Here is a 144,179-nt window from a genome sequence, read left to right as displayed (position 1 = left end):
AAAGGTTATAACGTAGCTGGGAAGAAAAGAGAATTACATATTTTGACTTAGAAGAGTGGTAGGTCTAGGAGTGGGGAGTGGGACGGATACAAAATTTCGTTAGCAAGTTCATCTTTCCAACGGACACATTTAAAAATTTCTAACTGCTCCAAAGCTTGGAGCCTTTGACCTTTATTTTCAAAATGAATAATTTTTGTCGCAAAGTTACTTTTTTGGTCACTTTCGATGAGCTGCTTTGCAAGAGGGATGTTATGTTCTTATTTTTTTCACAAGTTTGGTGTTCTGTAATTCTTTCTTTAAATTTTTTTAATTTTTCAATACAACAGTTTAAATAAATTTTTTTTCTGAAATTCAGTCAGATATTTTCTATCACATTCTCAGTCGGATAAGTTAAATTCCTCTTCCAAGTAAAATCTGAATATTCATTGATATAATTTACTATATATCCCAATTCTCAGCATGATGATATGCATGTTATGTATAAATTAAATTATTATTTATTACATAAAAATGTATTAAATTCAATTATAAAAGAAGCGTAAATAAATTGAAACTGCACGACTCTAAGCCACAAAACGAGATGCCTCCTGGAAGTAGAGCTTCCATTATAAAAGCTTATATTTTACCTCGTTTGTCTTCATTTAAGTTATTGTAAAATTGCTTCCTGCACAATTAAAAACATGAAAAGGAGTCTCATTCAAACATTTGTGGCATGCATAAATTACTTCGGTGTTTTAATTTCATGATTTTCCGCTTTATTTAGACTGAAACTATTACAATAAATAGTACGGGACTTGTTACATTAAACATGAAATAATGGGGAAATTAGGGGAAATTATTTTTGTTGAGAGGCAAAATGTATTATAAATAGAGAACTGTGATGATTTACCAAGAATATTCCTATTTAAAATAATCGAAAAATTAAATAAATCAAATTATAAATACTTTTGCTTCTCGGTATTGATTCATCGTTCAAAGGTTCAATGGAATTGGCATTGTTACTACCTCTTATCCGTGATTTATTAGAAGAGATTTTCGCTTTTCTTCGTTTGGTGAAACGATATATGTTTGGAAAAAGGGGTTTAGCTAGGAAAACCATTTTTTGTGCAGTCGTGTCTTGGGTATCTTACTACCGAAACGGGCAGGACAGGGACTAAACTGAACGCTTCCAGTTAACCTCAGAATTGAATCTTAGCGGATTTTTCAATTGAGCGAAATAATTCAAATATTCAGCGTCATGAAAATACATTTATACTCTGGATATGCATATTCTTTCGATAAAAGAACCCTATATAAGATGAAAGATCTGCACTTGGTTAACTATCACTTGATCGCAATTGCAATGACCAAGCCTTATTATAGAAGCAGCATCCCAATCGTATTCTCTACTATCATTTCCTTTTTGGCGAAGCATGCAAACATCGAACAAAGGCTGTGCATTTACCAAATAACTTCAATCCAAAGGGAGAAATAGGAGAATCTGAATCACAATTTGGAACACAGCCGTAGATATTAGGAAAGACAGGTGGCCAAAACATTTAGAACAAAATAGAAGAAAGAAAACAAGATTTGTTGCAAGAGGAACAAAAGAAAAAAGCTTCATTGCAAAAAACGTAACTGGTGCAAAAAGAATACATCCGAGCCCATTGAAATATATTGAGAAAACCCTTTATGTGTGTAAGGCACTGGTTCCAAATCATACGTGGTTAGGACCAAGGTGAGACAAATGTAGGCTCTGCGAGTAAGGTAGTGTCAAGAGAAATTAGGCTTATAAACAGGTTATTGACAATTTGACGCATATCAGATGAAATAAACACCCTTGAGATCTTTCCCAGAGTAGTAATAACATAATTTGAAGCCATAGAGAAAACGTGTCAAGATTTTGCCAAGGGCTGTTTCCATTTTGATTGGCGGTGAGTGCATGACAGGGTGTTCCATCGGGATTTAATGGTCGCAATGGGGGGGGGGTGACGTGAAAATCGTGGATAATGGCACATTTTGTTACTGTCACTGGGTATTGTTGCGCAGAATTCTCCATTACTCTGCTTTTAGGGTAATGCATATCTCGATTTGATTTTTACGAAATTAATCTTAGATTCCCTTATATGATTCCCTCAGTGAATATTCTTCAGTGAAGAGCCAAGCTAGTAAATATCGTGTTTATGTCCGGATATTATCAATATGTAGCATGCATAAATTCATTTTTTGGTTAACTGACGATGGATGATGGTAAAATATTAATGCCTGTTAATATATCGAGGAGAGACTTCGAGAAACTCCATCTGAAACCTTTCAGTAAGGGACTAAATATATTACCTATTTGATTTTGGAAAGCCAAAATAGTTCACGTATTCTTAAATATACAAACATAAGCATTTCTTTCATTTTCACTTAAGCATACATTTTTTGGATATGTTCTTCAGAATCAAGGATTAATGAATCTCCTCCGAGCAATAATTGTCATTGGCCAAAATATATTTTAATACATGAACAGCATAAACACAAATTACTTTATCTATTAACCTTAATTGCATATTGTCATAACTTTTAGGGAATTTTGATGGAAAAGAACCTAATTTTATCATTGAAAAAATTCACCCCCGACAGAAAAAATGATGTTGCCTTAATGTGTATAAATTACATTCACCAATTTTCCACACCTAAAACAGCCAAAGTCACAAATATTAGTCTTTTAGGATTAAAGATAGTTCCCAGTACTTGCGTTAACAGTTCTATGACAGGAATTATTTCATAAATCCTGGAAAAATATCCTTTATGCCCCAAAACGCAGGGAAAACACTTAAAGTCTACTGTGGCTAATTTAAACACTAAGTCAATTACGAAATATTCCATCATAAAATCTATTGCCCCATTCTGACTTTAATTTTACATTGTATAAATTAAATTAGCCTTAGTTTTTAAAAAGCTTAGTTAACGATGCTGAAGGAAACAAAACGAAATTTAAAAGATGACCCAGGAAACGAGCAGCTTACCATAAAGTAGAGCTTTCTTTAAAGAAAGCATATTTTTTGCCGTCCTTCGTTTTCATTCAAGTTGTTAAAAAATACTTTCCTCCAATATTGAAAATATAAAAAGGACTCTCATTTATACACTTGTGAGAAGTACAAAAGAATTTGGTGTTTGAATTCAATGAATCTCGGTTTTACTTTGACAGTAAATACTGCGGAATCAAATACAATAATCATCAACTAATGCAGCAAATGATAGAGTAATTCGTCCTTATTAAAAGGTAAAATTAATTTTATATGGAGATCATTGATGGGGCAATGAGAATATTCCTATTTAACTCTCAAAAAAAGTCAAATAATTTTAATTATAAATACTTTACCTCCGTGCTAATGATTCTTCGTTAAAAGGTTCTTCTCATTGGCTACGTTAGTGCCACTTATCCGCGCAATGTTAGCAAACGTTTTTGTTTTTTCACCGTTTGAAAAAATTATATTATATGTATGGAAAGAAGGAGGGTAGGCAGGATGGACAAGAGGGACAGGATGGACAGGATGGGATGAGGATAGACAAGATGGCGCCGGTAACGTACTGTTTACGAAGTACCTCCCGTAAAAATAATAGTGTAACTAATATTAAGTGTGGAAAATGTCGTACGAATGTTACAATCGGTATAATTGCCGTCTTTGTGGTGATTGGTATCACCACAAATGTACAGAATATGATCCAAATGCTACATTTCCTAAAGTTTGGTATTGCAGTGATAGGTGTAAACAAAGCCACGTTGTTGAACAAAATCCTGAGTGCACGTCTCTCGTCTCGGAAGTTGATCTCGAGACATTGAGAAATGAATTGCTTGTGATAAAGTCAATTAACAATGAATTAGTGAAAGAAAATGTGAATTTAACTCAAAGGCTAAATGAGCTCGAGTGTATTATTAGTGAATCTATATCTGGTGCATACAGTGCGCGCTCAAAAGATTCAACTACAAAGCCTGCATGGACTACCGTGAAAACTAAAGCGGCGAAGAAAAATAATTCCAAACAGTCGTCAGATGAGAACAGCATTTCTCTTCAAAATAAATTCCAGCCTCTTAGTGACGAATTTGCGTGTGGGTTTCAAACCAGCTTTTCCCCTACTTTTTCTGCACCTCTTTCACTGCACTTTTTTTCTTTGCACTAAGATGCGCACATGAGTACCGGGTTGGCAATCGTTGCTAGATTACTCAGAGCAGGGAAAAGCAAAATGGACGACTTGAAAAAAGAGCGGCAGAAAATGTAAGTATTTCAGTTACCTTCCATACCTTACGTTGAACGTAACGAGCAACCATGGTTCACGTTTCCTTCAACCCTCTATCTGCTCTAATAATAAATTACACTCATCACATTTCAAGGTGCTCCGAACACTGGCGTCAGAATTATGAACAAATGAGGTTTGACAATTTGAGAATAAGTTTTAGAGGCTTAATTCCAGTGAATTTTTTGTGCTAATGGGAAGAGTGCGAGTTGATGCCTTGGGAACGTTTGACAGGATGAATGTTTCGAAGATGTTTTTATTTAGAAGGGACTCAGGGTAACTGCGGTGGAAGAGGACGTAAATTGTGGAGGAATGTGTACAGGGAGTTTGGGTTACTAATGATACGTTGACCACGGTAGATGTCAGGATTTAGTTCCATAGCTTGTTCAGCAGATTCTATAATAAATAAATACATTCCTAAATGTACGAATCTTCAAAATTATTCGTCTACATCTCCTAATTAAAGCTCAAATAATCGCCCGATTCGCAAAGAAAATTTAAAGCAAGCATGGAAACCCTCACGGTTGAGGTCACAAGAAATGGTTTTTGCAAGTATTAAAGGAAGAGCCTATCAATTGACAAACTATTTCTACCAAGATTAAAAAATGCGAGAACTCTCCTAGCTGTATAAGTAATGTTGCGCTTTCAGTGTTGAAATTTTGTTATGATATATTGTGTTGATATTCCCAATGATATTCCGTCGAACATAATTACCTCAAATAAATGAAATGTTCTCAATGGTGTTCAATGGTGGTTCAGCATTAACTCAAACTGGATTTAGTCTTTTACATTCCATCAAAAATACAAGACCCTATCAAGTCAAATATCTTCAAAGTTTTCTGTTTACTTTCACCATATGAAGTCTCTGAGCTTATTTTTTTAAGATTTTTACATTCGCCTTTTGCTTTTAAGGGTTCTCTTAAATCAAGCTCCTTTCCATAAACGCTTATATTTTTCAAGATATAGAAAAAATAATAACAATCTAATGTTGTTCATTTGAAATATTTGCATCAATATTTTTACAAAAATATCCCGTCGACTTTTAGAAATGTATTTAAAGACGATGAAACTCTCGACGACTCGTTGACGAATGTACAAGATGCCGAAAAAAGTAAGTAATCATTAATATTGTTGAACACAATAATTTAAATCCCGACTGCTGGTAACATTACTCTATAATCCCTTTCTTTACTCATTAAGTAAATAACCTCCTCCCATTAAAAGGCCAGCAAATTAATCTTTCATTATACAATCCAATTCCCGAATTCTGAGCACAAATATATGGAATGAAATGAAACATTAACAATATATATATACATATATATATATATATATATATATATATATATATATAATTTATATATATAATTTATATATATATAGATATCTATCTATATATATATATATATGTATATATAAATATATTATATATATTTATATATATAGATATATATATATATATATATATATATATATATATATATATATATATATATATATATATATATATATATATAATATTTATATATATATTAATAGATATCTATCTATATATATATATGTATATATAAATATATTATATATATTTATATATATAGATATATATATAGATATATATATATATAGATATATATATATATATATATATATATATATATATATCTTTAGTAATGACAAAATAAAGTAGTCTTAGTGAATTAAAAAAGTTAATGTTGAATTATATAGGCAACAAAAATGAATTCAAACCAGACGACACTGACCCAAAAAACAAGACGCCTACATTAAAGTAGAGCGTTCCTTAAGAAAAGCATATCCTTTTCCGTTGTTTGTCCTTATTCAAGTGGTTATTTAAGTTGTTTCCTCCACTATTAAAAACTCTATATGACAAGATTCCCATTTTAAATCCGGGAAAATCTAATTATATTGCCTAGAACGACGAAAAAACAAAAATAGTCTACTGTGTCTAATTTTTCAAATTAAGGGCTTAACTTTTCTACGAAAATATGCCTTCAACAATAATAAATATGTTGGCAAACAGTAAAAATATCCTCGAATCGTTGACAAAAATACAAGGTACCGCAAGTCATAAGGTATTTTTAAATTTTTGAAAAGATAGCTCAATTAAAATATTTCCAAACTGCTGTTAAAATTTGCGTATCCCATTCTCAATTCAATAAGTTAAATACTAACTCCCATTAAAAGGCCAATAACTAAATAATCCAAAATGTGATTAATTTCCAAATTTTGAACATAAATATACAATGAATAAATTAAATTAGCCTTTATTGTTTAAAAAAACAAAACATACAATTATAAAGGCCTTGATCATGCGAACAATCCTCGTAATAGTAGCAGTATCCCGATCGCATATACCAACTGCGTTTCTTTTTTAGCCAATTATGTAAACATCAAACATAACCTGATTTCAGTCCGATCCAAGAGGATAAATGTGTGATTCAGAATCCCCATTGAAAATACAAGTAATTAGCAAACTTCACCCTTAGGTTCCCATGGCATAGGCATGGTATGGGACCTAAAGAAAGGAAAAGGCATGACATGAGTAGGAGATAATAAGAGGCTAAGGGACTAAGGTCCCAGAGCCAGGGCTTTTACAAGTTTTCCAAAGCAACGACCGCCCGGGATCAACACATTCGTACTTCTTGCAATGTGTGGAATTGGATTCATTGGTCGTAGCAGTACATGCTTTATTCTTTTGGTATTAGCGTTTGGAGATTATTTACAAACAATATCCACTTGAGAAAGCCCAATATAACAGACATGCACCAAATGAGAGCAACATGAAAGAAAAATTTTATCTAGCTTTCTGTGCTTCCGGCATCTGACTTCATTAACGCTCAAATTAAGTAGGGTAATAAAAAGCAGCAACGTTTGCAGTAACAAGGTCACGCGGTTCTCTCGTGTCCAGAAGGCAGTTTTATTAAGGATATTTTGGGGAGGAGATGAAGGGATGGTTGAAGAACGAGAGTTTAGAGAAATGAAGTGAGATTGCTTTAGAGCTATGGAGGAGAAGTAGGTTACGACTGGAGCCAAGGAAATGAGAGGAAGAAAGAAAAAAATGGTGAAAAGGGAAAAGTGAAAAGTAAATGGGACACGGAAAAGAAGTATAGGGGGAAAGGGGTCGAAAGTGAGGCGTAGGGGTATGTGGGGAGATATGGACTAATATTGGGAGAGAAAAGAAGGATACGACGAAGGGAGAGAGAGTGCAATGAAGAGGAAGACAGAGATTTCAAGAGTAAAACAGGGGGAGAGTTTTAGGATGGAAGGTAATTAGGGTAAGAAACTAATGTAATAAATTCACACAGAAATGAAATGAAATAATTTACTTTGTAATTACACACACTTTATTTAAAAAACACGACCCAGTTTTCGACGTTGAACGTCATCATCAGGTGGTCCTCATAGAAGCAAACTTCTATATATATACATTCTGGTCAAAGGAGGGGGGTTGGTCAGAGAGGGAGGTTGGAGGGGTTAAAAGGTTATAACGTAGCTGGGAAGAAAAGAGAATTACATATTTTGACTTAGAAGAGTGGTAGGTCTAGGAGTGGGGAGTGGGACGGATACAAAATTTCGTTAGCAAGTTCATCTTTCCAACGGACACATTTAAAAATTTCTAACTGCTCCAAAGCTTGGAGCCTTTGACCTTTATTTTCAAAATGAATAATTTTTGTCGCAAAGTTACTTTTTTGGTCACTTTCGATGAGCTGCTTTGCAAGAGGGATGTTATGTTCTTATTTTTTTCACAAGTTTGGTGTTCTGTAATTCTTTCTTTAAATTTTTTTAATTTTTCAATACAACAGTTTAAATAAATTTTTTTTCTGAAATTCAGTCAGATATTTTCTATCACATTCTCAGTCGGATAAGTTAAATTCCTCTTCCAAGTAAAATCTGAATATTCATTGATATAATTTACTATATATCCCAATTCTCAGCATGATGATATGCATGTTATGTATAAATTAAATTATTATTTATTACATAAAAATGTATTAAATTCAATTATAAAAGAAGCGTAAATAAATTGAAACTGCACGACTCTAAGCCACAAAACGAGATGCCTCCTGGAAGTAGAGCTTCCATTATAAAAGCTTATATTTTACCTCGTTTGTCTTCATTTAAGTTATTGTAAAATTGCTTCCTGCACAATTAAAAACATGAAAAGGAGTCTCATTCAAACATTTGTGGCATGCATAAATTACTTCGGTGTTTTAATTTCATGATTTTCCGCTTTATTTAGACTGAAACTATTACAATAAATAGTACGGGACTTGTTACATTAAACATGAAATAATGGGGAAATTAGGGGAAATTATTTTTGTTGAGAGGCAAAATGTATTATAAATAGAGAACTGTGATGATTTACCAAGAATATTTCTATTTAAAATAATCGAAAAATTAAATAAATCAAATTATAAATACTTTTGCTTCTCGGTATTGATTCATCGTTCAAAGGTTCAATGGAATTGGCATTGTTACTACCTCTTATCCGTGATTTATTAGAAGAGATTTTCGCTTTTCTTCGTTTGGTGAAACGATATATGTTTGGAAAAAGGGGTTTAGCTAGGAAAACCATTTTTTGTGCAGTCGTGTCTTGGGTATCTTACTACCGAAACGGGCAGGACAGGGACTAAACTGAACGCTTCCAGTTAACCTCAGAATTGAATCTTAGCGGATTTTTCAATTGAGCGAAATAATTCAAATATTCAGCGTCATGAAAATACATTTATACTCTGGATATGCATATTCTTTCGATAAAAGAACCCTATATAAGATGAAAGATCTGCACTTGGTTAACTATCACTTGATCGCAATTGCAATGACCAAGCCTTATTATAGAAGCAGCATCCCAATCGTATTCTCTACTATCATTTCCTTTTTGGCGAAGCATGCAAACATCGAACAAAGGCTGTGCATTTACCAAATAACTTCAATCCAAAGGGAGAAATAGGAGAATCTGAATCACAATTTGGAACACAGCCGTAGATATTAGGAAAGACAGGTGGCCAAAACATTTAGAACAAAATAGAAGAAAGAAAACAAGATTTGTTGCAAGAGGAACAAAAGAAAAAAGCTTCATTGCAAAAAACGTAACTGGTGCAAAAAGAATACATCCGAGCCCATTGAAATATATTGAGAAAACCCTTTATGTGTGTAAGGAACTGGTTCCAAATCATACGTGGTTAGGACCAAGGTGAGACAAATGTAGGCTCTGCGAGTAAGGTAGTGTCAAGAGAAATTAGGCTTATAAACAGGTTATTGACAATTTGACGCATATCAGATGAAATAAACACCCTTGAGATCTTTCCCAGAGTAGTAATAACATAATTTGAAGCCATAGAGAAAACGTGTCAAGATTTTGCCAAGGGCTGTTTCCATTTTGATTGGCGGTGAGTGCATGACAGGGTGTTCCATCGGGATTTAATGGTCGCAATGGGGGGGGGTGACGTGAAAATCGTGGATAATGGCACATTTTGTTACTGTCACTGGGTATTGTTGCGCAGAATTCTCCATTACTCTGCTTTTAGGGTAATGCATATCTCGATTTGATTTTTACGAAATTAATCTTAGATTCCCTTATATGATTCCCTCAGTGAATATTCTTCAGTGAAGAGCCAAGCTAGTAAATATCGTGTTTATGTCCGGATATTATCAATATGTAGCATGCATAAATTCATTTTTTGGTTAACTGACGATGGATGATGGTAAAATATTAATGCCTGTTAATATATCGAGGAGAGACTTCGAGAAACTCCATCTGAAACCTTTCAGTAAGGGACTAAATATATTACCTATTTGATTTTGGAAAGCCAAAATAGTTCACGTATTCTTAAAAATACAAACATAAGCATTTCTTTCATTTTCACTTAAGCATACATTTTTTGGATATGTTCTTCAGAATCAAGGATTAATCAATCTCCTCCGAGCAATAATTGTCATTGGCCAAAATATATTTTAATACATGAACAGCATAAACACAAATTACTTTATCTATTAACCTTAATTGCATATTGTCATAACTTTTAGGGAATTTTGATGGAAAAGAACCTAATTTTATCATTGAAAAAATTCACCCCCGACAGAAAAAATGATGTTGCCTTAATGTGTATAAATTACATTCACCAATTTTCCACACCTAAAACAGCCAAAGTCACAAATATTAGTCTTTTAGGATTAAAGATAGTTCCCAGTACTTGCGTTAACAGTTCTATGACAGGAATTATTTCATAAATCCTGGAAAAATATCCTTTATGCCCCAAAACGCAGGGAAAACACTTAAAGTCTACTGTGGCTAATTTAAACACTAAGTCAATTACGAAATATTCCATCATAAAATCTATTGCCCCATTCTGACTTTAATTTTACATTGTATAAATTAAATTAGCCTTAGTTTTTAAAAAGCTTAGTTAACGATGCTGAAGGAAACAAAACGAAATTTAAAAGATGACCCAGGAAACGAGCAGCTTACCATAAAGTAGAGCTTTCTTTAAAGAAAGCATATTTTTTGCCGTCCTTCGTTTTCATTCAAGTTGTTAAAAAATACTTTCCTCCAATATTGAAAATATAAAAAGGACTCTCATTTATACACTTGTGAGAAGTACAAAAGAATTTGGTGTTTGAATTCAATGAATCTCGGTTTTACTTTGACAGTAAATACTGCGGAATCAAATACAATAATCATCAACTAATGCAGCAAATGATAGAGTAATTCGTCCTTATTAAAAGGTAAAATTAATTTTATATGGAGATCATTGATGGGGCAATGAGAATATTCCTATTTAACTCTCAAAAAAAGTCAAATAATTTTAATTATAAATACTTTACCTCCGTGCTAATGATTCTTCGTTAAAAGGTTCTTCTCATTGGCTACGTTAGTGCCACTTATCCGCGCAATGTTAGCAAACGTTTTTGTTTTTTCACCGTTTGAAAAAATTATATTATATGTATGGAAAGAAGGAGGGTAGACAGGATGGACAAGAGGGACAGGATGGACAGGATGGGATGAGGATAGACAAGATGGCGCCGGTAACGTACTGTTTACGAAGTACCTCCCGTAAAAATAATAGTGTAACTAATATTAAGTGTGGAAAATGTCGTACGAATGTTACAATCGGTATAATTGCCGTCTTTGTGGCGATTGGTATCACCACAAATGTACAGAATATGATCCAAATGCTACATTTCCTAAAGTTTGGTATTGCAGTGATAGGTGTAAACAAAGCCACGTTGTTGAACAAAATCCTGAGTGCACGCCTCTCGTCTCGGAAATTGATCTCGAGACATTGAGAAATGAATTGCTTGTGATAAAGTCAATTAACAATGAATTAGTGAAAGAAAATGTGAATTTAACTCAAAGGCTAAATGAGCTCGAGTGTATTATTAGTGAATCTATATCTGGTGCATACAGTGCGCGCTCAAAAGATTCAACTACAAAGCCTGCATGGACTACCGTGAAAACTAAAGCGGCGAAGAAAAATAATTCCAAACAGTCGTCAGATGAGAACAGCATTTCTCTTCAAAATAAATTCCAGCCTCTTAGTGACGAATTTGCGTGTGGGTTTCAAACCAGCTTTTCCCCTACTTTTTCTGCACCTCTTTCACTGCACTTTTTTTCTTTGCACTAAGATGCGCACATGAGTACCAGGTTGGCAATCGTTGCTAGATTACTCAGAGCAGGGAAAAGCAAAATGGACGACTTGAAAAAAGAGCGGCAGAAAATGTAAGTATTTCAGTTACCTTCCATACCTTACGTTGAACGTAACGAGCAACCATGGTTCACGTTTCCTTCAACCCTCTATCTGCTCTAATAATAAATTACACTCATCACATTTCAAGGTGCTCCGAACACTGGCGTCAGAATTATGAACAAATGAGGTTTGACAATTTGAGAATAAGTTTTAGAGGCTTAATTCCAGTGAATTTTTTGTGCTAATGGGAAGAGTGCGAGTTGATGCCTTGGGAACGTTTGACAGGATGAATGTTTCGAAGATGTTTTTATTTAGAAGGGACTCAGGGTAACTGCGGTGGAAGAGGACGTAAATTGTGGAGGAATGTGTACAGGGAGTTTGGGTTACTAATGATACGTTGACCACGGTAGATGTCAGGATTTAGTTCCATAGCTTGTTCAGCAGATTCTATAATAAATAAATACATTCCTAAATGTACGAATCTTCAAAATTATTCGTCTACATCTCCTAATTAAAGCTCAAATAATCGCCCGATTCGCAAAGAAAATTTAAAGCAAGCATGGAAACCCTCACGGTTGAGGTCACAAGAAATGGGTTTTGCAAGTATTAAAGGAAGAGCCTATCAATTGACAAACTATTTCTACCAAGATTAAAAAATGCGAGAACTCTCCTAGCTGTATAAGTAATGTTGCGCTTTCAGTGTTGAAATTTTGTTATGATATATTGTGTTGATATTCCCAATGATATTCCGTCGAACATAATTACCTCAAATAAATGAAATGTTCTCAATGGTGTTCAATGGTGGTTCAGCATTAACTCAAACTGGATTTAGTCTTTTACATTCCATCAAAAATACAAGACCCTATCAAGTCAAATATCTTCAAAGTTTTCTGTTTACTTTCACCATATGAAGTCTCTGAGCTTATTTTTTTAAGATTTTTACATTCGCCTTTTGCTTTTAAGGGTTCTCTTAAATCAAGCTCCTTTCCATAAACGCTTATATTTTTCAAGATATAGAAAAAATAATAACAATCTAATGTTGTTCATTTGAAATATTTGCATCAATATTTTTACAAAAATATCCCGTCGACTTTTAGAAATGTATTTAAAGACGATGAAACTCTCGACGACTCGTTGACGAATGTACAAGATGCCGAAAAAAGTAAGTAATCATTAATATTGTTGAACACAATAATTTAAATCCCGACTGCTGGTAACATTACTCTATAATCCCTTTCTTTACTCATTAAGTAAATAACCTCCTCCCATTAAAAGGCCAGCAAATTAATCTTTCATTATACAATCCAATTCCCGAATTCTGAGCACAAATATATGGAATGAAATGAAACATTAACAATATATATATACATATATATATATATATATATATATATATATATATATATATATAATTTATATATATAATTTATATATATATAGATATCTATCTATATATATATATATATGTATATATAAATATATTATATATATTTATATATATAGATATATATATATATATATATATATATATATATATATATATATATATATATATATATATATAATATTTATATATATATTAATAGATATCTATCTATATATATATATGTATATATAAATATATTATATATATTTATATATATAGATATATATATAGATATATATATATATAGATATATATATATATATATATATATATATATATATATATATATATCTTTAGTAATGACAAAATAAAGTAGTCTTAGTGAATTAAAAAAGTTAATGTTGAATTATATAGGCAACAAAAATTAATTCAAACCAGACGACACTGACCCAAAAAACAAGACGCCTACATTAAAGTAGAGCGTTCCTTAAGAAAAGCATATCCTTTTCCGTTGTTTGTCCTTATTCAAGTGGTTATTTAAGTTGTTTCCTCCACTATTAAAAACTCTATATGACAAGATTCCCATTTTAAATCCGGGAAAATCTAATTATATTGCCTAGAACGACGAAAAAACAAAAATAGTCTACTGTGTCTAATTTTTCAAATTAAGGGCTTAACTTTTCTACGAAAATATGCCTTCAACAATAATAAATATGTTGGCAAACAGTAAAAATATCCTCGAATCGTTGACAAAAATACAAGGTACCGCAAGTCATAAGGTATTTTTAAATTTTTGAAAAGATAGCTCAATTAAAATATTTCCAAACTGCTGTTAAAATTTGTGTAAATATAGAAATAGAAAAGGTAAATGCACGGATCTCTAAAATTTGCCAAAGTTTTAAAAATGTATGGATCCTTAACATTGGTAAACTTGATCGCAGGTTCCATACAACTCATGGTTTACACTTAAACAAGCAGGGAAAACGTTTTGTTTCCAATGAAATAATTAAGGTTTTGACAAAAGTAATACCTATTGCAAGCTCCTACTCTGCATGTGTTAGCGCTAGACCTGAATCAAACTCTGCGTCTATTTGACTAAACAAGAAGCTCAATGTACTCCATCAAAATATTCAATGTGTTAGAAATAAGGTGTTTGAATTGGAAGCAATCTTATCCACATTAGAAACCAATATTGATGTGCTATGCTTATCTGAACACTGATTATCTAAGACAGAAAGTGAGCATTTTTGTCTAGCCAATTACAATCTAGTTAGTCTTTATTGCAGAACACATTGCAAAAATGGAGGTAGAGCTATTCTTGTCAGAAATAATATTAAAGCCAAAACACAATCCTTTACTTCATTTCTAAATGAGGAAAAAACTTTGAGCATTCTGTCGTTGAAATCTATCTTCCCAATGGTAGTATTTTTATAGTTTGTTTCTATAGATCTCCAAGCGGCCTTCAAGAGGTATTCTTAAATAAATTAGATACTCTTATTGGGTTACTTAAAAACAAAAAGAAACCAGTTTTAATATGTGGTGATTTTAATATAGATTTCTTGAAAAATTCCCACATTAAACGTGATTTACTTGCTATTCTGTGCTCTCATGATATGACAGAAACGATTAAAGATCCAACAAGGATCAACTCATGTCTTGATCAATTCATAATTGGGAATGACTTTTATGAAAAGTCCTCTGAAGTTATTTGTACAGGACTTTCTGATCACAAAGCAATTCTCTCATCCCTATCGTATGACGATGGACACCATAAAAAGTTAAATGCAGAAATTGTCTATAAAAGAACATATGATCCTTATAGTCTTCAATATTTTCATACATTATTGTCAAAAGAAACATGGGAGGATATTAATTACCCTACTGATCTTGATACTAAAGTTGACAGCTTTATCAATATCATTACTTATTACCATGATTTAGCATTTCCCCTTAAAAATATTGTCAAGCATAATAAAAGTAAACCTGAAAATAGTCCTTGGTTAGCAAGAGGAATAATTATTTCTTGTGATAGAAAAAGAGCATTGTATAAGCAATGTATTGATTCTAATGATCCAGAGTTAATAAAATACTACAAACGTTATTGTAAAATATTGAGAACTACCATTACTCTAGCAAAAAAGCTGTATACCAGCTCATTAATAACAACATCATCTAATAAATCTAAGACTATCTGGAAAGTAGTGAAACAGGAAACAGTGAAAAATAAAATTAATAGCAATACAATATCTAAAATATGTTATAATGGCACAACAATAACAAGTGTCCAAAAATTTTTAGACATTTTCAATGATTACTTTGCCCAAGTAAGTGCCAATCAAACTCCCAAACAGTCACCCACTAACACAGGTACTTCTAAAATGGTCATCAATTCCTCCTCTATATATCTAGAACCTGTTACTAAAAATGAAATATTTAGGATAATCAATCAGTTAAATAATAAATATTCATGTGGCCCTGATGGTATACCTGATGCTGTTATAAAAAGTTGTGCCACCTTTATTGCTGAACCACTGACTGAAATTTGTAATCTTTCCCTAAGTGCTGGTCAGAAGGAATAAGTCCATTGATGATACCCTTTTCTCATTTACAAGGAATATATGGAATGCCTTAGATAGTAATATTCATGTTGCAGGGCTTTTTATTGATTTAAAAAAAGCTTTTGATACAGTTAACCATGGAATTCTTTAAAAAAAATTAGAAACATATGGTATAAGAGGCAATGCAAAGGACTGGTTTAAATTATATTTAACTGATAGGTCACAATATATTGAAATGAATTCATCTTTATCAAGTACAACTTCTGTTATTTGTGGAGTTCCGCAGGGCTCCATTCTTGGACCACTACTATTTTTAGTCTTCATAAATGATTTACCTGCAAATTTACCACTCTCCAATGCAATACTATTTGCTGATGATACTAACTTAATTTTTAATAACCATAATCCCATTCAGTTAATGAACGAGGTAACAGAAACTACACACAATTTGATGAACTGGCTCACTGACAATAAGCTATCTTTAAATGTTAGTAAAACACATTATTTAAATTTCAATCTCAAGAAGAAGTTAATAAATTTTAATCCAATAATTAACGGTTGCCCCATAAAAGAACTAAAGGTAACAAAGTTTTTAGGTATTTGGATTGACTCTAATCTTTCATGGGAGGAACATATTAATAAATTAACTCAAAAACTGGCACAAATCTGTTATGCATTCCGTGTACTCAAGGAAATCATTTGCATTAAGGTATTGAGAACTATATATTTTGGCTATGTGCAATCACTTCTCAATTATGGTATTCCCTTTTGGGGTTCCTCTATCTTCCTTCCAAAATTATTTAAAATGCAAAAAAAGATTATTCGCATAATAACTAATTCTAATAATAGAGCTCCCAGTAAACCTATTTTTGAAAAACTAGAAATCTTACCTCTTCCTTGTATGTACATTCTTGAAACAGTGTCTCTTATTAACAAAAATCAAGACATGTTTATTAAAAATTGTGACCTTCATAGTCATAATACGAGAAGCCAAAATGCATACCATGTAAGTAAGCACAGAGTAAATAAAACGATTAAAGGGATAGATCATCAGGGAATACTTATGTACAATAAATTGCCTGCTTATATTAAAAATATCAAAAGTTCCTTTAAATTCAAGTGTGCCGTGAAAAAACTACTTACATGTAAATTATTCTATAGTGTAGATGATTTTCTAATGCATACCATTTTAAATGTATAATTGGAATGTTTTAATCCCAAGAAAATTGTAAATTGTATGTATTTGTATTTTTCATATTGTTTTGATATTTTGCATAACGTCTTTTATTGATAGGAAGTGTAAAACATGTATTGACAAAGCCATGCATAATTCTATGCTTATGGTGAAGGAATAAATTGAATTGAATTGAATTGAATTGGATTTGCACAACGCAGTGTTCTTCTTGATCTGGACTTTCTTGTTGACGGAGAAGTGCGGGAAAGTTTGGGCGTCGGACAAAAAGGTTTCGATTGGAGCCAATGTAAGAAGGGGCAGATTGGAAGAAATAGGGTGAACAAGGAACAGTGAAAAGAAAATGGGGACACCAAAAAGAAGTATGAAGGTAAAGGGATCGATAGAGAGGAAAGAAGGTAACGACGAATGGAGAGAGAGCACAATGCAGTGGAGGGAGACATATTATGATTTCAAGAGAGAGAGAATTTTAGGGTGGAAGGCTACTAAACAGAAGAGAGAGCGGGAAAAAGTAATAGTAATGGGTAGTTGAAGGGATTTTTAGAAATGGAATATTCGTACGGTAGAAAAAGATACTAGTAAAGGTAGAGCGGTGCAGACTGATGTGTTTAGAGATTGACAAATGTAAATGTAAAATATTTTTTTTTAGCTTTAATAAACAATAAATTCATTGCATATTTCTGTCTACGCATAAATTTACATAAAATTATATCTCCCCCAATGTCTTGTTAACACTTCAGCGTACACTTACAAAATATCAATTTCCTTTCTATTATGCTATATTTTGATATGCACGTCATTGTATAGCATTGTAATGCCGCGAAGAACCAACTTATCGCTGCATTAACAATCGTCATTTCATCATAAAATATCAAAATTCATGGCTTATCTCTTGCTCTTATACAAACAGTAGGAAAAATTTGATTTAAAAAAAATACTGCCAGAACTAATACATTATCTGAAAAGCCTTCGAAGTACAAGTACTTCGTAGCACCCTTCTGCATTCACACACCTCCATTAGTGGGTTTTCTACGTCTCTTACGCCTTCGGCAAGACAGCGCCCGGAATGATGCTACGTTCCCTCGTTACGGCCTGTTTTGGTGACATCCTGTCAGCACGAATTTGAGGCGGGAGAAGAGGAAAAATTCTGATGGGGCATTGTGTAGAAAATTTGGATCATCACTAAAATGGTCGAGAAGCTCATGGCAGATCCACTGCGAGTTTCCTTTTGTCGTCCGAGAGTACCCGCGGCACCAACTTCGCACATTCCTTTCTCATGCCCATTTTATCGGTCAAAAGTCGATGCACATCACTATAATAATAAGACGCCCAATTAATCAGAAACCATGAGAATACATCATCTGCAATCGCTGTGCAACAAGGCCCTAGTTTCTGAAGATCACTTTTCAAGGTCAAAGGGCGTCCTGAACGTACGGTTTCTTCAGCGTCTTCTCTTCCCTTCCGAAACGAATTGTGTCACTCAAAAACATCCGTTATACTCATGGTATTTGTAAAATGTCATTCTAAAAAGTAATTATTATGTCACTCAATATTTTTGTCTGCTTTTTAGTGTTTCCAATAACAATGGAAATGCACATATTGTGTTTGGGGTTGAAGAATTTAATTCGAATTTTTGCTCATAGCAGCCAAGTACAATCCGAATTGAAGCAAATAAAAACAAATTAACTCAAATCGTGTACATTAGGACCCTTATTGCCTTATCGTTACTAAAGTGACCATCTCAAATTCAGTAGATATGCCAACTTAATTTCACGAACAATTGCTTCATAAAAATCCTGCCATGAATATTACTAATCTTAGGTTAAGAGAAAGTACCACATTCACAATATTTTCCGATCTTTTACGACTGAAAAAAATATTGTTGTTAGCTTTTTTACAATTCCGTGGTCTGTAGGTTACAATAAAATCCTTTCAATTTACTATCCAATGTTTCACCTAATATATTGATGAACAATCAGCTGCCTTATTTTTATTTAAAAGGTATCTACCAATCAACACAATCTTCAGTAGACCCTTTTAATATTCTGCGATATTAAAATAAATTCGCCGCACAATAATAAAATTCAATTACTCTAAGGGAATAAATACTCTCAGATATAAGCCACTTGAAGTTAGATACGGTTTGACAGATATCAATCCTTGGATTGATAACATTTTTTTTCTTTGACAGTAACCAAGTTACATAATTTGATAATAGAAATGTAGATATTTATGCTGACATTACACCCACAGTGAAATATGATGTGGTCTCAGCTACTGCATTACAATTATCGAAAACCACGATTAGAAGCATGTTGATTTTGCGTAAAAAAATAGTTTAACTTTTAATTCTTAAAAATAGTTTCACTGAATAGCTTAGGTACGCACAGGTAGCGCGAGAGAAAAAAGTAACAACTATAATTAATATGTCTTCTACAGGTAATTATATGCTAAGATAGCTAGCACAAACTATCTCCATCAACCCTGTAAATGAATTACTATTCCAGTATTCATTCACCTGCTCCATTATAAAAGCCCATTTGATTTTCCATAATTAAATGACACGTAGTAGAATGAATATCTACCTTAAGGGTAGAATAGATTAGTTCCTCAGTAATCTGGTTTCAAATTTAAAGTAAGCTTCAAAAGCTATTAACCACCTGTTGTTTTCGATGAAAATTTTGAAGAGCTTTATCACAATGAGATATTCGTTACGAATTCGTGCGTAACAAATTAAAAAATATATATTCCCACATCAAGAGCTCTTCTTTCCTTCGAATGCAGGGGCGTGGTGCATCATGAGTTCTTGCCACAGGGTAAAACGGCAAATAAGGAATATTACCTGCAAGTAATGTGCAATTTCCGCGAATAAATCTGCGGAAGAACATTATGGAAGAACAAATATTGACTTTTGCACCATGACGATGCCCCTGCTCACACATCGTCACTTGTGCGCGAATATTTGGTAAATAAGGAATATTATCTGCAAGTCATGCGCAATTTGAGCGAATAAACCCGCCACAAACGCCCGGATTTGTGGAAGAACAAAAATTGGCTTTTGCACCATGACAACGCCCCTGCGCGAATTTTTGGTCACAAACGACACAATAATGATGCCGCAGCCGCCGTATTCCCCAGATCTTGCCCCCGGTGACTTTTTCTTGTTCCCTAAACTGAAGAGGCCCATGAAAGGACGTCGCTGCTCTACCATTGACTAGATAAAGACTGCATCGAAGGAGGAGCTGCACAAGATCACAAAAAATGATTTGTTGAAGTTCTTCGAGAATTGGAAAAAACATTGGCAAAAGTGTATAATATCTAATGGGCATTACTTTGAAAGGAACAAAATAGATATTTATGAATAAATAAATAATCTTTGAAAAAACCCAAAAGTCGTGATACTTTTTGAACAGGCATCGTATAATCCGTTCCTTAGTATATTAATTATTTTGGAAGGCAACTTCAAAGAAATCTTCACGATAAGCCTAATCGTGAAACCATGCAGAAAGTCATAGGTACTGACGATGGCGAAGGAATCGGAGAGAGGGATTTCTGAAGAAAGGTTTGAACAGATACAAGTGGTTGCTGGGTGGCGTGAGGATTTGGGAAGCGAGGGAGGACAGGAGGAGTGGGATGCAAAGAAGTGTGAGGAACGAAGTGGGTGAGTTGCGGGTGAAACAGAGACAGATACCACTACGGCACAGTTCCAGGGTAGTAGACGTGACAATGGCAGTGGAAAAAATATTACGACTGCAAATGGTTAATTTAAAATTATTTTGGAGAACGAATTTGGCGGAATTTGTAGTCTGGGAAAGAGACATGAGAGCCTTATAAACTCAAGACCGATTGATATATCTGACTCATTTTCCGAAAAACAAGAAGTTATTAGCCAAATTAAAATTATAACATTAAACTGCCGTAGCATTAGAAACAAAGTATCGGATATTGAACATATTTTTGTCAGTACAAACGCAGACATAGTAGTTGGAACGGAAAGTTGGCTCACGGGAGATATAGCAAACAATGAGGTTTTCCCCAACGGTTTCACAATTTAAAGAAGGGACAGACCAAATAGGTTGGGTGGGGGAGTATTCATTGCAGTAAACTCACATCTTAGTAGCCAACGATATGAATGCGGCATAAATGACATAGAAAGCGTTTGGTGCACATTAAGGGCTACAACGGCAGAAGCCAATTCGTGTGCTCATTTTATAGACCCCCAGATTCTAACACAGATGTCCTACACAAGCTCGACGAACAAATATCCACTCTCAGCAGCAGACATAGCAACAGTATTATTATAATCGCTGGTGACACAAATCTACCGTCAATTGACTGGGACACGTACAGCGTAGGAAAATCTGCCAAAAAAACAGAGATTCATGCCAAGAACTCCTTCGTATATTCACAAATCACTCCCTAGAACAAATTGTTAAATCACGAACACGGAGCCACAGCATACTAGATATCTTTGCGACTTCTATGCCCGAAATCAATACTAACATTGAAATAATGGACGGAATCAATGACCATTAGGCTATTTTTGTAGAGTTAAAAACTAAGTTCGTCAAATAAACAAAGAAAAGCGTAAAATATACCTACATAACAAGGCAACTTTTAACGGACTTCGAGAATATTTAAAAATAGAATTACCAGAATACAAGAAAAAAGACTACCAATACAAAGCACACTTGGAAATATTTCTTAAATACTTAAATACTTAAATAGGAATGAAGACGTACATCCCGTCCAAACTCAAATGCGACAGTAAGGAACCTAGATGGTACAACGGGGAAGTCAGATCGGCATTAAGAAGGCAAAGAAAGCTAGAGTCAAATTTTAAAAATAGTTTAAAAAGTGACGATATAGTTTATATGAATATATCCAAACAGCGACTAAAAGAATGTCGTAGTAAGACGAAAAGTATTATGCGCACAGCACTACACTCTTTTAAATCTAAAATGCATAGCGAATATCTTGAGGAAAATCCAAAGTTATTCTGGTCCTATGTCAGGGAGATACAGGGTAAACGTCCCACTGTTCACTCTTTGAAGACGGAAAATGGAGAAATCATTACAGATAGCGTGAAAAAGGCAAATATTTTAAACCATTTTTTCCAGAGCGTCTACAACAAAAACACAAACGCACCAAATGATCCTCCACACCCACCCAGGGAACATATGAGCGATATAAACTACAAAATAGAGGGTTCAGTATTGACGACGGCAAATCAAGTTAAATATTTGGGGGTTGTTCTAACACCACGCCTTTCATGGGGAGCACATATCAGGACAATATGCGGATCAGCTTTAAAGAAACTTGGCTTCATAAAACGGGTGGTAGGGAATTGTAATGAAAAAGTTAAAGAGAGGTGTTATTTTGCTCTAGTTAGACCTCATTTGGAATATGCCGCAAGTATTTGGGATCCGTGGGAGAAAATTTGGCAAAAAGAATTAGATAAAGTCCAGAGAAAATCCGCTAGATTCGTTAAAAATTGTTATGATTAGAACACAAGTGTGACAGGTCTCTTAGGGGATTTAGGCTGGGAACCACTTGAAGTAGGGAGGGAACAAGCGAGGCTTAGACTTTTAGAAAGGTTCAGAACAAACGAGTTGAACTATGACACTGAAGGAATTATAATGGCCCCACACTACTTAGGTAGATCAGACCACAAAGATAAACTAAGGGAGATAGATTCCAGGACAGATAGGTACAAATACTCATTCTTTCCCCGAACAATCAGAAATCATAATAGTAAGAAAACGAAGTAACTTTAGAAATATTGAAAACACTGAATTTACTAGTCGGAGGAAAGTTAAACACTGCAAAGCTGTAGGTATACTTTCAGGTGCATGTGTATGTAAGATGTAGATTGAGTGTTTGCATGTGTGTGGGGTATAAGTGTTCATGCATGAATGTATGCCATGTTTTTTTTGTGGATATATGATTTTGTGGTTATTGCATGCGGTTTTTTTTCTATTCCTTTTCTAAATTACGGGTGGTGTCCTAACACCCCCCGCCACCCGCCCTTGCGACGGGGTATTAAGTAGATGTAGATGTTATTCAGTCATTTGTTCGTTTTCTGTTCTCAGATACAAATTTATTTTGGATAACTGATATTTGTTCACATAAAAACATTGTGTTTTAAATTATTTTTTCAATGTTCGTGAACACAAAAGGTAACATTAAATTAACGCCGTTCTATAATTAGGTAAGCATCGTAAAATTACCATTAATTTGCGTGATATATAGGCGTCTTTGCTTTTAAAATGAATCGTTCAATTCACATTGAAGAGCAAATTCTTCATCACTCGATTCACAACCTCATTATTTATCCAATAAATTTTGCAATAAACCTCGTTCCTTCCACAATTCCAATGAAAACAATCACCCTCGCTGAAGTTCAACCACCGATATTACGATCAATTCAGAGAGTAATGGCAAGGCCATCAGGCCATAGGTAAGTAATACTAATTGGTGTACAGTTATTCAGTGGATCAAATAATTGCTAATAATAAGACAGTAATTTAGACTTAAGGAGAATCCATATGACGTGTTTTCACATGATTTATGCAATTTTGAGAACCCTCCGCTCTCTGGTTGCTTTTCCTTTTCCATCCCAATTTACTTCCTGGCAAAATATATTAAATGTTATCCATCTCTGGACCTAGGAAACCCATAGAATCCCGGAGTCTGACTAATTTGGGAGGGCGGAGAGGGAAGGGGATGGAAAGTACAGGAGAGGAGGTAAAAAGGAGACTGCGCTGTCTCAGAGGATAGTGGATTGGGGAAGCATTTGGCGGACGGGTGAGAGAGCCGGGTGTGGCGAGGAGAGGGGGGAGATAGGATAAAGGAATAAGGAAGGGGTGTTTGGAATGCGCATACGTGTAGCAGGAGGAACTGGAATAGATTCCTCACCAAGGTGTAGCCCCGGGAAGGTTGTGGAGGAAGTGCGAGGGGATCGATTGAAATATTACGGCTACAGACATTGTAAATATATTTCGCGGAATAAAACTCCACTCGATTTCATTTTTCAAAATACATGCACTTGATATGAATGCCCTTAATTAAAACTCAGGGCACCTGCCCGATTCAAACGCTAAAAAACATCCTCGACCTGATTATCAAACAATGTAGACGCACGTCTGTTATTTACCTCCTCAACCATTTTTTATCAGCCGTAATTTCCCTCAATTCAAAAATGGCTAATAATCAGTGGTGTGACAAGAAAATTCACATGCGCTATTGCCAATAAAAGCTTTCATACTCTTTCAGGTACTATTATTTTACAAATATTCTCTTTGGCTAGTTATGCATCAAAAGATAACTGTTCTCAATGAAGAAAACCACAGGAGGTTATATTTTATTTAAAGTGCGCACATAAACCGTTGATATATACCACAGTCTATCCCAAACAATTGTTTTTCTGATAAGTGGGAAAGAAGAACACTTTGCAATTTCACACAAATATAAATTTATTGCGACCACTTTCGATGCAATGCACCATAATTCATCTAGGCTGGCCCCGTATCGAAAGCGGTTGCAATAATTTTTTCTCTGTGAAATAGGAGCGTTTTTATTTCATAAGTTTCATGAAGGAGTTCCATAAAGTAACTTAATCCGCCAATCGCACGCATGCTTTTCTTACACTCCAATACGCTAAGTATTCAATTAAAAGCATGTTAAGGACGACTTCTCAGAACTCCACATCAGGCGGCATCAACAAGCCTCTCCCTTCCACCTCGGAAGCTCAGTGATTGGTTTTTCACTGAGATACTTTCGAGAGGAAGAGAAAGTGGGGGGATATATTCATTATTATACGGGTTATTTTATCATCCGCAGCAGTTTGTAAATGATAGGATAATATTATTTGTTTCATATTGGAGTGGGAAGAGGAGATGCATGAAGATGAGATTGCTTGAGATAAGGTTTTCTACCGGCGTGGTTAAAAAAAATTTGGGAGGGCGAAACAACTAAGACCTTCTTTGCGAGTGTCATATCATTCAGCAATTCACATCCATTCCACCGCAATCGAAATGAAAAAGACCGCACTCATTGACGGTCACATTAAAAAAAATACGAATATGTAATAAACGCTACGAGAAGTTATGAATATGTGCATATAAATGCCCTCTTTTTCAAGGCGTAAATTTCTAGGCATGATGCGGTGGCTAACGTACTGGCTTCCCAACCAGGGGACCCGGGTTCGAACCCTGGCGGCGGCGGCGGATTTTTTCAGTGGTATCCCGATTCCTGCTTTTGGTCCTTTGTGGAGGACACTTGGAGTGAGTACGCCATCCGTCGGATAGGACGTACAACTGCGGACCTTTTCGCGCCTTTCGTTAAGAATAGGCCGACTCTGTGTTTCCATTCATCTTTTCCAGTTCATTCCTGATGATGCAAATGACCTCAGCTGTCTGGCGACTCCCCTTAATACTACTACTAATTTCGAATATATGTCAAACAGCATTCCCCGTGACCTGCATGCATGCGAATAGGTTTTTAATTATTCATAGAATTGAACAATTACCGACCGGCATTACCACAGTGAATGTCATGATGCAAGGGTTACAGAGATATTGAAAAAACATTAATGCAATATGAATGAATGGTACACGATGGCATTAAAAATTTAAAGTATTATTTTTTCTTCAAATTTGCTTCAACGTTAAATAGAAAAAAATGAACAATCTCTGGATCTAGCCGGCCCATCATTGCCCTAGATGAATATTTATAGGTTCGTCACAAGAAATGCCCTATGCTCGAAATGCGCCTTTAATTAATTCACCCTGTATAATAGGCGTATTTGTAGAGAGCCGGACCGCATGGATCCTCTCACCGCGTATTCGGGAAATAGGAAATATTCTTCTTGTGTAAGAGTGATTAAGCCGGAAAATTGAATAATAAGCATCAAAATTCAAACTCCATCGCGACAACGCGCTAACTCCGCGAGTTCTTGGCCAAACACGCTACCCCCCCATTACTGTCCTGACGTCGCCCAAGCAGACTTCTCTTGTTCGGTCGGATTTAGGCAGCCCTGAAAGGTCCCTGTTTTTCGTCCGTAGAAGAGATCGTGATTTCCCACCCTGACGAACACCTTGCGAGATGTCCCCAAAGACGCCTTCCAAGGCACGTACCTCTCATGACAGATTCACAGGAAACAGTGTGTAGCGGCCCAAGGACAGTACTTTGAAGATTGTAAATGTTTGTGCAAATCTGTTCAGTAAATTATTTTTAAATTTGCATTACTTACACAACGCACCCTGTTAATTTAGGCATGGTGATTAGAAATATGTAAGTCATTGGCCTTTGTTCTTCACATAGGGATTAGCAAACCTAATGTTGGCATATTACAACACGAGGTTTGAGAACATAATGCGAACAAAGATATAATTCTATGCGTATCATTAGATGTATTGAAGAGTGAAATAAATTTAAAATACATTATAATAATAATCGCAGTGTGCTAATGAATAACGTTATCTCAACTTTTCTGTAAAAATTAAATAATTGATTTTATGCAATCGCACAATTTTAATACGATTTTTAAATATTTATTTTTAATGTATATATTTTATCAGCACTTGGTATATGTTTGGTAATATTATCATTATGTGCGGCTTTCATTATTTTTAAGATATTGATATCAGTAATTTTATTAGATGAAGAATCTTGTTTTGGTTGTTTATAAGGCAATATTTATTAGTAAATCAATGTATTTTTACTAAAATACATAACTTATTGATAGTAATCACTACTGTTGGCTTATAAATATTATTGTTCATCACAAATCTTCAGCTCCTATATTGAAATAACACAGAGGAAACCTCAAGTGTAAGTTTTATTTTTACTTAGATTAACAAATGAATTACTAATTACAATATGGTAAACACAAATTAGTATATGTATTATATTTGTTGAGATTATTATATCAAATTTTGAGTAATGTTATATTTGATATTATATTGCGTAAGGCACATAAAAGGTAACCTAATTATAATTAGTTTTAGACCCTAGCCTTGCCGTTATTTCATAGACCGAAAGGTTTTATGCCCCTTTTGCATCAAAGACATCTCATTTTTTTCCTATTAGTTCTGACCTGCTCAGGGAAATTACCTTACCAGATGCCCTGCTTCACCGTTGTGAAGAGGCGTAACCACAAGTCTTTTTATAGGATGGTCAAACGGAAGTCACAAAATTGAATAGAGATGTATAATTTTGCATCTTTATTCGAAGAAAGACTTTGCCAATGGTGGAATACAAATTTGCATTTTTGGAAAATAATTTCGAAAACTTAGAGAAAATGATGAAATATGGTCATATATATGGTTAGAACAATTATTTTGCAATATATTTACCTATCAGGAAAGTCTTTTTGCATATTATTAATCTTTTATCATTTTATGGCAAATAAAATTACGGCCTATGGAATGTGCAGTGAATATTCATTTAAAAAATTATCGAAAAAGTAAATAAAGTAATGTAACTTTTTAGAGTGATTCATTACATATTATTAATATCATATATGGGTGCTTTAAAAACTTATTTTGAAAGGCGAAAGAAGTAAAAGGAATACGTAGGACACTAATTTTGTTGTGCAATGTTTGATTTCCTTCCCAGTAAAATAGCGAAGCTAACCTCTCGCATAGGTTGTTATTGCAATCGTTGGAAAGAATACGCATCACCTATTCGCTGCAACTGTGAAGTTAGGAAAATCCCAATGGAAAATAATTTCCATAATAATCATCTCAAGTCAACAATACATTCTATAAGCACACACTGGGCAAAGCGATGGGCAGCCTCATATATTGCTTCGTCGCCAGAGTATTCATATATTATTTAGGGAAATAATGTAACTACACCTTCAGCTATTTCCCCAGCTCATGGTTAAGACTTGTCGATGGCATATTCCCCATTTTTGGCATTAGCAACGATATCGGCGATTTGAACAGTCAGCAGGAGACAAAGTTCACGCAAGAAACAGAACAGAAGAATTCACTCCCATTTTTAGGCACACTAGTGTTCAGAAATAAATAGGTGCTACATTTTGAAATTTATCAGAAACAGGCACTCACTGCCAACTTCATAAAAGCCGACTCACCACTCGTAGAGTCAAAAATTGTGACCTTCAATTTTCTTCTGCAGAGATTCCTTATAGTGCCTCTAATCAAACAACGGTACATCAATGAGCTGAAGCGCATTAAAAATCGCCACAATTTAACGGATACTAACTTCAAATGTCATAAGAAACGTGTACTTTAACAAAGGAGAGATAGTAAAGGCAGCAAAAAAAGAACTCAATGATTAATATACTTCAAAATAAAACTCCCAAAAAGGAATTTATGGTCATATCCTACTACCCCACCCTAACCAAGGTACCTCAAGGAGTGTTGAAACAAGTTGACACAAACAAAATACATTAAACCCGAACACAATTAAGAATCTCAAAGGCAACCCCAAAGACCAAACTCCCCTTTTAGAAAAATCTGGGATATGCGAGATTAAATACCTCACTTGCCAACGCATGTATTTAGGATAAACTAGGCGAAGCCCGATCATCAACCTCAAAAGCGCCTAGCCCAATAAAAAACGCTCGTTTTAACAGATCCGCGGTTGCCAAACACAAATATGAAACAGACACTCTATCTTAATCAAAGATTTAACGTTATTCAAACAGACAGATAACTTCAAACTTGAGACATCCAAAACCGTTAAAATACATATGCACGTGATTTAAAATGCTGTTACTAGCAGGAATGACCTTGAACCTCATTTACTCTGTTTCAATGTAATGAAGAACATTGAAAATATGAGCAATCGGTATAAGTTACGTGTACTCAACTTGCTTGCGCTAGACTTAAAAAATTATTTTCACTTCCATTTAATTTATGAAGAAAGTTTTGTTTTGCGTAGAGCGATGAGTTCGACCACGCGCCCTAAACGTTTCTCGAATACAATAGGCGTAATCTTTCGGTATTGCAGAAGCCACCTGGAGTCCTTGACCTTGCGTACTGAGATCCTTCAACTCCCTATCTTTCCCTTTCCATATTCTCGCTCTCCCTACTCCCCCTCTCCATGCTCTCTCTCCCCCTACTCTCAATCTCCCTATCAATACTCTCGATATTTTCATTCAATGCTAATTATTGCCCACGTACTGAATTGTTGACTGACGTTTTTGAGACGTCCGCTCCCAAGCACATGAAGTCTTATGACGGAAATTTCGAACAGTAGTGATATCATGACAAAGCCGTCAAATAGCCACGCACAATCAAACCTTTGAACAATGCAGGAGCTTAAAGAAGTCACAAACGTGGTAAGTATGATCTCCTCATGAAATGGAAAAGTTATAAATAATCCGCACCGAAGAATTTGCCATTTAATCTCAACTTTATGGTTTATTTCATACTCTTGGGGGACTGCATGAAAAACTTGGCAATTCTTACGTACGCACTAATTAAAGTAATAACAGCATATTATTATATGTTGAATATTTTTCAGAGGTATCTTGATCCCTACTTGAGGTGCATTGTGGAGGGCACTTTGGATGAGTACGCCGTCCGTCGGATGGGACGTTAAGCTGCGGACCCCTTGGCGCCTTTCGTAAAGAGTAGGCTAATGCCGACGCCGGGTTTCTCTCCACCCTTCATCCTTTCCTGCCCATCCCCTATGGCGCAAATGACCTCAGCTGTCGGTCGCCTCCCCTAAAAACTACTACAACTACTAATAAAAGCTGCGTACAATATTATGTTTTAGGGACTCTTAACCAAATAATTGTTTCATTACAAGCCCCAGTGGCGACGGGGTAACGTCCTTATCTACCAACCCAGAGGTCACGGGTTCGATTCCCGCCTAGGTGCTTTTACCTCCTCCTTGGGCTTGAGACTATGTAATTGTCAAACTTATAACAATGTTCAAAGTCAGATGCAAAGGTCGAAGTGCTGTTTTTGGATTAATGTAGAATAAATAATGCAAAATAAATTGAGAAAATAAGTCACGGAAACTGCCATCACTCAAACACTTAATATCCCACCTGCACTGATTTTAAGATAATGAAGTGGTTTATTTGCTATTTAGTAGTGTTCTTTGTTATGCGCAAAATGTAAATTTTTTAATATGTATCCTCCGCGCACATATCGGCATATTCACAATAACTATTTTCCTCATGGCCCGAAAAATAATATTATCAAAAAGAGGGAAAAATATTCTTTCATCGATAATTACTCGAAAAAGTATCGCAGGTTAAAATACCAATAAACTTTATTTTCGAGAGTAATTAATAATTTTTATTAGAATAAATGTATTATTCAATCCTATGAATAAAAGAGAATATAGACAGAGGAGAAGTAAAAGATGATTACACATATTATGAATCATCTCCAACTGGTTTCTAATGAAGCCGTTGCCTTGATTGTTGTGTCTGAGAGAACATATTAATCTGTCCTGACTAGATATTTAGACAACATATAATTTACCTATGAATACTATGCATTATTTTAAATATGCTTCTTTTCCTGGCGGAACTTTTCTGCTGATCTTCATATGATGGACTAAGTGGAGGTTTATACAGTGGAAAGTACAACCAAGGCAAGATAGAGACGGGTATTACGAGCAAAAGGAAAAGCGTGGAGTGGAGAGGGGCAGAGTAGTCGCCGGAAAAGAATAATCGGATGGGCAGGAAAGAAAAGATCCTAAAAGGATGTTTATGAGATGCATACGAGGTATATGAGGCGACAGAATTAGTTCAACATGAAGATATATGGCTAAAGATATCATTCATTTGTATATGCTTTAAGGGGAATTTAAAAATATGCCGAAAAAATCCCATTTCGGAAAAAGGAAATATAAATCCATTTTACCCCAACATTCAAGTAGTTGTAGTTTTTAGGGGAGGCGACCGATAGCTGAGGTCATTTGGACCATTACGGCTGGACAGGAAAGGATGAAGGCTTGGGAGAAACCTGGCGTCGGTGTTAGCCTACTCTCAACGAAAGACGCCAAGGGGTCCGCGGCGTTATGACCCATTCGACGGACTCTCTCAAAGACTTCTCCACAAAGCATCTCAAGCAAGGATCGGGATACCACTGAAAAATATCTGCCACCTCCGGGAATCAAATCCGGTACTTTCATATTCCGGAGAACAAACTTTAACAAATTCCCCAATCGCTGGAGTAATAACAATGGCGTTGGGAAAGATGGATTACAAATATTCAAATAACTCTTCCTCGCATAAATATGCATCGTAGATTAAATTTTATTCGACATCTCTTCCATGGTCAAACAAACAAATAAACAGCTATACAATAAGAAACTATAAAAAGAGAGACACTCGATAGAGGTTCTTCAGACAGACATTGGTAATGAATTTGTTACTCTACCAAAATCCTTAATTTGACCTTTACGCAGTGTTACAAGAGTGATCTTTGATATAATTAGTCAGGTATTTGTGAATACGTCCATGCATTTTATAATGATACACTGTAATTACCGCTCTTGGATCTACGATGGTATTCACTAATGCATGCAAAAATCAAAGCAGGAAAAAGTAAGCTATTCGGAAGAAGATTATGGTGATATTTTGAAACAACTCTTTATTATGTCAAAACATCTGCCCGAAAGTAGGACAGCATTGACAAAATACAATTCAATCATTCGCCTATTTTATTCTTGTTTGCTTGTACATTTTATAGTCCAAGGCGTTCAAAGAAAAACCTTTATTGGCATAGCTTTTTCATTTAATCTCCGGATAATACATGTATTGACAATTCCTGTTTCAATGCCATAATTTCCAATTGCTTTATCAAGTAGTGACCCTGAAAGGAAGAGTCACAATCCTCCTGGCCAAATAAGCCTTCATTCATGTTTGGATGATAGAGTAATGTCACGCGCTCCGACCACTGAAAGGTCGAAATTTAAAGAGATGTCACTGCAGAAAATCATTACAGATCTAGTTTATTAATATCAGTATTCATAAAAAATAACATACATACGAATCAATGCGTAGAAATATTTTACTAAAATTATGAAACACGAAACTGTAAACGAAGCCAGGACGCCAAAAACGGTATCATTGAATTCCGATTTTTTTAAGTTAAGATAGCGTCTCAGTGACCAGCACAGTAGATGAGGCAGGAAGAGGAGAAACACAGCTGGGGTACAAGTCAAGGTCGTCGTGAAAATAGGGAGTTGATAAGAAATGACTGATTCAGGACCTCCGCTTCAAACATACATAACATAAGGAGTAGTCATCAGAGTGATTTTCTTTCTTGTAATGCTCGCCAGGCAGATGAGTCCTCTTTAAGATATAGGTACATAGAAACTACAACTGAATATCAAAAATATTCTGGTTTGAATTCATCCCTGTTCAGGGATCCGTGCGTGGATGAGAACATCAGATCGAGAGCACTACGACGGACGTTCCACCAAATTATGAGGTGCTGGACGAAGTGTCCTACTTTTAGACTTCCCGAAACCCCTCTGAGAATGGTAGCGAGTCATTGAATGTTTGAGTAAAACTACATTATGGCACATTTTTCAAACCGTGTGTAGGAGAATGCAGCCCGTGTTGTAGGAGAAATATCCCTTGTTATCAAAACAAATTGATCTCTAAATTCAGTTGAAGAGTATTGTCCGACAACTGAATAGGTGAAGTATGGCTAAGGTAAATTTTATTAGCGAAAAAATTCGTTACAATAATGCGTACGGAAGAAATAACAGGAATTTCTGAACACTGAAACTATTTCTAGTACGATTGATGAAATTACTGGAGGTTTAAGAGTATAGCGCATATACGTTCGTATATTAAAATGAAATGTATTAAAGTCAGAATTATTTTGCAACATGTTTGAAAAGGAACGTGAAGGCACTATGATGACGAATGTCGATATTCATCCAAAATAAACTTTTTTTAGCAAGCCATTGATGTTCAATAGCACAACTTAAAAAAAAGCGCTGCAGACCTAGCACCACATTTTCATTTGGAGTATTAAAACACAAAATGGTGTATCTGTAGGAGTCTGAACTGATGCATTTCACTTTTAAGCGTCCAATCTCACTAAATCTCCAAATTTTAGGTAGGATCTTGAATGGTGTCCAAACTCGTTAGGCAGTGAGAAGGCACGAATTTAGGCACCTGTTTCTGCCCCTAAATATAGGATACAAGAAGTATTTTCTCTAAAGATGCCATACTAAGACCCCATAATATAACGTGCTGAAAGCGTGGCAACTAGCAGGAAAATAATCGACATGGCGAGAACGGATTTTACACCTAGGTAACACTGTTTCTATTCTATAGGGTTTTCTTTTCTTTTTTTTTCTTTAGCACACTTAATATTACTCAGGAAGTGTTGGCAAAACAGAGGGCTTAATTAACGCGAAGTGAGAAAAGGTGGAGAGAAAAGGCCTCTTCAAGAGAAACTTGGCATCTTCCGAATGAATGTACTTTAAATCCCTGTAGTAACTTTATCTTACCGAGTTATGCAATAACAATATTGGAAGTCTGGGAGTTACCACATATATATCTTGGATTGGTGCTTCATTTCGTGGCAAAGAACATTTTAAAATGTTTCTCTTTACTCCCTTTCTTAAATTTTTTCCTAGAATTCAAGTGTGATTCTATCCATGCCTCGACTGTGTGCTTTTTAAGAGTACTATTTTGGTATCTAAACAGTACGGCAAAGAACCTCTAAGTATGATTTAGTGTTTGGAGAGTGTTAGCATTTAGTAATTCCCTTAGGAAAAACTTCTTCTTTCCTAGTGGTCTACTCGGGACGATGAAATTAACCTATCATCCCCCATGTTTCACCGTCAAAAACAGGCATAAGCATTGATATTTAAAGAAAGGACGAAATGAAATTCTTAGAAAAAATTATCATGATGAAAGATTGCTGAAAGTTGCTACGAATAATATATAAGCATAATGCTTTTACCCTGGCCAGGACGGTGTAAAGCATGCAAAATGAAATTAAGGAAACGTAAATCTCGTTTCTACAGTTTATAAAGGTAAATAAACAAAGAGCATCAAATTGAAAGCAAGATTATTGAAATAAAGTCTTTGGCTACTTTTCGAAAAGGGCATTCTAAAAACTGCTTCATAGAATCCCGCATTAGGTGGTTTGAATAAGCCTCCCACTGCATCATCTGAAACTTCGGGGAAAGGTGATTCGCTGAATATGACCGGCGGGGAGGAGAAGGTGGGTGAGAGAGGGGAGAATCGATTGAGCAGGTATGAAGAGTATTCACATTCGCCGTGAAGGAAGAGCGGCGTAAAGACGTCCCTGATTCATCTCCGTTGCTTATATCAGTCGAAACGTAACGAGTAGCTATGAGGGCGCATGTCTTACTTTCGATTTTAGCGGTCAATATAATTCTCAATTTAGGGGATGGTGACACAGTACCTCAAACAAAATACCGAAAAAAAGTACGATTTGGGTCATTAGAACCCCGGTGGCCGACGGAAGACGAGGACACCACGTCGAAAGTTTCTCCAGATGCGGATGTGTTCGACGATTTGTCCAGCATTAAGATGAATCGAAAACATATCAACTATAAAAATCGAATCCTCGATTATGTAAGTTAATATTAAATAGTTTATTTATTCCTCAACCTTTGCGGGTATTTCCATATTTTTTCGCAATATTCCAAACTTTAAATTTAATGTGTATCCCGAATCATATTCCTTCGATCATATGCATCTTCAAAAAAGGGAAATTAATTAGTGTTTTTCTTGCTTTCAGTTCATCGGCTTTATCTTGGGAATGTTCCTTTGCATCATTCTACATTTTCGGGAAATAGTTCGGTTGCTCGAATTGATGAGAGCATACCAGTTACAGTGATCTCAGTGATGGGAGGTGCCGACAAATTTGTGTATCGGAGAATGTTAAATGGTCAGGTATATTAAATACCAAATGGCTTAGAAGTGAATATAAGTGTATGTATGTGGGCATTCATCAGAGTGAAAACAAGTGACAGAATGGATACACAATATGCTTTACGGAAGATGTCAGGCGAAGAATTTGAAATTGTTCATTAGAGGACTCGGTTGACTGCGAAAAGCATGAACTGAATTCCATAAACTTTTACGAATTAAAAATGACCGTTTTAATGCAATTTTCTCTCTCTCTCTTTCGTTTTCTTGGTATCAATTGCAGTTTGATCACTCTGGACATTCCATGCAACTTTAACTAACTGTATGCATTGGGATGTAGTATTATCTTAGGAGTTTCATGCCATGATTATTCCTTTAATTTAAAATTGCAATACTTTACATTGTTATCTTGTCGTTGCACTTTCTAATTTTTTATGCTATTCTTAAATGTAGATATGTTTAAAACTATCCCATGGAAATAAAACTATTTAATTGACTGACTGCCTGGCTTAAGAGGTAATAGTGGTATTATGTACATGGTTAATTTATCGACATAGACTGCTGCCTACATTTTGAGATCACATCGAATGCTTTTCTAGTGATTATTCAAATGCTAGCGATTTCGAAAGAAAAAATTAAAAGATTAAAAAATTGGGCGTTTATTCCGATTAGGCCTGTAAAGTAATAAACGTGACAGTACAACTTGGCTAATTAGGTTATTCCCTAACATTTTCATTTCTCGGATTATTCTTGCAAATGTGTCGGCACTGCATATAATCCCAGCGATATTTCATTGAAAGTCATTGCCAATATCAAATTCGGCGACCACTCTACGATAACATTCGTCAAAATGTACGTGCCAGAATCCTCAACTCAGAATATATGATCGCGATTTGACGTTATCCCAACAGCCGTCCATTAAAGTCGGCAGCATTTTATTAATGGGATTATATGACATTTTTTTATAATCGGTACGGAAAATTAGGAATATCCACATGATATAGCTTGCGATGAGGTTTTTAGGGAGGTGGTTGAAATTTCCTGATATTTGAATGCTCAGGTGAGCCAACAGGATGGAACGCTGAGGGGTGATTTTCATGAGAAAAACTTGATGCTGTCGCGTTTTCACGAAGGCCAGGGGGTCGGGGTGTTTCGACCGCGCTCCCAGATTTCCAGGAAAATTTAATCTTTCTTACTCTCCCCTCCCGACTGAGAGAAATCGAACCACATGATGAGTTATATTGCAAATAAATATCCAATTAGCTATAATTTCTAAATAATCAATGAATACCAAATGTAGGTTAAGATCTGAACCTTGATTTTTAAATTCCTGATTATAAAACGTAATCATTGACCAGAACGATGAAGAGAGTATTTTCGTAGGGTTTTGTGATTAGAGACATACTAATCAGTCCTTTCAAGATAACCTCGGTAACTTGGTACCGATTAGAATTCTTTGGTGTTGAATGATTTACTAATTAACGTCCAAACTACCGCAATAATTATGCCCAACGCCACACTCGCTAGCACTCTAAATAAAAATAACGTCTACAATATGTTAAGAACCCCTCCAATGAGTGACGAATATGTTAAAGAACTTAGAATAATTTGTACATAGTACATGAACTTAATATTTTACCATGGGACGCGCTAATTACTATGTGCTTAAAAAATAATTTGCCTTCATCATTGTTTTTGAAAAAATGGATTAACTAATATTGATTACCTACTCCTGAGCGTTCTAATAACCTCTGATCCTGTCGTTTTCAAGGGTACCCAGTAATTACTTGCGTAATTAAGCACTGGAAGGTATTAAATGCAACGACGGAACATATCAGATAATTTTAACTTAGTTGGATAATTAATTCAACGAAAAATATCATATTTAATAAAAAGCCCATTCAAATCACTTTTGCAGGCGTATTATTATATATAATAACAATAAGATGTATCCATGATTTCTAACTCGAGAATAATTGAAGATATCAATGAGAAATAAATTATTTAAAAAGGCTAAGCTAAACATTAAAATAGGAGGGCAAAAACTAGAGCAGGTGGAACAGTTTACGTATCTGGGTAGTGTTTTGGACCAACACGGTTAAAGTAGTAGGGACGTAAGGAGAAGAATTGCGCTAGGCAAAGAGGCTTTCACAAGGAGGAGGGAGTTGATGGCAGGGACGTTGAGTAAGGATATTAAGAAAAGACTCGTAAAAACTTTGATATGGAGCGTAGCTATGTACGGCGCGGAAACGTGGTCATTGAAGCAGGAAGATAGACGTAGACTGGAGGCTTTTGAAATGTGGGTGTGGAGAAGAATGGAGAAGGTGAAATGGACAGAGAAGAAAACAAATGAGGAAGTAGTTGGCATGGTGGGCGAAGAGAGGGGTTTGTTGGGAGAAATCCTATGGAGGCAGGAAAAGTGGATAAAGGGGGTATTGACCGGCAGTGGGATGTTGAAGACTATAATAGAGGGGAGAATGTTAGGCAAACCAGGAAAGGGAGGGAACAGGATAAATATATTGGACGGGATGAAGGGAGGAAGAAAGTACCCAGAGATGAAGAGGGACCTGTTGTAGAGTAGGATGCTGGATTTTGTGTTTTGTTAGGAGTGCTAAAATGTATGTGTGCGCGCGTACTATATGTGTGTGTGTGCGTGTGATTGGCGGGGGACGGTCGCAGTAGTCCTGGAGTAGAGTGTTGGACTACTGACCGGAGGGCCGGAGTTCGATACCCGGCCAAGCCACCCTGGGTACCTGCAGCTGCACCCAAGCTATGTGATTTTTAGGATACCAGATCTTCCTGGGAAACCATAATCGGCACAGCGAAAGGAACTGGCCCTCCTAGCCTGATGTGTGAATTTCACAAGTCGTCGGGCTTAGTAATGGGTGAATGCTTCTATCACTACTAAACCGACCTTCGGGTTAATATCTGTGTTTATGGTTTTTTTATATACACTTGTAGAGGGTTACACAAAAGAACCGGAGGCAAGGAGCGCACATTTCCCACAGCGGGATATTACACTTGAGCAAGGGGAAGAAGGGGGTAGAAAAACTGTGACGTGGATAAAATGATACCAAAATAACATGGAGGACGGAGGAAGAGCCTTGTCCGCCCGTCAAGCGACTTTGCTGCGAGGAAAATTAAAATTGAAGGACAGGAAAGACTCATAGGCGAGTAATAACTTTAAGCAGTGTATACGTGTGTTTTTCTCCGGGATCGTAGTTCCGGATAGTTTGTAACTGCGGATTTACAGAGGGTCTGAGGTGACCTCATTAGCAATGTTAATGCGTTGCAGTTTTTGGTCGAAATTGAGGAATTTGGGTACCAATTTCGCGGCGACCCGTGTCATGCCCGAATCATTGATAAAATTCTAATGGCACAAGCCAATCGATATGTTTAGAAACTTCTCTAACGGTGATTCGAAGATTGGCCAATACTATTTACTTCACTTCACCTATGTTTTCGTCTGTTGTTGACGTGCTCGGGCGTCCGGCACGCTCTTCGTCGTTCACATATCCTCGGCCCTCTAAGAACATTTTGTACCAGCGGTGTACGATGTTTCGGTACAAGGTAGCATCTTCATATGCCACAGTCAACATTCGGAATGCGTCCGCGCACTTAATTTCGTTTTTCACACCACATTTGATAAAGATTCTTTGATCCATTTTTTAGAACAGGCAAAAATCGAAGACAAGCCAGAACACGTCCTAGCAAAATAGCTGTCAATAATTAACTGAACATTCGAATTGGCCGAACATGAGTGAGAGATATAAGTACCAACGTAACGCCAGAGAAAAATCGAAAATCAAATTCACGTAACCCACGAAAATTCAAAATTCGCGATACTTTTTGAATTGGCCTCTTATTTGTAGGCGTATATAAGAAAAAGGTTTTTGAATGAATATTTATGTAGACCATTGTGAGTATAAGCTTATAAGCTCAGGAATTATTTGGTTTTGTTTGTTGCATTATCTTCACTAACAGGTGGTGACCTAGTGCCCCCCAAAACCCTGAGCCGACTTTCTGGGTATCATGTAGATGTAAATGTAGATATACCATAAACTCAATGCTCACCAGGATTGCATGCACATTAAGAGTCAAAAGGAGTTCTACGTTCATTCATATTTCCTGCTGCTTTTCTACTGTTATAATATAATGGAATGAAAAAACCCTCAGTGGTTTTATCGAGCTAACGCGCCTGCGCGAGTGGGAAGAAGTGCGCTGATTGTGTGGGTAAGGGGAAGTAATATTGACAGATCGTCGTCTGCACCACCCTTTCGAATCTACTCCGTGTCCTTTGGGGCGATAAACTTCAACGGCGAATGGGTAGTTCTCTTACTAATCCTCAGCCCCACCCGAAACTCCACTTCCCCTTCACTTACCCACTGTCTTCCCTCGATCCTTCCCCATTTCCGCTGTAACCCCCCTCCACCATTCTTGCTTCCGCCAATCGTTCCCAAATCCACTCACTGCTCAGCAATCGCCGCCTCCATCCGACTTCATATCCCTAACCCCACGCCCCTTCCTGTCATGGCCGTCCAATCCCAGGATACACTGTATTAAGTCACCAATGGACAGGCGATTTGTTAGTGGAGCTGAATCTATTAAACTATTGCACACATCAACCTCTCAAATTAGCTAAAATAGCTCTTTGTTTGTGCCATAATTATTTTATTTTATAAATTTAGGGTGGCAGGCATGTGTGCTTGCAAATGCACTGACTATTCGATTTGTTACCCACCGTCGAGAGGGGATAGAGACGAAAACTGAATTCTCAGGAAAAACCCAATGCGCCCATTAGTTTCCGTATCCATTCGGCCATTTAAAAAGGCATTCGTAGCATGATTCCCGCTCTCAAAATTCCTCCACTTTTTTCTCCAAACATTGGGTTGAATGCAAATTTGTAGTTCTCTTTTTTCTAGCCTGCGAGATCCTTGAGAGCTTGCTTATCTATTCGATAACCATTTAATCTATCATTTGGACGCAAACAGTAAAAAATATATGTTTGGGAGAGAGAATTTAAAACACAATTTCACCTCGGAATGAGGTAAATAACACGACCCGGAAACGATATACATGTAGTAATAACTTTTTTCAGTAAAGATTCATAGTAGGCGAATAAATTTCGCCTTCTATGAATCTTTACCGCCATTGAGTTACATAGCAATTTTGGAAAAAACGTAGGAAAAATGTTGATTGAATATTTACTTCTATTTATTGTGTGCACAATGTGTCTTTATTCAATTGTCATACAGAGGAAATTTTATTGGCCTTTTTATTTATCATTTATTCCTCAGCAGTTAACCCTTTTACCTAATCATTGTACCCCGACCACGGCAGAGGATGACATGACGGTACCCAGGCGGTCTCCCGCATTCCAAACGTCGCATAAGGCAATGGGTGAAATCAAAATTAAATATGTTCATTATTACTTTCGATGAACGTATTTTAATTATTGCGAATTTCATGGACCAAAATGATGATTAGTACACTAATTTAAGTTAAATGCAATGCGTAAGATACCTCTCACCAGGCGTTATAGGAATGCGAATAACGCGGATGCAACTACTAACGCCATATTTGCACGGTGAAAATTTGGTGAAAAAAAGATGTCTCCGTCAAATATATAACAGCCAAGCTATGAAAAATAAAAATACCTTACATTGAATAGGCGAACACCCACCAACATACGCACGCACTCGCACAAACACGTCCACATAAATACACTTACGCAAACGCACGATCGCACGCGCACACGTACGCTCGCACGATCAGGAACATTATATATGTTGTTGTATACATGTGTACATCATAATCATAGTACCCTTCCCCGGCCACTGCAGAAGAAAAGATGGTCTCGGAATCATATCGACATAACCGGCACAGGGAAAAAACTGGCGCCCCTTTCCTGATGTGTGATTAAATTTTCCAGAACTTCTGTTCTTTCAATTGCCTCGGTAAAATAACCTCATCGGAAGCTCTCTTATCTTGATAAACAGTCGTCCACCCTACAAAAAGAAGAATCAGTTGTTATTGCCATTGAAACAATAACCACCTATCTTGATAGATGGCCATTTAACAAATGTATCACTTCCTGCATCCCCTTTCCTTCAACTTTATTGTTACCTTCAACGTCAGTCACCGAAAGCTATGCTAAAATCAAAGAACGTTTAGATTATTTAGATAATTAATCCCTGAAAACTATTGATATAAGTTAAAATTTGATAGTTAAATGCTAATAGTAATAACATAAATAATAGTTGACTTTTGGTTCCTTTCAGTTAAATTCTTTTCAACCCTTTGTCCCAAGTGTTAAAGTAATGTGCGAGTTGAATTGTTCCTAAATATGAATTATATTTTTTGCCTGAGGAATAGAAAACTCTATAAACTGATAAGAGGAAATGCATACACCCCTTGTTGCCCATTGGGGTAAGTTCTTTGTTATGATGATATATAATAATATGCCTGCAAAAGTGATTTAAATAAACTTTTTATTAATTATGATATTTATCGTTGCATTAATTATCCAACTTAGTTCAAATTATTTGATATGTACAGTCGTTGCATTTAAATGCCTTCCAGAGCTTAATTACGCAACCAATTCCTTGTTACCCTTGAAAACGACTGAATCAGAGGTTATTAAAACGCTCAGGAGTAGGTAATCAATACTGTTAAATCCATTTCTTTCAGATACCGTACTTTAAGGCAAATTATTTTTGAAGCACTATGCCGTACTTACAGCCGAAATTACTCATGAACGAAAAACTCCTCTGGAAGAATGAAAATTACTACACCTTACACACCTGCTTATCGTCAAACAAAAATAGACATACCCTTCTAATCAGTGATTTGGATCTAACTGATAGGAATGATCCGCATCTCAGTGAAAACGACTGGGACAGAGGTTATTAGAACGCGATGGAGAAGGTAATCAGTGTTAATAAGTAAATCATTTTTTTCAAAAACGGTAAAACAAAGCAAATAATTTTCGAAGCATATAGCAATCAACGCGTCCCATGGTAAAATATTAAGTTCATGTACTATGTACAGATAATTCTAAGTTCATAAACATATTCGTAACTCATCGTAGGGTTCCTAACATATTGCAGACGTTATTTTATTGATAGTGTTAGGGATTGTGGCCTTGGGCATATTTATTTCGGTAGTTTGGACGTTAATTAGTACATCATGCAACACCAAAGAATGCTAATCAGTACCAAGTTACCGAGGTTACCGTGAAAGGACTGATTAGTATGTTTCTAATCACAAAACCCTACGAAAATTCCCTCTTCATCGTTCTGATTAATGATTGCGTTTTATAATCAGGAATTTAAAAATCAAGGTTCAGATCTTAACCTACATTTGGTATTCATTGATTATTTAGAAATTATAGCTAATTGGATATTTATTTGCAATATAACTCATCATGTGGTTCGATTTCTCTCAGTCGGGAGGGGAGAGTAAGAAAGATTAAATTTTCCTGGAAATCTGGGAGCGCGGTCGAAACACCCCGACCCCCTGGCCTTTGTGAAAACGCGACAGCATCAAGTTTTTCTCATGAAAATCACCCCTCAGCGTTCCATCCTGTTGGCTCACCTGAGCATTCAAATATCAGGAAATTTCAACCACCTCCCTAAAAACCTCATCGCAAGCTATATCATGTGGATATTCCTAATTTTCCGTACCGATTATAAAAAAATGTCATATAATCCCATTAATAAAATGCTGCCGACTTTAATGGACGGCTGTTGGGATAACGTCAAATCGCGATCATATATTCTGAGTTGAGGATTCTGGCACGTACATTTTGACGAATGTTATCGTAGAGTGGTCGCCGAATTTGATATTGGCAATGACTTTCAATGAAATATCGCTGGGATTATATGCAGTGCCGACACATTTGCAAGAATAATCCGAGAAATGAAAATGTTAGGGAATAACCTAATTAGCCAAGTTGTACTGTCACGTTTATTACTTTACAGGCCTAATCGGAATAAACGCCCAATTTTTTAATCTTTTAATTTTTTCTTTCGAAATCGCTAGCATTTGAATAATCACTAGAAAAGCATTCGATGTGATCTCAAAATGTAGGCAGCAGTCTATGTCGATAAATTAACCATGTACATAATACCACTATTACCTCTTAAGCCAGGCAGTCAGTCAATTAAATAGTTTTATTTCCATGGGATAGTTTTAAACATATCTACATTTAAGAATAGCATAAAAAATTAGAAAGTGCAACGACAAGATAACAATGTAAAGTATTGCAATTTTAAATTAAAGGAATAATCATGGCATGAAACTCCTAAGATAATACTACATCCCAATGCATACAGTTAGTTAAAGTTGCATGGAATGTCCAGAGTGATCAAACTGCAATTGATACCAAGAAAACGAAAGAGAGAGAGAGAAAATTGCATTAAAACGGTCATTTTTAATTCGTAAAAGTTTATGGAATTCAGTTCATGCTTTTCGCAGTCAACCGAGTCCTCTAATGAACAATTTCAAATTCTTCGCCTGACATCTTCCGTAAAGCATATTGTGTATCCATTCTGTCACTTGTTTTCACTCTGATGAATGCCCACATACATACACTTATATTCACTTCTAAGCCATTTGGTATTTAATATACCTGACCATTTAACATTCTCCGATACACAAATTTGTCGGCACCTCCCATCACTGAGATCACTGTAACTGGTATGCTCTCATCAATTCGAGCAACCGAACTATTTCCCGAAAATGTAGAATGATGCAAAGGAACATTCCCAAGATAAAGCCGATGAACTGAAAGCAAGAAAAACACTAATTAATTTCCCTTTTTTGAAGATGCATATGATCGAAGGAATATGATTCGGGATACACATTAAATTTAAAGTTTGGAATATTGCGAAAAAATATGGAAATACCCGCAAAGGTTGAGGAATAAATAAACTATTTAATATTAACTTACATAATCGAGGATTCGATTTTTATAGTTGATATGTTTTCGATTCATCTTAATGCTGGACAAATCGTCGAACACATCCGCATCTGGAGAAACTTTCGACGTGGTGTCCTCGTCTTCCGTCGGCCACCGGGGTTCTAATGACCCAAATCGTACTTTTTTTCGGTATTTTGTTTGAGGTACTGTGTCACCATCCCCTAAATTGAGAATTATATTGACCGCTAAAATCGAAAGTAAGACATGCGCCCTCATAGCTACTCGTTACGTTTCGACTGATATAAGCAACGGAGATGAATCAGGGACGTCTTTACGCCGCTCTTCCTTCACGGCGAATGTGAATACTCTTCATACCTGCTCAATCGATTCTCCCCTCTCTCACCCACCTTCTCCTCCCCGCCGGTCATATTCAGCGAATCACCTTTCCCCGAAGTTTCAGATGATGCAGTGGGAGGCTTATTCAAACCACCTAATGCGGGATTCTATGAAGCAGTTTTTAGAATGCCCTTTTCGAAAAGTAGCCAAAGACTTTATTTCAATAATCTTGCTTTCAATTTGATGCTCTTTGTTTATTTACCTTTATAAACTGTAGAAACGAGATTTACGTTTCCTTAATTTCATTTTGCATGCTTTACACCGTCCTGGCCAGAGTAAAAGCATTATGCTTATATATTATTCGTAGCAACTTTCAGCAATCTTTCATCATGATAATTTTTTCTAAGAATTTCATTTCGTCCTTTCTTTAAATATCAATGCTTATGCCTGTTTTTGACGGTGAAACATGGGGGATGATAGGTTAATTTCATCGTCCCGAGTAGACCACTAGGAAAGAAGAAGTTTTTCCTAAGGGAATTACTAAATGCTAACACTCTCCAAACACTAAATCATACTTAGAGGTTCTTTGCCGTACTGTTTAGATACCAAAATAGTACTCTTAAAAAGCACACAGTCGAGGCATGGATAGAATCACACTTGAATTCTAGGAAAAAATTTAAGAAAGGGAGTAAAGAGAAACATTTTAAAATGTTCTTTGCCACGAAATGAAGCACCAATCCAAGATATATATGTGGTAACTCCCAGACTTCCAATATTTTTATTGCATAACTCGGTAAGATAAAGTTACTACAGGGATTTAAAGTACATTCATTCGGAAGATGCCAAGTTTCTCTTGAAGAGGCCTTTTCTCTCCACCTTTTCTCACTTCGCGTTAATTAAGCCCTCTGTTTTGCCAACACTTCCTGAGTAATATTAAGTGTGCTAAAGAAAAAAAAAGAAAAGAAAACCCTATAGAATAGAAACAGTGTTACCTAGGTGTAAAATCCGTTCTCGCCATGTCGATTATTTTCCTGCTAGTTGCCACGCTTTCAGCACGTTATATTATGGGGTCTTAGTATGGCATCTTTAGAGAAAATACTTCTTGTATCCTATATTTAGGGGCAGAAACAGGTGCCTAAATTCGTGCCTTCTCACTGCCTAACGAGTTTGGACACCATTCAAGATCCTACCTAAAATTTGGAGATTTAGTGAGATTGGACGCTTAAAAGTGAAATGCATCAGTTCAGACTCCGACAGATACAGGGTTGCCCATTATCACCGTTGCTTTTCAATCTGTATGCAGAGAAAATGATTAAAGAGGCATGGGAGGAACTGGATGTAGGAATAAAAATCGGCGGGGAATTCGTAAAATCAGTTAGGTTTGCTGTTGGCCAAGCTTTATTTTGTCTGTCAGCCAAGGGGTTGCAAGCATTGCTGAGTGAATTGGAAATTCAGTGCATCAGGTATGGGATGAGAATCAATATTAATAAAACAAAGGTTATGCGTTTTTCTAGAAAGACACAGGCTAAGACAAACATTAAAATAGGAGGGCAAAAACTTGAGCAGGTAGAACAGTTTACGTACCTCGGAAGTGTTTTGGACCAACACGGTCAAAGTAGTAGGGACGTAAGGAGAAGAATTGCGCTAGGCAAAGAGGCTTTCACAAGGAGGAGGGTGTTGATGGCAGGGACGTTGATTAAGGATATTAAGAAAAGACTCGTAAAAACTTTGATATGGAGCGTAGCTATGTACGGCGCGGAAACGTGGTCATTTAAGCAGGAGGATAGACTAAGATTGGAGGCTTTTGAAATTTGGGTGTGGAGAAGAATGGAGAGGGTGAAATGGACAGAGAAGAAAACAAATGAGGAAGTACTTAAAATGGTGGGTTAGGACAGGGGTTTGTTGGGAGAAATCCTGTGGAGGCAGGAAAAGTGGATGAGGGGGGTATTGACCGGCAGTTGGATGTTGAAGACTGTGATAGAGGGGAGAATGTTGGGCAAACGAGGAAAGGGAAGGAACAGGATAGGGATGTTGGACGGGATGAAGGGGGGAAGAAGTTACTCAGAGATGAAGAGGGATCTGTTGTAGAGTACGGTGCTGGATGTTGTGTTTTTCTAGGAGTCACAAAATATTTATTTAGTAGCTGTATCCATCCCAAAACCTACCTTAACCGGTTTATTACCTAATAATAATTATATATATATATATATATGTATATATATATATATATATATATATATATATATATATATATATATATATATTTCAACACATATGTAGATTTTTAAAACATAGAAACACAAAGAGAGGACACTCGCATGCGTAGTTTTGACGTTTCGACGGCTCGACCGTCGTCATCAGAATAGCGTTCTCGGGGAAGAGCGGAGAGGTCATGTGCGGGAGAGGAGTGAGGGAAGGAGATGTAAGGGACCAATAGGAAATGAACCAGGGGATGGGAGGGGACATGTAGGCAGCTATTGAATGCATTCAGTGGGCGTGGGTCAGCCCGGGGTGTTTAACTGACTGGGACACCCAGATATGCGCCATTTCGCGGTTTCTCACCTCGGGTTTTTGCCACTTAAACAATCGCCACCCCCAACCAAACCTCGGCCCCTATTCCTCTCAAAACCGAGTCTAGCCAGTCTTTACAACCTCCCATATCCTGCATGCAAAGCACCCGTTTTCCCCATGCGTCACCCAAAAGAGTCCCCGCCCTAGCACCCCACACCGAAAACAAAGTAGTAAACCTTTCGTCCGTGGCTCTTGACAATAGCGAGCTTTCGCTACTAAGTAAAGGCCTCTCCTTCTCCCCACCTCTAGAACCAACCACGTTAACATCGTCACCGACACGTTAAATTTCTGCCGGAATTTACGCTGGCATGCCCATTGAAAATCGTCGCCTATACCTACGAACTCTTCCACAATTAGCCCAGCAATTACCCGATTCCGTCCAGCCTCAGAAAACGAAGCAAAACCACACCTATCAAACCATCCAATAGAAATCTTTATCAATCTCTTTCTGAAAAAGATTTCCGAAAAAAAATTCATGGATTCCCTAAAGACACCAGGTAACCTTTCCCTCTCTGAGAGACAAGCTCTCAGACGTTTAGCGTCAAACAAAAATATAATAATCACGACGGCTAGCAAAGGGTCATCCGTTGTCGTGCTAAACAAAAAGGACTACGATGCTGAGGAATTTCGGCAAATAAACGACCTTTCTTACTATGCTGCCCTGCACCAAGATCCAAACCCTTCATATCAAAAGGATATTCTCTCTTTTCTATCCAATTTTGGTTCCAAAGAAGTGCTCTCTCCCAAAGATATATCCATTCTTTCGCCACATATAGTACTCCTAAGACCCCCATTTCTATTTGCTACCCAAAATTCACAAAACCAATAACGCCGGACGCCCCATTTTCTCTATCATCAACTCACCCACGGAACGAATCTCCGCATTAATAGACCACCACCTTCAACCCATAGCCACTTCACTCCCTTCTTACATCAAAGACTCGCACCACTTTCTGGAACGTCAACACTCAATCCCAATTCCGCAAAACACGACTATTCTCATGGCCACAACAGACGTTACATCTCTGTACAACTCCATTCCTCACAAAGAAGGCTTACTAGCCCTGAAATATTACCTCTCCCTACGACCCACACCACACCGCCCATCCAAAGATTGCCTCATCGAACTGAGCCACATCGTCTTCACCAAAAATGCTTTCCAATTCAACAAAAAAATATATTTACAAATAAAAGGCACTTCAATGGGAACGCCTATGGCTCCTGCACACGCCAATCTTTTTAAGAGTAAACTTGAACATGATTTTCTGCAACAGCAAACCCTCAAACCACTCCTCTGGGCCCGGTATATTGATGACATTTTCCTCATTTTCCACGGACGCGAAACTTTATCCTCTTTTATTTCCTCTCTAAACTCCTCCCCCTCGGTATTTTTCACTTCTATATTTGACTCGAATGTGATATTCGAGTGAAATATTTCCTAGATATCGACCTTCACCTCCAAGACAATACGTTTTACAGCTCAGTCTACATTAAACAAACCAATAAGCAACAGTATCTTCATTTCGACAGCTGCCATCCACCCCATACAAAACGCTCCAACCCATTCTCACTCTCAGTCCGTGGCTTCCGTCTCTGCAATAACACCCCCTCCCAACAGAAATACTTGGACCAGCTACATGACTCTCTCAGGAAATGTAAGTACCCTGAAAAACTACTGAACAGTAAAATTCTCAAACCGTCAACCCAATCCACTCCTCTCCCCAAACCAAACCGCCCAAAATGCCCTAATTTCATCACCACTTTCTTCCCCGGAACACACAAAATTACACATTTAATCCATGACCTCTTCCCAAATAAAAATAACAGTCAGTCCACATCACTCTTATTCCCACGTTGGCCCTCCGTTTTGATTAAACGCCCGTCGAATTTACGAGACATCTTCAAGTCGACAAAACCAACTGCGAGCACCCCCGTCTCTTCCCCGCCCCTGTCCGCAACATACAACCACCCACTCTGCAAATGCTGCCATCTTCTAAGACCCTCCCCCTCCCTCATTACCAACTCCCAACCCGACGCCACCTGCACCTGAAAAACATTATATATCGCCTCTCCTGTAACTGCTGCCCTGCCTTCTACGTGGGCGAATGCACGACCACCCTTTCCCTCCGCATGAATAACCACTGCTATTCCACCAAATCTCCCACCTTCCTGAATTATCCCATCCCTACTCACACTACTTCCCATAGCCAATCTTTTGATGACTGCTTCACCGTTTCGGTGATTGAAACCTTTTCCAAATCTGCAAGTATCACAGAGTTGAGAACCCGCGAGAGGGCGTATATCTGGGTGTCCCAGTCATCTAAACCCCCGGGACTGAACAAAGTCCACTGCATGCATCCAATAGCCACCTACATATTCCCTTTCACCCCCTTTTCCGTTTCCTATTGATCTCTTACTTCTCCTTCCCTCACCCCTCCCCCGCACATGTCCTCCCCGCTCTACCCCGAGAACGCCATCCTGAGCCTTCAATTTCAAAGAAAATCATATGTATATATATATATATATAATATATATATAATATATATAATATATATATATATATATTATATATATATATAACAAACTTGGACAGCAACAAACAATATATCCCTCCGTCTTCATCAGAAGAGATGGAGATAATGACTGCTGGAATAGAGAGGTGAGGGGTGCGAGAGAAAGGGAAGGCGGCCAGGGGAAGGGGAGAACAGGAGGCGGAGGAGGGGTGAGAGGAATGGTTGGGGGAGAGGAGAAACTAGAGGGGAGCGGAGATAGGGAAGGAGTGAGAGGGAGGAGGTGGAATTGACACAAAATCGGAAAAGAAAACAATCTGCTCACCACAACTGTTGCAATATCCGAGACCCCGGTTTCAACTTACAAAGTCGTGATCAAGACCCTGCAAGTCGAAACAAAGGCCACGCACACCCAAACTCATGCGGAAGAACAAAGTATTCACCTCTCCGATATGCATTGCTTCCACAAAGTGACAACTCAGGCCATTCCCATCAGTGAACGACATTGACGCCCGGATGCTGATAGGCCATACACAGCCATATGAATGCCATTTCATGATTTTTTAATTCTATAGGCTTATCGGATGTGGGTTTCTTTATCGGATGGGATGTGATTAAAAGGTGGGATGGAGTGGGGTGGAGTGGTGAAAATAGGGCAGGTTTTACATCTTCCTCGATGATATGGAGTGGGTATGGCTCTGGGGGTGTGAGGGGATTTTGAGAGCGGCTTGGTGGGTTTGAGGATATCTGCTAGGTTGGCGGGCCGTTTGAAGGTGACAGAGGGGCATTTGGGAAGAAGGTTGGAGGAAGTGTTGTGATTTTTGACGATGGGGAACAGGTCTTTGAGGATGAATTTGAGGGATTGAATGCCTGGGAAGTAGGTAGTACAGATTGAGAGAGGGTGGGAGTCTGTGGTTGAGGCAAGCTTGGGGGTGTAGGAATGTTAGAGTATTTTTTATGGAGGAGAGAATCTGGGTATCCTCGTTAGAGGAGGGAGTGGTGAAGGTTGTTGAGGTATTTGTTAAGGGATTCGGGATGGTTGCAAATACGGTAACCGCGAATAGAGAGTGAGTATGGGAGGGAGCGCTTGGTATGGGAGGGGTGGCAACTGCTGTAATGATGATATTGCTGCTTATTAGTAGGTTTAGTGTGGACAGAGGTCAGGAATTTTTTATTGCTGAGGGGAAAAAATATATATATATATATATGTATATAAAAAACCATAAACACAGTAATCAACCCGAAGGTCGGTTTAGTAGGTGATGGTAGAGTTCACCCAGTACTAAGCCCTACACGTCGTGTGAAATTCACACATCAGGGTAGGGGGGCCAGTTCCTTTCCCTGTGCCGGTTATGGTTTCCCAGGAAGATCTGGTACCCGAAAAATCACGTAGCTTGGGTGGAGCTGCAGATGCCCAGAGTGTCTTGCCCGGGAATCGAACCCGGGACCATCCGGCCAGTAGTCCAACGCTCAACCCCCTGGACTACCACGACCCATATATATGTATACATATATATATATATATATATATATATATATATATATATATATATATATGCAGTAGTATTTAGGGGAGGCGACCGACAGCTGAGGTCATTTGCGCCATTAGGGATGGACAGGAAAGGATTAAGAGATGGAGAGGATGGAGAGAAACCTGGCGTCGGTATTTGCCTACTCTTAACGAAAGGCGCCAAGGTGTCCACAGTTTAACGTCCCATCCGACGGACGGCGTACTCACACAAAGTGCCCTCCACAAAGCACCTCAAATAGGGATCGAGATACCACTAAAAAATATTCAAAACCGCTGGGATTTGAACCCGGAACCTTAGGGTGGGAAGCCACTACGATGGCCACCGCAACATCTCGATCCCCATATATATATATATATATATATATATATATATATATATATATATATATATATATATATATATATATATATGTAAAAAAATATATACATATATACAGATAAAAACACATACATATATATATATATATATATATATAATTAATTGATTTACATATATAAAGTAGTGGTAAGAAAAATTCAACTGATATCTTTACAAGAGAAATCACAATAGTAAACAATTTATAACATAGGCTTATATTTTACCGATTCATGGAGACAGCTATATTTTTACTAAGAGCATTACTAAATGCTTACATTCTCCAAACTCAAAATAACGTTCAAAGATATTTCTCCCCAATTTTTCATTGCCAAAATAAGTTTTCCCAAGTACGTAAACGAAACGATTCCTTGACGGCACATTGAAAGCACTTAGTATTGTGGGGTGCAATATGGCGCATTTAGGATACACTTCTTGTTTCCTTAATTCGGGGTCCAATTGCTGCCTTTATTTGCTCCAATCTTGCCGTCTAACGAGTTTGGAAAACCTTCAATATTTGGCGTCCTCCTTTAACCTGAGCAATGGTTATGCCTAAATGATGAATCTGGGCTATTTATACAGATATGCTCAAAGTGCGCCGATGGGTAGTTAGTACTGTTTCTGACGTTCTTATTTGTAAAAAGCCGTTCCCTGCCGGCTTTCCTTTCTTGCTTTTTTAAAGATATATACATATATACGTATGTATATATATATATATATATATATACGTATGTATATATATATATGTATATATATATATATATACACACACACACACGAGTTTATTGGTGTGGGTCGCGGCAGTCACGTTGGACTACTGACTGGAGGGCCAGGGTTCGATTCCCGGGCAAGTCTCTCTGGGCACCTGCAGCTGCACACAACCTATGTGATTTTTAGGGTACCAGATCTTCCTGGGAAACCATAACCGGCACAGGGAAAGGAACTGGCCCTCCTACCCTGATGTGTGAATTTCACGCCGTCGGGCTTAGTAATGAGTGAACTCTACCATCACCTACCAAACCGACCTTCGGGTTGATTACTGTGTTTATGGTTTTTTTAAATAAACACTTGTAGAGTGGTTCAAAAAAACGGAGGTAAGGAGTGCACATTTCCCAAAGGGGGAAATTAAACTTGAGCAAGGGGAAGAGGGTGGTAGCAAGACCGTGAAGCGGATAAAACGATACCAAAATAGCTTGGAGGACGGAGGAAGAGCCTTGTCGGGCCGTGAAGTGGCTTATTGCTGAGAAGAAAATTAAAATTGAAGGACAGGAAAGACTCATAGGTGAGTAATATCTTGAAGCAGTGCACACGTGTGTATTTCTCCGGGATCGTAGACCCAGATTGTTTGTAACCGCGGATTTCAAGAAGGTACGAGGTGGGACTGAAATGTCACTATGGCATATAAAAATTACGGAACATAATCTTCGAGCGTAATTTTAAGCTTTTAAGGAGAGTGTAAGCATTTAATAATGCCCTCAGTAAAAATTTAGATTTTAGCATGAATCCAACTGGTCAATCATAGGTCGTTGGCCAAAGCTTTACAAAAGGAGTCGCCCTTTCACTGTAAGCCCACAAGGTAATAAAACCAACTAAAATAAATATTTTCCGGTGAAGACTAATTGTAGAATAAATATTTGATTAAGCTTAAATAAAAAACATGAAATGGTTAGGCAGAAAATAACGGATAAATATAAATATACTATACACGAAACAAAGTATTTTTACAACGATAACTGATAAAGATTAATGCCCGAAAACGTACCCAGGAATAAAAATCCATGTAATAAGATAACATGTTTAAAACAATCGAAATGTAATACAATCTGACCTAATAATGAAAGCAAAGCGAAAAACGGATAATCTAGAGGGAGTTCAATACGGTCCGAAAAAAGGAAATGAATACGAAACTAGAACTAAAAATCGCCCAAGTTACCAAATTAAGAGCGGAAAACTTCCCCAAGAGGGATTAAACAGGTGCGTAGAGGCTTTGATGAGGCACACATATTTTTAGTGCCAGTATTTAAAGCAGATGGCACAAAATCTTGGTTGCTAGGTGTCCCATACAAGGAACTTTAAAACGCTTCGATGATACCGTCTATATTGATATGGAATGAAGCTTTTCATTTGAGAAAATTAATAAAGTTGTACTCATATAATGAGTACCACAGTTGCTGTAAATTTTTCTTTGGGATTTCGGCAATTGTTACTCATAATGTAGAGGTAATATAAAAAATTGCTATGACATTTTCATTATAAGACAATCGTAATAAATAATAAAAATACTTCGCATGTTTGAATCAATATGCAAGGAAGTGCCTTATAGGGTCTCATTTATCAATCACAAAACATCTTGTACCATATATTTTAAAGGAGAAACGTAACAGATTAATTTTAATAATTAAACATTTCAACAAAAGATATGATCATATCCGGCATGTTTAAGTTTTAAAACTTTGCGGGGAAGTTTGAAGACAAATTTTGTAATAACAACCAAAGATATACCAGGAAAAATATTAGTTGACTCATAGAAGATTCAAGTGAGAAGTAATATTTATGTAGAAGAACTACATGGTAAATACATTAAGCCGTCAAGACTGCACCTTAAAAGCGAACATGACGCATGTGTGGATAGCCTAGGCACAAGCTTACTCGACAGCAAGATATGCATGCAAATTGCATTGAGGGTGCTCAATATAAATAAGCCAGTAGGGATTGACAAAAATCGCGCGGAACTACTCAAAAGTTTGGGAGAAAGAGTTATATTGGACTAATTAGGAACATTCGATATAGAGGGAGTAGGTTCCTTTGGGTGTGGTTCTTTTGGTTCCAAGAAAGGAGGAGGCACACGCGAAAACATTGCAATAATGAGGTCACAAAGTGGAGGGAGCATACAATGAAATCAGGATCTATTACTATACTTCGTAGATTTCGAAAAGACGTTCGAAAGAGTGAAGTGTGTAGATGATTGAATGTATTGCTGTAAACAGGGGAATATTGATGGAATAGGAGACTTAACCGACACCTGTCCCTCCATCAGAATGCTTAGGTGCGAGTGGCCGATTTAGAGTCCAAATATGCTGTAAAAGAAAGAGGAGTAAGGCAGTGGGGAATCAATTACCACTTGTGCTGTTTACCTTATGTGTGGAGGAAATGGTTAAAAAAGAATGAGAACAACTGTATACATATAGGCCTGAAAGTCGGTAGGTTCGTAAAATTAGTGTTGTCTGCGGGTATTCAAGTTTTGATTTGTTGGTTTGCCGAGGGGTTTCAAGCTATGTTGAGTGCATTCAAAAGTCTGTGCGATACTTATAAGATATGAGTAAATGCAAAAAATTAATTGGTTGTTCGAGAAAGAGAAAGGTTAAGTTGAAAAAAAGCAGGAGATATTGAACTAAAGCAGGTGGAAGAGTTTATGTGTGCCTACAATTGTCAGGCCCAAAATGCTCAAAGTAGGGGAAACAAAAGACGCACAATTGCGTTAGCTAGCGAAGATATCATAGCACTAAAACCAAGTGTGGTGGTGTAAGGCCTGGAAACGTGGAAATTTTATCAGCGTGATATATACAGGTTGGATGTATTTGAAATATGAGTGTCAAGAAGGAGGAAAAATATGAAACAGAACAAAAGGAAAAGCACGAGCAATCGAGGAAATACAAAGCATTTTGGGAAAAAGGAAAATATATTTGGGAGAAATCGAACTGCAGCAGGAGAGATGGATACAGAGAATGTCAATTGGTAATGAATCAGAACGGTGAATCAAAAAGCCTGTGAAAGAAGAAGGGTCTGCGCAAACGAGATAGGGAAATGAATAGGAAAGAGATGATGGACGGAAAGAAAAGAGGGAGGGTAATTGGGTAATGTAAGAATGTTCGCTCATAGCAGTGTTGAATGTCAGGGTACGTTCTGTTACAAGCAAGCCAACTCTCGATGTACTGTTTGGTGGCATTTGACCTAAAGAAGTAGACCTTAACCAACGGATTGCCAATGTTGAAAACATAATGTTATGTTATATTTTATCATATGAAATTACTTTCAATTGCATTTCATTGAATTTAATTGTATGACATTGTACTGTATTGCATTGAATTTATTGCATAGCATCGAAGTACAATAAGTTGCATTGCAATGTATTTTATTGATTTGTAATGCATTGATTTCTGTCGCGGTGTAATGTATTGTATTATATCATACTTTTCTGTACTGTACAGTATTTTATTATATCATATTTTACTACATTTTATTGTATGGACACAGATTCCTTGCAGTGGATAGCGTACTGGCAGCCACTCAGAGGGCCCGTGTTCGATTCCTTTAGGTAACCGATCTTCTTTAATAGTATCCCGATCCCTACTTCAGGTGCTTAGTGGAGAGCACTTCAAGTACACACACACACACACACACACACACACATATATATATATATATATATATAATATATATATATATATGTGTGTGTGTGTGTGTGTGTGTGTGTGTGTGTGTGTGAGTATATATATATTTTCCTAGATATCGACATTCACCTCCAAGACAATACGTTTTACAGCTCAGTCTACATTAAACAAACCAATAAGCAACAGTATCTTCATTTCGACAGCTGCCATCCACCCCATACAAAACGCTCCAACCCATTCTCACTCTCAGTCCGTGGCTTCCGTCTCTGCAATAACACCCCCTCCCAACAGAAATACTTGGACCAGCTACATGACTCTCTCAGGAAATGTAAGTACCCTGAAAAACTACTGAACAGTAAAATTCTCAAACCGTCAACCCAATCCACTCCTCTCCCCAAACCAAACCGCCCAAAATGCCCTAATTTCATCACCACTTTCTTCCCCGGAACACACAAAATTACACATTTAATCCATGACCTCTTCCCAAATAAAAATAACAGTCAGTCCACATCACTCTTATTCCCACGTTGGCCCTCCGTTTTGATTAAACGCCCGTCGAATTTACGAGACATCTTCAAGTCGACAAAACCAACTGCGAGCACCCCCGTCTCTTCCCCGCCCCTGTCCGCAACATACAACCACCCACTCTGCAAATGCTGCCATCTTCTAAGACCCTCCCCCTCCCTCATTACCAACTCCCAACCCGACGCCACCTGCACCTGAAAAACATTATATATCGCCTCTCCTGTAACTTCTGCCCTGCCTTCTACGTGGGCGAATGCACGACCACCCTTTCCCTTCGCATGAATAACCACCGCTATTCCACCAAATCTCCCACCTTCCTGAATTATCCCATCCCTACTCACACTACTTCCCATAGCCAATCTTTTGATGACTGCTTCACCGTTTCGGTGATTGAAACCTTTTCCAAATCTGCAAGTATCACAGAGTTGAGAACCCGCGAGAGGGCGTATATCTGGGTGTCCCAGTCATCTAAACCCCCGGGACTGAACAAAGTCCACTGAATGCATCCAACAGCCGCCTACATATCCCCTCCCCCCCTTTTCCGTTTCCTTTTGATCCCTTACTCGATGCTATAGAAGCACTCACGAGCGCAATATAACATTTTAACGGCACAGCAGGACACAAAATAAAATAGATCAAGCACAAAATGACACACATTTTCGATTGTTCCAGCTTTCGGCCTTCTCTGAGGCCTTCTTCAAGTCATAATGGAAGGTCTCGGACGAGAACTATGGAGTCTGGGGGGAGGAGGTGTTGGATATGCTGAAATGGGAATTATAGATGGCGTTTAAGGGTGGGAAATTTAAAAAAATCGAAAATCTAGCATATATGCGGATTCGCAAGTTCTCACCTCTATATTGGTGGCTGAAACATGTAGGGATTCTATGATGGTTAGGGAGAAACACTGGTCGAAGGAAAGGTGGAGAGAATTGGCGTGTGAAGGGTTAGGAAGAGAAGGGAGTGAGACAGAACTACAGGAGTGGCGGTAATTGTTCATTCGAATGGATAAGGGGGTAATGTACTCGCCAATGGAAAATGAAATGCATTTATTGCATGAAAAAGATAGATAATGTTTTCCGAGAGACAATTAACGTGGTAACGAGGTGAGTGGGCAATGAAGGGAGGTAGGGAGAGGGCAGCAGATCTGAAAAGCAGACATGTTTTACATCGGGGGCGGTTAAAAGTCGGGGTAATATGAGGAAATTTGTCAGTGGGGGGCGGCAAAGGGGGTGTGCATCGCAGAAGTTTTTTGAGTTTGGCGGGTCGTCTGTAGGCGAGAGAGGGGCGTTGGGGCAGTAAAGATAAGGTAGCGTCATTCTCGTGTAAAATGGAAAAAACAGTTCTTTAAGAAAGGTTTTCAGTCTGTGGGGTTCGGGGAAATAGGTGGCGCATAGGTTGAGTCCTGCGTCAGATATGGGGTAGTTTTTCTATGGTGTGTGAGGTCGGGTGGAGCGGTAGATTTCATTCTGTAGGAACTTTTCTGGGTAACCGCGTTTGTGGAGTGCATGGTGTAGACTGTTGAGGTATTTGTTGAGGTTGGCTGTGGGTTTGTAAGTCCGGTGTCCGCGGATAGAGAGAGAGTTGGGAATCGAGTGTATGGTTTCAGAAGGGCGACAGCCGGTGAAAAGTAGATGTTGCTGATGGTTAGTGGTTTTGATATTTACTGAAGTGGTGAATTTGTTATTTATATGTAAGATGTCTGTGTCAAGTAAGGGTAATGGTGGAGTCTGAAATGGAAAAAATGAATTTAACCGTGAAAGAAGAATTTAAGGCCTATAAGAGATTATTTAGGGACTCAGAGCCGTGTGTCCAGAGAATTAAAACGTCGTCTATGTAGCGGATCTAGAAAAGAGGTTGGAGCGGTTGCTGTGGAAGGAAAGTCTCTTCAAGTTGGCCCATGAAGTGATTGGCGTATGATAGCGTTATCCTCGTTCCCAACGCTGTGCTTTAGGTTTGTAAATAGAAACAATTTTGGAACGAAATTGCGTTCATTGTCATAAATGGTCAGTTACGTAGTTGGCAGCGTTAACTGTCATTCCTTGAGGAACAAACTCCTTATGGACTACTCCTTTTCCACCGAAAAAGAAAATGAGCATTGTTTTCACTTTTGATTTGCTCATTCTTGCCTTTCTGGGCTTCGGGGACTGGTCGGTGTGCCACTCAGAGTTTTGGCATTTTCTTTCCGGGACATATTAAAAAACACAGGCTTCATCACCAGTGATGACGTTGTCCAAAGAATCAGGTTCATTTTCAATGCGTTGCAAAAGTTCACTTGAAATTTCCGCTCGGTTGGTCCGTCGAGACACGGTCGGCGCGCATAGGTTTACAATTACTGACGTCCAGCTGCTTCCACAGACTAAGGAGAACTGAGATTGGTTTCACAGTATAGCTTAGCGTTTCCACGTTCTCCAAGTAGTTTGAATTCATTCCGACTAATAGGAGAGGCGCGAGAAATTTAATTGCATTACTTTCAGAACGCACCCTTTTGTGTGTGTGTTTATATATATATATATATATATATATATATATATATATATATATATATATATATATATATATTATATTTTTTTTATATGATACGGAAACACTCACTTGAGCAGTATCATATTTGGACGGCACAATAGAACACAAATAAAATAGTAACACTTAAAAACAACACTCACAAGGTAAATTGTTTAAGCTTTCGGCTTTCTCCGAGGTCTTCTCCAAGTAAGACTCTTTTAAGTGTTACTATTTTATTTGTGTTCTATTGTGCCGTCCAATTATATATATAACTATAAACACAGTAATCAACCCGAAGGTCGGTTTGGTAGGTGATGATGGAGTTCACCCAGTACTAAGCCCGTCGGCGTGTGAAATTCACACATCAGGGTAGGGGGGCCAGTTCCTTTCCCTGTGCCGGTTATGGTTTCCCAGGAAGGTCTGGTACCCGAAAGATCACATAACTTGGGTGGAGCTGCAGGTGTCCAGAGACTTGCCCGGGAATCGAAACCAGGACCTTCTGGTCAGTAGTCCATCGCTCTACCCCCGGGACTACCGCGACCCACTAATATATATATATATATATATATATATATATATATATATATATATATATATATATATATATATATATATAATATTTATTAAAAATATGTAATATATCAGATATATAATATATTTATTTTTTATATATAATGTTTATTACATATATTTATATTATATAATATACAAGGTGTGATAAAAAAAGACAGGACTGATTTTATAACTTGTTTTTCTCCCGCCTTGGACCTCAGCGACCAGTATTTATGCTGAAGTAGGTTCACGTGTCCAGCGGAAAGGAGCCGCCTTTAGATGAGGCAGTGCAGAGCTGATGAGAAATCAAGGAATGACAGTCGTCGAGAAGAAGGAGAGGTGGAAAGACGTGCGTGACTCACCCGCCCCTCCGCTCATATCAAACCGGACGAAACGGGTGGCTATGAGGGCGCAATTGTTTTTCTTAATTTTCGCAGGTCAGATTATTCCAGTCCTACGGACTGGATTAAGTGGTACTCAATCTGAATATCTAGAATACCCTGGATTGGGATCACTTGAATTCCGGGACTTCGAAGAATACAAAGATGTTTCGACTGCCGCAACAAATCATGTTCCAACCAACACGGAGGAATTGTGCCAACTATGCAATTGACGACCCAAACACCACCTTAGAAAGACAACCAGCTGCTTACGTTTGTGAGTTTTAGTCCATAATCTAATTTATTTCTCTCCTTTGGGTGCGTATTCATAACAATCACAAATAACTGAAAGCAATGCTTAATGGGTTATCCCATTTTACGCAGCCGTCCAAAACGTGAATTTTATCATTTGATGATTTTTTTTATAGTGCGCCAGTTTTCTATGGATTTAATTGTAATACTTCTTATTGCAAAGTTCTTCAATAGATGGACTGAATTTTGGCGAAAGTTTTTTGTGGCTGGGAATGAAAAGAGAATGCTGGTTCCAGTCAGCTCTTCAATGTGCGGTGACGACAAAGCTTGTGCATTTGTGAGCGTGGTGTGTTTGAATGATGCGGTGCGAAATGACTTGGGAAGTGAAATTATATTCGTATATGCGTGTGAAAACTTCTTTGACAACATGGATACTTGAAAAAGAGAGGGAAACTATCAGTGAAAAGATATGAGAATGTGTTAAGGTTAAGGACTCTGAACGACATAAAATGAAATTCATCACATTCATTGAATTAAACGAATTTCATATTTGTATCAAACTAGTTTTCATACACGCTTGATTAAAGTGGTTAAGAATATATCCTGTCAAGTGATTTTACAACTTAGAAATAAATTCAAACCTTTTTCGTTTCACTATATTCGCCAAAGTTCGATCAACCTGTTATGTTGGTGTGATATACTTCCACTATATTATAGAATAATGTTACCCTATTTGTAAAATCCACTTCCTGCGTATAGTAATGAGTTGTAAATGCCTTTCATTTAAAATCTAATGCACTTTTCATAATTCTATTTATTTTTTCAATGATTGCTCATATTATATACCATATTTCCTTTGCAATAAAATTGCCTTCTTAAATATGGATAAATATTTTTTAAACTATCCCTTTCACTTACGCCTATTTAATCACTAGGGTGAATTAACGCTTCATGATTCGGTTTTCCTAACTCTCTTCCTAAGCCCAGTAACATGTACTTAGAGGAATATTTGCCGGTTCAATGATGGCAATGTTCACTGCTTAAATTATGTCTTCTATAAAGCCACTCCGTGGAATAGAATCTCCCAGAGCGGCGGCTGACTGTATGGGCCCACTTACCACCTTTACAGTGGGAATGGAATCAATACAAATAGTGTAAGATTCGTAATACCTTAGGAATGTAAGACGAATTAGTTCTGTAGTAAAAATGTCTATGCACGCATTTATTCAAGCAATTTTTTGCTTTGGACGCGCCTAGAGAGTGTCTCAAAAATTATTCTGCTAACATTTGCCTTTATTGAATGAATTTAATTCGTTGACCACTTACCTCCGCCGCATCCTAATGACCACTCTCCCGTGCGTTTTCAAGACTGAATTTCTCCTACCTCAAGGTATGAAACCTACAAACTTAAGCCTTTGTCCATGATTCTGCAAATGAAGATTTGCAAACCTAACTAGTAAGCATAAAGATAAATGATTTAGGATTGATGAAATCCAGTGGTTATGGAGATACGGTCCAGTTCTTTGCTTTGAAAACAACTTACTGATTAGAAAAGTATGACTGCTCACTGGATAGATAGATAGATGTCTTTATTTGGGCGAAATTAAGGCCAAATGGTTCCTTCTTCCATTTAACCCATTGGACGATTAATGGGAGTGAAGGGTGAGAGAAAAGGCATTCTTCCCGGAGCCGTCTTACCGGTGGCCGAGTCAACGTGTCAGCATGGATATCAAAGGAGCAGCCTGTTTGTTTCGCCTTGGCGCTTAAAAAAACAGGGAGGGTTTATTAGAGGAGACGGAGCGGAGATAGTGGCCTGCGTGGCCAGCGAGTGTTTTGGTGAACCGGGTGGCGAAAGGAGGCATAGGGCTTGGAGAGGAAAAGGGGATGGGGGTAAGCGGGGAGGGAGTAAATAGGAGGATGAGAAAGGGGGAGGACGGAATGGGAGCAGGGAAGGGGGTAAGCGGGGAGGGAGGAAATGGGAGGATGAGAAATGAGGATGACGGAATGGGAGCGGGGATGAGAAATTGCGCAAAAAGGAAGGAGGGATGGCTCACCATAGTGTAAACACTTCAAGCGTCTTGGGGAAGTGCAAAGGGGTTTTGACGTTAGCACGGGATGAGTTATAATGCGAGGGTAATTTGAAAAGTTCTCGGAATGGAAGAGCAATATACGACTAATCACAGTGAACGTTTTTCATTTTTCAACTTAGTCTCCCTGTAGACTAACGCACTTGGTCCAGCGACGCTCCAATATCTTAATCCGTAAATTAGAATCGTTTAGGTCTGCAAAATGCCTGTCTACTTCGGCTGATAGTTCTTTGTTTGAAGAAAATTTCCGCCCACCGAAGAAAGTTTTGAGCTTTAGGAAAGGTTTGAAATCTGATGGTGCCTTATCGGGTGAATATGGCGGGTATGGCAGCAATTCATATCTTAGTTCACGTGTCTTTGCCATGGCAACGACACTTGTGTGTGGGCGTGCATTGTCCGGATGAAAGATGACTTCCTTCCTCGCTAAACCTCGGATTTTTTCGTGTATCTTTTGCTTATTTGGTCCAAGAGGTTAGCTTAGTACAGTTCAGTAATTGTTTCACCAATGGGAATCAGAATCTACCAGCAGAATTCGTTTCGCATCCCAGAAAACTGATGTTATCACCTTTCCAGCGAACCTTATTGCCTTTGCTTTCCATGGTGGTGCAGAATTCTTCTTGATTGCTCTTAAAACGGGTCAAACATTGTTCAGAATTTCCAGTCTGATACGTTTGTAATCCTGCGTCAAGAGTCGCGGCACCCATACAGTAGATAAGAATTTTCTCATATCTAATTCCAATGTTAAAATGCGACATGCCCGTTCAGATGACATCCCTACAGCTTCAGCAATTTCTCGCACTTACATTCGGCGATCCTCCACCGTCAATTTATACACGTTTGCAATAATTTCTGTGGTAGTGGCACATTTTGGCCGAACACTGCGCGGATAATCATCTAAGCTGTCCTGACCGAGCCTAAACTGGTGTTTACCCTTGGCTAAAGTTGAATATGAAGGAGCAGAGTCACCCAGAGTGTTCTGAAAGTCGACATGAATTTCCTTTGCTTTCCTAACTTTCTTTAAGAAGTATTTAATCACTGCTCGAATCCCCACTTTTCCATCTTCACAAATCACTACACGGGAACAAAAACAGAGAGGCGGGTTCGCCACAGAACTCTTGCAAACGCAATGAGGCGTTAAGTGTTCCCTCATAAAGGATTACCTATTACTACGTGGGGAACTCGTTGCGCTAGCGCTGACATCTGTTAGTGATTCCGAGGACCATTTAACATACCCTCGTAATTGGATCATAGGAATCACTCATTTTAACATACATGAAGAGTGAATCCGATGGAAAATTCTTATCTGAGGAGCAAAAATTCTAGTCTCAGCAAAATTCTTTTCCCTCTCAATTTTAAGTCTTCCTCCTTGCTCATTAGATAAAACAGGGTACCAGCAAAGCCACACAATCTCCTTATCAACCATTATCTTATTTTCAGGAAAGGATGAAGCATGGTCTTGGCGTTTTGCTCATGCGTTTGACGTTCAGCAACTCCTTAGAAAATTCAACAGATTGTGCTCGTAGTATCGGCAAAGGTTATCTTTTAGTTTAATCAGTCACCAGGTTGATGTTAATATTTCAGCAATAACTATCGCGTGGTTTTATTTTCATAGTCGATTAAAGCAACCACTTTTTTTAAACCTATAATAAAGAAAAAAATAGTTTCGTGCTTTAGTGAAACTCTTCCATTTAAAAAGTTTAACATCGAAAGAGATCGAAGCCGAATTGAATGAAGTTTATGGCACATCCGCTCCTACATTCGGGTAAATGAGTTTAAACGTGACCATGCATACACAAATGATAAACAACGTTCGAGACGTCCAGTGGAAGTGACGTCCTCCGAAATGATTGACAAGCCCACGATTTGCTTTGAGTTATCGACGAATCAAAGTTCACATAAAATAATAGTGTTTTCAATTTTGCGTGGAAAAATGTCAATGAAGAAAATATCAGCCCATCTGCTATCAGTAGAAAATAAATTACCATTAAAATTTCCATTTAGGTTTTATTAAATTTACACTGTAATTAATAAATTTTAAGTCTTATTAAATTTTTGTGCTTTATTTTACGAGAAACAGTTTCTTTACTGTTTCATTAAAGCAATTAAATTTACCGTTTCATTAGCAACGAAATATATTCCTGCAAAAAATTGTTTCTAAATATAATAAGATTATATTATGATATGTATTAAATGGTGTTTCCAAAATTTAATAGTTTCCAAACAAAAAATTAATGTGAACACTTATTCATTTTTTATGAATTTTCAACTAATCTTCTCTAATTCTACTTTCATATTTTCTTCTTTTCATAAGGCAGTAGTAGTAGTTTTGAGGGGAGGCGACCGACAGCTAAGGTCATTTGCGCCATAGGGGAAGGACAGGAAAGGATGAAGGGTGGAGAGAAACCCGGCGTCGGCATTAGCCTACTCTTTACGAAAGGCGCCAAGGGGTCCGCGGCTTAACGTCCCATCCGACGGACGGCGTACTCACTCAAAGTGCCCTCCACAAAGCACCTCAAGTAGGGATCGAGATACCTCTGAAAAATATTCAACACCGCCGGGATTTGAACCCGCGCCCTCAGGGTGGGAAGCCAGTACGTTAGCCTCCGCACCATCTCGATCCCCTTTTCATAAGGCTAATGTTTTTCGACCTAAAAGGTAATTTGGATTTAAACATTTTCGATTTAAAAAGAGGCAATTTAGCTTCATATATTTAAATTCATGTTAATTTGTCTTGTGCAGATAAATTCCATTTAAACTTGAAAATGTTTTCATTTATTTACTATTATTTTCTTCACTAAATATTTCCTATATGATTACATACAGTAACATAGCCGGTTGATCTATCACTATTGTAATAAAATACATTTCATAATGTATCATTACTTTAAATTATGCTTTTCACAAGTAACATCTTAATAATACAGTTTTCTACATTAGGCGTAATCAATTGCTTTATGCTTATGTAACCTTATTGCTAATACATACATGTGTAATGTTTGAGATCAAATTAACTGCTTTTCCTTAAAGAAGTATTTAAAGGACTCGCGAATCACATGTACGCTCTGGAAATTATTACCAAATAAGAGATTCATCCTAATTATAATATTAAAATTTCCCTCTTTCAAAAATGGCAAATTCTAAGTACAACATTCATGCCTTTTGAAAAACAACCTAAATGCCTTTTGGTTAATTACAATTAACTTCCGCGCTTGATCTGGGATAACGTTTATAACATGTGGATGACGGAATAATCGACTTAGACTATTAGATTCAGAGTTGAGTTAAACTGAATTGGCAACCTTTTAAATAGGCGGTAATTTATAATTGACACTATATTACTGATGTCCTAATGACAGTTCGAGTTGAGGATTATTTGGCGAGGCATTTTTAAAATCAAAGTTGCATAGGCCACATAATTAAGAACACCTTCCAATTGTTCAATAAATACCTGGGGATATTTGACTATGGTGATTCTTACCTCACTTGCCTTCTCGACGGCGGAGTCCATGTAGGGTGGCTGTCCAGGAAGTTACGACTGCTCGGTGGGAATTTAGTTTGCACGGCACTCCTCTTCCGACATAGGAATGATCAGTTTTATTGCAAAGGCTATGATCAATATTCTTCAAATGCAGATAACCAAACATAAATAGTAATCAAAACGAGAAATGCGGAATGAGAGATGAAATATGGCGTTGGAGAGAATCAGGAGAGCCCCCTGCTCCAAATATACTATAATTAACTGATTACAAATATATTACTTTGTTAGTCAAAAAATGCTAGCGATGAGTGCGACGATTGACATCCTAGAATTATTTAATTAATGCGTGTGGCAGGTCATGCGCCTCAGCACTGCTTTCAGAGTCGCAGTTCCACTGTTACGTCAGACAGGATTCTCAGACTGTGTGTGGGCGGGAGAGAAAAAGTCGTCTGGGAATGGTAAGAGGCGACGGAGATAAGGTTATGGACGCTAAGCAACGAGGGGTTCGGGGCCGCGTAAGGCGGACGAGGGTATTAAAAATTGGAAGAGAGCAGGGAGGGGGAGGACTTGTAAGGGTGGTGATGGGACGAATGGATTGGGTACGATAAATAATTCAAGATATTCTTTTTGCGTTATAACATGTTTTCTTATTTAGCCATTCACTTATAGATTGAATGCTTTAAACATTGAGAATATACGTAGATAATCATCCAACATCTTTTACTGAATGTTTGAAATCCTGACAGCAATTTTGGAGATGGTATATAAGCTTCTCTTGCCCACGGTATATTCCAAAAAATATTATTATTTTCAATATCAATGGTAATTGATGGCTTATGTTCATAAGACGGGCGAAGAATCTGAACACACATTTTATATGGTGTTCAAATAGAGGTTGTCTATTAGAACTAGTACTATTCGGTGACCGGAAACTGTCGAAGCCCCGACTCTGCGACCTAAGACTCCTACGCTTCCTCTGATTATCCCTTAAAATATCTTGCTCCTGATGCTTAAAGTCTCTATGCTTACGCTGCTGACTGAATTGAGTGTGGTTATCAGAGAAAGCAAAGCAGTTTGTGACATTTAACACTCCCAATGAAGGAAAGACTTTTACGAAAATTCGCTGCATTTTATAAAAATTTATAGATCGAAGATTTTTGACAGAACACACAATGGCCTAGCATATTCCCCAAATAAAAAGGAGTTAAATTTTGAAAGTATTAAGGGCATACAATTAGATTTTTAGCAATGAACATCATACAGCAAGCGGCACAATAATTTCCATTAAATTTTTAATTGTTTCACGTATGAAAAACATAGATTCATTTGAAAAACTATTTTGCAGACTGACACGTTTGATCGGAGTCACTTTTAAAGACGCTAAACGCTTAAACCGACTCTTACTGACCCTTACGTAGATCCATTGCATTGATCAAAATCCTAAGAAAAAATGTCCTATTTGGGAAAGTGTTTTTGGCGAAGTATTTTTTTGCAATTTTTCCGAAATCAAATAACCGAAAAAGTGCTTAAAAGAAAAAACTATCTGGTATATAGGATACAAGGTTACAAGTTCACTATCAGGTACTAATGCTCAATATATCGAGAAGACATGTGCACTATCAAATTCCACAGCTCTGGCCGAGTGTGAAATTGGTGGAGTCGGCCTCAGTACTACCAAATGAGAGACAACTGGTGACCATTACGTTATTCTAATCTAGAAGATTCTATTTTTCATTCAAATTTTGACATTATAGCATTCTATCAGGTAAAATATGCCACAGTTTATATACTCTCTCTATCAGACATCAGGGTTGGGACCATTGGGAGGAGTATATTAGCAATGGGGAAATTTATTGTACAGGGATATGGAACGAATTGTCAGCAACAGCTTGCGGAAAACTGGAAAATACTGATATGCAGACAGATATACTGCGGATACATATTAAGAATATGAGCTAGATCGATTGAAATCAAGCTGATGACTTCTGGAATGAGGGATACAGGTTGATATTCGTAGGAGAATCCTTATTTCTGCAGATATAAGCATTATACTCAAGAATCGACGTGCAGAGAAAATCAAATTTTGCTCGCAATACAACGAGAAAATTCTCATGATAAAGATGGAGTGAGAAAACCTTGAAACAACACTAAGGTCAATCTATTTGCCAACATCCATCCATTGCGAAGAGGTGACAGAGGAACGAACGACTGGAAAGGATACTAAAAAGAGTAAATTGGAGGGCTGATATGATGGGTAACTGAAAAAATGTGGTGGGAGAGTGCCGAAAGGAATAAATTGTGGGACAGATCCGTCAAGGATATCGAAACGCCAAGGGAGAAAGGCTAAAAACTAATTGTATCTAGAAAAGAATGGGAATAGCAAAAACCCGAAGAACATTGGCGAAGAAGATATCCATGAAAAATTCTGGGGAACAGGGTAATATGATACAGTATTAAAGAACATGCAGTTCTTTTCTGACTAGGGAACTTTCACCAATCCTCCGCCGCCCAACATATGTTAGAGGGGTAGAGTGTTTTGTGGTGCATGTTCATGCGGTAGTGGTGTTTCACATTCTTGCTTGTTGTATCCTGGCTTGCGTGTTGTAGGATGGCTTTCGTGCTGCATCCTGGGGTGCAGTTTTTTGTTGGTTTGCGGTATATGTGTTTGTATGAGTGTTGGATGAAGGGATTGTTGCAGGAATGTTTGCGCTGCTGTGGGTGTAATTTTCCACGTTGTTGTTTTGCATGTGGTATTGTTCCTTTTTACGGTTGGTGACCTAACACCCCCCGCCACACGCCCTTGCGGCGGCTTGCGGGGTATTATGTAGATGTAGATGTAGACAATATGCGGATTAGCTTCAAAGAAACTTGGCTTCATAAAACGGGTGGTGGGGAAATGTAATGAAAAAGTTAAAGAGAGGTGTTATTTTGCTCTAGTTAGACTTCATTTGGAATATGCCGCAAGTATTTGGGATCCTTAGGAAAAAATTTGGCAAAAAGAATTAGATAAAGTCCAGAGAAAATCCGCTAGATTCTTTAAAAATTGTTATGATAAGAACACAAGTGTGACAGATCTCTAAGGGATTTCGGCTGGGAACCACTTGAAGTGCAGAGAGAACAAGCAAGGCTTAGACTTTTAGAAAGATTCAGAACAAACGAGTTTAACTATGACACTGAAGGAATTATAATGGCCCCACACTACTTAGGTAGATCAGACCACAAAGATAAACTAAGGGAGATAGATTCCAGGACAGATAGGTACAAATACTCATTCTTTCCCCGAACAATCAGAAATCATAATAGTAAGAAACCGAAGTCACTTTAGAAATATTAAAAACATTGAATTTACAAGTCGGAGCAAAGTTAAACACTGCAAAGCCGTTAGGTATACTTTCAGGTGCATGTGTATGTAAGATGTAGTTTGAGTATTAGGATGTGTGTGGGGTGTAAGTGTTCATGCATGAATTTATGCCATGTTTTTTTTTGTGGATGTATGATTTTGTGGTTTTTGCATGCGGTTTTTTTTTCTTTTCTAAATTACGGGTGGTGTCCTAACACCCCCGCCACACGCCCTTGCGGCGGCTTGGCGGGGGTGTTAGGCGGGTTTGGCGGATATTAAGTAGATGTAGATCTCTGCATGACATAAAATCACAATTGACAACGTAAAACTCCTAAAGGTCACTGTTTTTCAACACACCCGAGTGATTGGGTGAATGAGCGAAAGCTTGCGTACATCCGTTTTCTAATTTTGCATACATCTGTGTGATTGGCGGGTCCCCGGTATATGAGGAGTCCTTGTTAACCCTAAATGAGTGAGTGAGTGCAACTCACAAGGGTCTAAACATGCCCGAGTGATTGAGTGACTGCAAAGGTGAACTTGGGTAATTCTTTTTTTTATTTTTTTCATTATTTTAGTTATTTTTTAGATGATGCTCATTCATGTGAGAGTACAACGGGTCCCTGGCATTGGAGATATCCTTGCAAACACTCGTGCGTGTGTGAATGCGACTCGAGAGAGAGACTGCTATTCCTTAACACACCCTAGTAATTCAGTGGTTGTAAGTTTGTTTAAGGTTTTATTAATTTTGCCTTTTTGTGTGCGATTGGGATACACGTGGGTCACTGTATCCCTAACACACTCCAGTGACCTAGTGTGTGCACCCTATCTTCCCCCTTACTTGTAACTTTATTTTAACTCCTACCTTTTACAAACCTAGTGCCATTGAAGTTTACCATCTCGGCTATCTCGTTTATATTGCTCCAAGACGACGTACGTTCATTTTATATTTACACCTAAAAGTAAATTACGAAAATAAGAAATTTTTATAGAATAAAACTATTCAACTAGAAGGTTGTAACAGTTAAATAACAAAAAGTAACCACGCGTTTATATTATAAATAGAAAAATTATAGAGGCAGTTAGGCTTAAAGCTAGGGAAACGAAATGGATTGGAAGAGTTGGGAGTGTTAAGGGAATTTTTACACTGAGGACTGAACGATAAACGGCAACCGAACTTTGATAAATTTCAGTTATTAAGATAAACAGCCATTTCTTAAAATTTGATTTAATGATATTCCATAATACAATTATGTAATAGCCTGCGCTCGTTCTATTAGCATGGAGGATACTATTGAAATTATATAATTATGCTAAATATACACATCCTTTATATCCTGCCCTTTTTCTACGTAATATACACTTGACAGCTTTCAGATTTACTATCCCTCCATTGAAATTTATCCATCCATTTATTCCATGGTAAGATCCATGCTGCTTCTCACTGATACCGATGGAAGGATAGGATATAGAGGGAAAATTGGGAGAAAGAAATGAAACTTAGACGAGAGATTATTGAGTGAGGCTTGAATTGTGGAAGCGTAAGCCGGTGAGTAGGCAAGAGCAGGAGGGGTTGAAATTGGAGAGTTGAAGTGCGTGAGGGGAGTAAGGCAGAACGGTGTAGTTGTTCAGAGCAGTCTCAGAATCTTCGCCGTGTTGTTGTGGGAACAGTGTAGAGGAACGGCAAAATTAGATGACTGTTCATTGATGCCGACAAAGGAGGTCTCTCTTGCCAACGTATTTTGAGAATAAATTTGACAAGAAAATCTGGAAAAAATGGTTTATTCACATTTCAAGTGAAGGACCCCGAATAATAAAAGAATTTCTGGTTCCGTGTACGTCAATAGCTTTTGATAAGATAACGAAAGGTACTGCTTTCGTTATTTCCTAAAATATGGATTATTTTAATAGTTATTTGGTGAACTGTGGAAATATATGCAATAAATTGTAATGACGCCCATTAACTTAAAAAGACATTGAGAAAATCATTAATATTTATAGATTTCCCTTAGTATGCTAAGAAAAATTTCATACATTACTCTGCAAAATTAATTCAACTATAGTTCGTGAAGGAATAACTAAATGTTTATTCAAATAATTTACATGATTCTAATTCAAATCTTACTCAATAAAATGCTAAATAATTTGACCAAAATATGAGATATGTTTAAATGAAATTAAGTTTTTCAATATGCCTTTTAAAACATTACTTTATACAACGACCTTATGTAGGAATAATATGTAAAATTCCGTTTATTTCGTCAGTTTTTCTTTCATTTCATATATTTGAAATTTAATATATGTGCGTTACAAATAATTCGTTTGAGGTACTTTTAATTTTCAGCGTTTAATTTGTAATTATTATTATACTACATTTCCTGCGTTGGTAAAGAATCGGATTGCTAGAGATTGCAGCCCATGTTCTTTTGTAAACTCCACCTGAAACTAAACACGGCCACAAAACCGATAGCGATCAATTACCGTGAGGATAAGTTGAAAAGCACTTTGAAGAGAGAGTTCAAGAGTAAGTGAAACCGTCAGGGAGTAAACGGGTGGTACCCGCAATTTTCTATTCCTCTTCACGTACTGTTATTTGGTGGAAAAAAACATGTGTACCTTTGTTTATCAAAAGATTTTCCATTTATCTCATAGAAGGCCTAAAATGTAAGGTGACAACTTCTTGGCTGCCGATTGTTGCCTAAAAAACTAAGAGTCATCATTAAAAGTCTATAAGAAGTACGATATCACAGAATTTTAAATGTTAAGAAGAATTAAATTATGAAGGGCTCTTAAATTCAAGTAATGACTATTAACAATCCTGAAGTTCTTGCCAAAATTAATTATTCGTAGCAGAAAAAATTTTAAAAATGTTCGTCATCGTAAAATGTTCCGGTTTACGGCATTGTAAGAGTAAACATGAATCCAATAAAAGATTGAAAATGAAATATTTTCGCTCCGACCCAAATTCTTCCTATATCCTTGAACTTCTACCTATTAGGTTATTTCATGGCATTTACAGGTTATTTTTTTATTCATCAGTCGATTCTATTATCCCCATGCAAAATTCCTTGTTATTCGATAGTTAACTGCTTTAACAAAGGTGTAAATATCATAAAAATATAATTACATCAAATCAATGCATACAGTGGCAATGTATATAAATATAAAGCCATTTCATTTACTGACATATGTGCGGGAATAATTTAATTAATCATAAAAATTGAGGAATCATTTAATTTTGTTCCAAAGTATTTGTAAAATTTATGACCCTTAAAAGCATTTAATTTGTTTGACATTTCTCAGTTGACTCATTTCTAGAAGGTTTTTATCAAAAGATATGCCGATTCCCAAGTTTCAATTAGAGCTAGCGACGAGCTAGATACAAAACATGAGAAACAAGTTTTTTACGGCTTAAACGAGCGTTTTTACACTATTGTTAAAGTAAATGAGAATACAATTTCCTCACTAACGAAACTTCAAAAGTTAAACAAATATCATTACAGTTTAGTGTGTACGATCATAATATACGTATCAGGCCATGTATCGAATATTTTCGGTAAACCTCTTAAAAAACTAAGCTGTCGAAAACAAGCGCGATAAAAGCGACATCCCGCAGCACTTCGTGTAGGGGAGTTCGAACCAGCCTTCTCCTCCCGCCTCGGATCTCAGCGACCGAGATTTATGCTAAGGCACGTGACCAGCGGAGAAGCTCCGTTACTTGCTGAGGTGGAGCGGAGCTGCCGCGGAAGTCAAGGAAATTCAGTTGTCGAGGAGAAGGAGTGGCGGAAAGACGTGCGTGAATCACTCTCTCCTCCGCTGATATCAAAACAAACGTAACGGTGATCATGATGGTGCCATTGTTTCTCTTAATTATCGCAGGTCAGATTACTCCTGTTCAATGGGATGGGCCCATTGGAACTTCTCCTGAATATCAAGAATACCATTATGGTATGGGATCATTTGAATTCCGGGATCCCATGGAAGACATGGATATCGTTACAGCTGAAACAATTTACGCGCCACCAAACCAGGAGGTGTTGCGCCAAGTGCCCTCCATTTGCAAAGTGACTATTGGAAGACCCGTGGGAGTCAAGGCCAAAAAATATTTGTAAGTTTTTGTCGATAATTATATTTATTTCCCTTCTTTGGTTATATTTTCAAACCACTCTTGAAATGCTCAAAACAAATATTAGCGGGTTAATTGTTTCAAGCCATGTATATATTATTAAATAGATTTTAACATTTGATAATTCTCTATTCACTAGATTTGTTTATGCATTGACGTCATCTTCTCTGAATTCTTCATTTGCAGGGTCTTGCTGGTTACGAGATTGGGATTGACGAGAGAATGCTGGTTCCACTGAGCTGTGTGATATCTGGTAAGGACAATGTTTGTGCATCTGTGAAAGTGAAGTGGTTATTGCGGTGCAAAATGACTTGTGACGTAAAATTATATTCGTATATACAAATGTAAATATTATTGAGAATATGCGAAAAAATAGAGGGATTATCAATGAAAAATGAAAGAATGTGTAACGATTACCGGATTGCTCCGAAAGGCACAAACTGGCATTTATAAAATTTATTCAATTCCAAATAAATATTATATTTTTATTTACCAGACATTTTTTCAACCATCAAAGATTTAAAAATATATCCTGACGCGAGGTTTTTAATCTCAGAAATAAATTCGAATATTTAACTTTTTATTATGTTCAACACAATTGATAACCCTGATGTGTTGGTGTAATATACGTATTTCCACCGCATTTTAACATAACGTCACCTTATTATATAAAGTAATTTTTCTACCTAAATACGTTTTTTAAAAATACCTTTAATTTTGATATGTATGCAAATTTTATATTCTGTTTCTATTTGTTATATTTACATTATCTTAAAAATTGTACATTTTATGTAACATATCACGTATAAAATTAAAGAAAATTCTTAAATGCGAATGAGATTTTAATTATCCCTTGCATTTACATCTACGCAATTCTCTGGGATGATTGATTGCCTCATGGTTCGCTTTTCAAACGCCTTCTAAGAACTATCTTCAGATGTTTATCAACATTCCTACCGGTACATTTACCGGCTCCGTGATAGACATTGCCATTGCATGATACATTCGTCTTATTTATCGATTCCGTGGAAAAGAGATTACTAGGGCGGCAGCGGAATGTATGGGTCCACTAATTATCTTTACCGTGGTTTTAAGGGAATAATATTAATAAAAATATGGTTCAAGTCATAACATGGAGGAATGAAGGACGAATAAAGGGAGACATTATCAGTGTGTGCATGTAATTTAACCAATTTTTTTGCTCGGTACGCACCTACGCAATCTCTCTAAAATTATTCGCCTAATATCCTTAAAGGTTGACGGAAAACGTGAGAGTGCTGTAAGTGTGGGATGCGTGCGCCAGGATCCTTCCTAAATGGGCCATTGGGACAGGAAATCTCCAGGGCGCTACGAGATTTTCCGGGTAATTTAGTTGCCGTGGTTTTCCTCTCCCTACCAAATTAGATCAAACGGAATGGTCGCTCCGATTGGTGCCACACAAGGATTACGTCGCGATAAATTAACTTTTAAAAAGTCGAATAATTTAGCTTAAGATAACCTATATACATAATCATTGGTTGCCCAAATAGAGATTAGTAAACTTGATGTAGCGGCAAAACGTTGAAAGATGAAAGACAGGATGTCTGTAGTCAGAGAGATAAGGCCTAGTTACTTCCGTCGAATATATTTTGGAGCCTAGAAAGGTCATTCTTCTTAAATTTTCCTGTAATTGGATTGACGAGTCTGATAAAACACATTCGTTTCAGAAAAGTTTCTTTACATCTGGTGGCCGTATATAAGGTCAAACTTACAGGGGTTAGGTTGGTGCAGTGGCTAACAAACTGCCTTCCCAGGGGGCCCGAGTTCGAATCGACGGCAGATATTTTTCAATGGTATCGATCCCTACTCCAGATGCTTTGTGGAGAGCACTTTGAGCAAGTAAGCCGCTTTCCCTCCAATCTATTCCTATTTTCTTCAATATACTCATTAGTTTTTCCCAATTCACTCTATCAAACGCTTTTTCGAAATCTACGATACAGGCAAATACCTCCTGGTTGAATTCTATATTCCTCTCGATTGATAATCTCATTACTGCAATGGCATCACGCGTACCTCTCCCCTTCCTTAACCCAAAATGATCATCCCCTAAGTATTCATTTGCCCTACTCTCTATCCTTTTGTTTATGATCCTGAGAACAACTTTAGCTGCGTGGGATATCAAACTTATTGCCCTGTAGTCCTCACATGATGTAGCCTTTACCTTTTTCGGAATTGGAACTAAAACTGATCTCACAAAGTCTTCCGGCCAGATTCCTTCCTCATAAATACTACGAATCAACCCATATAGCCTCTTCCTCCCACGTTTCCCTAAACATTTCAATCGTTCCGCGGGAATGTTATCCACCCCCACGGCCTTATTTAGTTTCATCTACCTTAATGCCCTTTCTATCTCATCGTCTAGTATGCCTGGATCTAAGCTATCTTCCTCTACGTCATATTTTTTTTTCCATGTCTAACTTTGATGGTATATGTTCTTTACTATACAGTTCTTCTATATACTCCTTCCATCTCCCTTGGATCTTTCCTGTGTCAACTATTATCTTACCCGCCTTATCCCTAACTGTTAGCATAGATCTTCCTTTCTGACTTCCCGATAAAGATTTAACTTTGCTGTACAGCGCACCGATTTCACCCTTCCTCTGCAGACTTTCCATATCCTCGCACTGCGTCTTCCACCATGCCTCTTTTGCTCTATTTGTTGCCCGCCTAAATTAATTGTTTGATTCTTTGTACTTCATTTTGCCTAACTCTGTTTTTACATTCTTCCGTTTTCTCCTCTAATCCATCTTTGTAATCATCTCATCCGTGATCCATGGTTTCCTAGTCCTTTTCGCGTTAACAGTTCCAATAATGTCTTTTGCGGCTTTCGATAACCCTTTCTTGATACTTTCCCATTTTTCTTCGATAGTACTCAGCTCTTCGCCAACCTCCATGATTTTTCTACAGCCTGTTGGTACTCCTTCCTTTTCAATCCATTTAATGCTTCCACATCCCATTTTGGAAGGTTAGGAGACAGGGGAAAGGTAGTCCACGCAGCGTCTGCTTCACAGTGAGGTGGCTGCACAGGCGTCTCACCCTGTGGGGCGGCCATTGAGTGATTGTGTCACGTTAAAAACACAATTAAAGGCGGCATGGGGAAACCAACACAATTATTAATCCCGTTATTTTTTATAATCGACAGTAAAGAGAAAACGACTCCTGGCAACTGCAGAACTCGCCCAATTAGCCGTGTATCGTGTCCGGCAACGGGAGAGGCTTCCTCGAGCGTCATCTCACGGAACTGTTACCAAGGAAAACCGGCAGCGGCAGGACAAAAGACGCAAAATAACAAGACTGAATTAGTTAAAATAGTAAAATGGAATGTTAGGACAGCGGTGAGGACAGGTTAATTTTGGAATATAATGAGAGAGATGGGAAGAGAAAATATAGATATTTTAAGGATATGCGAGTTGTGATGGAAGGATGGCGGGAATTACTGGAGTGATAGTGATAGAGGAATGTAAAACGAAGGGGACAAAAGCTAGGGGTTGTTATAATATTGAAAAAATTAGGAGGAACATAGTGAAAGGAACGGATATAATATTACTACTAGAGGTAAAAGCAGAACCGATGGACTTGGTTGCTCGGCATATTCGCTTGCATCGGAAAAGAGAGGCTTATGACTTATCTACCCTTTATAAGGGAAGCAAATCATATCTGCATCCGTTCACAGCAATTACTTTATAAATGTTGCAGAAAATTGTTAATGCCCTAAACTTTAGGGGAAAAATTTGGATAAATAATATTGAAAAATATGGCGTAAATAATTGAACTACACATGCCTTCATTTGATTATCTCGTACCCTTCAAAAAGACGCGCTTTGTATGCAATGACAACTTTAGGCTCAGTGAGAAGTAGTAAATTAATATTATTTCTACCAAGGCCTAAGAGGTCACAAAACGTCCTGTGTGCATAATACGACTCCTATTTCATGGAATAGTGTGCACAAAGATCTACTAACCCGATTATTTTTCGTAATTTTATATTTAAGTTTATTAAGAGACTTCACCGTATATTTCCAGAATTCAAAATGAAAACAGTGCCAGAATTTATGTAGTCTCACATATAAAACTCACTCAAAACTTTACCTTGGGTGACGAGAAACCTTAAAGGAAGCATTAGAGCAACTATACGTAAACAAAAGGCGTAAAAGACCCCGGTAAGACCAGTTTTAGTGTACCCATCACTTGTATGGGACCCGCACGAAGAAAGACATACAGGTATTACAAAACTTGAGAAGGTACAAAGAAAGGCTGCCAGATATGTACTGGGGAAGAATAGGAGGGTAGAGAGAGTGACTGAAATTTTAAAAACGCTGGGTTGGGAATCTTTACAAAGTAGAAGAAAAATAAACTGACTTTGTGGAATGTTCCGCATTCTGAAGGGAGAGAAATAACCAAGGAAAGAGGCGGGAAATCCAAATTTCATGGGGAGAAATTATCACAAATTCAAGGTAAAATACTGGGCACAAAGAACGAATAAAAAATTTCTCGTTCCTTAATAAAACAATCGTTTATTGGAACAATTTACCTGCAAAACTATTCGAGCCCTTTCCTAATAGAATAAATACTTGCAAGAAAATATGTAAACAATTAATGTAATAATTTGATTGATGTGTTGTGTGAAATTTTATGTAACAGCTTAATTTTGATTTTTTTTCTTGTTGATTGGGAAACTGATGTTAATGAGATGGGGATTTTCTTTTTTGTGTTAGAGGTTGGTGTTTGGAAGTTTCCTTTAAGTGTATTTTTTTACTGACTGATTTTATTCATTATCTTTTGTGATATTGATTAGATTTAAGATGTCATGTTTTATTCCAAGGCAAGTTTTATTGTAATACTTGGGAATTGTGTGCCACCTGACACTGTCTATCTGCACATGGACGTTTTATTAATAATAATAAAAGGTAATATTTTTACTTGAATAATTTAGTGCTTATGTTCCTTTCAAAAGAACCGTAGTTTTATGAATTAAAATTTGAACATACTACCTTGATCAAAAATTTCCCGGAATTTATTCAGAAAATTAAAAATACAAGTTTATTCATCTAAATCTATATTGTCCCCTTCAAAGTAATCCCCATCGACTGCAACACACTTATGCCAGCGCTTGATCCAATCCTCGAAACATTTTTTATATTCGGTTTTCGGTATGTCCATCAGTGCTTCCTGCGATTTTTCCATTACTTCCTCTCGGCTGCTAAAACGCGTTCCCCGTAATGGTTTTTTAACTCGATTGAACAGAAAGAAGTCGCAGGGAGCCAAATCAGGTGAATTCGGTGGCTGTTGGATGGTATTTGTTGCATTTTTCGTCAAAAAATTACGAATAATGATAGCACTGTGCGACGGTGCGTTATCATGGTGCAAAATCCACGAGTTTTCTGCCCACATTTCTGGTCTCTTTCGGCGAATTGCTTCACGCAAACGTCTCATAACGCCCAAATAATACTCTTTGTTTACTGTCTGGCCTTCTGGCAAAAATTCATGATGCACTACACCGTTGTAATCCATGAAAACCGTCAGCATTGCCTTCTTTTTTGACTGAAAACGACGTGGTTTTTTTGGTCTCGGCTCATTTGGTGAACGCCATTCACTTGCCTGATGTCTGGATTGCGTGTCGTACTCATAAACCCACGTCTCGTCTCCAGTAATGATCCTTTTGATGAATGTGGGATCGGATTCAGCCTCGCAAGTCATGTCTTTTGCGACGTCAACACGGTCTCTTTTTTGCATGAAATTGAGGTCTTTTGGCACCAACTTTGCTGCTACACGACGGAAACCCAAATCATTAACCACAATGTCTTGGGCGGATCCATAGGCAATGTTCAAGTCCTCCGCTATTTCTCTGATGGTTAATTTGCGGTTATTGACCAACATTTCTTTTACTTTATCAATTTTTTCACCGACTTTCGATGTCGATGGTCTGCCACTGCGTTCATCATCTTCGATTGACTCACGACCACTTCTGAACCGCTCGTGCCACTGGTAAACGACCGTTTTTTTTAGAGAATCGTTGCCGAAACACTTTTCCAACATTTCCAACGTCCGTGCGCCACTAAATCCGTTTTTTACGCAAAATTTAATACAAGTTCGTTGTTGCAAATTTAAATCCATTTCTGCAATTGTAAAAAATCGCCAACACACACAGAGATAGATGTACTCTTGGCTACGTAACTTTTGCAAATGTCAAGTTATGACACTAAGATTTAAAGGGAATATCAACAACAGATATACCAATTTAACAAAAAAAACAGAACTCAAATCGGAACGATGGGAGCGGCACACGGTGGTTATTCCGGGAACTTTTTGATCAAGGTAGTATGCGCATTTCATGACCTTTTATTTGAGACCCTGAACCTTGCAAAAAAATTCACCAGAACGTATTTATAAAAAACAATCATTTTTTAAAATCTCAACGGCACTACTATTTACTGATATACTAGAAAATTATATTTTATTTCAATTATGTCCACACACAGACTTTATGACTACAGAAGTTCATTAATTCCAATTACCAGGTCATATGAATATGCTCGAATTTCATTGCTAAAATTATTCTTCCTGACATTGATGTGAAAGTAGAATGTTTCTGAAGAGCCACTGCGACCTTACGGCATCGGCCGAGCCACTATCTTCGAGTTGATCTCGAGAATATATGTACAAGCATATGATAATCACGCAATATGGTCAAAAGGTTTAATGAACGGATGTGTTCTCCCAATGCAGCACTATTCAGCTACCCCATAGTGTTGGGTCGGCTTTATTGACGGCTATGTGGATTGCAAGAACAATGAAGATAAGTAACGAACTCCTATTTCACTCACTGATTCACCGGGGCAAAAATTTACAGTTTTAGAAACCGGATGCGAGTTTGATAAACAGTCATGCTTACGTAGTACGAGCATGCACCAATTAATTCACTGAAAATTACTGACGCAGTTTAAAGACGTAGGGAGTATCAGAGGGGTTCTTCCAATTAGACTCCTACCAAATTTCCTCTTTGAGTAAAAATTTCCATCTCCCAGCCTACCAGATAATAGCCGCCATATCTCAGTATTTGTAATTAATTGTCATGCAAATGCCTCGGAAAAAATGTTCTCGACAAATATTATGATTGATGGTTTGCGTTTGAATATCATTTCAAATAAAAAAACCAGCTTACGAGAAGGATGTTTTTATCGTTCATTTTATTTTATATATCCAGTGGTCAGATATGAGCCATAGGAAAAAAAGGGGGGAGCATATGGAGTACATTAGTTTCTAAAACTTTCCTCATGAATGCACACCAAATAATAATGTGTAATAAAATAAAATCAGTTATACACAGCTACACGCATCGATAATTGAACTGGTGATCATACAGTGTGGAAGAGCAGAATATTGGCGAAGTGTCAATGGTGAGACAATTGTTTTTTGTTATTCTATGAAAGTCCTTATCTAAAGAAGTTAAAACAATTTTGCAAAAACCAATTACCCTTCCGATATTGTTTTGCGGATTTGATACTGCCGATTCATGCCGAGATAAATGTTAACACAGACTGTGATGGCCCTTAGTATAAATACATTTCTAACTTCCATGCATGAATAACCATTTTCACTTTCAACTAGCAAAATTATTATATTTTTTATTGAAAGTAAGAGACAAAGTATTCTAAATTTTGATACAGAATACCTTATCACTTGATGCGTATTCTTTTAATATATCAGTGAAAATCAACAACGAAATGTCAAAGTAAACTTGTAACAAAGAATAATTGAAGTTTTTACTACTAACAGGTTTGTTTTTCTAATGTTAAGATAAGATCACCGTAATGGTTCCTAAATAATTTAAGATATTATTTCTGAATAAAAAATTTTAAACGACTAAGAAATGTGCGTATCAGAATGAAGAAGATATTTATTGCCTGGGGATATGTGGAGAAAGTACACGGGGGGAAGATATTACAACGGAGTTAAATAATATAATTCCACATCAGAAATCATTCATTTTAAGATACTTTTAGAGAATTCGGGATACCTTCACATATCATACGTACTTTCTGATATCATGAACAAATGCATCTAGAGTTGATAACTATTTTGGCCACCTGTCAAATCAAGCATTAACTGTTCTCTAATGCAGGAGTTAAGTTAATCATTGGAAGGAAAAGTGAATAAGGAATGATTGAATGTGAAGGAAGAAGGTGTGGGGGTCAAAAACAAGAGGGAGGAAATCAAAGAAGGGAGTGGTTCGGGGCGGAATAGTTTCAGGAGATCAAACGCATAATTCACCACGGTCAATCTTGAAAAGAGACCGTCAGAAGTGTGATAAGATAGACATTGGGTCCGTATTACCTAACGTATTAACTGTATAGCCATTATAAATTTTAAACATATTTCAAGAATTAATGCAACGGAAAATTTAATATTCAAGAAAATATCTTATTTTAATAATTTTCTTTTATAATGAAATGATTCAAAGGACGGGATATATTAATTTCTAAAAAGTAGCAACAGCCTTCATTCCAAACCTGATGCGACAGGCGGCTGGAGATCCGCATTTTCAAGACTTTTTACAGACAGACGATGAAATTGGAATAAGACAAAAAAACCCTTGCAGCCATGGCAAAAGACGACAAGGCAGACATGGCCATCATGGAGAAGCATATGCGTATATTTGCCCAGAAAATTGTGAATTTTTCTCATTGGAAAATGGAAACTAACCAAGTATGGCATAGACCTTCGGGAGCGGCGGCCCCTATTATGATCGCAGCCTTTCCAACTGAACCACCCTCAAGACTGGTTCCACACCCGGATAAAGAAGTATTCGTGCTTTTTACCCACTTAAAACCCAGAGGTCATCCTCAAATTTAAGAAAAGCATGGACCTCCGTGAGGTAGATGCTATGTTAGTTTTAGCGTGACGTTGGGAGATGTTACTTGCCACAACAAGAAAAACCGTATGCGTACAATCGTGCACGCCTACTCCTAGTGACCATATTATGATGGCCTGGAGAAATTCAAATCGCCGCCAGTTTACCACCGAGGATTTAAGGGTGGAGAGTAACAGCAACAACCCAGTGGATTTAGAAAGAGGAGGAAAGCCACGCGTGGCAGTGACTGCCTGTCGCCAACCATCGAACGCAGAGCCGGCTCCCGCTCCTTACGCAGGACGACGATATCGAAATGAAATACCCATAGATGCGGAGATTATAGGCCAAGAATTCTGTGAATTGTCGGTGAGTAAAATGGCACCCATCATCCTGTACCCATACCCAAACAGGTTTAACGAGGGAATTTCGCGCATAGGAGCCAGCTTTACCAAGCCTTGAAACGGGCAATTCACTTCTTTTCAAACAAATCTATCACTCGCGATTGACGCAATTATTGAAGCATTTCTGAAAGTACGGATTATCGTCCCTTAGTACACGGAATGTAATTTTAAAGGATCTTAATACCCAATTTCACGGGCCAGATTCTTCCTTGATTTGTCGTCATGGACAAAGTTTTACACGACCCCGGAGTTTTCGCAATTAGGGCCTGCATAAGCACTTGCAACAATCACATCAACAGAGTAGAGAGCTAAAAAAAACCACATCGGCCTCTTAGAGGATACACATGAAAATACCACACCAGAAAATCCATGGAATATATTGATAAAAACACAACAGATGCATGCAAACTCTTACCAACGGGTGATGCTTTCAACCCATAATTTCTCCAAGGATTGGTAGAGGAATTATTTATTTATTTAAGTGTGCAAAACCTTATATTCTCCTGTAACGTTATTCAGACGATTGATTGTTACATTCTATCATTTCATTTTGTTTACACCACAGTGGAATCGTTACAAAATACTTAAGGGTCCATAAGTATGACTTATTCAATTTCCAAACTATCGCAAGGACTAAATTACTTGGGTGTTAGGATAAAAACATTACACAGTTCATTGCCATTAGTTAAAGAATCTACGAGGGTTGTTATTTATATTTTCAGCCTAACAATAAAAAGTCAGTAATTAATTGTTGAAAATGGCTTAATTGTTTTTCGAAATATTCTCCATTATAATCAACACACTTTTGCATGCGCTCGAACCAATTTTCGTAACACTTTTTCCACTCCGATTGAGGTACCGCCAAAACATGGTTTTTGAATGCATCAACGGTTTCTTCAGGTGCCGAAAAACGTTGGTCACGCAATTTTTTCTTGATAAACGGGAATAAAAATAAGTCACTTGGTGCTAAATAAGGGCTGCATGGAGGATGACCCATTGATTCGACGTTTTGGCCTGTCAAGTGGGTAGTTGTTTCAGCCGATCCGTGAGAGCTTGCATTGTGATGATGAAGAATGACCATTCGTTGCCGTTTCTTTTTCCGTACTTCACCAAGCACTTCTGGCAAAAAAATGCTCGTGTGCCATTCAGAATTTACGATTCTATGTTGCTCCATCGGTACGGTTGCCACATGTCCATTTATTCCGAAGAAACAGGCGATCATTTGCTTCGATGTGCTTCGGCACGAATAACTTTTGTCGGTTTTGTCTCGTCTTGGAAGACCCATACTATGGGTTGCTGTTTTGTTTTGGGCTCATACGCATGGATGTAGGATTCATCACCTGTTTAGATGCTATACGAGTACATAGCTTGTGATCAACTGCGATTGTATTTGTTAAGCATTTCTTTGCACCAACTGACACGAGCATGTTTTTGAGCTTTTGTCAAATTATGCGGGATCCTACGGGGACAAATTATCGTTCTCCCTCATTCACTCGCGTATGTTCGGAAACAGGGGTCTTTGCGTATCACACCTACTTACACTTTTGGGATCTATAAGGATATATCCTATACCAGTGGCTATCAATCACACAGAAAATACAAATACGAAAAAGAAAGAACATAACTTAACGCCCAATCACTCGGGTGCGCTAGACCTTTGTGAATCGCACTCAATTACTAGTGCAGGGTTTAGAAGGATTCCTCCTATGCCAGTGACCCGTCAATAACACAAAAATATGAAACAGATGGACAGATGTTATCGCTCATTCACTCAATCAATTAGGTGTCCTCAGAAACAGGGACCTTTGCGAATCACACGTACACACCCTTTTGGGGTTTACAACGATTTCTCCTATGCCAGTAACCCGTCAATCATACTGAAATTACAAAATAGAACACAAAAGACTTACCTAAACACTCAATAATGTGGTAGACCGTTGTGAATCAAACTCACTCACTCGTTCAGGGTTTACAAGGATTCCTCATAAGCCAGTCACCCGTCAATCACACAGAAGAAAACAATAAATTCAAAGGAAGGTAGTAGGTATCGAGAGCAGGTATAGGTCTAGAAAAAACCTGACAGCCGGTATTTCGCCTGCCAAGCAGGCCTCTTCAGAGAGGAACCACGGGTTCACATCGGTGGGATAGAAAACCTATCTACGATAGGTATGGAATGGGAGAATATGTAAACAAAACGAAGGATATGCGGTTTTCGAAAAAGTATAGGACTAAATTAAATATTAAAATAGTAGTTCATAAAGTAGAGCAGATTTAATCTTTAATTCACCGCGGAAGTGTTCCGGACCAAAATGGCCTAAACAAACAATTACGTTAGGTAAAGAAGATTTCACAAGAAGGAGAGAATTAATGACAGGGACGTTGAGTCAGGATGTTAGGAAAAGGCTTGTGGGAACTAACATAAGAGTACCGTTTTTCACGGCACTTAAGTTCATGGTCATTGTAGCAGGATGATCAGCCTAGGCTATTCTCTTTGTGACTGGCTCATTATAAATGCTCAGAAATGAAGGGCAGCTGCCCTGCTAAGTTGTGTGGTTTAACTTCTAAAGGTGACAGCTCAAACTCATATATTACCATTTGTACTTACTCTATTTTCGGTTACACGTGTTGGCAGAAACTACCAATCTATTATGTACATATTCGGTATGCTGGCGCTGAAACATGGTCATTAAAGCAGGATGAAAGGCGTAGATTGGAGGCTTTTGAAATGTGTGTGTGGAGGAGGGTGGAAGGGATGAAGTGGGCAGAGAGGATAACAAAAGAGGAAGTTAAAGTTATGGTGGGGGAGGAGGGGGGATTATTGGCCGATTTCCAAAAAAAAGCAGAAAATATAGTTGCGGAGACAATGGCAATGGGACAATGGAGATTATGATGAAGGACAAATGTTGGGCCAACGAGGAAAGGGTAGACATAATAGAGTTTTATTGAACAGAACTAAGGGACGAAGGAGGTATGCCGAAGAGAAGATGGGGTTACTGTAGTGTTTGACTGCACATTTCGCCTTGATAGGAAAGGCAAGAGAATCGTCGCTGCTCGAAGATTTTGTAGATTATGTTCATTCAAAACCGACTTCAACAACTAGATTACCGATAGTAATAATATTATATTATGAATTATGCATATTTTATGAACAAATTTAGCAAATATTCTATAACCACGTCTATTATAGCTAACGATTTATTAAATATGTCAATGAATGCCAATTCAATTGATTGAAAATGATCAATGTAGAAAACATTCTCCTGTAGTATTAGACATATTTTAATATATTAATATATATGCCTGCATATATTCATTTACGATACCCATGAAATTTTTTAAATCATATTAGTTTTGCACTTGCATTCGTAAATAAGTCTATTATAATAAGACTAATATATACCCATATACATGGTACGGAAGTTAAATCCGGACAAATGAAACATTTGTTTAAAAGCAAATGTATTAAAAAAATACTAATGAAAATGAAAACCCTTTTACGTACAAGTTGTGGTATCTGCCAAGAGTAACATTACTCAATGTAACCCCCTTCAGCTGCAATGACCACCTACAATCTTGTCCTGAATCGATCGCACGCACTCTTCGAAATAGCGCTGTCCATATTTGCGAGTGCTGCTGCGATAGCTGTGCGTAGAGATGCAACATTAGGGTGCCTCGTCTTATAGGTACCTCTTTCGACTACGCTGCCAACATAATAGTCGAAGGGGTTCAAGTCCGGGCTATTCGGGAGCCAGAACTCCTTTGACCAGAACATTTCAATGTTATCTGAGAGCCAGTTTTGGACTAAAAGACTCGTATGAGCTGGTGCACCGTCCTGTTGAAAGGCATATTGTCTCCCCGAGGCTGCAGTTACCATCCACGGTTTCACGGTATTCTTCAAAATTTGCAAATTCGCAACAAATTTGCAAAATTCCTCTGAAATCAGCACCTGAGCGTTTCCTCGTCAGGTTAGCAAAACCTTCCCCAGACTTCTCCGGAGTATTATATTTAGCCACAATATCGTAAACAATTGATCTGGGGTACCCGAGGAATCAAACTATTTCACTGGGCGAACGCCCAGCGCGAACACTTTCGATTGTAATCCGCACTTGCGCGTAACATCTCGGATATTTTGAGGTTACTACTGTTTACTAAATGCCTATAGCTTTTAATAACGCCAATCGCGACCTATTAAAATTAATATCGCGGATATTAAAATTAAAATTTGTCCGGAGAGAACCACCGCACCCTCCATATATGATCATATTGCAAGTGGTCCCATAGCTGTTTAAGCAAATTATCCGACAAAATGCATCCTTAATGCAGGATTTTTTTAAAATTAATTTTTTCTCCTATGCCACTTTATAATTACGACATACTATTCAGACAACCCTCAAGGTTTGAGCTTAAACTGTGCCCTTTTCTTTGCGAAGTATTTCAAGGGCTAAGTTATTACGAGACTATTCTGGAAAAGTACGCTAAAGAAGAGATTTGACCTGTTAATAGCATAAATATTTCCCTATAAGAGATTAAATTTTTTTGTGAAATTCTGAAAACGCCGAGTCATATAATACCTTTAAAAGTTCCACCCCAATGCCTTCACCTAAATAAAATTAACTTCCGCGATGGATCTGGAATTACATTCGTCGCATGCGGTTGAAGAGAGAACACCCGACATAGGCTATTACAGTCCGAGTTGAGGTTAACATACGGCCAACATCTTCAATCAGCGGTATTTTATTAATGACACTTTGTCAATAATGTCCTGGCGGTAGCTACGGCATAGAAGGGTGAATTTAGATGAGTTTACATGAGAAGAGGATGATTTGGCGAGGCATTTGTTAAATAAAAGTTGCAGAGGACATAAAATTAAGAGCATCTTCTCATTTGTCCGCACAATACCAGGAGACGTTTTACTATGGTTGACCTTGCCTCATACGCCTACTCAAGTGGGCTGGCGGGACGGTGGAACTACAGGAAGATTCGACTGTTCGTTGGAAATTTAGTTTACACGGCACTCCTCTTCTAACGACGGCAAGGATCAATTTTATTGCAAAGACTATGACCAATTTTCTTCAAATGCAGATAAACATACGTAATCAGTAATCAAACAAGAAAGCGATAAGTTTGATAATCAGGAGGATATAGGAGGGTAATTGATGAATAAAGGTCAGTGGTTCATGTATAAATATTTCCTTAATCAATATTTGTCGTTTTTTCATAAGTTAACTTATGGCCACGTAATGCTTGCGTAATTCCAATCATAGATACTATTCTATTCGACATCCTTCGTTCGGAAGAGGACATCCACGAAAATTGAATTCCACGGAACACTCTTGGCGCTCTGGAATTATATTCTCCCGTTGGCTAATTTAGGAAAGCATGATGCCCGCTATCCATCGTTTTCCGTGAACGTTTGAATAATTTTGCTAGCGAATAATTTTAGAGAGATTCCGTCGGCGCGCACCGAGCAAGAAAATTGCTTTGATTATATGCGCACTCAGAAATGTACTCTCTTTAGTCGTTCTTCATTCCCCGATAATATAGCCCTATTTTAGCCTTATTTCATCAATATCACATTAAAGTAAATTAGTGGACCCATACCGTCAGCCGCCGCCAGAGTAACTTCTTTTCCACGGAGTGGCTTAATAAGAGAAATGTTTAGTTTAATGAGCATTCCTATCACGGATCCAGTAAAAATTCCCCTAGGTTCATTTTACTACAATTAGGAAGAGAGTACTCACAAGGCGTTTGGAAAACCGAACCATGAGGCGATCAATCTAAATGAATTGCTCAGGCGCGTTTGAGGGTGTAATACAAAACAGAACCACATTCAATGTAACAATTTTATTTTAATTGAAATAAGTTTAACGACATGTACAATTTTTAAAGAAATTATGAGCAAAATTAAAAGTTACAGAATAGTGAGCAAATATTACTCTGATTGTTTAAGTATAAAAAATAAATATAAGTTCTAATATAATTTTATCAAATAAGATTACATTTCGCTAAAATGCAATGGAAACACATTACAACAGGGTACTTGGTTGGTAAAGCTATGATGAGCATAATAAAAAGTAAAATATTATAACTCTTTTTTTACATTAAAAACCTCTCGATATAAGGATATATTGCTCAGCACTTTCCTAGCAAGTGAAATAAACTGTTAAATATAAACATAACAGTAATTTGTAATTATTGGATTTAATAAAATCAGTTGATGTCCAATGACCCTCAAGAGTCGTTCCATAATCTTTACGCGTTCTCAAATTTTTCATTGATGCTTTTCCTTTCCCTTTAAGTATCCATAATATCACTTCCCATGTAAGATATGGTCAGAAGGTTTGATAAACGAATATATTCTCCCAATGGGCCACCAAATTTCAAATTTTTCCGGCTTTAGTAGTAGCCATGTGGAATGCAATTACTATGAAAATATGTAGCTACCTCCTTTAATTTCCGCTGATTCACGGGGAGTAGGCGTTGGTGGCCAACGCCTTTTTCGTAATCAGTTATTTTTTCAATTTTCAAGTTCATTTTAATAAATTTAGACGCAGCTCATATACAAACTCGTATATATGAGCCATAGGAAAAAGAGGGGGGACACATGGAATGCATTAGTTTCTGAAACCTTCCTCATGAATGCACGCTAAAGAATAATGTGTAATAAAATAGATTCAGTTGTATACAGCTACACGAAGAAATAATTGAACTTGTGATTATACAATGTAGCATAGCAGATACCGCCGTTCATGCAATCATACGAGTACATATATAATGCCATAAGCACAGTAATCAACCATAATGGTCCGTTTGGTAGGTTATCGTAGAGTTCACCCAGGACTAAGCCCAACGGCTAGTGAAATTCTCACATCAGCTCGTCGTCAACTCGCACACAAAATATGTACGCACTCTATACAGAGCTCGAATGCCAAACAGGGAGTTTCGGTAACCTTATCAAATCCCTTGATCAGCAGTTTCGGTAGCCTAATCAAATACCTAACCCAGCTGACTGAGATCCCTTAGTTCTCCTTTTATCTTTGCACACACTGCTGACTCTGTGCTATAATAAGGTCTTCAATGTTTTTCGTTTTCAATTTGAGCGCTCCCTGGAAGCTGATGTCATGCTCCAAAAATACTGAACGGTAGGTTACAAGGTTAAAAACTTGTGAGTCAAGGTATTCATCAACAAAATAAAAATAAAGCAAAATCAAAATAATAATTGCACGTGATTGAGTTTCACAGCAGATGAGTTTCTTACCATTCGGTTGCTCGGTACCATGGGTTGATGTGTTGCGCACATGCGAGGTTAGGTTGCTTTGATGTCAGATGACTAATTGTTTATGAAATAATTAAGTGACCCAGTGTCCTCATTTCATTTCTACTTAAAAATTTAAGTGAAGACTCGCTACTTTAATTTTGAGAAATAATGTTCGCCTAATTTCAAAAACCCTATACGTCTGATATACAAACTAAATATTGCAATGTGTCTTTGTACAATATCTATATATATATATATATATATATATATATATATATATATATATATATATATATATATATATTTATATATACACACACATTCAAACACGAAAACTCGCCAAACGGCGAACAAATAATCATTTATATAGAAACAGGTATAAGGAAAAGGGATAGGAACACACATATAGGACGAACACAGTAGAGGTAGGGAAGGCGGACTCCAGCAGATCACGAAAGTAAAAATATTTACCGGTCTAGGAAATATTTTTACATTCGTGATCTGCTGGATTACGCCTCCCCCACCTCTACTGTGTTCGTCCTTTATGTGTGTTCCTATCCCTTTTCCTTATATCTGTTTCTATATAAATGAGTTTATATATATATTATTTATTATTAGGTAATCTACCGGTAAAGGTAGGTTTTTGGATGGACATAATTACTAATGAAATAATGTGTGACCCCTAGCGAAACACAACATCCAACTCTACATCAGGTCCCTCTTCAGCTCTGAGTACTTTCTTCCTCCCTTCATCCCGTCCAACATCCCTATCATGTTCCTTCCCTTTCCTCGTTTGTCCAACATTCTCCCCTCAATTACAGTCTTCAACCTCCCGCTACCGGTCAATTACCCCTTCATCCACTTGTCCTGCCTCCATAGTGTTTCTCTCAACAAACCCATGTCCTCGCCCACCATACCAAGTACTTACTCATTTGTTTTCTTCTCTGTCCATTTCACCTTCTCCATTCTTCTCCACACCCACATTTCAAAAGCCTCCAGTCTACGTCTATCCTCCTGCTTCAATGACCACGTTTCCGCACCGCACATAGCTACGCTCCATATCAAAGTTTTTACGAGTCTTTTCTTAATATCCTTACTCAACGTCCCTGTCATCAACTCCCTCCTTGTGAAAGCCTCATTGCCGAGCGTCATTCTTCTCCTTACGTCCCTACTACTTTGACCCTGTTGGTCCAACACACTACCGAGAAACGTAAACTGTTCTACCTGCTCTAGTTTTTGCCCTCCTATTTTAATGTTAACCTTAGCCTTTTTCTTTCTAGAAACTCGCATAATCTTTTTTTTATTAATATTGATTCTTATCCCATACCTGTCGTACTGAATTTCCAATGCACTCAGCAATGCTTGAAACCCCTTGGCTGACTGACAAACTAAAGCTTGATCATCGGCAAACGTAACTGATTTTACGATTTCCCCACCCACTTTCATTCCTACCTCCAGTTCTTCCCATGCCTCTTTAATCATTTCCTCTGCATACAGATTGAAAAGCAACGGTGATAATGGGCAACCCTGCCTTACACCTCTTCCTAACACTGCCCATCCGGACTCCCCGTTCCCCAGCCGCACCTGAGCAGCCTGAGACATGCACAGGTTACGGATTAGCCTCCTTTCCCTCCAATCTATTCCTACTTTCTGCAATATACTCATTAGTTTTCCCGTTTTCCCGTTTTATCAAACGCTTTTTCGAAATCTACGAAACAGGCAATTAACTCCTGGTTGTGTTCTATATTCCTCTCGATTCATAATCTCATTACTGCAATGGCATCACGTGTACCTCTGCACTTCCTAAACCCAAACTGATCATCCCCTAAGTAATCATTTGCCCCAATCTCTATCCTTTTGTTTATGATCCTGAGAACAACTTTAGCTGCGTGGGATATCAAACTTATTATCCTATAGTCCTCACATGATGTAGCCTTTACCTTTTTCGGAATTGGAACTAAAACTGATCTCACAAAGTCTTCCGGCCAGATTCCTTCCTCATAAATACTACGAATGAACCCATATAGCCTCTTCCTCCCACGTTTCCCTAAACATTTCAATCGTTCCGCGGGAATGTTATCCACCCCCACGGCCTTATTTAGTTTCATCTACCTTAATGCCCTTTCTATCTCATCGTCTAGTATGCCTGGATCTAAGCTATCTTCCTCTACGTCATATTTTTTTTCCATGTCTAACTTTGATGGTATATGTTCTTTACCATACAGTTCTTCTATATACTCCTTCCATCTCCCTTGGATCTTTCCTGTGTCAACTATTATCTTACCCGCCTTATCCCTAACTGTTAGCATAGATCTTCCTTTCTGACTTCCCGATAAAGATTTAACTTTGCTGTACAGCGCACCGATTTCACCCTTCCTCTGCAGACTTTCCATATCCTCGCACTGCGTCTTCCACCACGCCTCTTTTGCTTTATTTGTTGCCCGCCTCAATTTATTGTTTGATTCTTTGTACTTCATTTTGCCTAACTCTGTATTGACATTATTCCATTTTCTCCCCTCATCCATCTTTGTAATCATCTCATCCGTGATCCATGATTTCCTAGTCCTTTTAGCGTTAACGGTTTCAATAGTGTCTTTTGCGGCTTTAGACAACCCATTCTTGAAACTTTCCCATTTTTCTTCGATAGTACTTAGCTCTTTACTATCCTCCATGATTTCCTCTACCGCCTGTTTCTATTCCTTCCTTTTCAAACCATTTAATGCTTCTACACTCCATTTTCTAACTCGCCGCCCCTACCTTATCTTTTTGAAACGGACGCTACATTCATAACAACTAAATTGTGGTCAGAGTCCGCATCCGCTCCCGGGAAGCTGTGCGATTTTATCACAATGTTCCTAAATCTGTGTCTGACCAGAATATAATCTAGCTGATACCTTTCTGAGTCACCTTGCATTGTCCATGTATACCTGCGTCTTTTGTAGTGTCTAAACCAAGTGTTGGTGATAACTAACCCCTGTCTCTTGCACAACTCAACTGCTTTCTCCCGGCGGTCATTCCTCGTGCCTAAACTGTAGTCCCCAACCTCATCACCATCTCTTCCTTCGCCTACTGCTGCAATCTCCCATCACTATCAAATGTTTCCCTGCAGGAACACACGCGATTATGTCCTCTGACTGATCGTATATCCTATCGACCTCTTCTTCTTTATGGTTGCTCGGTGGCATATATACCTGAATAATAACCAAGTTCGTCGGTTCTGCTTTTATCTCTACTAGTATTATTCTATCCGTTACCTGCTCTATGTTGACTAGGCTTCTTCCTACCTCTTTATTTAATACTATGGCAACCCCTCGTTGGCTCTCGTCCCCGCCGCTGTATATTATTCTATAATTATCACTTCAGTAATCCCCACTATCCTTCCATCTCACCTCGCATAGACCTAAAATATCTATTTTTCCCCTTTCCATCTCTCGCTTAATATTCTCCAACTTTCCTGTCCTCATCATTGTCCTAAGAATCCACGTTCCTATTCTAACTAATTTGGTCTTCTTCTCTTGCGTCCTCTGTCCTGCTGCTGCTGGTTTTCCCTTGCAAGGGTTTCGTGGGATGACGACCGCGGAAGCCTTGCCTCCCCCGCTGCCGGGACCGACATACGGCCGATTGGGCCGAGCCCCGTAGTTGCCAGGGCTCAAAATCTCTGTTTTGTCCATCGTTTAAATCTTGGGAATGATAATTGAGGTGGTTTCCCGTTGCCTTCCTCAATAGTGTTTTTAACGTGACACCATCACTTACTGGCCGCCCCACTGGGGTCAGATGCCATTGCAGCCGCCACACTGAGGAACAGACGCTGCGTGGACTACCTTTCGTCTGGCTCCTAACCTTCGACCTATCTGGCATGGGTGACCCTACCAGGAGCAATTATTATTACTCCCGCCAGCACAGCTCTAGGGGTCATCGGAACGCACAAGCCCTTCCACCACGTCAAGGTTGTAGTCCGGGGAGGGGATATATATATATATATATACATATGTATATATATATGTATGTATCTCAGTTCTGTCCCTCTCTTCCTTGATAAAGGTGGTCACGACCACCGAAAATTCGAAAAAAGGTGAGTCTCTCTTTTGTGTGTTTCTGTGTTTTTGTCTGTGTCCACTAGTGCTAAGTGTTATACATTATTATTCACGTCCGAAAGACTTTCAAAAAGTGTCATATATATATATATATATATATATATATATATATATATATATATATATATATATATATATATATATCAATGGCAAATGATGGGTAACGTTCACGCGATGAATCGGATCACACATTTCATTACATGTTTTAATAGAGTTTGTCTGGCCATTTGATGTGCAGAAACATTCGTCAGTGTCCTCACACTGTGACCTAAGACTCCTTTCCTAAGGCGCCTCCTCTATCATTTCCCCTAAAAACTTCTTACCTTGATGCTTAAAATCCCTATGCTTACGCTACTGACTGTGTTGAGTGTTATTATTAGAGCAAACGCCACTGACTATCGCCACTCACAATGAAGGGTATATTCAAACAAAAAATTATAAAATATATATATATATATATATATATATATATATATATATATATATATATAATATTTTATCAAAATGTATAGATTGATGGACATTTTGGATAGATCCATCATGACCTAGGGCATTCTTCAATTTAAAAGCAAACTGACACATAAAATATCAATAATATGCCATCAGAGCACTAAGGAAAAATCGAACGGTAAACTTTGCCACAGTAGCTTATGAGTAAAATTTCAAAATAGCAGCCAAATACCCACCAATGAACATTCACCGAGCAATGTAATAAAATCGATCAGGTAAATATGGACTTGCGCTAAAGGTGAGTCAACAAAACATTAATAGAATATATATTCATAGTTTATCAAAATTTTAAACAAGCGTTCATATTTTTAAAGCTAACATAACAAATTATTACCTTTCTTATTTATGAAAGCAGAAAAATACTTACGTATGAATTGTATGTAGTTTCCGGCAATGGAGTTTGTACAACTTAGGGCGCAATAATTTAAATGAATTTATCCATTCCGTCACTTACAAAATAATATGGGTTCATTTCAAAATATATCGCGTAGAGATACACATTTCAACGGTTTCACTTATATATCCCCCGTTAAACCAGCCCAGAGGACTTCATCAAGAATATATTTTCAGATTTTGGAACAAATTTCTCACCCCATTTTTTCCTAACATCTTGCAACGAGAGAAGTGAACTTTACCAAAACCAATCCTGATTCTATTGCGGAAGGTTGCAGCTTCATTATAAGGCACCAATGCTGAATATTTCGAGGGGAACCTTGCGCTTTTTTTACACAGTTGTAGGCGAGCGTGAAATTCTGCCTCAGTACAGCGATGTGGTGGGCAACGTGGGATAACTATGTTAATAATCATCCTAGAAGATATCATCGTGCATTTAGACATGATGTTGTTGCATTCCTTCGGGTGAGGTGTTCCGGAGTTAAAATGGAAGGGGAATATTATTGAAGGTGACTTATGGTGGATAGGGATATTAAACGAACCCTTCTTCTGAAACTCCTCTTTGATGTCAAGCCTGGCATCTTTGCTTTCAAAGTGTACGGTATGAGGGGTGAAATCGCTGCTGCGTAGGTTTTACAGTAGGTGTTCAGCGAAAACAGAATATGAATTATTCTTCGTTAAGCAATATTTTTTGTTCTTTTGTCCTATTTCTGACCGTTGTACATACATGCCTTGGCAATTGCTATAATACAATTTTTAAACTCCACCTTTGCCGAGTTTTCAACTTTGTAATGCCTAGAATGTTCTGCAATTTTGCGTTTATTGTAGACGCGTATGCATGAATGGCATGGATAGTAAAAAAAACATGGATTGAGTAACACAAGCACAGGAAAACGATGTAACTAGAAAGGAATACATGCGCCATAACCTAAAAACAGATGAGAAACTCCCGAGTATAACTGAGAGATCACCATCACTGCAATAGATCAAAGGAGAGACCTCATAGAATGATTTAGAAAATACAGGACTCTAAAAAATGAAACAAAACATATGCAACGGAAGGACACAGAAAAATGCCTTACAAATTAATGATGAGACAACTCGAGGAAAGAAAACCATAACCAAAAGATATCAATAAGAGATACAAACATTAGGAAGAGTTGGTGTATGTGCACTCAAATAAAGTAACACGGAACAAAACCACTTTAAAGGTTAAATCTTGATAGAATAAAACTATCGAAGCCGGAAAATGCTGAGAATCAATTGCAAAGAACGGTTCAACATTGTAATATTAAGGATGTGCGCGTTCATACCATAAACAAAAAAATAATAAAGGTACTTGGGCTCGAAGCGATGGAAACGAACTTGACTCGAGGAATTGCGAGAATTAATGGCATTTTATCACCAGAGTACCGGACGATGAACGGCAATCCCACGTCCCGAAATATCAATTAAAAAGTTAATAAACAGTCATACATATTGCCTAGTAGTTGATTGAAATGATGCTCCACAAAACAAGTATATATATAATCCTCTGAGTTCGTTGAGATGTCGTAGAGGGTGCTACGGGATTTCGTGAGATTACTGCTGACTGATAGAGCGGTGGGGTGTTCTTTAACAAGTAAAAATATTGATACACATACTTTTAATGCTGTAGTTTTAATGAAGGACAATGAATAATCGAAAAAAGTCTAATACCCTGTGCGTCAATAGCTTATGATCCGATGATAAAAAATCAACCCGATTTCACGCATATAAACAATCACTTACAGACATAACACCGACTGTGGCTGATTCGTTTGGAATATACTTTAACTAGCATGACTCTTGAGTCAATAAGTACGAAGGCATGGGCAAATAATGCAGGTATTTCAGTCACTACGTAATTGATGACGTAAGGTTGCTAGCATTTAATAAATGGTCATTTAGTTAGACATTTGTCGGTAGAATGATTTATTGAAAAATTCTATTAAACCGTATTGCAATTTCCGCGTTTCAATTAGAACTAGCGACCTATAATCCGACAGTAATAATCAGATTTCGTAAATCCTTAACGAGCATTTTTGCATTTTTACGCCAATAAGTGATATTTCAACCTCCTTAACCCAGATATTGATGGCCAACCTTCAAACTCGCACTAGCACTAGTTCGAACTGCCCGTAAGGGGGTTTGAACCAGCCTTCTCCTCCCGCCTCGGAACTCAGCGACCGGGATTTATACGCACTAAGACAGGCCCACTTGACCAGCGGAGAGGAGCCGGCTCTAGATGAAGCGGAGCGGGCCTGACGTAGTAGTCAAGGAAAGACAGTCGTCGAGGAGAAGGAGAGGCGGAAAGACGTGTGTGAATCACTCTCTCCTCCGCTCATATCAAACCAGACGTAAAGGCTGGCCATGAGGTCGCAAATGTTTTTCTTACTTTTCGCGGGCCAGATTATTCCTGTTCTTTGGGATGAAACCATTGATACTCCTCCTGAATTTCAAGAATACCATGATTTGGGGGCATTTGAACTCCGGGATCCCAAGAGACACAATGATATCTATACAGCGGAAACAAATTGTGTGCCACCAAACCAGGAGTTGTTTTGCCAGGTGTCCACCATTCACGAAGTGAAGAACAGAATACCACCTGAGAATCGGGGTCAGCACATAATTGTGAGTCTATCGCTTCATTTCTTTCCCTTCTTTGAGCATGTTCTTAAAACATTCTCGATACACTCAAAACATTTTTTCTATGCTATTCCAATTCATGCTGCCATTCAAGCCAGGATTTTATTTTAAGTGATTTTAACATTGGATATTTATCTTTTCACTAGATTCGTGTTTGCTATGGAGCCATCACCTCTGTATCCCTAATGCATATATGCGTAATTTTGACGAAATGGTGTCGAGGTTGGGATTGACAAGATAATACTGGTTCAAATCAGCTGTGTGCTTTGCGGTAACGATGAAGTTTGTGCATCTGTGAAAGTGAGGTGGTTAATGCTTTGCGAAATGACAAGCAAGTGATAATTAGGATACATATAAAGAGAGGGAAACTATCAGTGATATATCTGAGAAGGTGTAAAGATAACCGGATAACTCTGAAACTGATGTTCATAAAATTCATTGAATTCAAATGACTATCATGTTTGTGTTAACCAGTTATTTCCGCCTATTTGATCAAAGTGTTTAGGAATACTATATCCTGTCACGATTAATCTAAAAATATGAATTATAATATTTTACTTTTTATTATTCTCATCATAGATTGACCAACCTAGAGTTATGGTGTAATAATTTTTCATTGCATTTTACTCTGAAGTATCCTTGTTTTATAAAATTGTATTTCTGTGTAAATCCGTCTGTTCTAAATGCCTATCTTTTTTATGCTAATGAACGTTTCAGTATTGTTTCCTCTTTTATTTCAATTCGACAAATAATAAATTAATGAATTGGATGTTTATACTTAAAATAGCATTCTTAAATGTAGTATGTTTTCATTACTTAAAACTTTATTTATCTGGATGAATGTGAACTCCTTTTAAGAGCTCTCTTTTGAATTCAAGTGGTATGAACCTAGAAGAATATTTACGGGCTTATTGAATGAAAAATTCATTACGTGCAATATGTCTCTTTAAATCCTCTTTATTATATGTAGGTATTGCTAGGGTGCACTCATTAACTCTGTTGGGAAGGTTGGGGAATAGGAATCATTTGCATATGGTGACCCTCTTACTATCACAGGAATGATGGGTAATTAAACACAAAGGTATCATTTTATGTGCGTACATTTAAAAATGCGCTCTTTCCCATGCGTTTTCACCCCTTTATTGTGGAAGGAAACGTCTATATAGACTGATTTATAGCATCTATGAGGAATGTATCTAGCCGGAAGACTTTGTGAGATCAGTGTTAGTTCTTGTTCCAAAAAGTTAGAGGCTACATCAGGCGAGGACTACAAAAAAATAAGTTTGATATCCCACGCAGCTAAAGTTGTTCTCAGAGCCATCAAAAAAAGGATAGAGAGTAGGGCAAATGATTACTTAGGGGATGACCATCCTAAGGAAGTAGGAAAAATAGATGAAGGGCGTGTTGATCGGCAGTGGGATGTTGAAACTGTAATAGAAGGTAGAATGTGAGACAAAGGAGGAAATGACAGGAATAGAATAGGAATATTGGTCGGGATTAAGGGAGGAAGGATGTACAAAAGGTTGAAGAGGGACTTGCAGAGTAGGATGTTGCGTTGTGTTTTGTTAGGAGAAACAAAATATTATTTGGTAGTTGTGTCCATCCATAACCTACCTTAACTGGTAGATTGCCTAATAATATATACGTAATAACAGGGTGAGGCAACGTATATTCCTTTTTTGAAAGCGTTTAAAAAAGGAAGTTATGTTACCGCACCCTGTGTGTGTGTGGGTCGCGGTAGTCCAGGGGGTAGAGCGTTGGACTGCTGACCGGAGGGGCCCGGGTTCAATTCCAGTGTAGCACCTGCAGGTCCACCCAAGCTATGTGATTTTTCGGGTACCAGATCTTCCTGGGAAACTATAACCAGCACAGGGAAAGGAACTGGCTCCGCTACCCTGATGTGTGAATTTCACACGCCGTCGGACTTAGTACTGGGTGAACTCTACCATCACCTACCAAACCGACATTCAGGTTGATTATTGTGTTTATACAGAAGATTCGATCGTTCGTTTGTATGTTCGCTACATGGCGGAATTTTTTGTTTGAATGTATATTTGGCCAATGTGGCTCATCTCTTTCTTCTGGCTATGCGTGCCATGAAACGCACTTCCTATCCTTTATGATGTTGTATGATTGCTAACCCAGTATCCTTTCTTCTTGTGTGTTGTCTATTTCTCCTTTGGCGTGTGAAACAGCCCCCTGACACAATCTCTTGTCCAAAGAATCGGGGTACTTGGTGACATATAACACCCACAGATCTCAGTGGGACTTTCGTTTCCTCGATAGCTCAAGTGGTTAGAGCATCCGCCCGGCAATTGGATGGATCTGGTGTTCAAGTCCCGCTCAAGGAAATATATTTTGCGCTCGTGATCTTTTCGATTCCGCCTTCCCCACCTCTCCTGTGTTCGTCCTTTATATATGCTCCAATCCATTTTCTTTATATCTATTTCCATGAGAATGAATATTTATTCGCCATATATCTCTTAATGTCCCTCTTTTGCTGATTAATATTTATGCACCTAATATTTTAGTCAGATTGAATGTGGCCGATGATGATTGGTGGTTGGGTTGAAAAATGAATAGCAAGCAATTCTACTTGAAATTTAACAATGACCGTAATGTGATTTAAAAAATGAACCAAGGTTTAAAGAATAACTAACGCCTATGAGGAGAGGCATTGAAGGGGGAGGGGAGCCACGGAACATATGTCGCGCAGTGTGCAACACAGCCTTCAGCACTATGCTGTGGAAGGTCGAAATTTGAACGAATTTATTACTGGGCGACAATTAAAAAAATACAGTTTCTAGCATAGCAGGTCCTGTGTTGGCAGTATTTAATACCAGAAACGGGTAAGTTGTATAAAAAGTAGGCGCAATATTGTAATGCAATGCTTGGGACTCGTCCCAGAGTAAATTAATTATACGGATATACGGAGGGCAGTTTCAGTGATTCTGCTACCTGTCCACTAGTGGCGCAAGACAGCGTGTTGTACATGTGACGTGAGAGGGAAGAGGGCGGGGTATTTGCGAGAGGAGGTTCCACGGAGAGAAGCAGCGTGTGGATTGGGGAAGCAGGCGCCGTGGGAGAGGGAATAAGGAGAGAATGGAGAGGGTATGGGAATGCCGAAGAGGGGAGTAGATAGATAGAGGAACAAGAACGGATATAACGTCACAGAACAGTTCTGGGATATGTGGAGAAAACGAGGAGGTGGTAGAGAAGGCAATGGCATTGGTTTAAAAGGTCTCAAACATTACGACTGAAGATATAGCATATTTAAATAAATTTTTGTAAAATTAATGTGCTATAAAATATGATGTCTTGTGTACAATCAAATATTTATATTAAGGGTTTTAGTTGTGATATATATCTCGATATTTTGACTGACAGGTATACTGAAGAACCGATGAGGAAGAATAGGTCGCATTCAAATCGTTGTTTACAGGGAAATGGATCAGGTGTCAAGGGCCAGCATACACTTCACAGACAAACCTGAGCAAGATAGTGTATCTAACATTGGTTAAACCAAGCCTGTACTCTCAAATTGGTATTACGAGATACAGCTGAACCTCATTTTACGAGCGCTTCGAATGGCGAGTGATTCGCATAACGCTCAAAACTTATTTTATAACGTGACTCGCTTTACGAGTGACGTTTCGCATAGCGATTGACGGAATTCCGGAGCTATTGCGTGCCTTGCGCTTCAGGCTGATTGAATCACTCGTTTCGCAAGCACCTTAGCGACCAGTGATCACACATTTTTCCAAACTAGTGTTCAACTTTATCATTCCTTGTTATTGTTATTATTGATTTCTTGAACAATAACAAATTTAATGTTTTTCGAAATGTTCCCAACGATAAACCCGTAAGAAGACATCCATTAAAGAATAATAATAAACGTAAAATGGAAAGTAAAATCATTGAAAAGAGAGAGCATGGTGTGAGCGACGCTGATCTGGCATGAACATACAATCCGTCGACGTCAACGATTTGCATTATTCTCCAGAAAATGGACAAAATTAAGAAAATAGATGCTTCAAAGGGAGTGATAAGAGTATCTACGAAACAGTTACGTATTCTCAACTATTTTGAATGGAGTGGTATACATCATTTGTGTGAATGTGATTTTCTCTGACCTCATTAAGAAGACCTCAGAATCATCTATGGTCAAAGAAGAAGTGCGTATTTAAGGGAAGTTGTGGGTGGAAGGGAAGATCCGGCATTCCGAAGCGAACCCTATATTCTCCATCAGTAATATATAAACGCCCGCATCTTCTATCCTTTCCGCCTTGCTCAAGACTAGTAAGCCCCTATCTGAATCTGTCCACTACAAAATCCACACAGGACGCATTCAATCGATCCAGATGCAGTACCCACCCCACATTTACTTTTTCTTCCCTCCTTTTTTAATAGAAGAGATAAAAGTAACGCAAGCCATTTAGCACTACCTACGATCCTTCCCCCTTTCCTGTGGCACTTCCATTAATTTTGTTTATGTGAGCTGAGTTCAAAGTATTATGTAGGTCAACTTGTTAGTCCTCTAAATATTCAAATAGACAATTCGAACGCTTCCTGCAATCGTTCTTCCCCGTCAGTCGCTCTACCAGTCCCAGAGCGCCTACCTCCAAAGTATGGTCACACCCGGTGCTGGAGTCGATTTCCACAATCAAGCTTCCTCTACGCTATCCTATACATTCCCGTGCTACCTTTGTCCGCAGCCGGCATCTGAAAGATTGTAGTTTGAATAACTATATACTTGTATGTATTATTGGTTGTTTGAGTGTGTGTGTGAGAGAGCGAGAGAGAACTCAAATGCCTGGGGTTCACGTTCCTCGAAAGAAGTTCGTGATTGTGTGAGTGATGAAGAGTGAAGTACCTATATGAAGGGGACGGGGAAAGGATGACAGACTGATGCATGAGGTACAAGTATTTTTACTTCTCCGGGAAGTAAAAGGGGGCCGATCGCAACTTCCACCCTGCCCACGCACCCGAAACTAGAATCGCCGCAGTCACGTTTACTATCTCTTTGGCTACTATCTCTTGCACGCGCGATCACCTCTTTGCACCCAAAACTAAAAAGAGTCATTTTTGAGGAGCATTCCTGAATCCATGCTTTTTCAACATCTAGGAAAATCCATAATCTTTGACAATACCCCTGAGAAGCTTCAGATGTCACCAAGCCATCTTTTGGTAGAATTTTCACCGTGAAACCCAAGGTAGTTTTTCAATTTAATTCAACTTATTACGAGTTATAGAAAATGTGCAGTAATAAATAAAGACTTTATTAAGAAAAGTGTAGGAAATGTGGAAGTCAATTAAACAGTGATTCCGGAAACATCAATTACCTTGAGGAATATTAGGTATTATATACATACACACACACCTGTGTGTGTGTATATATATGTGTATATAGATATATATATATATATACATACAATACATACATATATATACACATATATAGATATATATATATACACACACACACACACACACACACACATATATATATATATATATATATATATATATATAATTTCGGAGCTAGGTTCAGGAAAGCAAATTTTCTTGAAAATTCTGCGGTCATATATAATTTTCTCATTCCTAGGAACATGAACGCTGTGAAGCTGTTCATAGGTATTGTTGCTATAAAAACACATTTTGTACCGGCAGCGTCACCACTGGACATGCAAAAAAGAATATTAAGTGCGTGTGGGGACAAGCAAAACAATAAACTATCGACACCCTTGACGAGTGAAATAGCGAAACCCTCCTCTTTAAAGAATGCCTGATTTCACAAAACCTTTTGTCTCGCGTACGGATACATTATTTAATAGCGGAGCGGAAGCATTTCGCCCCCTTGGCGTTCGCAAGTCAGACTCGTACAGTGGCCGAAGTAAAATACGTCACTCACGATTTAGAATGCCTGGCATTGGTCGTTGTTTCGAAACATTCTATCGGAAATCTTTGAGAATCGAAAGGAAAATTTGTGTTCATCATCAATAATCAAGCTTTGTCATGGATGCACAGGCATCCTGATAAACTCGGAAAGGTAGGCTCACCGGCATATATTACGTTAATCATCTAATAAAGTTCAAAAAGAGCACCTCAAGGGAAATGACAAAGTATATGTAGGATGTTGGAGGAGGAACTTTCTTCGCTCGAGTGGAATGTACATCCCCCAACTGACATCTTGCCCAGCAAATTTGGAAGATTTTAGAGCTACCTGCCAAAAAATAGCATTCCTTCTGTAAATGTTTATTGAAAAAATATGAGGCTCGTTTTGAAATTATTAATTTTTGATGTTTTTTACTTGAACTATTTTTGTTATTCCGTTCCCTAATTATACCACGACCAAAGCAAATTATTTGCTTTCACACAAACATCATTTAAGTGATTTCCTAAAGTCAGTACAATATTTTGGTAATGTTAATTAGTAAATATTATAAAATATATTTGATATATGGGAGACGACATTTAAGCCAAGCAGCAGTATAGCGGCGCTAGCGCTGTCTATCAATCAAGGTAGTAACTACAACAACTCTTTGTAAAACAACGCCCTCTTCGAACGGGCTTCCCAAAGAAAACAAAAGAAAACTGTTTATCGAGGTACGAAGCGTTCCATTGAATTAATCATATTCATCCTCTCCTACCTTAAATGTACGCAGCTTCTAAGATGGGTTTTATAGGAACATCTTGGTTACTACTCGATTTATCCTCTATAAGCACTTATTACTTTTCATTAGTAAACAGGCATTCGTTGTTCTCTTTTCTCGGGTAATATACTTACTTAAAAGGGCTCAACAGTCAAGTACATCCCTGGCTTGGAAAACTGGGATTACAATGAAATTTCTCAGGTTACCTTCCAAATGTTATTTTTTGACTTTATAAATGCTTACTGCCGTTTAATATATCCGTTATATGGATATGTTGATAAGTGAAGGGTTCGAAGAATAGACGGTCTGTCGAAGCAAATTCTGAATTCTTCGCAGTGTATTAAATTAACTTCGTGCGTTTCGGTGGATTAACTTTGGCTATTTCGTTTTCTGTGCAACATTGACATATTTTTCCATCCATTCCACAACCCCGCACTAGTTATTGCCGGGATGATTAATTCGTGATTTCCACATTTTTCGGGCTGCGTCCGCGTATGTCGTTTAAATGTACAACAGTTTCGCCAGCTATCCTGCTGGCGTCCTCAGGTCAAGGATGAAAAGAAGCTTGTTGTCCCGTCTTATATAGGAAAAATCCGGCGCCAATACCGGGAAATTTCTTGGCCAATCAGGGAACGTCCTCATATTTGCGCGGAATTATTCGTTTCCACGCACTGTGGAGTGGATATCCATCCTCTCTGTTAAAATTTTTTGGCCTTTTAACGATTTCAATGGCCTCTCTGATTATTCTCTGGAAGTATTTTCCTTCTTTCGCTATTATTTTAGCGTCGTCGAAGAGAATAGAGTGTCCAGGTTCACTCCAGGCGTGCTCAGCGATGGCCGATGCTCTAAACTGTTTGGCCTTGGTTGCCCTCTGGTGTTCACTCATGCGTGTTTTCAGCGCTCTGCACGTTTCACCGATGTACCATTTGCCACAGGAGCATGGCACTTGGTACACGCCTTCTGATATTAACGGTGAAATTCCATCCTTGGGTCCGGGTAGGGTGTCAGCTATCTTGGTGACGCAGTTGAATCTGGTCACCACATCATGTTTCCTTAAAGCCCTCGCGATTCTTTCCGAAGTCCCTGCGATGAAGGGGATGGTGACGTAAGCCTTCGGACGTGGTCTGGAGTCTTCCTCTCTGTCAGGAACAGCGGTGGTTTGTCTCTTCTTTTCTTCCTTCTCGGCCCTTTTTGCGTCACCAAGATAGCTGACACCCTACCCGGACCCAAGGATGGAATTTCACCGTTAATATCAGAAGGCGTGTACCAAGTGCCATGCTCCTGTGGCAAATGGTACATCGGTGAAACGTGCAGAGCGCTGAAAACACGCATGAGTGAACACCAGAGGGCAACCAAGGCCAAACAGTTTAGAGCATCGGCCATCGCTGAGCACGCCTGGAGTGAACCTGGACACTCTATTCTCTTCGACGACGCTAAAATAATAGCGAAAGAAGGAAAATACTTCCAGAGAATAATCAGAGAGGCCATTGAAATCGTTAAAAGGCCAAAAAATTTTAACAGAGAGGATGGATATCCACTCCACAGTGCGTGGAAACGAATAATTCCGCGCAAATATGAGGACGTTCCCTGATTGGCCAAGAAATTTCCCGGTATTGGCGCCGGATTTTTCCTATATAAGACGGGACAACAAGCTTCTTTTCATCCTTGACCTGAGGACGCCAGCAGGATAGCTGGCGAAACTGTTGTACATTTAAACGACATACGCGGACGCAGCCCGAAAAATGTGGAAATCACCAACTCATCGCCGCGGAAACCTTCGAACGAACATGATTAATTCGTGTTGACAATGCGTATTCTTAGGCTTATTGTAATTAAGACTAATTGCGTAAATCATCAGTTCAATTTCTTCAGGCTTATACGCGTTAATGTCTATTGGAATTAAGACCGCGAATTGATGGAGAAAATGTGGTGGTGAAATGTTTCCTCAAGATTAATGTGATGTCAATTTTAACAGGGTCGGCTTATTTGCCTTGCTTCACTCGCACCTTTAATCATTTAGTGCAGAATGGTTTAAAAATCATTATATCAATTCTCAGTAAGGTTAAATGGATTGCTTAACATTCTCGTAGCAGCTCCAAGGATAATGCAATGCTCTTTTCACTACAATAACAGATGAAGAAGGACTTTCAGCCATTAAATTAAAATTTCACCAAAAAATGTACCAGCAAATGTGTAGCATCCAAGAACCAGTAGTAGTATTTTTGGGGCGTCTACCTACAGCTGAGGTTATTTGGGCCATAGGGGATGGACAGGAGAGGATGAAGGGTGGAGAGAAACCCATCGCCGGCATAAGCCTGCTCTTAACGAAAGGCGCCAAGGGGTCCGCCGCTTAACGTCCCAGCGTACTCACTCAAAGTGCCCTCCACAAAACGCCTCAAGTAGATATCGAGATACCTCGGAAAAATATTCAACACCGCCGGGTTTGAACCCGAGCCCTGTGGGTGGATTGTTAGTACGTTAGCCCCTGCACCATCTCGATCTCTTTCAGGATTACTAGTCAAAAACACCTAGCTGTGATGGCAAAGTCAGTTCCCAATAAAAGGGTATTATGAAAAGATGGATAAATTAAAAGCTAATATGTGAAATATTTATGGAGAAGGAACAATGAAAATATTTTCGAAATATGCTCCCAGAAAAGAAAGTAAAAGTAATTTGAAAATGGCATCCTTTCTAAAAGCTATATATGTAAATGACACAATACCATCCTAGGCAATAAAAGTAATAGATTTAGACATTTTACAATCTATTAAACTTATATATTTAAACTCCTAAACAAGGTTAAAGAAAAAAAGGATACACTCTCTAATTGATGGTGCTTCAACTTTCATTCAAGACTTTAAAGTATGTGTACAAAGGACGAGTAGGCAGAACCATTACCATAAGAACAAGTGAACAAGATGTGCAAATAAATTGATCCAAAGTCAGACTTCACTAAACATCAAATGCATAACAAGCGTACTAGTGGCCTCAGAACAAAAGTGATAAGGAGTATGTCATAGAGAGTGACAAAGGTTGGATAAAGAAATCACTGGGATGATTAGAAATTGCTGTTCACAAGAATGAAAAATATGGTATCCTCTGCAATGAATATACATTTGCAAATTTTTTAATTGCAGTCAATTTTCTGATCCAAAACCCCACCCCTTCCTTTCCTTTATCCCATTTCCTTAAACCACAGCAGGAATATCCAATCCCCTTCCCCCCTCTATCGGTTACCATCTTCTCCTGCAACTATGAAGAACAGTGCCACTGGGAGGTGGTCGAGTTGATCTGAAATGTGTACACCTTCACTTGCTATCTTAGGTTTGTTTGTTACTTTGAGCATGGGTTTCCTACATACTAGTGAAACACTCTGTGCTGCTATCAAATATAATTGTTGAGAGTTACTAGTTGAATTTCACCATTAATATCGAATATGTTATATTCTGTAACGTAATTTCATACTCATCAAATAAAATCTTTTATAGAAATGACTCTTTACATACCTAAAGTAGTACCTAAAAATACTATCTGCTGCTTAAACAACAGCTGTAAAAAGCAGGAGTGATATGACTCGTATAACTTTTCTTGGTAAAATTAAAAAGCAATCAAATTTAAAAATATCATTATCTCAATGTCATTATCACTTAAGTATTGCCTTTCAAATGTTGCAATGGTAGCTAATTCTCATTGAAAAAAATAAAAATGAAAGAGCATGTGGAAAGCAATAGATGAATGTGACAGAGGCTAAATAAGTATGCAAGGATGGATAGATATACGTCTTTATTCAAGCATGTATGGAGGAAATTAGAAAGTTAAATTAAGTATCCTTTTGTAACCTAATACTGGACTTTTCTTTTCAATGCATATTGAAAGAGAATGTCATAAAGGGTATTGGATATGAGAAAAATATGTTGCACATTTCATGGAATTTTATTTTACATGACCAGTTTCATAAAATTACCAATATCTTTAGGTTATGAATATCTCAACCATTCGATGAAACCAGTAATGTAAAATAACTCCTGAAATCAATGGAGTATTTTTCTCATCCTCATGAGGTTTCACGAAGAAGAGTCTGAAACCATTAATTCATTTGATGGAGGGTATCATAATTAGTTCTAGGTATTTTATGGTAGGCTTTGGTGAAATATTCTACCTGCTCTTGTTACTCTACTAATAATATTCAGCTTCATATTTCCTATTTTACAAGGAACTCATCAACTTTGGTTTCGTTACATTGATTTTCATTTCATACCTATCACTTGCTCTATGAAAGTACTGGGTGCAACAACATAACTTCCTTTTTTCAAATGCAAAATGCTTTCAAAAAAGGAATTTATGTTGCTGCATCCTATATACATGCATCTAAAATAATTTCATAAATTAATATACAAGAGCATGTGTTGATTCAACTTACACCTTTTTTCGTCAGCCAGATGCTCTGAACTTGTAGTCACTGGGATTCTTTACTTCCATTCTGCAATGTAGGTAGATTCCTTCTCTATGACACCATAATATTCTTCACTTTTCTAAAATCCTTTGTGGTGATCACCACTAGTGTCACTGAAATATTTTGAAATGCAAGTAAGACCAACATGCCATCTCCAGGGAAAGCACAATAAATTTGTTTAATTATTTCAAATGCCAACATATAAGAATGCATAACCATTGAAATCTTGTAATTGGATGAGACAGTTTTTACACTCAGAAATGGGTTTAATTCTTTGTTTTCCTTTGATTAAAGTGATGAAATGGGCCTTAGGAGGTGAAAGTAATAACAATTAGGATGCCCATACAAGTGAAACCCATAAGTTCAAAACTCTGGTTATTATTCAGATGGAATCAATTATGACATTAATGAATTCTCAAAGAATAATAATGTGGCTGATGTGCAGAAGAGAAAAGAAAATAGCACGATTTAAATTGGAAAGCTTCTGGCAAGTAACTTTGGAGTGCAAAAGTGCATATGACAATATGCAACAAAGAGAACTGATTCAAGAAATACAAAATTTTAAAATCAGGGTGAAGTGCTTTAAAAATATGGAGAGCCCTCATTATTCCAGATCAATTACTTTATAAAAACTGATTGAAATTCACTGTTTCAAAAAATGTATTTCAACTCGTTTTATTTTTCTATTTTGCCCCTGTTCATAATATCATATTGAATACTCTGGTGAAAGTAAATGCAAATTTAAAAACATTTTCTACAAGAATTGTTTACTGTATGTTCAAAGGTGATGTTATTTTAAAACTACCCAATAGTCTAAAAACAATTTAAATCATATTCCTATGGGTGCTAACTTATGAATAAATAAAGTTTTTTGAAAATAGAAATAAATTAACCCGACACATTTTCAAAATAATGTGTTGTAATGCAACATAATTTTTTACATTGTTGAGTTCAGCAAATGCACATTACTGGAATATCTGAGACCCTCATTACAGATAAAGTCAAGGTTTAATGCAAGTTTTCCATGGATACAGAATGATCACTATACTTCTTAGCCTCGTCGTTCTTCAATTCTGCATCATTTCTACCTCCCTTCAATATGCCCAACATACCTATCCTTTCCCTCCCTGTACCTTGCTTGCCTTAGGCCTACTGCAATTTTTATTCCTATGTCCCTACTACTTTGACTATCTTGATCCAAAACACTTCCAAGATCAATAAATTGTCATTGTCAGTCCCTTCTACATTAGATAAATAGACTGTCTTCACACAGGGCTTTTTTCCCTTACAATAGGAATTATTTGAAGCTGGCATGCCATCAGCATCCACGGAGTATTCTCAAACTGCAACAGAGATATCCCAGGAGGTGCATCTTTGCATATTTTTCTTCCTGTATTGTCATTCAGTGACAAATGATTCAGAACTTGCTCGTGGTACTGTGGCTACACCTTATATATTCTGAGCCACGAGAGAAGATTGTTCAGACCACTCACTTCAATATTCTCCATTAACTTCTTAAATAAAGGAGGGGCTTTCAGTTTTGGTAAAGTGGAACGCTTTCTTCCTAATGCACTCTTTCCATGCAGTCAAAACTTCTTACTATATTCTCATTGCAGGTCAAAAAAATGTAATTTCTAATGGTTTGAAGTGAATTTTCAGTATTTGAAAACAATGCAATGAACCTATGTCATTTGCTTCACATTGCCAAATAACTTCAACATTGAGGTGTGAACTTAAATTATCTCTGATTAATACTCTAGAACTCTCTTGTCGCTTGAGCCTAGGAAGCAGAAGATTCAGAAATCAGTCTTCAAATACAAATTGTAGTCAAACCATTCTGATTGTGTACAGTTATATCAGGTATCAGTAGGGCCTTCTTCAGGCCATATAGTACAGAACTCCATGGATTTATAATTTACAGAGTGTAACAATTGTCCCTCTGCATTATCACAAAGGTTAAACAATACATGCTTTCATAAAATTATGAATTTTATTAAAATATTTGGAACCCCTTCTTGCTATTATTTCAAATGAACTTAGGACATCTACAATGTTGGTTTTGTCATAACCCCAGAACTTGGAATTTCAGGCAACACAACCACCAAGTTAACAAAGAACATATTGATGACCTCTTTATCACTAGCAGACCATGAAGTGACATATCTGCACGATATTAGAGTCTAAACAAGGTGCCACATCATTAAAGAACTTGCGCAGTCATCTGGTAATGGAACTTCCATATTTATAAATATGTATGGACATGAAAAAAGACAATTTGTACACAATAAAATTTGCGAAAGATTAAAAATAGATATTTACAATTATGTTAAGGGATTTGTGCTTGGCATTTATCAAACGCAATTGGTCAAAAAATACACTCTATGAGGTTTACTTTCGATTACCTGTCCTTGAATTAATAGTCCACTTCAAGAATCGTTGGAGTATAACTCTAATATAACAGCATAAAAATTGAAAATAGCAGATAATTTTTTACTAGAATGGCATATAATTGGCTGAAGATTGATAATTTGAAGATTTTGTGGCAGTACCTCTGCTATTGTGTATGGTCCAAAATTACAAAACTATTGATAAAATTAAACTTGTAGTGCAAAATAATAAATAAAACTTTCACCTATAAATATTTTGCAAAATTATATACATCACTCTACACTTATATTCTACTCTATCAACTCCATTTTACAATAAATATAACTTTTAAAACATGCTCCCTACATTTTTTCTAGCTTTTGAATGCTACTTGGAACAATTCTTTTGGGATAGCCTTTAATTTATTCTGCAGTAACATATTGTTGGATGTCTTCAATAGTTCCAAATTGGTATCCTTTCAAGGTGGATTTCAACTTAGAAAATAGGAAAAATTCTGCTGGAGCAAGATCTGAGGAGTATGGTTGCTGGTGGATCACCAGTGTGCTGTTTTTGGCCAAAACTAAGTAAAAATCATTGATGTGTGCACTAGTGCACACATCAATGATTTTTATCTATCTTGATGAAAGCACCAAGACGTTTTTCCAAATTTATTACCTCTTCTGTGACAGGGCATCTTAACCTTCTCTTAACCTTTATATAGGGATGCCCATCCACTGATTTGTCCTTAGGGGGCACATTCATATTGAGTAATCCCTTCCTAATCAAAGAAAACAATCAACCTCACCTTCATATTCAATTGCGGTATCCAAGCTTTACTGGGTTGTGGGGAAGATGGCTCTTTCCACTGTGAAGACTGGGCTACAATTTCTATATCAAAACCATAAATCCAGGTTTCGTTGCCAGCAACAATTGATTTTAAGAAGCTTGGGTTAGCATTTGAATGATCAAGCAGTTCCTGGCTGATATTAAGAAATTTCTGCTTCTATTCACCATTAACACTCAGGGCATAAATTTGGACGCAACAAGCTATATGCCCAAAATTTCTTCAAAATGGTTAAACATAATCCAATAATAATGTGAATTTCATTGCCAATCTCCCTGACAGTTGGCCTATGGTTTGCTCACACTAAATCATTCACACTGTTGACATGGAAATCGTTTGTTGAGATCAATGGTCATCCACTTCATATATAATATATATATATATATATATATATATATATATATATATATATATATATATATATATATATATATATATATAAAATATCTTCGAAATGGAACGCTCTTCGGCGACACACAAATATATAAAAACACAGATGTAGATTTTTAGAATATAGAGACACAAAGAAAGGACACTCACAATTTGTTATTTTACGTTTCGACAGCACGGCTGTCGTCTTCAGAAGTTCTTCCATTCTGAAGACGACAGCCGTGCTGTCGAAACGTAAAATAACAAATTGTGAGTGTCCTTTCTTTGTGTCTCTATATTCTAAAAATCTACATCTGTGTTTTTATATATTTGTATATATATATATGTCCTGTTCTACAGCACAGAGCACAGTGCTACCTGTCAATAATTCTAATGCTAGAATTCCCCACTCTCTCAATGTAACTTGAACTAATTAGGTCCATGTAAACCAATGCCAAAGCAAGAGTATTCATGGTTTTTCCTCATCATTCTTCCAAGTCTCAGAAATTATATAGTCTGCTAATATGATGAAAAGAAGAAGTGAAAAATATTAATAAGATTCATAAATACTCTGCACTCCATTAGCCAATACAGAGTTCACTCAAGTTCCACTGATCAACAATCTGATCATCCAAGGAAGAAGTCTTTCTGCCAGGATTTCATGCCAAATAATTCAACCAAGGTCCTGTATTTTTTCCAGGCACATGGAGTCATCAGCTTTTGCTAAGACACAGTTTTTAGTATCATTAGATTGATTAAACATTATATTATAACTTAAGAAATTAATGCTCTCAAAAAATGATTCTGAATACTTTCAATTATAAATGTTTTGAGAATATATTGCAATAATAATGGAATTATGATGGAAATCATTATTGCCTTTCTCAGGGTTGGTTAATTTTAACTAAACAGTTTACAGAGATTTTCATCATAGGAATAATTTTATTTTTTTAAATTATAGCATTAAATTACTGAGGAATCAGCTTATTAGCCGGCAACCAAACCTACTCACTTGAATCTGAGTTTGAGGTGCCACATTTTGCAATTAATATACTTTTCTTACCATCTGGCAAAAATTTCCTTTAACCATACACATTAACTGGGAGATTATGAAATAAATCTTCCTTTTGATTTAGCATCTAATCATAATATTCCATGAGCTTCACATACCATTTTTCATGGTCATTTACAAGCAATTAATTCTTAGCCATTTATTTGTCTTTTGGGTAATCAGGAGAGGCAGAGAGAAATGATTAAAAAAAATTTAAAATATAAGGTGATGTCATTTAATTTCCTTTGCAATTACCTGATATCTAGACCTACTTTGCATTGCTTTCATTTTCTTCTAACAACTCAACCAAACTATCTTTGTCTTCCTGAGCTTTTTTTCATGACTTTCTCTTCATATTCATGACATCACCATCAATTTTAGAAAAGCGAAGTCTGTGTTAGTCCCATAAATGTTCTCTGTTCCCTGCATTGTTTTTACTCCACCATTTCCTTAGCATTTATTTCCTCTTCTTTCAGCTCTTCCAAAGCAAATTTCTTACACCTGTCAAATAGTTTTGCCATATTATTTTCAGATTCATCCTTTCTTTAGAAGGTGCATTTTCAGTCTCTAGAGATAATGTATTTAGGCATATCTCCACTGGTTAAATTTTTCCATTGTTTCACTCAAACAAACTTCTTGTCATTGTTGTACTTTTTTCAAGTTCCACAGTTTAAATTGTTTCTCGGTAGCACCCTCAACAGCATGGAAAACATTATGGCTGGTCCTCAAGAGTTAGAAGAAAACACATAAAATCTCTTGCATAGCCAGTAGTTTTGAAAACTTGAATTCAATGCATTCCAAGCCAATCAAGCTGATGCAGAATCACTTCAAAACTTCAACATTGCTCATGTCAGCACCGTGATTTTGTTCTCCGACACATAATCACAAACTGATGGAAAAGTTTTCATAATGACATACGAATACATGAGACAGAGCCAGAGGATAATATTCAATGACAGACAAAATCCACAGATGGGTCCAGAAGTACCAATAATTGATACAATAATAATTGAAATAAAATTTGTTCTGAAAACATTGTAACTTATTTGTAAGAATTTGATGCAATATAAGCCAATGCTTATCAGTGATCTCACCCATGGTGCAAAATGACAATTTTGTGCATTTTCAGGGGAAAGGGGAAGGGCTAGTTACTCTTATGGTTTTGCTAGTGGTGGTTGGGTTACAAAGAAGGGCAGAACATCGGTTTTGAGCTGGATGTGGCAAGCCAAGCACACATCAGTACCTCTACGAAGCCATCAAAATACTCAAAAATGAATTCCACTAATTCTTATCCCTAAGGAGGTAAAATATGAGTTATTTAAACTTAGGCATTTTTTTCAACCTGCTAATTAAATCTTGTTTCAGTTGCATTTTAACCCCAAGCATATGGGTTGGTCATGCAAAAACAAAACGTGTTTCTCACTAAATCAATAATTTTGTGCACAACTTCCAATAACTTTAAAATTTCATAAAATTGGCCCAGTGAACCATGTGATTCCAGGATATACTTATATAACATGAATGCCTCCTTAGGACTTCAAGGAAGGCCTAAGCAGGTATGATTCGGAAGTTGGGAGCTCAACTTCTACATGCAAGGATAGTTTGAAATCTTCTTCTCGGAATCACCACCAGATGTCAGCGCTAGCGCAATGAGTTTCCCGCGTTGCAATAAATATTCCATTCCAAGTAGACACGTAACGATTCTGTGTTCTGCAAACAGATCTGTGGTGCGGACGCCTCTATGTTATTGTAACCGTGTGGCGATTTGTTATGATGGAAACAATTGAGATTAAAGTAGTGATTAAATACTTCGTAAAGAAAGGTATGAAAGCAGCAAAGGAAATTCATGCTGACTTTCAAAACCCTCTGGGAGACTCTGCTCCTTCATATTCTAGTATTTCCAAGTGAAAAAATGAGTTAAAGTTTGGTCGGGACAGGTTATATGATGATCTGCGTAGTGGTCAGCCAAAGAACACCACTACCCCAAAAGTTATCCAAAAGTGCATACATGGTCATGGAGGATCGCCGACTTAAAGTACGAGACATCGCTGAAGCTGTAGGGATGTCATCTGAACGGGCATATCACATTTTAAAAAAGATAATACACCATTCAAAGCAGAAATCATGTTGATTCACCACCACCAAAGAAACCAAAGGCAATAAGGTCGGCCGGAAAGGTGATGACTTAAGTTTTCAGGGTTGCTGAAGAGATTCTGTTGATAGATTATCTTCCCATTGGTCAAACAATCATTAGACAATACCAAAATACCATCCTGGACCAACAACAGCAGAAGATACACGAAAAAAGGACAGGTTTGGCAAGGAAGACTCATATTTAATCAAGGTAATGCACGCCCACACACCTGCAGTTGACATGGCAAAGTTACATGAACTAAGTTACGAATTGTTGCCCCATCCACCTTATTCGGCTCCATCAGATTTACTTATCTTAGCCCTAGTTAAAAATTTTCCTCAGTGGACAGTTTCTCTCCAAACAAAAAACTAATAGCTGAAGTAGATGGGTATTTTGCAGGCCTGAAGGAATATAATTTTCGAGATGCGATCAAAACAATGGAACATTACTAGACCAAATGCATTAGTGAAGTGAGACTACATTGAAAAATAAAAAAGTTTCACAGAGGTTAGTAGTTTATTTCCATTTCATTCCAAGAACTTTTCAAATTACCCTCGTAAATTGTGGACTAAAAGCATTTACAAAAGACTAGGTATCGAGTAGTCTTAGAGTCGTTAGGCTTGCCGTGGACATGCCTTTGGTTGATGCCAGGGAAAATTCTTAAAAATTTACTAGCTAGCTAATTTAGTACCCTAATGAAGCAATTTGCATCGAGGTTCAATCTATCAGCTGTAAAAATTTGTATTCCACCACCTTTCCAGGGTCATATAATGGTGAGGATGCAATAGTACTCCTAACAATATCTTCTCGAAATCGGGCCTTTGGCTTACTTTTCCTTCATAGTAGTGAACAGAATTATTACCTTATGCACAGCAGGGTCGCATGAAATGCCAACAAAAACTTTGGAAATTGACCAAAGTCATATCTTTTATGCTTGTCTGTACCTAGTTAAGGAATTGATAACCAGGGTATGCACCATCTGCCTTTCTTCATGCATAATTCTAAGAAATAGGATACCAATTATGCAAAGACTTTCACAGGGTGAAGAGTAGAAGACATTGTTACCACCTTCCACTTTCTTCATGAAAATGTTTCACTTATACCTCATAAACAAGCACTATGATATCTTAATATATTATTGCATATTGTAGTTACTAAGTCATAGTTCAGAGTACTATATTTTTCAATGCTTTTACTTTATTGTTAAAATTCTGGGGAAAATCATATTCTTACCTCCTCATTTGACCAGGATACTAGTGCACAAGGGCGAGCAGATGGGTGAGTGTAGGTATTTAATTAAGATTAGGAAATGGCAATTTAGCTTGATAAAAAAGTACTAAATAATAATTGTAGAGCCATAATCCAATGAATTTATCATTTCTTCCTGTCTGCATGCTAGTTTTCACACCATCTAGACTGGACCTTGGACCAAACCCATAAGTAATTTCAGCTTCTTGCCCGTCATCAAATAAAATATGTGCACTATTTGGATTCAAAGCATTTTCTATTCCATGATTTTTCGGCAAACATTCTCATAGTAACCTGACATCAAATCATTCACCTTACAAAGCTCGCAAGATGACTATTGAGGAAACACAAATTTTCCCACCAATCTACATCTACATAATACCTTGCAAGCTGTCGCAAGGGCGTGTGGTGGGGGAGTGACCAATAATAGTAATTAATTAATAAATAAGCCAAATGATTATGAATTCACTTTCAAAATTAGACATCAATACCAATTGATAAAGTTGGCCAAAGTTATCACTGAAGCAAAATACATGTATGGCCAATAAAAAGTTATTGAAAGAAAATATTCAACTTCAATACTAATGAAGAAATGAAAAATCAAGGAACAACAGATGTGAAAGAGTCAGACCTCTGGAATTTCCAAATCAAAGTACAATACAATCATTACTTCTCAACACATGCAAGTTGGGTACATTTTACCAGGCAATTGAAGTCAGGCACAGAATAAGAGACACAGAAGTATAGAGGCACAGAAAAAGAAAATTTGCACACATAGAGACATAATTGTAATTTATTAAAACTTATCATCAATTAAATAACTCTTATTCAGAGTTACATAAACCATATCAAGACAAAAATAACAATGACAAGCATTCAATCACGAATATGTTTTGTATGTCCAATAAAGTACATGAGTTTGACTTCAAATGTTAAAATTACAATTTTGGTATCCACCAATATTATATTTGTCTTCGAATCCTCAAAAAAACTATGACATTGTGTCAAGGAATAAAATATGGCAGAGTTATGAATTATAGGCTCTGCCACACCATTAGTATGAATAATTGAGTAGCTTACTCAACTAGTATGATCACCTATCAATTAAGCTTTTGATTAACACAAGGACATGGGCATGCACTGCCAGAAAATATTTTCAAAACAATTCTGAATAACACCAAACTAGGATGATCATTCTTTTTCATAGCTTTCAAAAGGACATGTAATAACACTTGCAAAATATACATGCATTTCTATGCACATCAATCACAAATAGTAACAACATATACACAAGGTTTCCTAAGATGAGTGGAGTCCCTATTAAAAGGCTTCAGGTGTAAATGTCCCATGAAATTTAAATTTCAAAATTCATTACACTTATAACTGACAAGTATAACAAGATACTTCACAGTATACTTTCAACAGTTGACCAAAATTTTTAAATATGAAACTAAAAAACCATCTTCATCAAGTCAATTTACTTGCTGGAGAATAATTATCCCAATTCAATCGCTGAAACAGAAATTCCAAGATCTATAATTCTTCCAGATAGATTTTTAAGATTCTTTCAAGATTTTTAAGAATGGATAGAGACATATAACTGAAGAAAACCGCATAGACAATAAAATCACTGAGAACATGCAAGACACAACCAAAATTTATTTCCCTCATGAAAGACCAATACTTTCCAATGAAATTTGATGACTTCGGCCACAAACAAGGTTTACTCATCCACAATAGGTGTGGCTCATTACACACATATTTACATTAATAGGAAGAAAATTCTTCCATATTGTTATTATATGAATGATAATTATCACAGCATAAACTTCTGTTAATATCTAGACTTGTCTCTCAAGATACTCCCAATAGTAATTTTCAATAGACCTATTACCATATCAATATCTACACCCTCATGCATTTCTCTGCAGGGAGGAATACAAAATATTTTCCATTTTTTCAAAATAGGAACTGTGTATGTAAAACACTAGAAGTAAAATTGCACCTTAAGTCCTAAATTATCACCCCACATTATAATGTCAACATAGCACTTGTAATTATATTTACTGCCATACACACAAATGATGCTCATCAAAGATGCTCCCTAATTCATATGAGATGCATAATGCACCCCATGATTTTAGTGGTGACTCATGCATACATCCTTCACACTTCACTTTGATAAGACATAATATGAGGTCTGTCCCAAAAGTAGTATGACTTATTTTTTCCAGATAGACAGGCAGTGGTTTCTCTGCCTGGGAAGGGTAGTCTTAAGAAAGGCTGGAGGCCAGTGGAATTCGGCTGCCAGCCTTTGCAGAGTCGCGATCGCTCATTTTCAAAACCTCTATTACATGACCTTGTTACACTCCATCATGAACCGGTAAATGGAAGAGCACTACGCCATCAAATTTTGTGTTAAAACGCGAAAGAGATTCATGAAATGCTCAAGGCAGCATATGGTGATAAAGCCCTGGGTAGATTTGGTGTTTTTGAGTGGAACAAACAGTCTCAGGAGGGTAGAAAAGATGTTGAAGACACTAAACGTTCAGGATGCCCTTCGACCTCAATTAGTGACAAAAATTTTGCAAGAGTGAAGGCTTTGTTGGACAGGGATCGCACATTAAGTGTTTGCATGGTTTCTGATGGACTTGGAATCCCTAAAAGTGATGTGCCTTGAGTTTTGAACGAAAATATGGCCATGAGAAAGGTGTACGCGATTTTGGTGCTATTAGCTCTCTCAGACAAACAAAAGGAAACTTGCATGCAGATCTGCCAAGAGCTTCTTGACAATATTAGTGAGGATCCCAATTTTTTAGGCAATGCCCCACCAGACTTCTTCCTCTTCCCCCGCCTTAAATCCACGCTGAAAGGACGTCCCTACCGCTTGGTAAAAGAGTCACAACAGGCCATGATGAGGGAGCTTAGCATTATTCCAGGCACGGCCTTCCACAAGGCATACAAGGCATGGAAAACCAACTGGCAGCAGTATGTAGATGCAAAAGGGTGCAACTTCGAAAACTTTTGAGTGAATGTATCAATTCTGGCAATAAATTTATTTAATCGACTCAGTCACACTACTTTTCGGACAGACCTTGTATGTAACACCATCATTTCTCCCCTCAAATTTTTTCAAGGTAGTGGTAGCATGTTTCTTAACGTTGTATTTCCTTAAACCAACACATTTTTTCTGATTTTGTAACACAATTGAGATAAAATTACACATCAGCTAACTCTGAAAGAGAGCTAATATTTATCATGCAGCCCTGTTTTATTGCTTTATTAATCACTAAAAATTGGTTATAAACCACTTATCAAGAGATTGAATTAGGGCCGAACTGTTCTAGAACTATTTTATACCACATGGGTGGAGGCGGATTCAAGGCACACATAAAGGGGCAGTCTCTTCAGCAAGTGCAGCTACACACAGCAAGGCACAAGAATTTATGGAGCTCGCTCACCCTTGATTCTTTGAATGGCAGGTGTGTTAAAAAGTGTGTGCATCCCCCCTTTTTAATTTTGACTCCAACTTTGACAATAACAGCCCTTGGTTACATTTCCAGAACTTAAAATATGGCTTTTGATTTTCTAAATAATATTAACCATATTAGGAATATCTGATTTAAACAAATTAAGGTGTAAATATTTCATTGAATAATTTAATACACTTGAAATTAAATCTCAAAAGGTTGGAATGAATCTAACCAACACTATCCCAACAAAAAAGATCGAAGGAGAATTATTTTTGAATGACAAAAATGTTACTTCAAAAAATTATGCTATAAATCCTAAAAATGATAGTAAACATTCATGGGTGCGAGAAGCCACAAAATTTGGCATGGAAACAAAAGCTGCATATTTATTTCTGAATCCAATGCAAACGTATATGTGGACATAACTTATGGACTTGAAAATGTAATTTATACTAACAGAATCATTTAGTTAGCTGTAATCTGGTTTTGGTATGAGCTACGTCAGTCTATGCACCCTGAGAATACATCTCCAATGTAAATCTAGGATTTACTGCACGCACACACACACACATATATGTGTGTGTGTGTGTATATATATATATATATATATATATATATATATATATATATATATATATATATATATATATATATATATATATATATATATATATATGTATATAATATATATAATATATATATGTTTATATATACATATACACACATACAGACACACCTATATATATATGTATTTATAGACACAAACACAAAGTCAGTCATTCCATTATTGCTAAGAAGTCATTCACAATTGTTAATGCAAAAATAAAATACATCAAAAAAATTGAGACCAGTTATCACTAAAATTAACCAAAATATAGTTGAATCGATATTTACACTGATCACTGAATATGTTGCATATACCAGCACATGATTCCTTCGAAACAATTAACTTTGACGATCCTTGGGAATAAAATACAATGTATTGTTACATGATACAGATATAAAAACAAGTTCATGGGCAAAGGCCTTCCGCCAGTTGAATAAAAATGGTTAAATTAGTCCTGCTGCAATACTTTGAAACAATACAAAAAAATTAAGATTACACTCAGTCTAACAATTCCAATGGTGAAGGAGTGAGGGCTTGCACCAATTTCATCTTTGTAGCTGGACTGAAATAAAAATTTTGAAATATATTATGTAAAAGTAGTTTGATGGCAGCATGTTAAAAGTGATATAAGCACTCATTTTACATTCCCATTTCCTGAAATGTATTGCACAATTCAATCCCACCAAAGTTACACAATTTTAAAACATGCCTAATTCTAATTCATCTTGTCACTATAGTAAATTGCAAGCTATAACTATATTATTAACTTTCAACTACTGTGTACCCTATTTTGAAGTCAAATCTTAATTATCTGTGCTAATGGATGCATGATAGAGAAAGAATTATCAAAAAACACTGATAATAAAATACTTGGGAAATATGTAGGTGATACACATGGCCCAATTCGTATGAATCAAAATAGTTTTAAAAAAGAAGCAACTTCAATTAGGACACAAATGAACTCTCCTTTTTCATTACGGGTGATTAATTTGAAGTTTTTTAGACATATAAAGTGCAATTGTTTCCAGTTTTCAGCCATATCATTAAGGGTGGAATTATGATTGAACAATCATCAAGTGAATAGCAGAAGGTACTGCCAGAAAGCTAACTAACCATGTAGCCAGGGAAATTAATGATTGGTAAAGAAAAAATATTAACACAGGATAGCTGATATGGTTTCTAGGGATGCATATGCATCATATGATACCAATTAAAGTAATACAGAGTAGGTAGTTAACTTCTCAATTATTCCATAGTAAAATTTACATATTTGCTCCCCTCAAAGGAGAATATGGAATGCTCAGGGCTAATGAATGTGAGGAAAACAAAAATTACAGACAGTACAAAAACTTTTAAATTAATACAAATATACATTGACAACTTGATTGTTTTGAACAACTTGAGTGTATTTGATTTTCAAAGAATTGAATTATCTTTACGATTGTAATTTCAAAAAAATGTTAAAGTGCAGGGAAGAGAATAGCATGATAATCTGCAAAACGGACAACTTGCACACAAATTATTGAGAATTTACTCTACGTCAAATGTCCGTATTTTAATTTCTAAATCATTGGCATCATTTAATGCAAATTGAAATAATATTTAATGATTGATAAATAAAACATATAGCATCAGCAGTTTTTAGGGGAAATGATTGACAGTTAAGGGCCTTTGCACCATTAGGGATATGTGGGCCATTTTTTCTGGACATGGTATTCATGGCATGAGAAATAATAGCATAGAGAAACCCAGAGTTGAAAAACTTCATTAGGCCTTCACTTTACAATAGGGGTCAAGTTCAAACACAGTTTAATGACTGATCTGACAAACGAGAGGTGTCTGAAAAGTTGCTGACCTCAGCATGAAGATGGCAGCAATCTTCACCAAAAGTTGGGGAATGTGTTTGCACATGTGCTGAATTGTACTTGAAAATTATTCAGTCATTTTGGATAGTCTGTTGTAGTTTGACAATCATTTGAGTGAGTCAGTTCAAAGGATTTTGTGAAAATGAAAAAACTGAGTATCAAGCGAACAAATGTTTTTGAAGACAACACATACACAAATCAAAGATGAGTTGAATGCTGTGTACGGGGGCTTTGCAGCATCACTTACAACTGTGCAATTTTGAGCAGGTGAATTTAAACGTGGCCATAGCAACTTGGCTGAAGATGAATGTTCAGGATGACCAAAAACTGCATGAACCACTGATAAGATCAAAAAAGTTCACCAAATGGAACTGAACCATCGAATTTAGGTGAGAGAGGTGGCAGAGGCTAAGGGCATACCAAAAGAATGCAGTTGTCATACATTGTCAACAGAATTATACATGCACATAAGCTATCTGCACTTTGGGTGCCGCATTTGCTCACTCAAGACCTAAAAGCATTCGAACGAACATTTTCAAGGCCCTGTTGGAGCATTGTAAGCAAAGCAAGTCAGATTTTTTGCATTAATTCATAACTGTAGATAAAACTTGGATCTACCACTACACTTCTGAGACAAAAGAAGAAAAAAACAGTGGACTGGGAAGGGTGAACCAGCTCCAAAAGATGCAGAGATGGTTCCATCAGCCAGGAAGGTGATGGCGCCTGTTTTTTGGGATACTCAGGGAATTGTGCATTGAGTATCTTCAAAAAGGTGAAACAATAACTTGAGAGTATTCAGGAAAATTCAAATAATAATTACATATAAACATACATAAGAAATGAAATTGAACTTCTCATTCTATAGCGCAAAATCAATTTTTTTCATAAAACACAACAAATAAGCTATCATGACTTCAAACCTTTCTGCTTAATATAGCTATATAACATTTTAAGTATACCATGGCAATTTCCCATGGCCCACACATTGGTGACTTAATTGGCCAAAAATATTCTAGCACTTCAACAGGTTACCAATTCTGACTCCACCATCCACCTACTCTTAAAATATGGGAATCAATGCCATTATGACTTTCTCATCTCTCTCTAATCTACCTAAGCTAAAGAGTTTGGAAGAAAATGAAATACTACCTTGATCAAAAAGTTCCCGGAATAACCACCGTGTGGCGCTCCCATCGTTCCGATTTGAGTTCTGTTTTTTATGTTAAATTGGTACATCTGTTGTTGATATTCCCTTTAAATCTTAGTGTCATAACTTGACATTTGCAAAAGTTACGTAGCCAAGAGTACATCTATCTCTGTGTGTGTTGGCGATTTTTTACAATTTCAGAAATGGATTTAAATTTGCAACAACGAACTTGTATTAAATTTTGCGTAAAAAACGGATTTAGTGGCGCACGGACGTTGGAAATGTTGGAAAAGTGTTTCGGCAACGATTCTCTAAAAAAAACGGTCGTTTACCAGTGGCACGAGCGGTTCAGAAGTGGTCGTGAGTCAATCGAAGATGATGAACGCAGTGGCAGACCATCGACATCGAAAGTCGGTGAAAAAATTGATAAAGTAAAAGAAATGTTGGTCAATAACCGCAAATTAACCATCAGAGAAATAGCGGAGGACTTGAACATTGCCTATGGATCCGCCCAAGACATTGTGGTTAATGATTTGGGTTTCCGTCGTGTAGCAGCAAATTTGGGCCCAAAAGACCTCAATTTCATGCAAAAAAGAGACCGTGTTGACGTCGCAAAAGACATGACTTGCGAGGCTGAATCCGATCCCACATTCATCAAAAGGATCATTACTGGAGACGAGACGTGGGTTTATGAGTACGACACGCAATCCAGACATCAGGCAAGTGAATGGCGTTCACCAAATGAGCCGAGACCAAAAAAACCACGTCGTTTTCAGTCAAAAAAGAAGGCAATGCTGACGGTTTTCATGGATTACAACGGTGTAGTGCATCATGAATTTTTGCCAGAAGGCCAGACAGTAAACAAAGAGTATTATTTGGGCGTTATGAGACGTTTGCGTGAAGCAATTCGCCGAAAGAGACCAGAAATGTGGGCAGAAAACTCGTGGATTTTGCACCATGATAACGCACCGTCGCACAGTGCTATCATTATTCGTAATTTTTTGACGAAAAATGCAACAAATACCATCCCACAGCCACCGAATTCACCTGATTTGGCTCCCTGCGACTTCTTTCTGTTCAATCGAGTTAAAAAACCATTACGGGGAACGCGTTTTAGCAGCCGAGAGGAAGTAATGGAAAAATCGCAGGAAGCACTGATGGACATACCGAAAACCGAATATAAAAAATGTTTCGAGGATTGGATCAAGCGCTGGCATAAGTGTGTTGCAGTCGATGGGGATTACTTTGAAGGGGACAATATAGATTTAGATGAATAAACTTGTATTTTTAATTTTCTGAATAAATTCCGGGAAATTTTTGATCAAGGTAGTATCACCAAGGTAGTAATTTATATAAACAGCAATTGGTTTGGCAGGTCTCCTCTCCACTCTTTGCGGGTGGAACCCTTAATTAATACAGTTGACTCTTGTCACTATTAAACAACTTTGTAAAAAAAATCATTATATTCTCCAATATTATTTTACCTAGACCATTTACACCTTTAAAAAAAAAGTTGTGATTTTCGAAACAGTACTGAGTTTTTGTAAAATCAATAGTCGAGACATAGCATCTATCTAATAGGTCACTGATCACTATCACTTCAGATTTTGTTATCCTTATCAGAACTTCCATCAGTTCCTTCACAATTTGGCACATCAGGCAAATCTTGAATTTGTATAAAATTTCATTTTAGCTCATTCGCCTTCAATTCTCTGCATCCATGATAGTGTAAGGGGTAACAATAAATGCCACAGTTTAACAAATATATTATCTCTCCAAAACACGGTTTCACAAAAACAACATGGAAAGCTTATAAACTGATAGGAATTAGAGAGATAGCTCATAATAGTTCCAAATTATTTCACCGGGCAGTGAAAACCCAAACACTACATGAACACATGTAAAGACATCAGCTGCAACGTGGCACTGATGACAAAAAAACGTTTTAATACATGAGCAGACCACGAAGAATGTATATAAACTTTAAGGCATATTAGAAGCACCCCATGGATTAGCCATACTTTGAGAGGTAAAAGGGGCATCCTATACGCTGGTAAATGTTGGTAGTTATTTTGCCCACACTAACATATGTGTGATGCCAACATGCTTTGTTATCAAAACAGAAAATGTTCCCACAGACCAATTCTGATTCAGATCAACTATTCTTGAATTCTCTCAATAATGTATTTTCCCAAATTATTCCTAAAATTTTGAGTAATTTTGACATTTGCTGATTTTTCCTGATTTCTCTAAAGGAGTGACCACCATTACTATATGAAGCTCCAATTTACCTAACACATTCTCAAAGTTTTCAATAATATTTTCCCACACTGTTTCCCCAGTATTTGAAGAAATTGAGCAATTAGACTTTTTTCCTATCTCCCAAAGTGAGTGGCCACCCTTTAACTTGCCACAGAGCCACATTAAATCTTCTTGTGGTCAATAATATTTGTTGTATGCATCTGAAAATAATTTCTTTAATAGGCATAAGTGATAATTCAAATAATGCAATAAAAATTATACAAAGCATGTGAAAACAAATCAGGAACGTTCTTGAAAAAATTAGGTACCTGCCTTAATCATAAATGTTTCTGAGCAATATAATGCAATGGATACAGTGCAAGTATTATGAATATTAAGACAAAGAGCTAGCAGGTCCTCATGGACTTAACATGCAAAAAGTAAGGTTACACATCAACAGGCAATGACAGAGAGCATAAGCAGAAATTCTCCACAAAATTTGTCCAAGTATAAGAAGGTAAAGAATGAAAACATTTAAACTAATTTCCAAGTCAACTATCAACCCCGGCAATGAACTAACAACAGTAGCATATCAAAGAATTGTAAGTCAACTATGCTTACCGATTGGAAATCCATCTATTTCTTCGAGCCATGGCAGAGTTACAAGCAATTTAACTCGGACGTCAGTTTGCTCGTCCAATGGATTTCCTAGGATATAGATTGACTTTAATTCTCTCAATTGGTCCAGAACTTGAAAGCTTGTGCTAACAGGCAATTGGTTGCCATTTAGCTGAAAAAGAAGAGAAAAGATTTTATAGTGTGACTCTCTTCATGGGAGTTGAGCCTGATAAATTTAACAATATCTATTCACACCTGTAGGGTAAATGTTAGTCAACTAAACTGGCAACTAATAAGAACACTTATACAAAATAAATACCAGAATATAAAATAATACATAAATTGAAGGTTCTTAGACTGATTGGCACAGTTGCAATGAGCAAGCATCCAAATTAACTTGCTTTGCGCTGCCTTTTGATTTAATTAAATAGATGAACACATTTAATTCAGTTTTCATTAACTCTTCCTCACTCTTGGTTTTGCCATGCCACATAATCCTACATATCACAATACAATTGTACTGCCAAAAAAAGACAAAGGGAAGAAACTACTATGGCTGTCATCTGAATCATTAATTTCAGCCTGGCCTGCTATAACATAGTAATCTAATGAAGCAAGCTGAATTTATAAGAAAAATCTATTTAGAGACAAAAAGTATGCTTGTAAATATTCCAAACAAAATATTCCAACTAGAAAAGTAAAACACGTGGAAATTAACCAGTCAGACCATACAAACGCTTATTCAGATGTAGGAGACTGCACAGAGGCATAGTGTTGATTTACAGCAGTCTGCTATGATTCATGCTCATATTCAGATGGTATAACTTTGCTATGGACAACATTTTCACAACAACCAAAAACTTCTGACGCATGGACTCAACATGAATGTCAGAATCATAGATATGATAGGATTTTACCCAAATCCACTATACCCCAAAGTTTTATAATTTCAAGAATGCATAATGGCAACACAATACCCTGAAGTAAAATGAAGGGCATAGGTAAAAACTTTATTCCTAAGAATCAGTGCAATATATTGCTATAAAATAAATAAGGTCATTTATTTAATATTTATGGCATTTTTTTACTCATTTTCCAACACTGTCATGTTTATAACCCATTCCTGAGAGAAGAAAAACATTTATATAGGTTAGCAGTGAAAATTAGGCCCAGCAATCAATCTGAAAAATTAGGCCATAGGTCAAGCAACACTTGACCTCATTCTTAAATGTTCACTCTTGAAACAAACTGCTTTCACCACCATTCTTTCTATCTGGAACAATCTCACTAAATCTAGAATTCCAAAGCTTACATTTCATGCAGTACATCTGAGCAGCTTCTCATTCACCATAAATTAGCCTTTAGAAATGCCAGTCGCTGGGTTATATCTTTTCAACAGTTTTCACAAATTTCTTTATTTACTCTTTCATTCAATCTTTAAATATTACTTCAGGTACATCCATTTCCTCTAATACCCTCATTGCAACTTTCAAGCTTCAATAGCACACCACCCAAAAATGCAGAAGATTTTTATTCAACCTATTCAATTTCAAGAGTATATTAACAATTTTGAGAATTTTGGAAACATGGTAACTACGCCAACTGCTCTTAATATTATGAAAAAAAACAATTTATGCAAGCAATATTTCCTTCTAAATCTTTTATAAGAGGCCATAAACACTTCATTTCGCAAAATTTAGTCTACATTGATTTGGTCCCCTCCAAAGTACTCTCCATTCATTGCTAGGCACTTATTCCATCTTTTTTTCCACAGTTTAAAACACCCTTGGAAGTCCTTGGTAGTCATGCTTTTCAGTTTACTCATAGTTTCTTTCTTAATTTATTGTGCCCATATCTTCCCAGTTATGTCCCCTGTTCAAATTTTTGCATTTTGGGAATAGGAAAAAGTAGCAGGGGGGGGGGGGGGGAATCAGGTGAATAATGAGGATGATCAAGGATGGTGATTGAATTTTTTGCCAGAAACTGGTGAACAATCAATGCTGAATGTGCAGGTGCATTGTCATGCTGAAGGATCCATCCATCATGTTCGGTTGGCATAGTGTGCATTGTTGATTTTCCTAAATTCAGCTCATCAGCTATCATTCGCACAGTTTTTCGACGATTGGTAAGGAGAAGGGATCGTATGCAATGATTGTTGTCATCAACGCAGGTCATTGAAGGTCATCCCGGCCTTGCATCATCCATGGTGTCTTGTTGGCCATCTTTAATGCTTATTATACTTGAAAACTGATGTTTTCTTCAGAGCATTATCGCCGTGGACAGCTGTCAACATTTCAGTAATGTCTTGATAACTTTTACCACACTTCACCAAAAAACTTGATGTTGATTCATTGCTCCATGATTTCGTCAATTTCCATTTTAGAACAATAGAGAAAAAAAGGGCACCAGAAACTAGCATAACTGGCATCATACACACAGCTCAACAATCCACCAAGCACAGACGGCTTATTGGGTCTCAGACAACTAGCGCCGCTAGTGGGCCGGGTTATAGTCTGCCTAATGGCCGCCAGACTGCACCAGTTCACGTATTTATTGAATAGACCTTGTATTAGGCTAAATTTCATTAAAAGATCTTAAAGCATTGTTAATTTATTCCATTATGATATAACATATAAAAAAATGAAATGAAATTGAAGATGTAAATTACATCAATTTCCCAGTGAACTAATAACAATGATTTAAACCTCATAATATATAAAACCAATTCATTTTCTTCAGAACAAAAATGATTCATGCTTAACATCAAATTAACACAACTTACCCACAGTTCCTCAAGTTTAGTGAGATGCTGAATATTCTGTACTTGTTCTATTTTATTTTTTGCCAAGTCCAACAGGGTTAAATCTGTCAGGGACTCTAAGCCCTCTATTACGGTGACTCCATTCTCAGAGACATAAAGTTCCTTTAAATTTGTCAAGGTGGACAAATTTTCAATTTTCATAATTCTGTTGGCCTAAGATTAAAAGAGTACCAATGTTATTTATTTTATTACATTGTACAGATGCATTATTCCAAGGAGGAAGAGATCAGAAGTATTACTAATAAATAGATATTCAAAATCAAATCATTAAAATTATGTAACTTGATATTTTTATTTTACACACTTTAAATCTTAAGAAACCACAAACTGGAAAATTTCAGGCAAATATTTCGAAGCAGAGTGCAGTACATCAAGTCTCTCAAATAATTTACAAAAAAAACAATGATTTGAAGCATATCGGTAGTCACACCAATAATAAAAAGATATGTAGCTATTCATTACTTTCCATAATGAAAACATATGGTAAACTTCAATGAAAAAAAACTACAAAAGAACATTGCAACATTTATATCATAAGACCTAAATTTATGTGACCTATCTACCATAGCCTCTTTTATCCTTGAAATGTAAAATGTTTCAAACACAAATTTTACCTACTTCATTCCTCATTCAACTCAAATTAATGGTCACCTTTTTTCTGTAAGCACCACCATTCTCCCTCAAGAAAGAACTCCTCATTGAAATCACTAACTTTGATATTGCACACTCTCACGGATTTTACATTTTTTAACAGACTGTTTACTTTATTTCTTGCTTTTATCTCTTTTCTTGGCTTTTCAGAAATCTATTGAAAATATTTCATCAGACCAGCTCCTTGAAGATTAAATATACGATTTCCGTACATTCTCACAATATTAGTGTTCCCCCATTAACAAAAAAGGGCAAATGAGAAATTTCTAAAAGCAGTTGCATTGATCACAAAGTGTTTACAAGAATAAGTATTTTGCAGGCAACAGTGCCCACAGCGGAGGAGGAAAAACATCTATTAGTACACACTAATATCAAGGTTGATCAACCTATTAAGTGAATTCTGAAGCAAATACATGAGAGAATATTTAGAAATCAACCAAGTAATTTAAAATTTTCTCTTCTATACACTACAAAATTGGAAAACGCTTACGGAAAGAAGAATATAAAACCAGAAAAACTCCCATGTTTTTCATCATATTTATACTCTTACCTGTAGGCATAACAGTCTCAGGCACACCAGATTATCTAAATTTTCTATTTTTTGAATTTTATTTTTGCCTAAAAATAATTCCTTAAGAACAGGGAAGTTTTCTAAATTTTCAATGCACTGTAAGAGAATTTTTTTTAATCATTACAAAAATCATACTTGCTTTACCCAATATATTCACCTAACTTTCCATGTAAATGCAGAAAATAAGCATTTATTTGAGAAGGGTTAATATATTTAAGTGACACAAACCCTTAGCCTGTTGTCACCCAGTTCCAAAGTTTCTAAACCAGTTAGAGAACCAAGATTTTCCATCCTGGTTATCCTGTTCCCATTTAAGTACAGCTTTGTTAACTTTGCTAAATGGTTTAACCCACCAATTCTCTCAATTCTGTTGAAAGACAGATCAAGTACTCTGAAAGGAAATAAATCACAAATCAAGTTTCAAACTAGCTTCCCCAAGACTAAGACAAGCAGTAATTGCAAGCATTCTTCATCAATCAACTGACAGCAATGATATATTTTATTTTTATACAACTTCATTCATACAGAATAGAAGTGACTATATTATATATAGTATAAATATTAAGTATTCACCAGCAATATGCCATTAATTGAAAAATATTTTTGCAAAAATCATTGATGTCATAAAAATATGAGCAAACAAAATTAAGGGTTTACTAGGAAACTAAAGCACTAATCAAACACATGATAAATAAATCACTGACTTGAAAAGTAATGTATTATTTTTTCTTGACAACCAGTTTGCCTACATCTTTATCAGAATTCAGGATCTCTAGCAACGCACAGCTTTTTGTAAAGAGGTTTTCATTAAACATATATCTGATAATTACTTAGCATAACATCCTTAGTTCCCCCAAATTTTGAAATCAAATGCCATCTCCTTATCAATACACATTCTTCATCACCTTTTCTTGACTATGACAATGGAAACATGCATGTGCATATTATTATGTGTATTAGCATTTTTTAACTCAGGGATACACATAAGCAGACCACCTGCATGTCAAGTGGCAATGTGACAGGGTGTTCTCATTTCCTCTGAGCTTTCAAGGAAAACTTAATTTATTCTTGTAAATTCGGGAATATCAAACAGCCCTGTCATGCTCAGAAAGGCTAATGGGACCCCTCAAATAACCAATACTTTTCTTTAAGTGTATCCAGAGTAACTGTATTATTTGCAAAAATCAAACTCTTTTTACATTTATTGATTCTGATGCATCATTACCTAAGTGTAACCCACAATGCACAATGCACAATGGAGTCTTCCACAGCCATAATTAAGTCTCCTAAACTATAAAACAATTCTATGAAATGCAAGATTAACAGGTTAATAAAATCAAAAGGGATCAAATAGCTCAGGCCATACTCACTCTAAGTTAGCCAATGAATCCAAGTTTTCAATGACAGTTATCTGATTATCCGCTAATTCCAATTTTACAAGTGCTGGATAAATCATTAGATTTTCGATCTTTTTCAATAGGTTCCATCCTCCTAATAATTCCTGCACAAATATTGGACCTTCAACTTCACATAAACTTTTAACCCGGCAATGCTGTATATTGAGGACCTGAAAATAAAGAAAAACCCATCAAATTTAAAAGCACCAATCTAACAGGTGAATATACAATACTGAGTGAAGTATTCCCATGCACATACTCAGCATACAAATATTATTTCATGAGCCGTAATGAACACCCGATTCCAACAATCAGTTACTAATGCAAAATAATTTTCCCTTTTCAGAAAACAGTAAGCCATGTCATAAATTTATATTAAAATGCATATACCTGTACTTGAAAAACTATTGATTGGGAAACATCTGTATTTTTTAATTCAGAAAATTGGACCTCATACAGTAGTGCTGCAGATTTATATTGGAAAATATAACAACATTAAATAAGAGATGCTAAAATACATTTATCTATATGATGCGTGTTTTAAGCGCTAATTTTCTTTCAACTCCCACGAATAAATTTCAAGTAATGACCTAAGGCTTGAAGTACCCACTACACTCCCACTAACCCCTGATACATGAAAATAGGATATCATTATTTGCTTCGATGACTGTTGCCAACCACTGTTGCCATAACATTTACAAAACAACCATATCAATAACATTTAACTACTTCGAACAAATAACAGGACAGAACATTCACTCACCGGATTGGATGGTGTTGGTTCTTCCTCTAATGCTGAAAAAATATAATTGCACTCAGGTTATTAATTATTATAGCAAACATTTAAATAATGGACATTCACAGTGAGAGTCAAAATTTACTATCAACATTCAATTAAATATTTTCCACACAGCACGCAACAATCCTAATATGGAGTATTTCTCTGCCATGGTATTCCCTCAATACACTGCACCTAATGATTATTCTTCTGTTGGAATGCGGCAGTTGAGGTTTTAACATACTTAAGTAAACTTGAGCTGAAACTTTTCTGAACATGGGCTCGAATACTTAAACTGTGATGTAACTAAGCCTTTACTGGGTCTGGATTGATTTGAAAAATGAATAAATTGGGTTGGAGGGGGCTGGATAATAACTGGGCTTTATCTCTGGTAAAGACATGATTAAGGTGGAGCCCTGCTGGAAACAGAAGTCAAAAGGGCAATCCATGGTGCAAGTGAGCAAGACCTTACCTGAAAAGTTAATAACTTTTAGGACTGGTTTTGTAATACCTGTTTGAACTGAACATTAACTTTAACCTCCAGTTGAGGCCAAAAATCAGTTTTACAATCACTGATTAAGTTTAAACTGTCAGTTAAATTACTCGTCAACTTAAAGATGGAATCTTGAGTGTCAGATTTTACTATTTTCTGCATTATTCTGAGACATCTGCCTTGAGTCCTTCATAAGATGTGTGTGGCCTCTGTATACTTGATGCTGTCTTTTTTTCTGTATTCAGCCTTATATTTATGAATGTTTTTGGGTCCCTATTTGTGTTCATTTTACTCTCTACTATTTTAATTATTTACAATTTATTGATATATCTAGTAAAAAAATTTTGCTACTTTTTTTGGAAATATACTAAACTTTGAAAAATTAATTAACAGTGTTAAGGTTCAACAATGGACACCATTATGTAACACCCAATCTATTCCTCAATTTGGAATGCTGTAGTAGACATTTCCTTTCTTATGCTCATCAAACTTGTTTATTCAATATCTATCAAAAGACGTGTTTGAAATCCTGTCCATCCCTTGGATAAAACAAAATCTTTCATGTATGCTTGAGAGACTGACAACTTCCTGTAGCAAGTGCCTATTTCCCTTCAGTTCGCTCAGGAGGGCCACCTAGCGGCCGAAATACACATATCCGACGCACACCCTTGTCTTTCCCCGTTTGTTGTTTACCACTTGACATTGCTCAATTTGAGTAATATTCTCCCAGGAGTGAGACCCTTTTTCAATGTGTGTTTTTCTGAATGCTCGCAAGGGTTTCAGCTCTGTGGTTGTCCCTGGAGTGGAATTCACTCCCGTAAATAGTCATGGTAAGGTGTAGAGGTTCATAAACCCAGGTATCCTTTAAGGAGTCCCTTTAACCCTGTGCAGGATCCCATTTGGGTATGAGTGCGTGTCTCTGTAGTTGGTCACTAGCGAGAAAGTAACATTCCCGCAAACTACTACAGAAGGGTATTCTGGTTGAGAGGTTGTGGTTGGCCACTGTCATGGAATTTCTTTTTCTTTTCCTACAAACCACAACAAGTTTGGTTTTCCCTGCGGGAGGAGTGGTGCTAACTTATAACGGCTATAGGAGTTTTCTTTTAACATTTTGTCCATAAATTAACGAGACCATATTAGCAAAGGGGTTGGGCAATTGCCAACTATTGATTACAGGGAAAACTCAGAAGTGTTTCAGGGCTACCGTAGGAGTAAAGCTTTAGAGATAAAACTACCAAGAGAAAATGACGGTTACATTTTACTAAAAATAACGATAATTCATTTTAAAATCAAAGATTTCTTCCATTGGATTTAACAAATTCTGCGATATTTTCATACTAGCATATTTATCTTGTACAAGTTGATAGAACTACTCAGTAGAACTGGAATTATGATTTACCACCGAAATTAAATGCCTAACATTGTCTAATAACAATTTGTTCAAATTAGGCACAAAGCATATACATTATCGTTTCAGGCTTCACTTCGTGCAATTGTGTGATATCCATATTTCACGATTTTGTATTTTCCACGGCCTGTGTTCCACAGTAGTCTGTGGAAAAGTACCATTTCTTTTAATATGGATAGTATAAAAGATATCATAAGCATTATACATAAATACAAATCTGTGGTAACTATCACATTGATTTCAATTAATGTGGGTCTAATGCAAAAAAATCATGCCATATAATTCGGTTTTAAGTTTTACAATTGGATCATACATGGTAATTCGGTAATTAATTACCCGTTACTGCTTTATCAGTACATCACATCAAAAATATAATATACATTGCAAATTTTGGCCCACAAAAACACAAAATACACAAAAACGAAATCATGTAGATTACTTCCCAGTTCAGAGTTACCCCGAAAAAACATTCACTACAGTTATCCAGGTAAAATGTCGTCGACTTCGGGAGACATTTCGCAATGAACTAACGCAGAATCGGATGAACAAAATAAAATCTAACACACAAGTAAAAATTTAAACAGATTCACAATTATATTGACGCCAGATTGTTCTCAAGTTTTGAATTAAAATGACAAAAGAATTATACTTATCGGTATAGCTAAATATGAATCGTTAATCAACACGCTAAGGGAATTAATTGAATGCTATCATGCTCAACTACTAGAAGAAATTGTAATCATTAAAACCTTATTTTGCAAAAGTGCAATTTTTAGAGACAATTTAAGGGGGGAAACAATGACGATAAAAATCGTCAATAGCTGAATTCAAGGAAAATGAAATCTTACTTTCAATATCTCTCTCTACCTCTTCGTTATTTCGCCGGCCATACAATGATATTGAATTTTCAATCATTAAAACCTTATTTTGCAAAAGTGAACATTTAGAGACAGTTTAAGGGGGGGGGACAATGACGATAAAAATCGTCAATAGCTGATTTCAAGGAAAATGAAAACTTACTTTCAATATTTGTCTCTACCTCTTCGTTATTTCGTCGGCCATATAATGATATTGAATTTTCACTTTGCATGTCACAATTACCCACGGTCACTTCCATTTACTTAGATCCAATTTGAAGACAAAATACAGAACAACGCCACTTAATTACACATAAATTTCCAGATTTAAGCCCCAGATGTCCATACATCCAACAGGAAAAGCTCTACCAGGGGAGCCAACATGCACATCTATGATATCGTGGATACCTTGATTTTTAAAACTTGTAGCATTTAAAAGGAATGCGGATATGAACTTAGCCATTCTTATCGTTATAAGATTAATTTAATGGATTCTTAGAACATTTTATCGATGAAATTATGTATTTTTATTTACCAATTCTAATTTTCCAAAAAACGCCGTCGAAAACCCAAAGGAGGAAAAAATTAGAAAAAATGAAGCCCAGCGGCTATCCAACGCGATAGAAGTTCGTAACTATTCATTGCAAATGACGACTCTCGACAATAGCAGGGCAACGTTAATAAATTCCATATCCATCTAATAACGCTACTCCTAACCTTTAGATATTTTTAAAGACATCTGAAGCGTTCCTTGAATGCAGTTTTTATCCTTCAATAAGTACTTAGGAAAAATTAGAAATGGAATTATTTTGGATAGATTTTTTTCTTTTTCAACATGATATCATTTTTATCTTGACTCACTTTCCAAGCATTTCTTCATCTAGTTTAAGCTGTCCAAAATAGAATTTCGTGAGGTCTTCAAAATTGGCATCATAGCTGGCGATGACCTCTTCGTTCTTCGTGAAACGTTTTACTACGAGCCATTTTCTCAAGTTTGGAAATGAAAGTCAATCGAACCAAAATCTGGTGACTATTTTATATGTAGTAACAATTTGAACTTTGATTCCATAATATTCGCCATGGAAAAGTTTTTTCTTAGTCTCCGCTCAAACGGTCCAATAACGACGTATGATTCCCTACATCTATTGTTCGACCGCCGATGATTCCGCGTGGTTCCCAGAAAACGGTGGCAATCACCCAGTCGGCCGATTTCACAGTCTTCGGCCCCGGTTTGTCTCTGTACTCGCTTCCTTTGCCTCTGAAGTGCAGTGGTGTATTTATGTTTCGTCCACAATTATACATTAATGGAGTCATTCATTACGATTGCGACGGAAAAGCGCCTAACCAGCTTCCCAGTCGACCACATAATCGCGTATGGTGGTACATCTCTGAATCCTGAAAAAGTCGATAAAACTGTACTAGCCTCAAAAGAAAACAATCCACTTTTTCAGAGGGTATTTAAACGCAATTTATGGTGGTTTGCCAAGGATTGTACAACATTCCCTTGAACACTGACTATTCTGTTTCTGTTTTATCACCAGGAAATGGAAAAACCATGCTTCAAGCATTAGGAAGGGAAGAATAGTTTCAACAAATGCAAAATTCTCATCAAATATCATTTGCCACCTCCCTGTTTATGCATTTAATTTCATAAATAAATAATTTCCTTAGAACAATATTTATAGTCCCTTTAAGATTTCTTTAGAAATACATGAATTAATGTATGACTAATCAGAAAAGTACACTTACCCAATAAATTACCAGCTGTTGATTCACAAATTTAATAGCACTGAGATAAAATGCGATCGTATATATATATATATATATATATACGATCGCATTTTATCTCAGTGCTATATATATATATATATATATATATATATATGTATATATATATATATATATATATATATATATATATATATATATATATATGTATGTATATATATGTATGTATATATATATGTATATACATATATATATATACACACATAAATAATGTATAAAACCATAAACATATTAATCAACCCGAATGTCGGTTGGGTTCACCCAGTGGTAGAGTTCACCCAGTACTAAGCCCTATACGGCATGTGAAATTCACACATCAGGGTAGGGTGGCCAGTTCCTTTCCCTGTGCCGGTTATGGTTTCCCAGGAAGATCTGGTAACCAAAAAATCACTAGCTTGGGTGGAGCTACAGGTGCCCAGAGTGCCTCGCCCCGGAATGTAACCCGGGACCCTCCGGTCAGCAGTCCAACGCTCTACCCCCTGGACTACCACGACCCATATAATATATATATATATATATATAATATATATAATATATACCTCCCCGGACTACAACCTTGACGTGGTGGAAGGGCTTGTGCGTTCCAATGACCCCTAGAGCTGTGCTGGCGGGAGTAATAATAATTGCTCCTGGTAAGGTCACCCATGCCAGATAGGTCGAAAGTTAGGAGCCAGACGAAAGGTAGTCCACGCAGCGTCTGTTCCTCAGTGAGGCGGCTGCAATGGCGTCTGACCCCAGTGGGGCGGCCAGTAAGTGATGGTGTCACGTTAAAAACACTATTGAGGAAGGCAACGGGAAACCACCTCAATTATCATTCCCAAGATAAATATGATGGTCAATAAAGAGATTTTGAGTCCTGGCAACCACAGGGCTCAGCCCAATCGGTCGTGTGTCGTGCCCTGACGCGGGGAAGGCAAGGCTTCCGCTGTCGTCATCCCACGAAACCCTTGCAAGGGAAAACCGGGAGCAGCAGGACAGAAGACGCAGAAGAAGAAGACCAAATTAGTTAGAATAGGAATGTGGAATGTTAGGACAATGATGAGGACAGGGATATTGGAGAATGTTAAGCGAGAGATGGAAAGGGGAAATATAGATATTTTAGGTCTATGCAAGGTGAGATGGAAGGATAGCGGGGATTACTGGAGTGATAATTATAGAATAATATACAGCGGCAGGGACAAGAGCCAACGAGGGGTTGCCATAGTATTAAATAAAGAGGTAGGAAGAAGCGTAGTCAACACAACAGGTAACAGGTAGAATATTACTAGTAGAGATAAAAGCAGAACTGATGAACTTGGTTATTATTCAGGTATACATGCCACCGAGCAACCATACAGAAGAAGAGGTTGATAGGATATACGATCAATTAGAGGATATAATCACATGTGTTCCTGCAGGGAAACGTTTGATAGTGATGGGAGATTGGAATGCGACGGTAGGTAGGTAGGTAGGTAGGTAGTGATAGGATATACGATCAATTAGAGGATATAATCACATGTGTTCCTGCAGGGAAACGTTTGATAGTGATGGGAGATTGGAATGCGACGGTAGGTGAAGGAAAAGATGGTGATGAAGTGGGGGACCACGGTTTGGGCACGAGGAATGCCCGTGGGGAGGGAGCAGTTAAGTTCTGCAGGAGACAGGGGTTAGTCATCACCAACACTTGGTTTAGACACCACAAAAGACGCAGGTAAACATGGAAAGTGCAAGGTGACTCAGAGAGGTATCAACTAGATTATATTCTGGTTAGACACCGGTTTAGGAACAGTGTGATAAATTCGCACAGCTTCCCAGGAGTGGATGCGGACTCTGCCCAAAAGTTAGTTAAAATGAATTACAACGTCCGTTTCAAAAAGATAAGACAGGGGCGGCGGGTTAGGAAATGGATTGTAGAAGCATTATATGGATTGAAAAGGAAGGAGTACCAACAGGCTGTGGAGGAAATCTTGGAGGATGATAAAGGGCTAAATACTATCGAAGAAAAATGGGAAAGTATCAAGAAAGGGTGATATAAAGCCGCAAAAGACACTATTGGAACCGTAAATGCTAAAAGGACTAGGAAACTATGGATCACGGATGAGATGATTACAAAGATGGACGAGAGGAGAAAATGGAAAAATGTAAATACAGAGATAGGCAAAATGAAGTACAAAGAATTAAACAATAAATTGAGGCGGGCAACAAATAGGGCAAGGGAAGCATGGTGGATGACGCAGTCTGAGGATATGGAAAGTTTGCAGAGGAAGGGTGAAATCGGTGCGCTTTACAGCAAAGTTAAACCTTTATTGGGAAGTAAGAAAGAGAGATCTATGTTAACAGTTAGAGATAAGGCGGGTAAGATAATAGTTGATACAGGAAAGATCCCAGATAGATGGAAAGAATATATAGAAGAACTGTATAGTAAAGAACTTAGACCAACAAAGTTAGACATAGAAAAGGAACATGATGTCCAGGCATACTCGACGATGAGATAGAAAGGGCATTAAGGGAGATGAAACTAAATAAGGCCGTGGGGGTGGATAACATTCCCGCGGAAGTATTGAAATGTTTAGGAAAGTTTGGGAGGAAGAGGCTATATGGGCTGATTCGTAGTATTTACGAGGAAGGAATCTGGCCGGAAGACTTTGTGAGATCAGTTTTAGATTCTATTCCGAAAAAGGTAAAGGCTACATCATGTGAGGACTATAGGATAATAAGTTTGATATCCCACGCAGCTAAAGTTGTTCTCAGGATCATAAACAAAAGGATAGAGATTGGGGCAAATGATTACTTAGGGGATGATCAGTTTGGGTTTAGGAAGGGGAGAGGTACGCGTGATGAGATTGTTAATCGATAGGAATATAGAATACAACCAGGAGGTATTTGCCTGTTTCGTAGATTTGGAAAAAGCAGTTGATAGAGTGAATTGGGGAAAACTAATGAGTATATTGCAGAAAATAGGGATAGATTGGAGGGATAGAAGGCTAATCCGCAACCTGTACATGTCTCAGACTGCTCAGGTGCAAGTGGGGAACGGGGAGTCCAGATGGGTGGTATTAGGAAGAGGTGCAAGTGTTGTTCTTTATCACCTGTTCAGCGTATATGTGGGGAAATGATTAAAGAGGCATGGGAAGAAATTGAGGTAGGAATGAAAGTTGGTGGGGATTTTGTGGAATCAGTTAGGTTCGCTGATTACCAAGCTTTAGTTTGTCAGTCAGCTAAGGGGTTGCAAGCATTGCTGAATGAATTGGAACTTCAGTGCGACAGGCATGGGATGAGAATCAATATAAATAAAACAAAGGTTATGCGATTTTCTAGAAAGAAAAAGGCTAGGCTAAACATTAAAATAGGAGGGAAAGAACTAGAGCAGGTAGAACAGTTTATGTATCTCGGAAGTGTTTTGGACCAACACGGTCAAAGTAGTAGGTACATAAGGAGAACAATTGCGCTAGGGAAAGAGGCTTTCACAAGGAGGGAGTTGATGACAGCGAAGTTGAGTGAGGATGTAAAGAAAAGAATTGTTAAAACTTTGATATGGAGCGCAGTTATGTTCGATGCAGAAACATGGTCACTGAAGCAGGATGATAGAAATAGATTGGAGGCTTTCAAAATGTGGGTGTGGAGAAGAATGTGGGTGAAATGGACCAAAAGTAAAACAAATGAGGAAATGCTTAGCATTATGGGTGAGGAGAGGGGTTTGTTGGCAAAGATCCTACGGAGGCAGGAAAAACGGATGAAGGGCATATTGGTCAGCAGTGGGATGTTGAAGACTGTAATAGAGGGGAAAATATTAGGCAAACGAGGAAAGGGCAGGAACAGGATAAGGACGTTGGACAGGATGACGGGAGGAAGTAAGTACTCACAGATAAAGAGGGACTTGATGTATAGTAGGTTGCTGGATTGTCTTTTGTAAGGAGTCACAAAATATTTATTTGGTAGTTATGTCTATCGTAAACCTACCTTAACCAGTTGATTACTTTAAAACAATGTACTGAGAATAGTAGTAGTATTAATGGGAAGCGACCAACAGCTGAGGTCATTTGCGCCATTAGGGATGGACAGGATAGGATGAAGGGTGGAGAGAAGCCCATCGTCGGCATTAGCCTGCTCTTAACGAAAGGCACCAAGGGGTCCACAGCTTAACGTCCCATTCGGCGGACGGCATACTCACTCAAAGTGCCCTCCACAAAGCACCTAAAGAAGGGATCGAGATACCACTGAAAAATATTCAACACCGCCGGGATTTGAACCTGGGCCTTCTGGGTGGGATAACCACCACACCATCTCGATCCCCACAATATACTGAGAAGAATGCAACAATTTCAGAATGTAAAAATTAATTGCCTTGACCGGGATTTGAACCCAGATCCTTCAATATCCGGTGGAGTGCTTTAGCCAGTTAAGCTATCGAGGCATCCTCTTAAACCCTGAAATTTTGAGGATGCCTCTATAGCTTAACTGGCTAAAGCACTCCACCGGACATTGAGGGATCCGGGTTCAAATCCCAGTCAAGGCGAATGATTTTTACACTCTGAAATTGTTGCATTGAAGTGCACAGTAGCGGATAGTAGCATAGCATAGTAGCTCCCTTAAAAATTACTGTTGCGGCATCTCCCGCAGTTTCTTTGGAATTTACTGAGAAGAATTTACCGTTGCCCGTTGTTCCAGGAAATTAGTCACATAAACTCAGTGAGCATCCCAAAACACAGTCAAAAGAAGGCAATCAACAATTATGGCTTTGCCAGGCTCGCAACCACGAATTTTTACTACTGATTAAATAACAGTAGACCTATCAACAGCATCGTCACCATAAACAGCCTTTAAACAACGATGAATCTCAGTAGGATTCAGTTTTTCAGCAGTTATAAAGTCGATAACAGCACACTTTTAACTCACATTGACATAGCACTAGAATACGTCTCCATACTTCCACTTCTCGAAATACACTGGATGAATATAACGACCTCAAACCTGTGTATGCATGTTAAGGGGGAATGTTACTTCCACATGCCAACAGGAGTGCTTCTAAAGGTCATTTTGTTTGTGGCCTACAAGTATATGTGCATCAGTTTTCAGCCAAATCTCATACAAGACGTTGGAAAAAAAGGAAATTTTATGGAACATACAGGGTGCATTCTAAAAGTAATGCAATTAAATTTATTTCACCGCACCTATTAATCGGAGTGGGATCAAACCACTTGGAGTGGGTGGGGAGGATGCTAAGTTTTGTCACAAAACCAGTCTTAGTGCTCTCCAAGCTATGAAAGCGGCAGGACGTCAGTTATTGTAAACCTCTGTGCTGACCGTGTCACAAAAGACCAACCGAGTGGAAACTTCAAGCGAACTTTTGCAACTTATTGAAAATGAACCTGATTATTTGGACAACGTCATCACTGGTGATGAAACCTGAGTTTTTTAATATGACCCAGAAACAAAATGCCAAAGCTCTGAGTGGCACACCGACCAGTCCCCCAAGCCCAAAAAGGAAAGAATGAGCAAATCAAAAGTGAAAACAATGCCCATTTTCTCTTTCAGCCAAAAAGAAGTGGTCCATAAGGAGTTTGTTCCTCAAGGACACCAGATGACAATGCTGCCCCACCCCCCCAGAGTTCTGACATTGCCTCCGACAACTTCTTGTTCCCTCAGATTAAGGCAGCCCTGAAAGGAACCCGTTTTTCATCCATAAAAGAGATCCTATCAGCCGTGATGAAGACCTAGTAAGAGCTCCCCGAAGATGCTTTCCAGGGCACGTACCAGTCATGGCAGAGTCGCTGGAAAAAATGCGTAGAGGTCCAAGGACAGTACTTTGAATAATTTTAAGTTTTTGTGCAAGTCTGTTAAATAAATTACTAAAAAATAAATAATTGCATTACTTTCAGAATGCACCCTGTAATAGAAAAAAAATTAAAATTCCAGAAAACGTAAATTTTGATAACGCAAATACTGGGTAAAACAGTAATTTAAAAATAAAAATTCATGCATGACCAATATGTAGGTATTGAAAGAAAATATGCAGCTTAGGTGCTAATGAAGAAATGAAAGTCACAGAAAACAAGGTGAAAATTGTCAAAAAAAACCTATGGCCTTTCATGATGATGTGGTGGCTAGTTTACTGGCTTCCCACCCAAAGGGTCTGGGTTCAAATCCTGGAGATGGCAGAGTTTTTCAGAGTATTCCAATCCCTACTTAAGGTGCTTGGTGGAGAGCACTTAAAGGGCGTACGCCATCCATTGGATGGGGTGTTAAACTACTGACCCCTTAGCGTCTTCCATTATCATAAAAAGAGGCTATTACTGATGCCAGATTTCTCTCCACCGTTCCTCCTTTCCCATCCATCCCTAACGGTGCAAATGACCACGGCTATTAATGGTATCTGGGCAACAGTCATATGATGATGGAATTGGAGTGAGTGGTTGCCCATGACAATGGCAACCAAGGTTGGTGACCTATCTGGAACCTTGACCTGACAACAGATTTTTGTGTTCTGTCCTTACGTCTTTGCATGGAATATGGACGACAAGACAATTTGAGATTACCCAGCGAGTCAATCAGCTGCCACACGGGTAACTGGGGACTTGATTTAGATGGCTCTAGAGAAAATATAAGAAAATAAGACCAGTCCAATGGTGCTCTGATTTTACCCCAGACTTTAATACAGACAAGAACAACCTAATACAAATCTTAAACCAAACAAAATGTGCTTCCACCAGAGGGGCCCAGACCAAACTGTGTCGCCCGGTGGCGAGTCCCTGACCGCCATGGTGCTTCCACCAGAGGGGCCCAGCCCAACTGCATCGCTTTGTTGAGTCCCCGACTTCCTCTCCTTTAACCTGGTAGCTTCAGTCATCCATAATCACGATCAAGATGCACGATAAAGGAGTAGGTGACTCAGGCATGGGTCCAGATTGGTCACCAACCTCAGTCACCATTATCATGGGCAACCACTCACTCCAGTTGCATCATCATCATTTCCACTTTATAAAAACAAGGGTGATAGACATGACATTTAACTCTTACCATTCAATTTCTCTGCTGAACCAATTCAGCAAAATATTTGAGAAGGTATTCTATGTTAGGTTTATTTCTTACCTAAAGGTTTCCAATCTCCTTTCACTAACTCAGCATGGTTTTAGGAGCATAAATCTACATCTTCTGCTAACTATCAGTTAATAACCCAGAATTTAAATGCTCTAGATTAAAAAATGGAAGTTGCCGCAATGTTTTTCGATTTATCGAAAGCTTTCGATTGTGTTGACCACCAATTACTTCTCAAGAAACTCCAAAGGATAGGTATTCGTGGCATACCTAATGCTTGGATTAAATCCTACCTATTTGATAGAATACAACAC

At 37.3% G+C, this 144,179-nt stretch overlaps 1 protein-coding gene across 3 annotated transcripts; it reads right to left on the bottom strand.

Annotated features, from left to right (window-relative positions):
• Nucleotides 1-43,311: 43,311 nt before the first annotated feature.
• On the bottom strand, nt 43,312-135,539 carry LOC139700562 (protein phosphatase 1 regulatory subunit 7-like). Of its 3 annotated transcripts, none has more exons than XR_011703748.1 (9): nt 135,227-135,539; nt 132,291-132,322; nt 131,501-131,697; nt 130,359-130,521; nt 130,110-130,226; nt 128,870-129,061; nt 126,091-126,259; nt 108,091-108,236; nt 43,312-43,735 (listed from the first exon to the last, which is right to left on the bottom strand). XR_011703748.1 is itself a non-coding variant. In XM_071599091.1 (8 exons), exons 1-8 carry the CDS (start codon nt 135,321-135,323, stop codon nt 120,762-120,764), a joined length of 984 nt encoding a protein of 327 aa, XP_071455192.1. In that variant the 5' UTR covers nt 135,324-135,539; the 3' UTR covers nt 120,346-120,761. The 3 variants fall into 3 exon arrangements, 1 of the variants encoding a protein (XP_071455192.1); XR_011703749.1 differs by lacking the exon at nt 43,312-43,735 and adding an exon at nt 69,546-69,634; XM_071599091.1 differs by lacking the exons at nt 43,312-43,735; nt 108,091-108,236 and adding an exon at nt 120,346-120,778.
• Between the last annotated feature and the right edge of the window lie 8,640 nt (nt 135,540-144,179).

The sequence above is a fragment of the Hetaerina americana genome, unplaced genomic scaffold, assembly GCF_022747635.1.
Source record: "Hetaerina americana unplaced genomic scaffold, ioHetAmer1.1.p SCAF_105, whole genome shotgun sequence".
NCBI classification, from domain to species: Eukaryota; Metazoa; Arthropoda; class Insecta; order Odonata; family Calopterygidae; genus Hetaerina; species Hetaerina americana.
This window is presented reverse-complemented; position numbering and strand designations above follow the sequence as displayed.

What these genes read in the sequence shown, in the direction of transcription:
- LOC139700562 (XM_071599091.1), bottom strand. Translation starts at nt 135,323, where the DNA reads ATGGAAGTGACCGTGGGTAATTGTGACATGCAAAGTGAAAATTCAATA. An exon ending in GATTCATTGGCTAACTTAGA is followed by an intron (nt 130,522 to 131,500) that starts GTGAGTATGGCC and finishes ATTTCCTTTCAG; the next exon opens with AGTACTTGATCTGTCTTTCA. An exon ending in TGAGACTGTTATGCCTACAG is followed by an intron (nt 129,062 to 130,109) that starts GTAAGAGTATAA and finishes TTTTAATCTTAG; the next exon opens with GCCAACAGAATTATGAAAAT.